Source organism: Canis lupus, chromosome 19 (assembly GCF_011100685.1).
Source record: "Canis lupus familiaris isolate Mischka breed German Shepherd chromosome 19, alternate assembly UU_Cfam_GSD_1.0, whole genome shotgun sequence".
NCBI classification, from domain to species: domain Eukaryota; kingdom Metazoa; phylum Chordata; class Mammalia; order Carnivora; family Canidae; genus Canis; species Canis lupus.
The window spans coordinates 24,667,493-24,811,671 of record NC_049240.1 but is presented as its reverse complement, the minus strand read 5'-3'; the positions used below and the strand labels follow the sequence as shown (position 1 = coordinate 24,811,671).

The window sequence follows — 144,179 nt, the reverse complement described above, 5'->3', positions numbered from 1 at the left end:
TTATAGCAGCAATGTCCACAATAGCCTAACTGTGGAAGGAGCCACAATGCCCTTCAACAGATGAATGGATAAAGAAGATTTAATATATATACAACAGAATATTACTCAGCCATCAGAAAGGATGAATACCCACCACTTGTTTCAACATGGATGCAACTGGAGGGTATTATGTTGAGTGAAGTAAGTCAATCGGAGATGGTCAATCATCATATGGTTTCACTCATATGGGGAATATAAGAAATAGGTGAAAGGTACTATAAGGGAAAGGAGGGGAAATGAACAGGAAAAATTAGAGAGGAAGACAACCCATGAGAGACTCTAAACTCTGGGAAACGAACGAACAAAGGGTTGCAGAAGAGGAGGTGGGTGGAGGACTGGAGTAACTGGGGGACAGGCACTGAGGAGGGCACTTGATGGGATGAGCAGTGGGGGTTATATTATATGTTGGCAAATCGAACTTCAATAAAAACAAAATTTTAAAAACCCAGCAGATTTCATATGCCAATGTTGGCATCAAGTTAAGAGAAGGACAAACAATATCATCCTGCTCCATGAAAAGTTTGACGATAGTTTAAGGGAAGAAAGTGGTTGGAGAACTGAGTCTTCTCACAGCTCTACATTCAATGGCCATGCTGCATATGAAAATTAAGACAGCAGCAAGAGTTGGCATCCAACTGTTCACCCTGAGAGCATGATCTGCCTTATTTTTCATAAGGCATGATCCTTTATTAAATTTATGTTGTTAAATTTATGTCGTTATTTTGATACTTTTGGTTTTATAGGGTTTTTTCTTCCAACTTTCCCTAATGGAAAATTTCAAACATAAAGATATATAGAAAGAATAACACAACAATCCCAGATTTCAAGCTATAGTACATAGCTATGGTAATAGCTATGTTAAGTATGGTACTGGCACAAAAATAGACACATAAATCAACAGAACAAGATAGAGCCAAAAAAATAAACCCTTGATTATATGGAGGCAAGAATACACAAGGGTAAAAAGACAGTCTTTTCAATAAATGATGCTGGGAAAACTGGATGGCTACATATAAGTATGAAACTGGACCGCTTTTTTACACCATACACAAAAATAAACTAAATATAGATTAAAGACCTAAATGTGAGATCTGAAGCCATAGAACTCCTAAAAGAAAACATAGGTTATCTCTTAGATAACCATCTTAGCAACTTTTTTCTGGATCTGTCTCCTCAGGCAAGGGAAGCAAAAATAAGCTTAGAACTACATTAAACTAAAAATCTTTTGCACAGAAATGGAAACCATTAACAGAATGAAAAGACAGCATACCAAAAGGGAAAGTATATTTGCAAAAGATATATCTAAAAAGGGGTTAATATCCAAAATATATAAAGAAATCCTACAACTCAACACCAAAAAATCCACAAATAATCCTATTTATAATGGGAGAGGACTCAAATAGGCATTTTTCCAGAGAACACATTCGTACCACCAATAGATAATGAAAAGATGTTCAACATCACTCACCATCAGGCAGGGAAATGCAAATCATAACCACATTGGGGTATCAACTCACACCTGTCAGATTGGCTATTATCAAAAAGACAAATATCAAGTGCTGGTGAGGATGTAGAGAAAGAGCCCTGGTGTAGTGTTGGTGGGAATGTAAATTGGTGCCGCCACTGTGGAAAACAGTACAAAGGTTCCTCAAAAAACTAAAAATAGTTAATTCTACTCATGGGTGCTTACCCAAAGGAAATGAAAACACTAACTTGAAAAGAAGATGCACTCCTGGGATGCCTGGCTGGCTCAGTGGTTGAGCGTCTGCTGTTGGCTCAGGTTATGATCCCCAGAGTCCTGGGATCAAGTCCCACAAAGGGGTCCCTGCAGGGAGTCTGCTTCTCCCTCTGCCTATGTCTCTGCCTCTCTGTCTGTGTCTCTGATGAATAAATAAATAAATAAATAAATAAATAAATAAATAGTATCTAATTTTTTAAAAATCTAAAAAAAAAAAAAAAAAAAAGATGCACTCCTGTGTTTATTGCAGCAGTATTTGTCAAAGCCAAGATTTCGAAGGAACCTAGGTGCCCACAATAGATGAATGGATAAAGATGTGGTATACGTTGACAATGGAATATTACACAGGCATAAAAATAATGTAATTTTGTCATTCAAGACAATATGGATTGACTCTAAGGGCATTATGCTAAGTGAAATAAGTCAGACAGAGAAAAATAGATACTGTATGATTTCCCTTACAGGTGGAATCTAAAAAAATATATCAAACACACACACACACACACACACACACACATCCACACATCCATAGACAGTTTCATAAATACAGAAAACAAACTGGTGGTTGCCAGAGAGAGGGAATAGAGGAATGGGCAAAATAGGTAAAGAGGATTAAGAAGTATAAACTTCCAGGTACAAATTTACTTAAGATAAATATGTCATGGGGATAAAAAATGCAGCATAGGGAATATAGTTGTAATAACCTTGTATGGTGCCAGAAGGTGACTACCCTTATTGCAGCAAGTGCTGCATAATGTATACTGTTGTCCAATCACTATGCTGTACACTGGAAACCAATATAATGTATCTTGATTTTTAAAAATGTGTTTCATTAGCATTAATCTTACATTATCAATAAATACTAGAATATCTTTTGAAAAAATAACATCACAAATCCTACTATACCCATCACCTCAATGCAACAGTTGTGTTCACTGGCCACATTCTACATATGTAGTAAATATTACATATATACATGATATACATATAATTATATCTAACTTATATACATGTGTTATGTATTATACATACAGCATACATAATTTCTATATTATATATAGTGTATAAACAATACATAGAATATATTTTTTTAAATAAATGTATAATATATATGACCTGTTTGAAATGTAGCTGCAGGCATCATGACACTTCACTCATAGAGGCTTCAGTGTGCAGCTCATAAATTATACTAATATTATCATACCTAAGAAATTCAACAGTAATATGTCTACAGCATCTCATATCAAATTTATATTAAATTTAATTTAATTCTACCAGTTTTATCAGCGTAATTTTACCCTTATTGGGTTTTTTTCTTTTTTTCCTTTTTTTGAAACAGGATTCAGTTAAGGTTCACGTGTTGCATTTGTTGCTGGGACATTTTAGTCCATCTTGAACAGTCCTCCCTTTTGGCAGGGGGGATGATATTACCTGTTTGAAGAAACCAGGTTGGCTGTCCTATAGAATGTCCCATATTCTGAACCATGCTTCCTCAAGGTTTGATTCGACTTGTTCCCCTGGACTTACTGTCAACTGGAAGTTCAGTTTAACCACTCATCAGCAGACCCCTGACACTGTGTACCTCACACCATATCATCATATCACACCATATCCTCATATCAGGAAGTGCCCGATGTTGGCTCATGCCAGTATTAGTGATACTTTGTTTACTCATTTGGCCAAGGTGGTGGCAGTCCATTCTTTCCATTGTGGAGTCCTGTTTTTTATCTTGCAATCAGCAGAGGAGCTGAGAAATGTCAGTGTGGCATCATGCAAATATCCTGATCCTACCACACTTTCAACTAAGTGGTTTTAGCATCTATTGATGAGCCATTCATTCCAAAGTCAGTTACTTCAATAAGGATTGCAAAATAATTGTTCATTCTAACAGTGCTTCTACACTTTCTGCCAAAAAGGTAGTCTAAATGCTTAATTCTTTCTCTTTAGTTCCAGAATAAGGAATTGGCAGAATAGCCAGCCATCTAGGCTAAGTGTGGTGGGGTTTTCCTCTTCTTCTTGCTCTCCCTTTCTCTTTCTCTTTCTTTTTAAACATTACTATGGACTCATGGGTTTTATTCAGTGTTTCTAATCACTTCAGTCCTTTTTTTTTTTTTTTTAATGTTCAAATTGTCCCAAATTTGGCCAGTGGGAGGCCCATCTATCTGGCCCCTTGTTATTTTTATGTCCCTATTAGTCTTTAAAGGAGTATCAATCAGGATTCTCAGAAACAGAACCAATAATTTATTGACAGAACCTTTTAAGGAGTACTTTAAAGGAGTATCAGTCAGGATTCTCCAATTAAACAGAACCAATATAATTTATTATTATAATTCTATAATTATTATAATTATGTATATATTTGTATACCATATAAATATATTTCATGTGTTAATATATAATTATAATATATAGTTACACATTAATTTAATATGTAATTATATTTTGTGTATAAATATATTTAAGTATTATATATTTGCTATATAATTATTATAAGATAATTCACATGATTGGACAAATGACTTTGAAATCTATAGGGTAGGCCAGCAGGCTGGAAACTCAGTCAGGCTTTTGATGTTATAGTTAGGCAAAATGTCTTTTGTCCCAGGAAACCTCCATTTTTGCTCATAAGGCTTTCAACCAATGGGATAAGGGCTCACTCACATTATCAAGGGTGAACTCTTCTACCTAAGTCAGTTAATTTCAGATGTCAATCACATCTACAAAACACCTTTATAACAATGTCTACACTAGTTTTTGACCAAAAAACTGGGCACCATAACTTACCTAAGCTGACACATAAAATTTATCATTCTGGCAAAAGTGTTGCAAGCTTACCTTGTATTTTTCTCTCTCCAGTCCTAGAATCAGCCATTTCTCCAAAAGTTTTAATTTCTTCCAGTGAAAACTGATAGTAAAAAACAAAATCCGGGTGCTTAGTTTGCCCATTGCTCCTGAGATATGATCGCTCATTGGCCCTTTCCATGGATGCTGTTAGAAAATTCACATTTTAAAGATCATACATCCTATTGATATTTCAAATTCAAATTTAATATTGCAAATATTACATATCCCCCTCAACTTCTTTGATTTTATATCTCTTTTCCCAAAAGCTGAAAGTCTTGGTTGCAATTAATACATTTACTTACTCACTTTCTCCTAAACCATGCATCAGATAAGTTCAAAATTACATTACTAACTTACTTGGAGGACTAAAACTTAAAGTTTAAGTTTTTTTCAATTCTTTTGAAGTATAGATATGCTGAACAAAAAAAGCAAACAAAAAAACAAAAGTAAAGCATTATGTCTCCTGGTGGTACTGTAAGTTATTCATTTTTGGTAAAGTATGAACGTCCTTCATGTTAGATTAATGCTAGTTTGAATCTTACTGGTTTTGTCATTTTGTTTACATATGGCTTCTAAATTTGCTTTGGTTTTATAGTAGTATAAGAGCTATCAGCATAAGGAGTTTATGCTTAATTTTATATTCATATATATGTAAGAAACATTATAATCAAAACAATTTCGGTCATAGTTCCAAATAAAGATCTCACAAGGAAGCCAGTTGTAGGCATTTCTTCCTTGAACAGCAAGAAAAAGTACAAAGTTAGTAAAAAAGAAAAAACAACAAAAATTTACAAATTCACTTTTTGTATTTTTCTACAGTGAGTTCTTTATAATAAGCCCAGATCATTCTTACAAACTAAAAAATAATAATTAAAAAAACAAAGCTACTTTTAAAGTGCAAATTAAGCCCACATTTGGGGTAAGGGAGAATTTCTTCCTTTAAGAGTTGGCAGACACGGGGGATCCCTGGGTGGCTCGGTGATTTGGCGCCTGCCTTTGGCCCAGGGCGCGATCCTGGGGTCGGGATCTAGTCTCGCGTGGGGCTCCTGGCATGGACCTGCTTCTCCCTCCTCCTGTATCTCTGCCTCTCTCTCTTTCTCTATGTCTATCATGAATGATAAATAAATAAATATTTTTAAAAAAAAGGAGTTGGCAGACACTGCTATAAGCCCAGATCTGGCTTTTAGTAAAAGCAGAAAACACAGACAAGCTCAAGAAAGAGACTGCTGTTAGAGCTAATAATAAATAGGTGACTCCCTAGAAGGAAGAGGTATAATAAAGGAGGCCAAGACACCCTGACTCATTCTTTTATGATGAGGGCTCATGCCCTCTCCTCACCATCAGTATGGCTGGAAACCATTTCTAAAGCCCAGGACTGCCTGCTGGGTTGATATTGTCACATGCAGTAACCCAGGACTTTCTCACTCCTTCCTCAGTTGACCCAGCATGGGGGATGCTTCAAACTAGCATTTCTGTTCCTATTGTCTACACTTATGCACACATAGTCATACGTGTTGTTGTCTTTGACTCCTTGCCTTTCACCATATGCTTCCTTCCTCTCTGGACTTCATACAGTGATTTCATGAAGCTAGACTATAATAGCTGGAGGAGCCCTCAGATACCATCCTGACCAGTTGAGCTCATTAAGAAGCCTGGAAGCCAAAGTCCAGAGAGAGGGATGGACTAACTGATGGCCACATTTTCTAGCCTCTGGGCCTATCCCGAGTTCCACACTTGACTTTCTCTCTTGTATTCTCTAGGCATAATCCTGATGAGCTCACAAAATGCCTCTAGCCCACAATTCCACCAGAAAGGGGAGGGCAGGAGTACCACAAATTGGGGCAGACTGCAGTTGGCTAAGCCAATAGGATTTCCCCCTGTCCCTTACCACCTCCCTTAAAGAGCTTGGGGAAGTTAAATACCTTACCAGCCTCCCCTGAAACCAAGTTGACATTTGACGTAGCTCTGGGAAATGAAACTTAAGTGAAAATTCTCTGGGATGGGGAAAGGTTTCTGCTTTTCTTGATTAAAAGGAAATTGCAGCGCTTCCTTCTTCATGCTGCCTTGAGTACAAATAAAATGTCTAGAGCCCCAGCAGCTATTTTGTGATCACAAGACAACTGGCAAGAGATTTGTACATAAGTACTGATGCCATGAGTTCCTGAACCGATGCAAGCAGTTACATGATTTGGAGAATCTTTTTATATGACTAGGCCTCTATAGAGAGTATTTTCTATTTTTTATAGCAAAAAGCATTCTTTTGTGCATGTGTGTGTTTATTTGAACATTTTATGCAGAAAGCACAAGTTACAGTGATACATATGTTCATCAACATTGGTAAATATGTCTCAATACGATTATTTTAATCAGAATATTTTTTATGTTTTAGTTTTATTTATTTGCTTTTTAAATTTGAAGTATATTGACATACAGTATTATATTAGCTTCAGGTGTGCAATGTAGTGATTCAACATTTTATGCACATTGTGAAATGGTTACAGTGATAAATCTAGCTGCCATCTGTCACCAAATTTGTCACACATTATTGACTATATTCCCTATGCTGTACTTTGTATTCCCAGTCTTATTTATGTTATAATTGGAAGTGTGTATCTTTTAATTCCCTGCTCCTATTTGGCCCTTCCTCCCACTCCAGAAAGTATTATTCTTAACTGACACGTACATAAACCACTTAGAAACAAGTTAGTTCAACAGACATGTATTGAGCCCTTGCCATGAACCTGAATCTGAGGATCCAGACATAAATAAGAATTGTCCCTGATCTCAAGGAATTTCCAGCACCTGGATTATATTTGTGTTCTTCACACGGTTCTGTAATATAAATATCATCGTCCCATTTGGCATATGGGATAAATGGAAGCTCAAAGAGGTGAAGGCATTTGCTTAAGATTACACAATAATTCAAATTGACATCTGACCTATATAGGGCAACCAGCCCATGAGCAGGCCAGCAACCAAAGACAGGAGCCACATCAACCAGAAACTTTCTCAAACACCTTCCCCCTCCCCACCCCCATGTCTTTTTCTTTGAACTGGGAACTTGGAGAAGTTCTGCTGGTCAGTGAGAGGTGGAAGAGAGAGAGAGAGAGACAGAGAGGAGGAGGGGGAAGGAGGGAGGAAGGAAAGGGGAAGAAAAGAAAGGGAAGGAGGAGGGGAGGGCGGGAAAGGAGCACACTAACAGGAGCAGGAGCAGCGCCCAGGCCCCATCCCTGCCCATTGGCCCCAGTGAGAGGGAATTGCGGCTTGACCTACAGCCATCATATGAGAAGCAGAGGCTGTAGTGACCCCAGGAAACAAGAAGAGCCCCGGGGTGTCCAGTCCCAGAGCAGAACTGCTAGGGACCTACAGTGAACCCGTCCTCAGTCTTTAAGAATGTGGAGGAATCACTGCTCCCTGGAGCCAAACCTACTCTGTCTGGAACTCAGATAACAGAAATGAAGTGAGGCCAACTCAAGCAACCAGGGAGATGTTTGACATGGACACAGATGGAAATCCAGGGCCTTCCTGCCCCTGTGCTATGATGTGGATGACCGCCCCTGCCTTCTCACTGAGCCCCTCTTCCCTCACAACCCTCACCAAGTAGATACTTGGAGGAGGAAAGGCTTCTGAGAAGAGGCGTTCCCTGTACCCTAGGCTCTGACTCCCCGGAAAGACAACTCCTTTATTCCCTGCACTTACCTCATGATCTATACTGACTTTTCTGGAAACCGGGATTTTAAATAAGCTTAAAGAACAAACAAGAAATAAAACCAAAACCTCTGTTCTGCTTTTTAAAAATTCCTTTTTCCCCTTTTTCATTTTCAGCAGAAGTAACCAAAAACTAGGGGCGGATGCCAAAGGAAGGTGGAAGGAGAGAAAGGGAAGTCTAGGTACTGAGTAGGAGGTCTCTCATCCTTGTCCTCATCCTTGGGGCTTGCTGGGGGCAGGCAGCCCCACTGAAGTCAGCACCACCAAGCCTGTGAGGGTCCTCACTGCCCATGCCTGCCACTCTGCCAAGCCCAGAGCAGACATTCCCTGCTATTGATAAAAACAATAACAGCAGCCACCCATTTGAGCATGTGTTCTGAGTAGGCACAGTATGCAGAGCTTTTCATGCATTATCCACTTTAGCCCTCACATCAACCCTGTGAGATGGGTGGGTCTTACCCCATTTTACAGATGAAGAAACTGAGGTTCAAAGTGGTTGAATGACTTGCCCCAAATCTCTCAGATAGCCAGTACTAAAGCAGGCTCTAGATCTAACTTCAAAGCCTGTCTTTGGATCCCATGCCAGAGGGGAGCCCAGGGTTTGTTCCAGTCAGTACATGTTTTGCTTGACTTGCACAAGGGAGCCTGCCCGATGTTTTAAATTTGATTTGTTGTTGACATTTAACAATTGGGAGAAGTTTACGTAAAATCTCACATTTCTGGATTCTCTAGAAAAATTAGGATATCAGGCCACATTGGGCCCACATTTCCTCTTGGCAATAATTGGTTGGGCTGACCCTTTTATATCAGACTCTGCTCTCTACTTTCCCCCAAGTCCTCACTGCTCCCTTATTGCACCTCCAACACCAAGGCAAGTGTCAAAGGGTAGTGATCACCCTCCTCCTGGTTTGCTCCAGTCAATCATGGTACCCACATGGTTCTGTACACAACAGACTTTGGAAGCCTGAACTAAGTCACACTGTTTTATGGATGGATAGATGGATGGATGGATGGATGGATGGATGGATGGATGGATGGATGGACAGACTGATGGATGGACAGATGGAAGGATGGGAAGGGTTCAGAGGATCTCAGCTGCCTATATAGGAAGTATCTATGGACAGTGGCCCAGCATCCTGTCAGCCAACTTATCAACTCCAGAGTATCTATCCTAACAAATCAGCCTGGCTACTCCTCCTCTTGCCCCTGAAACCCAAGCATTGAGTCCCTAGTACCATGAGAGCCCTACTCTCAGAGCATCACTCTGTCAAAGCCAGGGGCAGGAAGACCCTGGAGAAGTCCTCACCTATAAGAAGGGCAGGCATTCCCATGTTCATCCTTACTGCACAGGCCTGCAAATGGTGCCTCAACATGGGTCTGTTGTGAGAATGCAGTGAGGTGAGGTGGGCAAGGCCTGGCCACTACCTTCTGCCCAGTACAACCTAGCCATAATAAGAGGTAGGAAGTCAGGGAATGGTGAGGCTGGTTAGTCCATGGAGCAGATGCCCCCATTGGCTTCGATGCCGGCAGGAGCTGAAATGGGAGAAGCAGAGCTTCAATGAACAGTGAGGGCTTGGATTTGGGGAATGAGGAAAGATGTAGAGAGGATGGAATGTGCAGTAGAAAAGGAGAGGTGTGAGGAATAAATGAGGAAGGGAGAGCAAAGGCCTGAAAATCGCCATGAGAGAAGCTGAGAAGCTGCTAGTTATGTCTCCCCACTCCTGAAAGATGGAATGGGACAAAAAGGAGGGTGGCCAAGGGAATAATATGGTCTAGTGACCATTCCTATCCATTATGAGAAAGAAAGGATGGAAGTTTACACAAAGGCTTATGATGTAGGCACATATTGGCCATGGAACATGAAATCCAGGTGACAGGAGGGAGAAGGAATGAGGTGGCGAAGATGGGCAGAGAGGTGCCTTGCAGGGTTGGACATTGCTCAGGCAGTATGGATGTGGTGTGGGAGGCAGAGGGTTGAGAGGAGGTCTCTCCTGCAGGATGGATGGGCATAACTAACTCCAAGGATGAGCCTGGAAGCACTTCTGGTTCAACAGCCATGACAGTGTTGTTCGTGTTGGAAAGCCTCAAGCCTGTATCTCCCAAATTCCAGGTCACTCACAAGGTCTAATTTAGAGTGAAAGTTGGTCATGAGGCTTATGGTGATTTTCCCTTTGGTCTTTGAAGTTATCGATGCACTAATAATCTCTTCCTGGGGAATCCGACTGAAGCTACTCTCCATCTAGAAAGACAGGAGACAGTCTGGGGAGGGACTTGCCCTCCAATCAATGACCAAAACATGCTATTCTCTCAGAGTTCCCGCAGAACTGAGGTCTGGAGCTCACACTGCCACTGCCCAGAAAAGCTGCAAGAGATGGAGTGGCCTCTGGGAGCGGATGGGCATTCTGTGCAGATGTGGTCTCAGCCAGGCAGGCTCAGAAGCCACCTAGTCCCAAGAACTGGAAGAAGAAAATCTTCCAAAACATTTTATATCAAACCCTGACCCAAGCAGCCTTAAACCATAAGGGTATTTATCATCAACTATAGGAAGATGCCTGGAAGTACCACAGATCCCAGGGCATGCTGATTCAGCAACCCAACTCTGTCATCTGTGACCAGGTTTGCCCCATTTTTCTGCTCTGTGTTTCTTATGATTGGCTTCTTCAAGCTGCTTTTTTCAAATGTGACACAAAGGAGAGGTTCCATATTTTTTTGTAAAACACATAATTGAAATATACCATTAGCAGCATTTAGCATATTCACAGTGTTTTGCAACCACCACTCCTGTCTAGTTCCAGAATATTTTTATCCTCAGGAAGGAGCCCTCATAAACATTGAGCGGTAACTCCCCATCCCATGCATTCATTTTAGAGCATACATCAGTATTTTATTCCTTTTCATGACTGAATAATCTTCCAGAACCTCAGCCCCAAGATTTTCAGAAGCCTCACCCCCAAGACCGCAAGTCTCATTGACCCCATTTCTAAGCTTTCAGTGGCAAGGCCAATGGAATCACCCTTAAGTAATAATGGCTGTCTTGGCTGCACATTGGATCACCTGGGGACCTTCAGAAAAACCATAAACATGGGGGCCTACCCTGAGAGATTTTTATTTAATTGGTCTGGGGCTCTGGCATGGGCACTGGGATTTTTTTTTAATTGGTTGTTGCTGTCATTAATGGTGGAAATGAGGAGAAGATGATGAAAAAATGACTAAGTCAGGAGACAAGGGTAGAGAGCAGATGATGGGGCCCCAGGAGTGAAGAGATGTCAAAAAGAGGACAAACCACATACTTCCTAGTCTCTCACTCAAACAGCTGGACCTGCCTATGGGCCAATGTGGCAGGAGAGGCCTCCAACCCTGCTTATGCATGAGTTTGGGGGCTGGGTTTCCTTGCTTTGTTGTATACTGGACCCCCTTGGGCCTCCTCGAGGAGGGCTTCTGAGGGCGGGGTGCCCTGACATCTGCATTCTGCTGCACCTCCCCATTCAGTGGTTCTAGGGGGTTCCAAAAGGTTGAGGAGCACTGGCTTAGGCATTAACCCTTCTGTTGAAATACATCCTCCAAATTTTGGACTTTGCCTTTCACTCAAAGGCTCTGATGAGTTCTAGCCAGGGAAGGCAGAGGCCAGGAGGAGGGCCCGTTCCCACCAGAGAGCTGGTCCAGTCAGGTCTAAACCTTGGCTGCAGTCCCATTGGAGATTACCTAACCTCCTGTCTCTCCCTGTGCAGCCTCCCCGCCCTCTTGCCGCTAGCAGAGTGCTCCTCTGCACTGCCAGCTTCATCCCACCTAAACCAGCAATTCTTCCAGGGGAAGGAAGATTCAAGGGAGGATCATGGTCATCCCCTTGCTGTCCACACCCTTTGTCCCCACCTGTCCTCCCTGTGTCCACTTGGGCAAGCCTCTTCCCAGCTGGTCTTTCCACTCTGGAGAAAAGCCATCCAACCTGGGATGTTAGAGGATTAAATATGGCTATTACGGAACTTAATTTTAGAGGGCAATCTGGAAGAAAACAAACCACCAATGGTGGATTGTTGCTGTTGCATTTTCAACCTGATTGTCACTGGGACCTAAGAAAGGACCAAATCTTAATATTGTAGCCTGAGCAGCATGCTGCATTCTCTTATTCACTTTAACCGTTGCCAAATGTCACTCCTGCCTGGTTAGCCAGGTAGAAGATTGTACTATCTTCCAACAAGAAAGCTTTGTCTCTTCCATTGTCTCTTCCAAAATAAAGTACTCTGGCATTTTATTTCCTTTTTTGGGGTCACAGGAGTGTGTATTACAAGAGGCACAAAGATGGAAGGGCAGTCTCTTTCTTCCCATCCCCTTATCACCAAGGTTCCCCCCACTGGGAAGTAGCCACTGTGGCCAGTTTCTTGTAGGCCCTGTGGAGATAGTTCATGTACAAACACGTGCATGTGTTCTTCCCCTCCTCCCCACAAAGGGGTCTTCCAGGTATTTATAGTCAGGTAACAAAACACTCCAAACTTAGCTTAAAATAATGACCATTGTGTAAAGCCACAGATTTGGGGTGAGGAGTTTTACAGGATTCTGGAGGAGTGGTTTTCCTCTGCTCCAACCATGTCTGGGATCTCAACTAGAAAAGCCCAAATGATTGCAAGTTGGAATTGCTTGGAAGTTTCTTTCCTCACATGACTGGCCACTCTGCTCAGCCAGAGCTGTGACCACATGTCCCATATGTGGTCTTCCTGGTGGCTTGGGCTTCCTCACAGCATGGAGGCCTCAGGTCCCCAAAAACAAATGTTAAATTGAAGAAGACAGAGGAAGCTGAATGATCCTTTATGACAGAAATCACATAGAATCCCTATGCTCAAAATGGTCACAAAGCTCTGCCCTATTTCAAAAAAGTGAGGCATAAGCTTAACCTTTTAATGGGAAGAGTGTCTGGGACACCTGGGTGGCTCAGTGGTTTAGCGCCTGCCTTCGGGCCAGGGCGAGATCCTGGAGTCCCAAGATAGAGTCCCACATTGGGCTTCCTGCATGAAGCCTGCTTCTCCATCTGCCTATGTCTCTGCCTCTCTCTCTCTCTGTGTCTCTCATGGATAAGTAAATAAAATCTAAAATAAATAAATAGAGAGAGAGAGAGAGATAATGGGAAGAGTGTCAAAGAATCTGTGGCTATGTGTTTAAATCACCAGAGGTATAATACTATATTATTAATTGTGTTATTTTGGAGTATTTTTGTTTGTTGTTGTTGTTTGTTTAATATATCTTGGTGAGCTTTATATACACATTTATCTGAGGTTCATATAAGGTTTTTTTATTCTTTTTTATAGTTACACAATAGTCCATTATAAGAATATAACATACTTTGTTCTTACCAATATGGTGAAAAAATTCTTCATTCTAGTTCATTTTTAAATTTTTAATTGTAAGAAAATACACATAATATAAAATGTATCATCTTAACCATCTTTAATTGTACAGTTCAGTAAGTGTTAAGTACATTTACACTGTTGTACAACAGATCTGCAAAACTCTTCGTTTTATAAAACCAAAACTCTATACACATTAAAAACTATTCCCCATGCCCTCTTCCCCCGGTCGCTAGCAACCACCCTTCTACCTTGAATTTTCTCTATGAATCTGTTACCCTAGATACGTCATATAAGTGAAATCATACAGTATATATCATTTTGTGACTGGCTATTTCACTTAGCATAATGCATTTGGTGTACAACATCCTTGTTGTATTTTATCAGAATTTCTGTTCTTTTTAATGTTGAATAATATTCCACTGTGTGTGTATACCACATTTTGTTTATCCATTCATCCATGGACAACAGTTGCTTCCAACTTTTGGCTATTGTGAATAATGCTACTATAAATATGGGTGTACAAATATCTCTTTGAGACTCTGCTTTAAATTCTTTTGAATATATGTCCAGACATAGAAATGCTGGATGAAATGGTAAGTCTATTTTTCAAAGTTTGGCAGAAGCCCCCTACTATGGTTTCAGCTGCTGTATCATCTTACATCTTACATCTTACCCCACCAGCAGTGCACAATGGTTCCAATTTCACATCCTTACCAACACTTGTTAGTCTCTATTTGCTTTTTCATACAGTAGCTATCTAATAGGTATGAGATGGTAATTCATTGTTGTTTTGATCTGCCTTTCTTTTATGATTTAGTGATGTTGAGCATCTTTTCATGTAGTTATTGGCCATTCGTATGTCTAAGAAGAAATGTCTATGCAAGTCCTTTACCAATTTTTTTAAATGAGATTGATTGATTGATTGATTGATTGATTGATGAAAGACAGAGAGAGTGAGGGAGTGGCAGAAGGAAAGGGAGAGTAGGTCTCAAGCAGAATCCAGACTGAACATAGGGCTTGACTCAGGGCTTGATCTCATTACTCTGAATTCATGACCTGAGGCAAAAACAAGAGTCAGACACTTAATTGACTCTAACCACCCAGGTGCCCCAAACATGACTGATTTGTTTTAAAGATTTATTTATTTGACAGAGAGAGAGAGAAAGAGAATGGGAAGGAAGGGGCAGAAGGAGAGACAGAACCTCAAGCAGACTTGTTGAGCACACTCTGACTCAAGGGGCTGGATCTCAAGACCATGAGATCATAACCTGAGCTGAAATCAAGGTCTCAGATGCTTAACTGACTGAGCCACCCAGGAGCCCCGCTTTGCCCATTTTTTAAATCAGGTTGTTTTGTTTTTGTTGAATGTATAAGATACAAATATAGATTTGGATATAGATTAGATATAGATATAGATAAAGATATAGATTAGATATAGATATTCTGGATGCTAACCCTTTATCAGATATATGATTTGCACATATTTTCTCCTCTCCTGCAGGTTACCTTTTCACCCTGTTAATTGTGTCCTTTGATTCACAAAAGTTTTTAAGGTTGATGTAATCCAATTCATCTGTTTTTACTTTTGTTGCCGGTGTTCTTAGTGTCATATTAAGAAATCATTGCCAAATTCAATTTCAAGAGGCTTTTTCCCCCTATGCTTTCTTCTAAAATTTTCCTAATTTTAGCCCTTACATTTAAGTTTTTAATGGTTTTGACTAATTTTGGTACATAGTGTAAGATAAGGGCCCAGCATCATTCTTTTGCATGTGGATATCTAGTTTTACCAACATCATTGTTAAAAAGATTATCTTCTTCCTTATTCAATAGTCTTTTTTTCTATTTTCTTTTATTTATTTATTCAGAGAGAGAGAGACACACACACAGGCAGAGAGAGAAGCAGGCTCCATGCAGGCAGCCTGACGTGGGACTCAATCCTGGGTCTCCAGGATCACGCCCTGGGCTGAAGGCGGCGCTAAACCGCTGAGCCACCCAGACTGCCCCCCTATTCAATAGTCTTGATACCTTTGTCCAAAATCAATTGACCATATATGCAAAGGATTATTTCTAGGCTGTCTATTCTATTGTATTGATCTATATGTCTGTCTTTGTGCCAGTACCTCACTATTTTAATTACTGTAGTTTCATAATAAGCTTTTTTTTTTTTAAGATTTTATTTATTTATGAGAGAGACACAGAGACATAGGCAGAGGGAGAAGCAGGCTCCATGCAGGGAGCCCTATACCGGACTTGATCCCCGGACTCTAGGATCACGCCCCAGGCCAAGGCAGGCACTAAACCGCTGAGCCACCCAGGGATCCCCCATCATGATAAGCTTTGAAATCAAGACATGTGAGTCTTCTAACTTTGTTCCTTTTCAAGATTGTTTTGGCTACTCAGGGTCCCTTGAGATTCCATATGAATTTTAGTATGGATTTTTCTATTTCTGCAAAACCATTGTTAGGATGTCGATAGGGACATTATTAAATCTGTGGATCACTTTGGGTAATAGTGACATCTTAATAATACTAAATTTTCTAGTCTATGACCAAGGGATTTTAATTTATGTATTTGGTCTATCTGTGCCTTCTTTAATTCTTTCAGCAACTTTTTGTAGCTTTCAGGGTACAAGTATTTTTTTTCTGATGCTATTTTAAATAGAATTGTTTTCTTAATTTCCTTTTTGGATTATTCATTAGTGTATAGAAATGCAACTGGTTTTTGTGTGTTGATTTTGTATACTACAACTTTGCTGAATTTATTAGTTTAGGGCTTTTCATGGAGCAATTTAAGGTTTTCTACTTTAAAAAAACAAACTTACTTCTCCTGTGTGTCTCTTAATTTGTTACTACCACACTACCTCACTTCTGACACTAGATGCATGTTTTCCATACACTAAACAATCCTGCAACAATAGCTGTGTATCCCACAATTTAACCCAATTCTGACACCATCTACCTTAGCATTTCATCTCTTTTATTTCTATTGTAAGTAAAGTCACTTTTTCCATTATAACTTTTGATTGTTGTTTTTATGTAGTTTATTGTGCTCTGCATATTAATTTTGTACATACAAAATTTACTGAATTCTCTATCATGTGTTATAATTTTCCAATAAATTATCTTGAGTTTCCCCAGTAATCAACAATAATATTTACAAGTAAGAATAATACTATTTTTTTCCCATTTTTAGAGCTCTTATTTCATTCCCCAGTTCAGTTAGCTGATATATAGAGAACAATGTTGAATAGTATTAGTGATAAGGATCAGCCTCTCTTCTTCCTAATCATAGCAGGAACATTTCTGGTGTTTTCCCTTCTTGGTGATGGTATGTACATATTTTATCATGTTAAGTATTATATTTATTAAATAAACCCCATTTGGTTATGGCTTCCATGTTTCTTAAATGTGCTTTCCTTTTTATATATTAATGCTAGGTCGTTAGGTGAATAAAAGTTCATCATTGTTACATCATTATGAAATGTTTTATTACTCATAACATTTGTTGTGCCTCATATTCCATTTTTTTCTGATGTTAATATCATTAGACATTCTTTTTTGTCAGTATATATTCACTATATCTTCTTCCATCCCTTCATTTTCAATGTCTCTGTCATTTTGTTTTAGCTATCTCTCATAGAAGCAGCATGAAGTTACATTTTGGAGACCCCTTTTCCTCCTGAGTTGCTCTTTTCTTCAAAAGTCGATTTAACCTACTCACATTTATGACTATTGATATGCACAGGCCTGTTGCTGCTGTCTTATTTTGTATTTGTGTTCACCATGCTTTCTGTTTTTCAACACTTTTTTTCCTGTCAATGGATTGAGTCTTCTTGATTTAATTTCTGATATTCAGGAGCTTACTTTTAAATTTTTACTCCAATGTCTGATCATTATTTTTTTCCTTTCTTGACCCATATATAAGTATAGTGCCTCTCATGACCAGCCACTACACACTGCATAGGCCTTGCTCCACTCATACTTCCTTCCTCTCCTTCTCTTCACCTACTATAGTACTTTTTAGGATTTCAGTTCCAGATGGCAAGGTCATTTCTTTTTCTTTTTTCAATTAACACTTATTTAGACATCAATATTTTCTACTGATTTTTTAATTCATCTCTGCTACTTGAATCCAATAACTTTCTCTTGGATTTATTTTCATTGTGTTGGAGACCATCTTCTTGCAGGAAAAACTAAAAGTAGTCCATTTAATCATCCTTGCATGCCTGCAATTGTCTTTATATATTTTACCCTCACACTTGAATGATAGCTAGGCTGGTTCGAATCATTTTTTCTTGGATCTCTGAAGATATTCCAGCATGCGGTGTTGTAGTTGAATCTGACATTTATCTGCCTTCCTTTATGAGTAATCTGTTTTCCTTTTTTCTCTATCCTTCATGTTCCAAATTTCACCATGGCATATCTATTCGTCATATTAAGATTTCTGTTCTCCTTGTCATGTGGTGGTTGGACCCTTGCAGAAAGAGGACTTTTGTTTTTCACCAACTTAAGAAATTTCCTTCTGTACATATTTTAGTCTTCCTTATTTCTTTTCTCTATTTCTCTTTATGGAACCTCTACTTGATGGATATTGAAGCCTCTGAATCTACTCTTCATATATCCTAACATATTTTATGCTTTCTCTTTTTTTGCAGTATTTTGTCAAAGAATTCCTCAATTTGATCTTCCAGCTCACTTATATGCTATTGTTCATATATAGCCAACCTGTTCATAGCCCATTTATTGAGGATTGCCTTTGAGAATCTTATTTTTTATTTCTGAGATCTCAGACTTTCTCTAATAACTCTCTGAGGATATTTATTCTCATTCTAAATGTTTAATCTGTCTGCTCTGTTAGTTCTGTTTCTTTGGGAACCAGTGTTTCTGTCTATTGTACTCTATGCCTATTTCATCATAGTAGTTTTCCTCAGTGTCCAATGGCTCTTGGTTGTGCACTCATCTTGGAACTGAGATTCTTTGTTATTCAATTTGTGGGTAATGTCTCTAGTCATTGTATGGGAAGGATGATAGAGGGTAAAAAGCAAACTGATAAGAAAACTGATGTCCATTCTTCTTAGATGTTGCCTTGCTTCTCCAGCCTCAGTGCCCACATATGCATGATGGAGACAGATATCTGTTGCTGCTATTTGGCTATGGGGAGAAGATGGGGGACAGGGAGGAGTAAGTAGCTGGTTGTCTTGATCGTCGCTACTGCAACATCCCAGCCCATTATCTTGTCAGTTACCACCACCCCCAACATCCACTGTCTTCACGTTTGAAGTACCTTCAAAGCTACTCCCACCTTTCATAGTGGTCTCTCCTGCACCTGTTTTAGACACTATTTTAATTCTACCAACTCTGCCATCTTTTTTGCACTCATCAATTCCTCACAATTTCAAAATCACTAAGGTTATCCTCTCTTGTTTGCCAGAACATTTATGGATTACATAAATTTATTTTTTCTGGTGTTTCTAAAGATTTGGGATAGGAAAAAGTGGCTGGAGTTCAGTCTATCATTTTAAGCTAATTTCTAAACAGAGTGTTTAAATGTTCAGAGCAACCCTATGAGCTAAGTGTTAATTATTACTCTCATTTTACAGATGAGAAAACAAGCTCAGAAAAAAAAAGATACATAATTTCCTCAAGATTTTACAGCTGGCAAAGAGCAGTATAGGGACTGGAACTCAAGTCTGTTCAACATTAAGCTCAAGGCTCTGAACCAACTCCCTAAGCTGGTGAATTGATTACAGCAGAAGCCAGTCTCATTATTATTTCATGGTGGGCACAGAAAGTCCCACAACCTCTAGGTCTTCTGCTTCTGGATCGCATTTGAAGACCACTGTTTCACGCCAGGTCTCTGAAACTCTCCCCCACCCATCACAGCCCCTAACTCTTGAATCTCATCTCATTCATCCATTAATTCACTATTTTCTGAGTATAGCCTCTGTTACAAACACTTCTAGGATGAACTAGACATGATCCTTACTCTCATGGGCTTTTCTGTCTACTAAGCAATCACTCATGTTACAGATGAAGATGCCAAGACGTCTTTCTTTGCATACATGAATTTTTTTTAACCGAAAAATATTTTTGAGGTCTTAGAACATTTGTTTTATCTTTCAAAAATAGAATCACACTATATATTTCTCCTTGAAAATCGATTATGCAAACATCTGCATGTCAATAAATACCACATTGTCAATCTTAATTACTGTACAATACTCTGTTGTATGGATATATTACACATTATGTAATCAATCCCCTACTGTTGGAAATTAAGGCTAATTTCCAATTGTTTGTGGTTATACATCAATCTTTAAAATAATATTCTCATATTCATAATACTAATCTTCAAGTCAGACAAACTGTGATCAGTACTAGCTTTGCCATCTGTGTGAACTTGGACATATCTTAATCTCTTTGGCTCTCAGTTTTCTCACCTGCAAAATGAGATAAGTGACATATATTGCACATGGTATTTATCACTATTACATGAGATAAGGTACATAAAAGGTATGGCTCTTGGTTCATTTTAGGTACTAACTTAACAGTTTTTCTGTGATGGTGATGATTAGATTTGCCACTTTATCTTTTAAAAGTCCTGCCTAGTGTAAATCAGATGCAATCAGGTCCACCTCAAGCATTCCTCCAAAGGAATTCACTTACTTGAAACTCATGCCCAAGGGATGTTAAAAATTGAACCAGCTCAAGGCTAAGGAGAATCCACTGTTACTAGCTATCCTCTGCCACCACCCCCTGGTCCCTCCCTCCAGCAAGGAGCATCTGGACTGGTGGATTTCCAGGAGTGGACAGTCTAGGCATTACAGGGAAGTGAGTAGTCAGACCCCTCCATTCCAGAATGAATAAGACACACCAGGACCAGGATCTTACAGGAGCTAGTTCAAGCCCTAAGCATACTCTCCAGGGAATTCTATACAGTATACAAAGGAAGTCCTGTGGGCTGCCCTCAAAGAGTCCATATCCATGATCAAGATGGATGGGAGTCCACTGAATCAGAAGACAAGAAAAGGTCCTTTTCCTTTTTGTCTTTTATTGCTTTCACTTCCTGTTCCTCTTTGCTGTGAAAAGCATGATGGTGGGAGAGATTGTAAATAGGGAGACCAGGAGAAGAAAAGTAGCCAAGGGAACATGAGGAGTCAAGGGCAGGAGGCAGCCCAGAGCTCAGAACATACCCACGGCGCCCTCTCTCATTCTTACTGTGAACTACATGCTCGAAACGTGGTTCGAAGGGATTAGCCACTAATTAATAGCTAATATTTATAGAGTGGCAATCAAATTCCAGGATGCTGTCAAACTCATTTAATTCTCACTATGAGAATAGATATCATCATTATTCCTGTTTGGCTGATGATTTAGCTGAACCACTGAGAGAAAATCTGAAATCTAAATTGTTGACTTCTAAATTGTTAGGACATAAATACTTAAGTTGTTTGGACATAACTACTTAATAAATGGAACTATTACATGTTTCTTTTGGTCTAGGAGGAGCTGTGAAAAAATTTCTGAGACACTGAAAGCATCAAGAACCAAGAAAGTTTGGAAAGCTCTGCTCTAGCATAAATTCCTTCAGTTCATTTGCTGCCTCAGGAGGTAGACAAGATTGGGGGTTTTTTCAATAAATAAGCCCAAATTGCCTTCCAGAAGGTTCTCGTTTATAATTTAATCAACAGACTATGAAAGTGAAAGACAATTTAAAAGTAACATTAATATAGAGACTCTAAATATCTGATTTCTTCCCGCTAGGAGACTATCTTGGACAAAGAATCCAATGACTTTCTTGGGCTTACCATTTATGCAAGTTATACATTTTAATTTGTTTTAAATATGTGGAATTGAAGGAGGAAATGCACCAACATACCAGCAATTATTTATCTCTGGATGATAAATTTCCAATAATTACTGCTTTCTTCTTTAGAACTTTCTGCATTATCTGATTTTTTTTACAGTGATTATATCCAACTATTTTAATTTAAAAAAATTAACTTTAAGAAAGTCTGAATATTTTGGATCAAATTTGTACCATTAATAAGAACTAAGGACATGGCACTAAAATATCTAACGCCTGTCAAACTCTTTTTGAGAAATGAAACCCCTGGCCATAAAAATAGCCTTTGCTTGCAATTGGAAGGGAAAGAATTTTCAAAGAAAAAGCAGAAGGAAAATTGTCTGTTAGCAAGTCTAAATTCAGAGAAATGTCTGAGGGGCTGAAAGATGGAGATGGTCCAGTTCCAGCTTCCCCAGGTTCCCAAACCCTCCATGGGGCAAGGAGAGAGAGAGCTGGTGACTTTGTGAGGGGTGCTGATTTTAGATGTGGCTGCAGATTAATTTTAGAAGGTCCTGACATTCAAACTGAGTCATCCTGGCCTGATTGGAACTAACCCGGCAAGCCCATTTCAAGCAGGCTGTCTTCTCAAGTGTCCCAGACCTCTGGGGCTTTGCCAGCTCCTGGGACTGGGAGGCCTTGTTCCCGTCAGTAAGTGGTATGTCACCAACAAGGAGGACCCAAATCACCAACTGAAAGTAGCAGGACCACCTTGAAACACACAAAGGGAGTCCTAGCAGCTCTATTTCCATGGGCAACTAACTCAAAGACAGCTAGTATGACCACACAAGGAAAGCTGACCCCAGCCTTTCCTTACTCCAGCAGCTATAAAGCACCTACTGTATACAAACATGGTGGGGCAATGCTACCCAAACCCAGTCATCAATATTCACTAGGGAGCTTATTAAAAATATAGTTGCCCTGGAAAAAAATATGACAGATAATAGACGATAGATAAATAGATAGATAGATAGATAGATAGATAGATAGATAGATAGATAGATAGATGATAGCTGCCTGCCCAGGACCAGCCCCACACTTGCAGATTCTATACATCTGGGGAGGGGTGCCTAGGTGTTTGTGAGGTCATCCAGGTCTGGGAGGCCCAGAACTGAGGGACACACAGCTCCAGCCCCCAAAGCACTCTTGGGAACCATCAGGGCAGCCACAAGTCATGGACTGTGCTAACTGACCAGTCTTGGTCATGTGTCCCACTCCTCATTGGGCTGGGGTCCCATATCAACACATGGGCAGGAGTAGAGTAGTTCCCCAGAGGAAACTGGATTGGTTGTTATAGAAAGGTGAATGAGCATTTTGTAGGCAAAAAACAGTAAATATCACTCTTGGTCTGCTATACCAGGAGTTTATCAACCTGAGCAGCTTCAGCATCAGAAAACCAGTCAGCATCACGTAACAGACATCAGTGGTTTTCTGCCCCCACTGGTCCCATCCCTCTAAAAAGGGCACCTCTTTCCTTAGGGAATTTTCCCCTCTCTGTATCAGTGTAGTCTGACCCACCTCTCAGCCACATAAATTGGCTTACAGGTGAGTACTTGACTTAGGCTGGGCTAATCAGAGCCCTTCCCAGGGATTTTCTGAATTAGGAGTCAGAAGGAAAGCCCACTCCTCTCAGATGGCAAATAACATGTGGAGACCATCCTTGAAGTTTTTAGGGCCAGGCTCTAGAAAAAAGCCAGTGTGCCACAGAAGAGACTGAAGGCACTGCTAAAAGAGAGCAGAAGCCACAGAAGAGAGAATGTCGTTGTAGCACCACATCCCTAGGTCCATCAGCCCAGCCACTACTCAAGTTCGGGTCAGGTTTTTGTCACTTGCAACCAACGAGTTATAACTAATATTCATGTCATGTATTATTTATCTAAAAAGGGGATACCTAGGCTAAGAAATGTTGAAGCCCTAGGTCTCCCTCCTATAGTCCAGCAGACCTACTTTTCAAGCAGCACTGAACTATTCATCAGCCAAATTCAGGTTTCATCATTCCAGAAATTCAATTAAGAAGGGTGAAGTGAAATCAAAATATGCTTCCTGGAGGAGGGGAATTTCAGGTTGGATTTTGGAGAGACCACAGGGCACTCTCAAAGCCGGACCGCAGGCTGAAGATCTCTTTATTCCAGGAAAGGTTGTAAATACTCATGACTCCATGGGAAGATCTTCAGAGGCACATATACTGTACTCTCGCTATTCTTAGCTGCATGCCATCGTTCAGGAAGGGATCAGGATCCCTGTAGCTGCATGTTCTGGGGGAAAGATGAGCTGGCCCTTCAGCTGTGCTGCCTTGCTTAGCTCATGGGCTTAGCAGAGTGAACTTGACTCACATTGCAGCTGGGGATTAAAGCTGAGGGGCTCCAGGAGGCTTCTCTTGAGCGTGCCTGGGTTGGAAGTGTGTCCAATTGACCTACCTCTTAAAGCCCGAAGGATGAAGCTGATGCAGCCTCACAACTTGGAAGGAACTCTGCCCCCCTGGTCTATACAACACTAGCAAGTTAATTTTCATCACAGTAACTTTGCCTGGGATCCTGGACTCATCTCACTTCTAACATGGGTTACCAGATTCTCTGCCCATTTTTAATTGGGTTATTTGTCTTTTTATTATTGAGTTGTAAGAGTTGTTTTTATAGTCTAAATACAAGTTTCTTTTTAAATATATGACTTACAAATATTTCTCATTCTGTGGGTTGCCTTTCACTTTTTTTTTTTTTTTTGAAAGTAGTCTCTACACTTGACACAGGGCTCAAACTCACAACCCTGAGATCAAGAGCCGCATGCTCTAGCTACTGAACCAGCCAGCTGCCCCAGCTTTTACTTTCTTGATGGTGCTCTTTGAGGCACAGAAGTGTTTAATTTTGATGAATTTTAATTTACTTTTTATTTTGTTTCACGTGCTTTCATGTCATATTTAAGAACGATTACCAAATCCAAAGTTATAAATGTTACCCCTATGCTTTCTCCTAAGATCTCAAAATAGCTTTTGCTTTTACATTAGGTCTTTAATCCATTTTGAGTTAACTTTTGTATGTGGTATGAGGCAGGGGTCCAATTTCTTTCGTTTGCATGTGGATATCCAGTTGTCAGCACCATTTATGGAAAGGGCTGGTTTTTGCCCCTTGAATTAGTTTGTTACCTTTGTCAATAATCAACTAACTGTAAATGTGAGACTATTTCCAGATTATCATCTATTCCATTGATTTGTATGTCTATCCTTATGCCCATACCACACTGTCTTGATTTCTGTAGCTCTGTTGTAAGCTTTGAAATTTGGAAATGTGAGATATCTGACATTGTTTTTCCTTTACAGATTATTTTGGCTATTCTGAGTCCCTTGGGCTTCCACATGAGTTTTAGGATCAGCTTGTTAATTTCTTTTTTTTTTTTTAAGATTTTATTTATTTATTCATGAGAGACATAGAGAAAGAGAGAGAGGGAAGGAGAAGCAAGCTCCTTGCAGGAAGCCTGATCTGGGAATTGATTCCAGGATCCTGGGATCATGACCTGAGCCAAAGGGAGTCACTCAACCACTGGGCCACCCAGGTGCCCCCCAACTTGTTAATTTCTATGAAAAGTCCAGCTCAAACTGATAAGAATTGTGTTGAATCTGTAGATCTATGAGGAGAATATTGCCTTCTGATCCATGAACATGAGATGTCTTTCCATTTAAGTTTTATGTAATTTCTTTCAATGATATTTTGTGGTTTTCCACATGCAAGCCTTGCACTCCTTTTGTCAAATTTATCCCAGAGTATTTTATTCCTCTTAATGCTGTTGTTAGTGGAATTGTTTTCTTAATTTTGATTTTGTATTTTTCATCCTTAATGTATGGAAATACACCTGGTTTGTTTTTTGATTCTTGTTTGTATATTATGCTGGTATCCTGCAACCCTGATGAACTCATTTATTAGCTCTAACAATTTTTTTGTGTGTGTGGATTCCTTAGAATTTATTTTTTATAAGGTTATGTCATCCTTGAATTGAGAAACTTTTATTCTTCCTTTCCAATCTGAATTCCATGTATTGCCTTTTCTTGCCTAATTTCCCTGGCTAGAATCTCCATTACAATATTGAATAGAAATAGTGAACGTAGACATCATTGTCTTGTTCCTGATCCTAGGGAAAATGCAATCGATCTTTTACTATTAACTATGATGTTAGCTGTAGGTTTGAGTTTGTTTGCTTGCTTTGTAGCTGCCTTTATTAGGTTGAAGAAGTTCCCTTCTAATCCTACTTTGTTAAATGCCTTATAATGAAAGGGGTTGGATTTTGTTAAATGGTTTTTCTGTTGTCTGATCTATTGACAACTGATAAATGAACATGTAGTTGTTGTTGTCAGTCTATTGATATGATATATTACATTAATTACTTTTTTGAATGTTAAACCCATCTTGCATTCTGGGGATAAATCTCCCTTGGTCAAATCTTTTCATGTATTTCTCAATTTGGTTTCCTGGTATTTTGTTGAGTAATTTTGCATTTATAATCATAAGAGATAGTGTCTATAGTTTTCTTTTCTTGTGATGTCCTTGTCTTGTTTTATCTTTTTAAAAGATTTTATTTATTTATTTATTCATGAGAGACACAGAGAGAGGCAGAGACATAGGCAGAGGGAGAAGCAGGTTCCCCACAAGGAGCCTGATGTGGGACTTGATCCCAGGACTCCAGGATCATGCCCTGAGCCAAAAGTAGACGCTCAACCACTGAGCCACCCAGGCATCCCCTTGTCTTGTCCTAATATCAGAATAATACTGACTTTATAGGGGCACCTGGGTGACTCAGTTAGTTCAGCATCTGACTCTTGATTTCAGCTCAGGTCATGATCTCAAGATCAAGCCCCACATTGGGCTCTGCACTGGGCATGGAGCCTGCTGAAGGGTCTCTCTCCTTCTCCCTTTCCCCCCCTCCCTCACCCTCTCTCCCTCTCTAAAAAAAAAAAAATACATACATACATACATACATATATACTTTATAGAATTATTTGTGAAGTGTTCCTTTCTATTCTATTTTTGGAAGGGTTTGTAAAGAATTGATATTAATTCTTCTTTACATATTTGGTGAGATTTACCAATAACACCATCTGGGCCTGGATTTTCCTATGTGGATAGTTTATTTGTTTGTTTATTACAAATTCAGTTTCTTTTCTTGCTTTAAGTCTATTTAGATTTTCTATTTCTTTTTGAGTCAGTTTTGGTGGTTTATATCTTTCCAAAAATTTATCCATTTCATCTGTTACCTAATTTACTAACATACAATTGTTTATAATATTCCTCTAGAGTCCTTTTTATTTCTTTCAGTAATAATATCCCCTATTTCATTTATGATTTAGTTTGAATTTTCTCTTTTCTCTTGACCAGAATGGGTAGATTTGCCCATTTTGATGATCTTTATAAAGTACTAACTTTTGAGATACCCGGGTGGCTCAGTGGTTGAGCATCTGCCTTTGACTCAGGGCGTGATCCTAGAGTTCTGCATCAGGCTTCCCAGGAAGCCTTCTTCTCCTTCTGCCTATGTCTCTGCCTCTGCTTCTCTCTAATGTGTCTCTCATGAATAAATAAATAAAATATTTTTTTAAAAAAGTACTAACTTGTGACTGTATTGATTTTTCTCTATTATTTTTTCTCTACTATTTTACTTTATTATTTTCTCTATCTGTTCCCTGCCTCATTTATATTCACTCTGTTCTTTATTAATCACCTTCTTTTACTTGCTTTAGGTTTAGTTTGTTCTTTTTATTTTTTAAGATTTTATTTATTTATTCATGAGAGACAGAGAGAGACACACACAAGCAGAGGGAGAAGCAAGCTCCATGCAGGGAGCCTGACATGGGACTCCATCCTGGGTCTCCAGGATCAGGCCCTGTGCTGAAGGTGACACTAAACCACTGAGCCACCCGGGCTGCCCTAGTTTGTTCTTTTTCTGGATTTTAAAGTGGAATATTGGTTATTTGATCTTAGATCTTTTTTTTTAATATAGTTGTTTACAGCTATAAATTTCCCCCAAGCTCTGCTTTAGCTACATCTCATAAGTTTGGTATGTTGTTGTTCTTCATACCAATTTTCAAAGTATTTTCTAATTTCACTTGTGATTTTTTTCTTAGAACCATTGGGTATTTAGAAGTGTATTGTTAATTTCTACATGTTTATGAGTTTCTCAAATTTCTTTCAGTTATTGATTTGCAATTGTATATCATTGTGATGAGAGAATATACTTCGTTTTATTTCTTTTTCTTATTTCAAATGTCTTTAAAATTTTATTTAGATTTGTTTTATGGCCTAGCATATGGTATATTCTTCAGAATTGTTGCATGTGCACTTGAAAAAAATGTTTATTCTACTATTGTTGAGTGGGAAGTTCTGTAGATGTCTATTAGTTCTACTTGGTTTATAATGACATTCAGGTCTTTTATTTGTTGATTTTTCTGCATAGTTCCAACCATTATTGAGTATGGCATATGAAGTCTCCTAATTATTACTGTCGAATTGTCTATTTCTTCTTTCAATTATTGTCTTGCTACATGTATTTTGTAGCTTTGCTGTTGGTTGAATATATGTTTATAATTGTTACATCTTACTGAAGAATTGACCCTTTTATCATTACAAATGACCCTCCTTATCTCTAGTAATATTTTTAAAGTATATTTTGTCCAGTAACTAACCACTCCATCTTTCTTATATTTGCTGTTTTTATCACATAACTTTTTTCCATTATTTTACTTTAAAAAAAAAGATTATTTATTTGAGAGAGAGAAAGCATGAGTGGGGGAAGAGGCAGAAGAAGAGGAAGGGGGAGAGAGATAATTTCAAGCAGACTCCACACTGAGCACAGAGCCATACATAAGGCTTGATCTCACAACCCTGAAATCATGACCTGAGCCAAAATCAAGAGTCAGACACTTAACCAACTGAGCCACCCAGGCACCCCATCCATGCCTTTACTTTTAATCAATTTATATCTTTGGATCTAAAACATGTTTCCTGTAGACAGTATATACTTGAATCTTGTTCGTTTGTTTTTTCTTAATCCAATCTGACAATCTCTGCCTTTTGATCGAATTGCTTAATTCATTTACACTTAATGTGATCACTGATATGATTGGAATTATATCTGCCCTTTTATTTTTTCTATATCTCATATATTTTTGTTCTTTTATTCCTCTGCTGCTACCTTCTTTTGTTTTAAGTAGATATTTCTGAATGTATCATTTCTATTTTATTAGTGTTTCTTTTGCTATATACTTTCCAAGTTTTTTCTCAGTGGTTACTCAGGGGACTACAATTAACATGTTAATTTATACCAATCTAGTTCAGATTAATAGCAAGTTAGTTTCAATAGTATATAAAACTTCACTCCTATAAAGCTCCATTCCCTTTCCTCTGCTTTGTGGTTTTATTTTCATACAAGTTACATCTTTATACATTTTGTGACCATTGACACAGATTTCTAATTAGTGCTTTATGCAGTTGTCTCTTAGGTCCAATTTTATTTTATTTTTTATTTATTTATGATAGTCACACACACAGAGAGAGAGAGAGAGGCAGAGACACAGGCAGAGGGAGAAGCAGGCTCCATGCACCGGGACCCTGACGTGGGATTCGATCCCGGGTCTCCAGGATCGTGCCCTGGGCCAAAGGCAGGCGCCAAACCGCTGCACCACCCAGGGATCCCCTTAGGTCCAATTTTAAAAAGACATTTATAATCTCTTATTTACTTTACAGGATTTTATTTCTTCATACAGATTCAAGTTGCTGTCTGGTGTTTCTTTATTTCAGCCTAAAGGACCCGCATTAATACTGTTGCAAGGCAGATCTCCCAGTGATGAATTCTCTCAGTGTTTGTTTATATGAGACTACCTTAATTTCTTCATCTTTGAAGAACAGCTTTGCTGGATATAGAATCTTTATTTGACGGGATTTTTTTTTCCTTCACAACTTTGAATATATAAAGCCATAGTTTCTTGGTCTCCATTGTTTTAAATAAGAAATCAACTTTGAATCTTACTGAGAATCACTTGTACATGATGAGTCACTTCTCTCTTATTGCTTTCAAGATTTTCTTTTTTGTCTTTGTGCTTTGACAGTTTGATTATTGTTTATAAATGTGGATCTCTTTGAATTAATCATACTTGAATGTTTTTGCCCACTTGGAAGTTTATTGAACACTCATAAATCTAAATCTATGTTAATTATCTATATATTGACAAAAACTATGGAATGATTTTTTTCATCAAATTTTGGAATTTTCATCCCATATATCTTCAAGTATTTTTTCTGCCTTTTTCTCTTTCCTCTCCTGCTGAGATTCCCATTATGCACATGTTGGTATGTTTGATGGTGTCCACAGGTCTCTGAGAATCTGTTAATTTTTCTTCATTCTTTTTTCTTTCAGTTTCTCAGACTGGATAATCTCAATTGAATTATCTTCAAATTTGTTGACTTTTTCTTCCATCTGCTCAAATATGGTGTTGAGCATTTCTGGTAAAGATTTCATTTTAGTAATTGCATTTTTCAACTGCAGAATTTATATATGTATATAAATATATATATACACACACAAGGCCACGTCATAATAAAAGAAAATAAGAGAATGATGATGGCACAACAAATATAGAAAATGAATAAAGAGGTGGAAATTATATATATGTTTTCTTTACTATGACATATTTTTCAGTTCTTTAAACATATTTAAAATAGCTAATATAAAGTCTTTGACTAATAAGTCCAACATCTGGTCTTCCTCAGGGACAGTGTTTATTGATTGCTTTTTTCCCCCTGTGATTAGGTCGAGCTTTCTTGTTTCTTTCCACGTCTCACAATTTTTTGTTGAAAACTGAATATTTCAAATAATATGCTGTGGCAATTCTGAAAATCAGATTGTCCCTCTCCCCAGAGTTTATTGTTTTTGCTGTTTCCTACAGTTGTTTTTGGTTTTGTTTTCGTGCCTTTTGAACTAATCCTGCATAGTAGGTATTCTTTGTCATATATGGCTACTGAAGTTTCTGTTCAGTTAATCTAGTGGTCAGTTAATGGTTAAAGAGAAATTTCCTTAAAGACTTAGAACCAATAAGTTTCCCAGCCTTTGCTGAAGGGCTCTTCTATGTGTTGGGCATGCCTTCAATACTCAGCCAGGCAGTTTACAACTCTAAGCTTTTACTTCCTATTTGCAGAGCCTCCAGATCAGCCAGAGGTGAGAGCTTAGAGCCTTTCAAGTCTTTCTTGAGTGTGCATACACTACTTAATATGATCATAGCCCTACACATGAGGATGGCCTTCTAGGTTCCCAAGAATATTTTAGAGCTTTTCAATATCCCATGGGCATTGCATTCTCCAGATTTTCCTCTTAAGCCTTTTGATTAGTCTATTATTTGACCCAAATGTTATCAATTGCCTGTAATTATTTTATATATATAAATAAACATATAAACATATAAACATATAAAATATATAAATAAAAAAATTTATATATATAAATAAACATTTATTTATTTATTTATTTATTTATTTATTTATTTGAGAGGGAGTGCACATATAAGTGGGGGGAAGGGCAGAGGGAGACGGAGAGAAAGAAGCCAAAGTGGACTCTCTGCTAATGCAGGGCTCAATCCCACAACCCATGAGATCATGACCTGAGCCGAAATAAAGAGTCTGGCATTTAACCCACTCAGCCACCCAGACATACCTCCTGTAATCTTTTTTTTTTTTTTTTTAATTCTCCCTAGGAAAAGGCTTTTCACACTCTGTGTGCTCAGAACACAGACAGCCTAGCAGATGAGGTCTTCCAAGGAACGATCAGCATATCAAATTGTGACAGTTTTCTGGTAATGGGGCTTTGGAAGTGCTCCAGGCCAGTTCTACTCCGTTAGGTGGCTGCCAGGCTGCTGATTTACACTGCAAATGGGAGCTATTATTTTTCAAGACCATCATGGGAGTGGGATTAGGACAGAATAAAATGCCACAAAGTTTACCATTCTTACCAAGGTTCAGGCATTTGTCTTAAATAAATGCTCTCCAAATTTCTGCAATCTTGTAGTTAATTTCCAGAGTTCTAAGAAAGCTGATTCTGACAATTTTTGCCAGTTTTCTCATTGCTTTTATAGAAAGAAATGTCAGAGGTCTTTATTTCACCATTTTTACCAACATCCACTCCATATTTTACATTCAACGCCATAATATAGTCAAGAGTTTTTTTCCAAGTGTCTTAATTTAACAATATCAGATTTTAAATTATTTAACATGGATTGAAATCAACTCTCTAGAAAGATACACTGAGTAGTCTATTCTGGGACTTCACACCCACCAGCATACTGCTAAGAAGTATAGTGCATTATAACGTTCTAATTATGTGTTGTCTGCTGTACCAGACTATAACCTTCATTATAGTGCAGAACCAAGTAGCCTTCATTTCTGTCAATGATGTTTTCTACAATAACTTGAAATAAGGTGACTATAAATGTGGAGACAAGGGGCACCTGGGTTGCTCAGTCAGTTAAACGCCTGACTCTTGATTTTTTTTTTTTTTTTCTGACTCTTGATTTTAACTCAGGTCATGATTTTAGGATTATGAAATCAATCCCCTCATAGGGCCCCATGCTCAGCATGGAGTCTGCCTGGGATTCTCTCTTTCCCTATCCCTCTTCCCCTCCTCCCACTTGCTCAGGTGTTCTCTCTCTCTTGCTCTCTCTCTCTCTCTCTCTAAAATAAATAAATAAATAAAATCTTTTTTTAAAAGAGAAAACAGGGGTGCCTGGGTGGTTGAGTGTCTGCCTTTGGCTCAGGTCATGATCTCAGGGTCCTGGGATTAAGCCCTGCATGTGGCTCCCTGCTCAGCGGGGAGCCTGCTTGTCCCTCTTCCTCTGTCCCTCCCCCTGCTTGTGTTCTCTTTCCCTGTCTGTCAAATAAATACATAAAATCTTTTTTTAGATTAATTAATTAATTAATTAAAAATGAAAATAAATGTGGAGCCCAAATTAATAGTCCATGTTCTTATTTATCTGAAGATCCCATCATTGGGCAGGATAGCCCAATAGCTCCTGGGGAAAATGCACGTTAACTCCAATAGACTGAGTTCAATACTTAGTCAAGCTCTGACATAAACCTTGGCCATTCCCAAACTGTATGTTCTTGGCCATGGGCTCTAAAGGGTTTCCTGGTGGGAATTATCATCTTGAAATTCTATGTTAGAAGCCTCTGATACTACTAAAAAAGAGACGTTTCTTTCAAAATGAATAAAATTAAGTAGTATACATAATGTTATATGTTGCTATATATAATTATATTATATTATATATATAATATATATATACATATAATACTCAACAACATATATATACATATACGTACAGAATTATTTTACCAGTCATTTCAAATGCATGACTAAATTACCACGATCTCTTGGCCACTGTACTGGATATCTGATATTTGGGGATACTCAGCCAGGGGTGCGGTCTTCTTATCTGTTTGATGAAAGCTAGGTTGTACCTCCCACTGTGTTGCTAGAGAAAACCAAGCCCTCCCCCTCCTCACTCCCTGGTAGCCAGGGAAGTTTACAGGACTCAGGCTCAGCTGACTGGGTCACCACACAACTGCCAGGGTCACTGAGCCAGTGAGATCATCTATTCCAGCAAAGGGGCTGAGGATCCAAGGAGGGTGGCACAATCTCCAGATGGCTTCTGGAACAAAGCTTGAGCAGTGATCAGGCCATCTTTGGTTCCTGCCCACTCTGTCTCTGCAAACCACAATGCTCTCCAAACACACCCCTGCTCTGCTTAAGCCGCCAGAATCAAGTGCACTACATTCCTGCCTTTGACCTTTGGCCATTCCCCATTTTCATTAACAGTCTTGTACATTTCCTTAACAATTAAGAACTAAGAATCCACTGGCATTGGATTTGTGATCCTGAGTCTAAGCAGTAGCAAGCATTTCAAGCCTTAGAGAAGGTGGGCTCATGGCTAGTTTCTGTTTATGAACTCCAATGCACACATGTATCCTCTGGATCCCAAAATCTTTTTCTCAATCCCCAGATGACAGAGTAACCAGTCCTTGCCATGTACTTATTCCTCCTGACCCTCCTTCACAGCTCCGGTCTTGAAGTCAGCCTCCTGGAGGCCTCACAGATGCAACTACACTTGTATATACCTGACACTCACTGTGTGCTAAGATTCTAGGACCCTGGGGGGCCTCAGAGGAACCACACTGCTCTCCTGGATACATTAAGAAGCATCTCCCTAAAGGCTGGTCATGGGATTTCCCAAAGGGGAAAAGGAGCTGATGGTGGGGAAAATGAGCTCATTCATTGTCCTGCCCCCACTGCTCACTAGTGTCTAGGTCCAGGGCAGGTCAGCTCAGCCAGGACTGAGAAGGGCAGCCCAGGAGCTGAGTCCCTTGAAGCCTTGCTGGGAAATTGCAGGAGTTCCCAGGGGTTTCTCTTGTGAATGGAGGTCAGAAGGTAAAGAACAGAGGCCAAGAGAGCTCCAGTCACCAAGATCCCAGGTAAAGGGCGCTGCTTCTGCATGGTTAGCTTCTATATTTCTAAATAACAGCTTTTCTATTTCATTGTCAGCTTTTACCTTAATACAAAGTCCGAGCCACAGCACCCCCATCCCTCCCCAAGCCATCATGCCTTCATGATTATGCAGATCACTAATGAAGACACTCACTGCCAAGAAATTGTGTAACCACTTCTCCAGCCACTACTGTGACTGATTCCAAACACACAATGAACTCTGCCAAGAAAACCAAGCACTACAACACAAGCCTTCAGTTCTCGTGAGAGCTCTATCAGCACAAGTACAGTTAGGCTACAGGGCTTGGGTGAGAAGACCTTGGGAAGATAGGGGTAGCATGGTCATAATGACACACTCCAGAAATCATATACAAAACCCAAAAATTGAAGAACAGAAAAGAACAACAAGGCACTCAAACATATTTAATGACTTAATATAATTTTCTTTATAAGTTCAATATTGAAATATTTACCTATTGTTCTGCTAAGGAGGTGGGGCTCTGGGGCCCTCAGTGGGAGGCCTGGGATGTGGCTGTCAGGGGACCCAGCTCTGCTGGGCCCAGACTCTTGACCACAGGCACTGGAGGACGATCAAGATGTGTTGTTTTAAGCGGTTAAGTTTTGGCAATTTGTAAGGCAGCAATGGATAACTAAGACAGAGATCCTCTCTATTATGATCCTATTGCAAACAAAAATTTCTTTTTAATTCTTTCCATTGTCAAATTAATAGACAATCTTTAAGAAAATTTTAAGAAGAAAGACAAATTAAAATCACCACGTTTGTCACCACACAACTGCCATCATATTAATCATTTGATTCTATTTCTTTTTATTTTTTCTACTTAGAAGATTTTTTTTTTAAGATTTTATCTTTCATGAGAGACACAGAGAGAGAGAGAGAGAACCAGAGACACAGGTAGAGGGAGAAGCAAGCTCCATGTAAGGAGCCCGACATGGGACTTGGACCTGGGACTCTGGGATCATGCCCTGGGCTGAAGTCAGGCACTAAACTGCTGAGCCACTCAGGGATCCCTACTTAAAAGATATTTTGCTAGTTATCAACATTCAGTATATATTACATAACACTTCGGGGTTTGTTATTAACATTCATCTTTATTAATTTTATTCTAAATGCATGTATGAGGTATTCTGAATCTGAGAGATATTTCTCATTAATGATCTTACAGTAAATAACAAGCTTGTGGCCCCTCCTTGCTTTAGCCAGGTGACATGAGGAGAGCCAGATGGAAGATCTCCAGTGCGCAGACAACACCCTTTGGCTGAAGGATGGAAGATGATTCATCAATAGGCCCTCTTCTCCTTTGAGGAGGGAAATACCCTTGCTCCTTAGAGACTGTATGGCAAGGTAAAGATCAGGACAAAGTAAGGATCCAGGAGTGTAAACACAGCTGATCTTTGCACCATGCAAAGTTAGGGGCACTGACTCCAAACAGTTAATAATCACCATATAACTTTGACTCCTCCAGAATTTAAACTACTAACAGCCTACTGTTGGCTGGAAGTATGTATCATATACATACTGAATTCTTACAGTATATACTAAATTACGGTAAATACTCTATATTCAGTATACAATAAACAAAGTAATCTAGAGAATAGAAAATGTTGCTAAGAAAATCATAAGTAAGAGAAAATACATTTACAGAACTGTACTGCATTTCCCAGAAGAAAATCCACATATTAGTGGACCCACACAGTTCACACCCACGTTGTTCAAGAGCCACTGTTTACCCCTCCAGGGCAGAACACCTAGAGTCAGTTGTCTCCAAGCCCAGGCCTCACTCCTGGCTGAAATGTAAACACATATATTCTGCTTAAAGAGGTAAGCCTCTCTAGAGTTGTCTCACTATCTTCACAATTGTAAATTAACTTCTAACACTTGCTTTTAGCCCAGTATTATAGACTGACTGTTTGCCTACCCCCTAAATTCCTATGTTAAAGTCGTAACTCACAATGTGATGATATTTGGAGATGGGGCCTTGGGAAAGTGGTTAGAGCCAGATGAGCTTCCTTGGGTGGAGCCCCAGGACGGCATTATGTCTGCACAAGAGACACCAGGGAGCTTATGCGCAGTCTCCATCCTGGGAGGACACAGCAGGATGGCAGTCATCTGCAAGGAGGGAGGCAGCCCTCACCAGGGACCGAATCAGGCAGCACCTGAATCTCTGACTCCCAGCCTCCAGAACTGTGGGAAATATATTTCTGTTTACACTACCCATCCCGGGATCCCTGGGTGGCGCAGCGGTTTGGCGCCTGCCTTTGGCCCAGGGCGCGATCCTGGAGACCCGGGATCGAATCCCACGTCGGGCTCCTGGTGCATGGAGCCTGCTTCTCCCTCTGCCTGTGTCTCTGCCTCTCTCTCTGTGTGTGTGACTATCATAAATAAATGAAAATTTAAAAAAGAAAATTTTTTAAACTACCCAGCCTGGGCAGTCCGGGTGGCTCAGCGGTTTAGCGCCACCTTCCGCCCAGGGCGTGATCCTGGAGACCCGGGATTGAGTCCCACGTCGGGCTCCCTGCATGGAGCCTGCTTCTACTTCTGCCTGGGTCTCTAACTTTCTCTCTCCCTGTGTCTCTCATGAATAAATAAAATCTTTAAATTACCCAGCCTGTGGTATTCTGTTACAGCTGTCTGAGCCCACTAAGACAACCAAATTCCAAGTTTCAGCAAAATTTGTTTAGAAAGCCTGCAGAAACACAAAAATGTTTTCTCTACACTCCACAACATTATAAAATAATACTACTTCTCTTACAAGCTCATACTGCTGCTGAGAAACTTGTTGGTCTTCAAGATTTCGTATACCTTTTAGTTTTTAGATTTTTACTCGCTCTTCATCTTTTTTTTAATTTTTATTTATTTGTGATAGTCACAGAGAGAGAGAGAGAATCAGGCAGAGACACAGGCAGAGGGAGAAGCAGGCTCCATGCACCGGGAGCCCGACGTGGGATTCGATCCGGGGTCTCCAGGATCGCGCCCTGAGCCAAAGGCAGGCGCCAAACCGCTGCGCCACCCAGGGATCCCAGTTTTTAGATTTTTAGACATGTAGCCTTGAGTTGCTCTCTGGAGGGCACCAGACACTTGCAAAAAAAAAAAAAAAAAAAAAAAAAAAGAAGAAGAAGAAAGAAAGAAAGAAAAAGAAAAAGAAAAAAAAAAGAAATTACAATCACCACCAGGAACAAAAATAGCCTTGCTCTCACTGGCCCCTTATGCCCCTTCACAGCCACAGAAAGATGCACAGGAGAGGGGCTCACAGATGGGTGTTGGAGACTGTAGGGCTCCAGGCCTTGAGCCTTGTGCTTGGACAGAGAGTGCCCAGGGTTAGAGAGCAGGGAGGTTGCCCCAGGTGGGACACGGGCATAGAATTAGAATCACTCCCACAGCACCTTGCCCAGCATGGCTCCAAAATTCTGTAGCAGAACCTTGGCATCTGCCATAGGGCCCCTTCTGTTCCCCCAATGATTCCAACAGCACCCAGAAAAGCCAACTCCCTAGTCCCTCCAGGGCCTCTGAGAGCCCACTTCCCCACTTACCCCTTAGCACCCATTCTGCAGGAAGGCCTTGGAAGCCACCTGACAATGTCTAAGAGCCTGGTCCAAGGTCAAGGTGCTCTGTCTTGATTGTTTTAAGCAGAGCCAAGGAAGGGAAGAAATGCCTATGAGTTTCTGCCACCTTAGGTTACTTTTCTGCTCCTGACCAGACAGCCCTGCAGTTAGTTCTCTTGTTGCAGGATTTGTAAATACTTTAAATATTTTAAAAATACCAATGCCTGGGTACCACCCCAAACCAACTAGTCTCCAGGGAGTATCTCTCACACTCTGGGCAGTAATGACATGCACCTCATGACAAGTACCTTTAGCCAGACTCTATTCTCTAACCTTGCATCACAGAGATGTCAAACATTCAGCCAGCAAGTATTTATGGAACTTCTGCTGGGTGCCCAGCCCATGGGGACTTGGAGCCGTGCTAGGAGATTGGGAGAATCACTGGCTTAAAGATGCTTCCATCTACTGATGTTCAAAGTATAGTCCAGGCAGGCTGGAAATCGCATGAGACCCTCAAAGGAGTGCATGAGGTCAAAATTATTTTCATAATAATACTGGAATACGGCTTGCCTCTTTCATCCTACTGGCATTTGCACTGGCTGTCACAAACATTGATGGGTAAAGCTGTGAGGCCTTGCACAACTCATAGAGTGGCTCTAAACCAGAGTCATTTGCTTCTCCACCACACACACTCACAAATTTTTTAAAGTGCCAATTCTCCTTAAGATTGTCCTTGATGAAGCAGTAAAACACATTATTGTATTAAATTTGAGTTGGCATAGAACACTTCTAGTGCATACCCACATGTGATGGTTGTTCCGAGGAAATCATCTGCAGGATTGCATGCATTGCAAGTGGATCTGGACACTTTTTTTTTTTTTTGCATAGAATACCATTTTTACTGGAGAGAATAAAATCTCATTTTACTTGAAAGAATGACAAATAAACAATGACTATTCAGACTTGGGTATTTGACAGATATTTCTTGGAAAATGAACAAAGTGAGCCTGCCATTTCAAGGGAAACAATGACAGTATTTGTTGCCAATGATAAATTTGAGCATTCAAGAAAAAATTAGAATTTTGTGAAACTGTAACTGCCATCCTAAGCTTGACAGCCTCTGAATATATGAAGACTTTTCTGATGAGATCAGTGGCTATGTTATCAAACTTGAATTTTTGATGTATGATGGTGAAAACTCTCAACAATGGGGAGATAGTACGTAGCTCCATGAATCTTCCCAAGGACCCATATGTGACGGTACATTCCTGGGTAAGAAATCCATTCACAAAGCAAGTTAGAGCAATAGTTTAAGGGGAAACAGGATAAATGGTTTCAGATTCCGCATGACAATTAAGAAACACCACGTGTCACATTTTGGCACAGTAACAAAGCAGCAGATCTACAACTATGTGAAAAGGCTGCAAAAGAAAATTGATCCCCTACTCCAGGGGCATATTTTTCCCAACACTTCAACCAGGACAACCTACTGCACAGTATTGCCTATGGAGGAAGCTGGGTGAACCCAGCTGTTTCACATTAAACCAGATATTAAAGAGACTTGCAAAAACTGTAAAAACTGCCACTAAATTTATTTTTGAGACATATAGCTATTTTTCACAAAAAAGTATCTTTTTAAAGCCATGGAGAACAAAAAAAAAAAAAAAAAAAAAAAAAAAAAAGTATCTTTTATGTTTATATGCAATGCTTTATTGTTTAATGCATAAATAAATATTTAAAACTTGCTCAGGTTCAAACAGGAAAAATATAGATTGATACAGTCCACACAAACAAAAAGCTCCTTGGGATCCCGAATCATATTGAAGATTGGAAAGGGACCTGAGACCAAAACGTTTGAGACCTGCAGCTTTAAAGTAAACTGAAATCCATTAGGCTAGAGGTGAAGCCCGGCTGTGCCCCCGTGGACGACCTGATGCTCCACAGGCATGTCATTCATTCACTCCTGGGCTTCGGTGCTGGCATGGTGCCAATGGCTGCACACCCATTCCTGACTAGACACATTGAGGGTTCAAGGCCCAAGACGGAAAATTCGTTCTAAAAAGCTTAAGTGGGGGGCAGCCCGAGCGGCTCAGCAGTTTAGCACCACCTTCGGCCCGGGGCGTGATCCTGGAGACCCAGGATGGAGTCCCACGTAGGGCTCCCTGCATGGAGCCTGCTTCTCTGCCTGTGTCTCTGCCTCTCTCTCTCCCTCTCTCTCTCTGTCTCTCATGAATAAATAAATAAAATCTTTAAAAAAAAAAAAAAGCTTAAGTGGAAGAATAAAGAAGCAGCTCTGAAGAGCACAAGGGGTCTAGGTAGGAAATGGAGTCTAAAGACTCCCACTGAGGTGGGTGGAAGGTTCATTCCACTGGCATGTTGCTGGAAAAGTCAAAGATGGAGAGAACTATTTGAATTAACCTGACCCCTCTTCCGATCAGGTTTTTCCTAGAAGGTCTAGGACGAGCAGTCATGTACACCTTAGTAAGACCTACAGAGGTAAACTATAGCTTCTCTTCCGTAAGACCATCTGCACTGCCTGAGTGAGACTTTTGCTACATGGGCATATGCAGAAAGGGGTAGATTGTCTTGAGGCCTGCAGTCTCTGAGGGGGAAGTAGGGGACACACACTTCGAAGTAGCTGAGGATACTGAGGTGCTTTTATTTGAATATGCTAAATAATATGCACACTAATTATATGCATAATATGCATGATAATATGCATAATTTCTAATATGCTAAATACTATAAATATGATCATTATGAGCTAAAGCTCTTTAGGATTTTTTATGACTTTTAAGAGTTGAATGAACTCCTGAGACCAAAAAGTTGGAGAACCGCTCCTCCGTGGGGATGGCCAGGCACCCCTAGGTCTCGCTTTGGTGCCATGATTACTCATCAGCTTCATATGGAGCATCTGAAGGGGAAGGACTGCTGTTCCCAGCAGTCAGTCCTCCATCTGCCCTGAAACTCTATCCTGGCCTGGCTGCCAACACATGGATGCAAGAAAGCTTGTTCGTGAGCTCCCTGCTGATCAACCCATCCCACGTGGAGGGCACAAGTGAACTGCGGCCTATTTCCAAATGAATTTAGGGCCAGGCTGCAAAAAAAGGGGAGACACCAGCTGCTCTGTGTCCCTGAGGCTATTTTTTAGATAAAGGACCCCAGAAATACCCTTCTCCAGAGTATGGATGACTCTGCTCAAACAGCACATACCAGGAGACTCAGGCCTATGTGCTTATAGGGCATCACCCAGGAGAATACTGGGGTGGAGAGGAGACCACCAAAGGCAAGCTGGGGCATCACAGCATAAGGACCAGGTGTCTCACAGCACTGAGAGCCCAGAAAGGCCCATGAGCCTCTGGCCTGTGCACTCTGGGGACAAGACACCACCTAGGCCCTTCCCTACTTTTGAAGTGTGGGATCTTTGCCAAACATCAATGCCCAACTAGGATTCATTCCTGGAAATTTAATAATATCTGGGTTCTGGACTGAGTGTTTCTATGTGTTCTTTATTTCAAGAATAGTTTGAGTGCGTGTGTTGTCCTTCCCTGTGTGGCAGGGCCAGAAGCAACCTGGTCTGCATTCAAATGTCAAGAGGGCTGAAAACCAAGCCTGGCCTCATGGTGTGCAATCAGCAACAGTGCCCGAGACAGGTTGAAGAGCGTGGACAGAAACTCAGAGATCCTTCAGAGACCACTGAGCATACAAGCAGCAACCTAGAGAGGGCTCTTGACCTCCCAAGGGTCTGACTTTCCTCCAACAAGGACCAGCCTTCTATAACAGATGGCCTTCTTGGCCAGGACAGTGCTTAGGATAGAGGCCCCTGGAAGTTTCCACTCAAGCTGAGGTCTATATGTTCTAAATGGAAGATTTCCTTCCCAACAAATAAACAGCAGCTCCTCACTCCTGCTCCCGTGCAGGGGGCCCTCAGTCCAGCTCTATGCCCTACCTTCTCCCGGGCCTTTCCACAAAGAAATCTGGTGACAAGCACCCCCTCCAGAGCTCCCTAAACAGTACCCCACATTAACTAACCACTAGCCCCCAACCCAGTCCTCTGCTTTGGAAAAAGACATTTCCTTAATGCTCTACCTGTCACCATTTCTCTGAGAATCACATTCCCAGGCCCTTTTCTGGAATCCTGAGACAGCTGAGCCTCTTCCGGCTCCTGAAACTCTTAGTGGGCTGTGCTCCTGCATGCAGAACCTCCTGAGCGCTGGCCTCTGGGCCCACTGGCCTGGTGGTAGGCTAAGGCCCAGCTGCCGCCATGCCTGCACCATCCACCATACACAGGGCTTCTGCCAGCAAGGCCCCAGGGGCTGGACCTTTTGTAAATCCACCCTCTGTTTGGTGGGAGAGAGGGTGATCAGACACAGGCCTGTCCTCGGGAACACCCAGCCTAATCCACAGCCAAGCCTAAAATTTCTCTCAAAGCACGTGAGAGAGGGCTGAATCTTTAAACTGACGTCCTAATGTTTTTGTTCTTGGCAACCAGATCTCATTGGGGATTTTTCGAGTTCTTAAGCCAAGTCCATTTCCCCTTCTTATAAAGTAACACTACCAAGAACAGCATCAGGATTGTGTCGGAGAACATCCTGGTCTTTAGGGGAGGCACACTGAAGTATTCAGAGTAGAAGTGCCATGTTGGCAACTGGCTCTCATGCAGTACACACACACACACACACACACACACACACACAGTGTAAGAGACCAGGCAGTCATGGCCACGTGTTAACAAGGAGTGAATCTCAGTGAGACAGAAATGGGTGTTCACTCGTCCCATTCTTTAAATTTTTCTACAGGCTTGAAATTTTTCAAAATTAAGTTTGCAGGGGAAAAAAAAGATACCTGAAAAAGTAATCCCACAGTTGAGAGTCTCTCTGTTGACCTCCTGCCAGTAGAAGTATGGCTTAGGGTCTATCCTCCATTGTCTTGTTGGGCCCACCACCCTTTTGGAGTCTTCCGGAACCTTCTAGAGCTACAATTCCTGAGAAATCAAAATGCATGTTCCGAGGCAGGGGACTCCAAGTCCCCTCAGGCTCCAGCTTTCCACAATGCAGTTACTCTCTTGGTGGCTTCCTGGCCACCTGAAGGTGCTCTCCTGGCATGACTGGAGCATCCCTGTTTCCAAGAACCAGTGAGGGCCTAGAGAGTGCTAGTTCACCCACCAGGAGCCTCAGATGGTCGGGCCAGCAGCCCCACCTAGTGGTGAGACGGGCCAGAGCCTCCCCCACGGCAAAGTACCTAGCCAGGCCTCCCTTTCCGGAGGATCTTACTCAGCCCTTGGAGAGGCAGCACATTGCAGATAAAGAACATTAGCTCTGGAAGCAGAGAGCTTGCAGTAGGCGCCCAATAAATTCTGTTGACTTCATGGACAACTGAGATCCAAACCAATTTTTGAGCAAGCTATTTAACAGGCCTAAGCCTCTGTCTTCTTATCTGAAAAGTGGGGATAATAAACTCATTCCAAGGGCACCTGGGTGGCTCAGTCAGTTAAGCCACTGCCTTCAGTTCAGGTCATGATCCCGGGGTTCTGGGATCGAGCCCCACATTGGGCTCACTGCTCAGCAGGGAGTCTGCTTTTCCCTTGGCCCCTGCTCCTATCCTCTACTCATGCTCTCCCTCTCTCTCTCAAATAAATAAATAAAATCTTAAAAAATAAATGCATTCCAAGTGGCAGTGGTGAAAACTAAGAGAAAGTCAGAAGCCCTGGAAAAGGCAAGTCATTCTTCAGTCATGATTGTCCAGATCTAAGGGCAGCCAGAGAAGGCTCCAGACAGAGAGAAAGCTTTCTGCAGGATCCGTGGGGAAAGAGGCAGGGGAGATGTGAGTAGGGTGTCTGGGCCCCATCTGCAAAGGCTCAGAGTGGGGGCGGGGGCCTCCTCCCCACATCCACACTGGTCGAGGCAGAGCTCAGCACGAAGGGACAGCAGGAATGCAGGGCAGGGGCCCAAAGCTCAGGCAGCTCAGAGGGGCAGCTTCCAAGGCAGCTGTGCAGACCCACAGTGATCTGGGCCTGGCGAGCACCCAGAGGGCAGGAGACCTAAACTGAGGTTAGAGAGAGCAGTAATCAAATACATCTGGACATATCCCACTTTTAGAGATTCACAAAGTCTACTAATATGCTAACGTATTAAGACCTAGAGAAGTCCTACAGTAAATAAAACTGATTGTTTCCCAAATGTATTTGATCATGGATAACTTTAATACATTAACAAGGTTATACAAACAGCCTATTACATGAGCATTCTAGCTGCTAACACACGGGAAGCCTTGGTCCATATAACAGACACTGGTCTTTGTTGGCCAGATGTGACCTTGTGATTTCCTCACTAGAATTCTAGTCAAGGTGGGTCAGAATATAATTTAACTGTCTTCATCTGTGTCACTGCTTCAAGTCTCTGGGAACAGAGAATAAGCTATTTATTAATCACCTGCCCTGTACCATGTAGAATCTCATTTACCTCTCACAACCATTCTGTGTAAGTATTATTATCCATGTGCCACAGAGGGAAAAACAGTTGCTCAAGAAGACTGGTAACTTGCCAGGAAGCAGTGGAGCATATATACACACATACAATTCATACATATAATATATAACATAAATATATTAAAATATGTAATATATAATATATATAATAAACATGTAGTTGTGTGTCCAGTATGGCAGCCACTGACCACAGGAAGTAGTTGAGCACTTGAATTGGAGCTAATCCACATTGGTATAAATATTACTAATGCCCTATTTTATAATTTTTTGTGAAAAATATTTTGTTGAAAAAAAATTATAAAATGGCACCTAAGTATATGTTTATATCAATAACATTTTGAAAGGATAATATTTGGGGTGTATTGGGTTAAAAAATATATTATTAAAATTAATTTGATCTGTCTCTGCACTTTTTTAGTTTTGTAAAAAAATTGTGGTCGTAGAAAATTTTAAATTGCACTAGAAGTTGTATAAAAACATCTACTTAACCTCTTTCATGTGCACCATTCCTTCAAATAAACTAAATGGTACCAAACAAAAAAAATTTTAATTGCATACATGGCTCAAGTTTTCTTTCTATCAGACAGCACCATTCTGGAGGTTTATACACTTCTTCCTCCCTCTGACCTACTGCATAGTAGGTGCCTCATAATATTTGCTGTTTTGTGGACAAGTATTGATTGATGTCTTGATTTCTAAAAATACACTTGATCCAGTCTCCTTGGCCTCAGCCTCAGAATAGTGAGCTTCAAGTGGGAAAGAGACCCCAGACAGAGAACACTAGTGAAGAAATTTTTTAAAAGAAAGACAGAGAGAGACACACACAGGATCAGCCTCTCCTGGGAGAAGAATGTAATGTCAAAGCACTTTAAGGAGTCAAAATGAAAACTATCCTCACCCGATCCTTTATCTGACATTGCTTCTCCAACACACCAATCACGGAGCCCTGGTGTTGAGAAACTGGCCACTGCATAGCTGTAGCTGAAGACAAAGACTAGGTGGTCATGGTTTATACCCCATGACCCCCTACCCCTATACTCCACTTCAACCCCCTGATTGATCCAGTGACACTTGACTAGAGGTTTGCTGCCAACTTAAGGCATTACCTGATGGGGAAAGAGGAGTCTGGTCTGTCAAGTGCTTGCTCTTAGAAACAAGGGTGGGAAGCCATGGAAAGGAACAGTGGCTGGAGGGACAGTGGGCACTAACTTGGAGTTTATTATATAGAATAGAGAAATTGGCAGGCCTTTGTTCCTGGTTCCTGGGAGGCTGGCCCTAAACCCTTGGGATTTCCCATGGCGGATTCTTTGGACCATACCTGATGGTTTATGCTAACAAGGTGACTCAGAAAGGAGGCTGGTCATCTCAGAAAGATCAACCATATGATTACAGGTTTAGGACTTTTTTTTTTTTTAATTTATGATAGTCACACAGAGACAGAGAGAGAGAGAGAGGCAGAGACATAGGCAGAGGGAGAAGCAGGCTCCATGCAGGGAGCCCGACGTGGGATTCAATCCCGGGTCTCCAGGATCGCACCCTGGGCCAAAGGCAGGCGCTAAACCGCTGCGCCACCCAGGGATCCCCAGGTTTAGGGCTTTAAGCAATGTGATACCAGCCTGACCTTGCGGGGGAAAAGGGATAGGAGATGGAATCACATGGGCCCCAGTTCAATCAATCATGACTACATAATAAAGTCCCAATAAAAACTCTGACACCAAAGCTCAGGTGAGCTTCCACAATTGGCAATGACCTGCAAAGGGTCACACGTCGATATGCTAGGAAGATAATGTGTCCCTGGGGGTGACTCCCCCTAATGCATCTCTCACTTTGACCGGTTCTGGTTAACATCCCTGTGTCATAATAAAACTATAGTTGGAAGTATTATTGTTCTATAGTACTATAGTACTACAGCCACCCAGCTGGCTCAGTCAGTTGAGTGTCTACCTCTTGATTTTGGCTCAGGTCATGAGATCGAGCCCCACATCAGGCTCTGTGCTCAGTGCAGAGTGCTTGTCCCTCTCCCTCTTTTCTTCTTTGTCTGTCTCTCTTCCTCTCCAATAAATAAATAAATAAAACCGTAAGTACAGCATTTTCTTGAGCTCTATGAGTCTTCTAGTAAATTATTGAACACAAGGAGATAGTGAGGGCCCCTAAATTTGTAGCCAGCTGGTCAGAAGTGAGGGTGGCCTGGGGACCCTTCAACTTGCAGCTGTTGTCTGAAGTGAAGAAAGTCTTGTGAAGTACAATGCCCTTAACTCATGAAGTTGGGCCCATCTCCAGGTAGCTGGCTGAGATGCAGGGACAGAAGCCATGAGGAGCATCAGGGCCACGCAGGAAAGCCAATGTGCTGTGTGTCATCAGGAGCTACAGGTCAATTGAGGCTCTGGGAGAGACAGGATGTGCAGGGAGGGGAAGGGAGGAGAGAAGCAGATTCCGAGAGAGTCATGATAATATTAACCTTCTTCCTATGGCCAGGCAGCCCAGAGAAGCTCTGAGAGGTCAACACTGCCACCAGAGGGAAGCCAATGGGGACCCAGGGTACGGGGCAAGGGGAGGCAGGGGTCATTTCACAAGTCCTGTAGTGTGTCAGCAGGGAGGCTGGAACTCAAGCCCAGGCAACACACACACCATGCTTTGTAATGGCTCAGTCCCCAAGGACCAGTCATAATGGGACACATGGTTTCTCTCCTCAGAGCCACCATACTAACCTGCAGCCCAGAGCCCAAACTGTCCCACACTCATATTTACCTCTCATCTGGCAGTGATGAGCAATTACCCTGAGAGGCCTATTTTATTAAGCACTGTGGGAGAAGCCAACAGTGACCTTTTGCTAAGTCCCAACTATGTGCCAGGTGCTTTGTGCATGTGGCTTAACTCATCCTTATCCAGCAAAATAGCTGTTCCATTCCTAGTATTTATGTGAAGACCTCAAGGTCCCTGAGTACTTGCCAAGGTCAAGTGCTGGACAGAACTGAGGTCTGGAGAGACCCAACCCCCCATGTGTCTGCATTAAAGCTCAGAGGTGTCTCCAGCATCCTACTACTCATGCCAGGAGCTTCAAGGCAGGGTGAGAATGGCAAGTGTTTGGGGAAGCCTCACCTGGCTGCGATGTTCAGGACAATAGTAAAGAGACGGAATTCTGGGATGGAGCAGATGCCCACCTGCTACCAAGATGGATCACTTTTATGGCACCCTATCCTCTGGCCTCCTTTGAAGCAGGGTTAGCTGGGAGTCATTTGCTCAGGGAGCCCCATGCTGCTCTTCCAGAATAATCTATTTATGGAAATTGCTTCCACACCCTAGAGGAGGGTGTTACTTATCTCTTCCTGTCTCTACCAAAAGCCATAATGCTTTGTTTGTTTTCTTTTAAAAAACTTAGTTTTAAGAGAAATATGTTCTGGCCATATTTTTTGTCACACAGAAGGCACTTTCAAACATTCCTGGGGGTCTCTGGGGGTTGTCTTGACATCTTGTTGGAGGAGCAGCCCACTTGCTATTGCATCTCCAATCCCACTCAGGCTCTGGGGGATCCAGGAAGGCCTCTGCAAGCAGCACTGTAAACCTAAGTTTTCACTGAGGCTGTAATTTAAAATCCATATGGGTGGTAATATTAACACAACCACCTACCACATGTCTGACATTTAAAAACCCACGCTGGGTACCCAGAGAGTACTTGTGGTTTCACTACACCCACAAACACAGACCTCCCCTGGCAGCCAGCATTTACTCATGACAATAAACTCGCTCTCTACGGGGCCTTCCGCTCCCGCTGCCCTACCCAACTGATGGCCATAGTAGGTCCAGTTCTTCAGCAAACAGCCTAAGGATGAAAGAAGCCAGCAAAGTTCTAGAGAAGATTTTTATTATCCAATAGCTAAATTAGAGCCTTTAGAGAAAACAAAGCATTTGTCAGTGACTAAAATCTCTGTGTTGGTTCTGAAATGTGCCACATATGGAGAACCAGAGCCCTTAGGCTCTTATGCTCTAGGAGCATACACAGGACATATTGGATTGAGAAGGAAGAATATGAGAAAGGGAGCCCTCCTGCCATGAAGGCAGGAGACATGCCCTGAGCAGAGTTAGAACTGAGACTCCACAGAGGTAGGGCCCCTGAAGGGCTACACTTTCAGAGATTTAAAAAAAAAAAAAAAATCCTCCCAGTGGCAAAATTACAAAGGAGCTTGTCCAGACTGTCTTATAAAGTTTCCATGAGAATAACACAGCCACAGGAGTGCTCTCATGCATTGTCCAGGAACCCCACTGCTGAGAAATGAGAAAATAGCTGTCCCAAGCTGTTAATGCCCTGGATGTCTCTGGCAAACACAAATTGAAGCTCCTTTGAGGAACACACCCTCAATCTGGGCTGTATGTGCTCTACAGATGAGGCACCACCAACAGGGATGCATAATCCAAAACCACAAAGCAAGTGAAGAAACCAGCCATGGTGAGCAAGAGTCAAAGTCATTGAACTGGACTACTAAGAATTCCAGATAATAGAACAAGGTGATCTGATTATAAGATAATTATTTTTACATTTATTAAAGAATAAAAAAAGGTATCAAAGAGCAACATATTATTAAAATATGTTAGCAGGAGGTGCATGCATGGCTCAGTTGGTTAAATGTCTGCCTTCAGCTCAGGTAATGATCGTAGGGTCCTGGGATTGAATGCCACATAGGGCTCCCTGCTCAGCAGGGAGTCTGCTTCTCCCTGTTCCTCTCCCTCTTTCCCTGCTCATGCTCTCTCTCTCTCTCTCAAATAAATAAATAAAATCCTTAAAAATATATGTTACCAGGCATGCAGGAAAATGAACTAACTAATGTTTACAGAATGGAAAGCAGTGGCTATTGAACTGGGACACTCAATAGGTGTGTTCAGCAGCAGGTAAACACAGCTGAAAGAACAAAGGTAAGCTGGAAAGTAAGCCTGAAGAGTTCCCCAAGAATGCCACTCAGGAAAGACAAAGATGGAAATCTTGAAAGAAAATATAGGAGACATGGAAGGCAGAATGAGAAGAACCAACTTATATTTAATAGAAGTTCCTGAAAGAGAATAAGAGAGAATAGAAAAAATAACATTTTCTGGGATGCCTGGGTGGCTCAGTGGTTGAGTGCCTCCCTTCAGCCCAGGTTGTGATCCTGGAGTCCCAGGATCGAATCCCATATCGGGCTCCCTGCATGGAGCCTGCTTCTCCCTCTGCCTGTGTCTCTGCCTCTGTGTATCTCTAATGAATAAATAAATAAAAATCTTTTAAAAAGAAAAAAAAGAACATTTTCTAAAGAAAATAAGGGCTGAGAATTTTCCAGATTTGATGAAGGACATGAATTGTCTAGTTTGAGGATTATAATTAGCTGTACATAAGGTCAATAAAAATAATGAAATTGGAGGACTTAAAGACCAAGAGTAAGGACAGCCGGACAGACAAGATAAATTCCCTACAAAGTAGGAATAGACTCTTTCTCACCAGCAATAACCAAAGCCAACAGGATATGATGACAACAGGATAATATCTTCAAAGTGTTGAGAGAGAATAATCACCAGTGCAGTTTCATATTCAACTAAATTATCCAAGGAGGAGGGTGGCCTCTAGATGTAGCCACAAATATACAGGCAAAGCAGAGGATGGAAGAACATGTTCAATGATACCAGAAGAATGAGATTAGCAACAGTCAGACTGTGGGGGGGTGGATTTTCATGGGACAAATGACCTGGTTTCTGCAATAAAAAAATCGCAAGGAAATTTTAGGAAGAAAGAAAGAGGAAAAGAAGGAGAACCCTAAAGAAGACTTAAGAGACAAATCAGCCAATCTCAACAAATGGACCTTATTTGAATTTATTTAAATCATGTAAAAATTTTATTCATGAGATGATTGGAAGTTTGAACACCAACTGGTATTTCATAATAATAATGAATCTTTGTTAATTTTTTAGGTGTTATTATGGTATTAAAGTTATCTGTTTTAAATAATCCTTATGTTTAAGAGATGTACCTTGAACTATTAACACATGTGTTGAGGGGCACCTGGGTGGCTCAGGGGTATCTGCATTTGGCTCAGGTCATGATCTCAAGTCCTGGGATCAAGCTCCAAATCAGACTCCCCACAGGGAGCCTGCTTCTCCCTCTGCCTAAGTCTCTGCCTCTCTCTCTGTATCTCTCATGAATAAATAAATAAAATCTTTTAAAGAAGCACATGTGATAATATGATGTGTAGTGTTTGCTTCAAAGTAATCTAGTAAGTGGAAATACATATAAAACCAGATTGGCTACGACTTGATGATTGTTGAGGCTGATAGTAGGGGGCTCATTACTCTATATATGTGGCTGCTTGAAATTTTTCACAATTAAAGTATTATAGTAATAGTCATAATAAAATAAGTTGTTAGTTGAAAAAGCATCTTTTAGGTATGTGGATAAATATGTTAAGCTACATTAATATAATGAAATACTATGGAGAGTTAAAGAAACAGCGACATGTAACAACAGGAATACATAACATAATGTTGAGAGAATAAAGCAGGCTGTGGAGTATGACACTATATAAAATTTGAAAACATAGGGACACCTGGGTGGCTCAGCAGTTGAGCATCTGCCTTTGGCTCAGGGCATGATCCCAGAGTTCTGGGATAGAGTCCCATATAGGGCTTCCTGCATGGAGACTGCTTCTCCCTCTGCCTATGTCTCTGCCTCTCTGTGTATGTGTGTTTCATGAATAAATAAATAAATAAATAATCTTTAAAAACAAAACAAAACAAAAAAGGATGACATTTCCAGACAAAACTGAGTTTACTACCAATACATTTGTTCTGTTTTATGTGATGTTTTCTTATACTTTTTTCCAATTTTATTGAGATATAATTGACAGACAGCATTGTATGAGTTTAAGGTGTACAGCATAACAATTTGACATATATATTGTGAAATGATTACTACAATAAGCTGACTTAATATCCTCATCTCTTATAGATAGAAAGAAAGAAAGAAAGAAAGAAAGAAAGAAAGAAAGAAAGAAAAGAAAGAAAGAAAGAAAGAAAGAAAGAAAGAAAGAAAGAAAGAAAGAAAGAAAGAAAGAAAGAAAGAAAAAGAACAAAAGATGTTTTCTCCTTGGAATGAGGACTCTGAGGATCTACTCTCTTAACAATCTTTGAATACCAGATGGCAGTGCTAACCTCAGTCATGTTGACTGACATCCCTAGGTTACCACTAACAGATTTTTATTGCTACAACTTCTAAATTATGTACTTCAGGAAGAAAGGAATTAACACCAGAAGGAAGATCTGAGATGCAAGAAATAAATGGATGGCAATGAGAGAGGTAAATATGTTGGTAAATCTAAAAGAGTGTTTATGCTATAAAACCATAATTACAGTAGTAAGTAATAAGGAGGTTAGAAAAGGTGAACCCAAAGACAGGGCAGGAGGGACACATAAGACAGAAGTGGGGGGGGGGCGGAGTTAACCCTGCTGACATCCCTGTGTCATGAGGAAAAGGTAGAGATGCAGATTAATCTCAGACTTGGTTAATGATGTATGCTAAAAGTTTAGGGGATGGGGCCCCCCCGGCTGGCTAGGTCATAAACTGTACACTCGATCTAAGGGTTGTGAATTCAAGCACCACTTTAGGTGTAGAGATTACTTAAAAATAAAATCTTAGGGACCACTGGGTAGGTCAGTTGGTTAAGCATTTGCCTTTGGCTGAGGTCATTATCCCAGGATACTGGGATCAAGCCTCAAGTGGGGAATCCCTGCTCAGCTGGAAGTCTGCTTCTCCCTCTCCCTCTGCTCCTTCCCCATCCCCTTCCAGCTTGTGCTGTCTCTCAAATAAATTTTAAAAATCTTTTAAAAATAGATAAATAAAAATAAAATCTTTTTAAAAATTTAGTAGTGATCATTAAAAAAGTAAGAAGAGAGTGCATTGTTGCCAAGCCAGTGGGGAGGGGAAAGGGAAAAAAAACTCAATCAAATCAAAAAGAAGTCAGGAAAGGAGAATCAAAGGAGACGGAGAGAAGTTAAACAGAAAGCACAAAATAAAACGTAAGATAAATCCAAATGTGTCAGTGATCACAATAAATGTTAAGAGTTAAATGACAGAGATCACCAAATGGGATTTTTTTTCAATCCAGCTATGTTTGGTTTACAAGAGAGACATCTGGGACATAAGAACATAGTATGATTGAAAATAAAAGAATGGGGGGGGGGGGGTGTGGAGGGAAGAGAAGAGGGTTACAATGGGAATAGAAATACCAGGCAAATAAAATAAAGATGCAGTAGCTAAAGAAATGGCAGATGGAAATGGGCTTTAAGACAAAAGTACCTGGAGGTCATCAATGATAATGACAATGGTGATGACAAATGGGATAGGTCACCAGGAAGATAAAACAACACTTTACTTGGATGCACCTAATAACATGAACTAAAAATATATTAAACAAAACCTGATAAATCCACAATCAGAGTGAGAATTTTTTTAACAGAACATTTTCAATAACTGGCAGGCAAACGTTAGGAAGCAGACAGATGTTCTGGACGGCTCACCACCAAGCCTGACCTAATAAGACATATGTTGAGCCCTGCACACAACAAGCACAGACGCAACATTTAAAAAAATTAACCCTGTATGAGACCACAAAGCAACCCTCAACAACATCATACAGGTCACAATACAATGAAATTAGCAATTTAAATCTCAGGAAGATCAGAGAGGGGCACCTGACTGGCTCAGTCAGTGATGCCAGTGATTCTTGGTCTCCGGATTGCAAGTTCAAGCCCCATGTTGGGTGTAGAGATTACTTAAAAAGAAAATCTTAAAAAAGAAAAGAAAGTGCGGATCTAAATGGCCTCCTTTCCACCCTGGGCAGATTCATACAGCCCATTCCAGGCAACAGGTCTGGTCCTTGTCTTAAAAAGTAAGAAAGCCGTAGCGCAGACTTGCATGCTACACTTTGTCCGGTGTGGGCCGGACCTGTCCCTGGTTTCAGCTGGGACCTGAAGGCTTCCTGGAGGCCTGAAGAAGGAGCACCACAAGGTCTCCCTGGGCCCCAGTTGTGACCAAGGCAAAGGGGCTCTGTCTCTTTCAGCTGAGCCAGCAGGTGGTGAGTTCCCACTCCCCCAACCTCAGCCTGGGGTTATCTCCTCACCCCAGGCTGAGTGAGCCACTCAGAAGGAGCCTGACCCTCACTGCTTGCAGGCTGTGGGGTACAGGCCCTGATGTCCAGTTCACACCTGGAAGAGTCCCCACACTAGCCTGGACACACAGTGAGGCAGGGCAGGGGGACAGCAGAGTGAGGGCAGGGGGTGGAGTCTCCCCAAGGAAAGAGCTTGGATGGGCCATGGGACCCAGAGAGAAGTGGACCCTGGATGCCCCATGGCTGGTGACAGTCATAAGAAGCCACTTGGAGGAAAGGCATTGCCTGCTTCTTGTCTGTACAGTTGGGGGATCCTCATTTAGAAAAACCCCAAAGGAGGGAGAGTCAGCTCGGCATGCCTGCTCAGGCCAAAGAGCCTGAAGCCAGATCTCCCGTGGCCCTCAGAAGCCACCCTTCCCCTTCCTGCCACCTCTTCTTCTGCCAGCTCCAAACCCAGAGGAGTGGGGTGGGGGAGGGGACACCAACCTGTCCCTCCCTCCGGGGCTTCCCTGGGCCGCCCAGAGTGGAGGGGGCTGAGGGGCTTGTCTGTGAGTGAACTTCAGGGATGTCTTATTATCTTCATTATTAAATGAGAATGTTACAGCAGCTAAAAGTAACTGAAGGCGTTTCTTCTCCAGCAGTGACCTCGGGTCAGGGTGCCACAGGCCAAGCCTGTCAAACACCTCAGGGAAGAGGAACCCTGGCTGCCGTCTGGCTGTTAGCTTTTGCTCAGTGCAGCCACCATCCCTCCAGCCGGCTGTGCCGAGGCCCTGCTCCCCTGGCGGGGCAGCCTGGAGCCGCTTCTCACCAGCGCCCCACACCTCCGTCAGCTCTCAGGCCTGCCAGTTGCTGAGCCCTTTGGACCTGCACGTTTTTAGAAGTGGAGTTTGGAGTCTGCGAACCCTGAAGCAGGGAACAGATGCTGCAGGTCCCACCAGTCTCACACCCAGGGCTTTCACTACCTCGTCTCCGTCCCTGCCCCTTCCCTCCCTCACCCATATCTCTGGATCTGACCTCAGCTCCAAAGGGAAGGGCTGGCTGACCATGGCCTGGCATGACCATGGCCAACCCCACCCCGAGTCCTAGCACAGTGGAGGTCCTGTACTTAAATCGATCATTTCTAACAGTTATTCAAAGAAAAGGGTAGCTCTCCGAAGAACCTAATTTATAATCAGTTTGGCTGGTTAGTGAATAGTGATGAAAAAGAAATGAAAAATGAGGTTATTGATCAATCCAATCTTTGGCTTTGAAGACATGTTTTATTATGGAAATGCACACACGCTTACACAAGGCAGGGGGAATGTCACAAATCCTCCAGGTACCCTTCACCCAGCTCCAGCAGTTAGCACTGGGCCGACTCAATCACCTGGCCCTCCACCACCCCCGCACATCACCCACCCTCCACAGCACCGCTATTTTAAAGCAGATCCAAGATGTCATAGCAGCTCATCCACAAACATGGCCCATTGGTATCTCTCAGAGATAACTCCAAGAGAGAAGATCTCTCTTTTAATGTAATAACTACTACTAGCACACTTAAAAAAAAAAAAAAAAACCAGTAATTCCTTATCATCAAATACAGTGTTCGAATTTCCCTAATTATCTCTTAAATGTCTCTTTATGAGTGGTTTATTTAAATCTGGATTCAATCCAAGTCCAGCTTCACATGTGGTCAATATGTCTCTTAAATCTCTCATAATCTGCAACAGTCCCCTTCCTCTTTTTCTTTTTCCTTTTTTGTTTATTTGCTAAAAACAAAACCAGTTGTCATGTAGACTTCACTATATTCTGGGTTCTACTGATTGCATCTGCATGAAGTTGTTGTTTGGGATTTTTTTTTGTTTTTTGTTTTTTTTGTTTTGTTTTGTTTTGTTTTTTGGAAAGCTATTGTGTATTTTATTTATTTTTCCACGTAAAGACTATTTTTGTTTTCATTTCAAAACCATTTTTTTTATTTGAGTGTAGTTGACACACAATGTTACCTCAGTTTCAGGTGTGCAACACCTAGTGATTTGACAAGTTGAAATATTATGTTGCACTCATCATTCATGTAGCTATCACCTGTCACCATACAAGGCATTACAATGCCACTGACTGTATTCCCTATACTGTGTCTTTCATCCGTAACTGATCATCCCGTAACTGGAAGCCTGTATCCCCCCACGTCTGTCCCCCCTCCCTCAGGCATGCATCAGCATGTTCTCTGTATTTTTGCTGTTTGTTTAGTCATTTGTTTTTTGTTTTTAGATTCCACTTATGAGTGAAATCACATGGTATCGTCTTGGGAGTTTTAACATGTCCCTCTATCAGGAAACCTGTGTTTCCTATAAACTGGTAGTAGATCTACAGACTTATCCAATACAATTTCCATTTCTTTGGTAAGAACACTTCATGGTCTGTGCCATGTTCTTCCATTGCCAGGCAAGGGCCCCACTTCACAAGAGGGTTGCCTTATAGAATAAGAGGTCGCTTCAAGTTGCTTAGTTAATCTCAATACTTTTTAATTTCAGTCACAAACAGAATAAAATTGTAGCTATCTTATAAAAGTTTACATACCTCAAAGTAATCCAACATCTTGTTGGTTATTATGACATAATTTCATATTTAACTGTACATACTTTTACAGCCCTCGTCCTAAAGTTATTCTGTCCTCACACATAGACTTAACATTGTTACATACTTTAACAAAGATGGTATGTGAAAGGGCTATTATTTATACTTAACTTAAGGGTTATTTGGCAGCATGACTAAAGTTGGGGGGAGGTATATGGTATGTATTAGTAGGGAGGTGATTTCAGGGAAGGACTATGTGAAAGGAATTGTGAGATTGAGAATAAGCAGTTTCAAGCATGACTTTGCAGGGAAAATGTTATAAAATGGTGTTTTTTTCTTATTAGCAATCAGCAAGGAGTGTCAAAGGCATCAGAGCTTGGCATGAGCGAGCAATCCTGAGGCCCAAGGCGTCCGGTTGGAGCCTTACATAAGCACCAACAGCTGGATCACATTTCCAGTTCAGATATTTAAAACAACACCATGAAGATCAAAATATTATTTTATCTATAGTTCATCCGTTTATATATTTATTTTTCCTTGAAATAAAAATGTTCTAAAGTTACAGTGTTTGCCACGATGCTTTGTTTAATTCATTTTTCTCGACTGAGGCAATGAAATTCCACACCATCAGATTTTCTTTCTTATACATCTGCTTAACGTTTACACTTAGTTAGAAAGCCCAATTATTCTGTATTTCACCAGAAGTTCTACGTTTTACTGATGATTTCTTTCAAAGAAAAGCTAATATTCAACTTCTTTAGGAGCTGTTACTGGAAAAAGAAGCACCAATCTTGGAGAGAAAAATAAGAATATGGTCCTTTTAATTTTGAGCCTTCCTGCAGGATCTAACTGGTGCTCATGATAAAATGTTGACTCCGTGATTTCTTCCCATACTTACATTATTACAGAGACATTTGTAATGCTCCCTCTTCAAATTAGAAACAGTGTTACATTTGCCTCTTGACAGAGTCCTGGTGCAGTATTACAGAACAAATATTCAGGCACTGAATTTATAAGTAAACCAACATTTCCTTGAATGAACGTATAGGATACTATAGTTAGTTGCATATCAAGTATAGCACAAGGGTAAGACCACATAGGAAACACCAACGATCCAGTGCACTTGTCTTTTTTTTTTTTTTTGTATATTTTTTATTGGAGTTTGATTTGCCAACATATAGTGTAACATCCTGTCAAGTGCCCCCCTCAGTGCCCATCACCCAAGTCACCCCATTACCTGCCCACCTTTCCTTCCACTACCCCTTGTTCGTTTCCCAGAGTTAAGAGTCTCTCATGTTCCATCACCCTCTCTGATATTTCCCACCCATTTTCTCTCCTTTCCCCTATATTCCCTTTCACCACTTTTTATATTCCCCATATGAGTGAGACCATATAATGTTTGTCCTTCTCCAATTGACTTACTTCACTAAGCATAATACCCTCCAGTTCCATCCACATTGAAGCAAATGCTGAGTATTTGTCATTTCTAATGGCTGAGGAATATTCCATTGTATACATAGACCACATCTTCTTTATCCATTCATCTTTCGATGGACACTGAGGCTCCTTCCACAGTTTGGCTATTGTGGACGTTGCTGCTAGAAACATCGGGGTGCAGGTGTCCCGGCGTTTCATTGCATCTGAATCTTTGGGGTAAATCCCCAACAGTGCAATTACTGAGTCATAGGGCAGGTCTATTTTTAACTCTTTGAAGAACCTCCACACAGTTTTCCAGAGTGTCTGCACCAGTTCACATTCCCACCAACAGTGTAAGAGGGTTCCCTTTCCTCCGCATCCTCTCCAACATTTGTGGTTTCCTGCCTTGTTAATTTTCCCCATTCTCACTGGTGTGAGGTGGGATCTCATTGTGGTTTTGATTTGTATTTCCCTGATGGCAAGTGATGCAGAGCATTTTCTCATGTGCATGTTGGCCATGTCTATGTCTTCCTCTGTGAGATTTCTCTTCATGTCTTTTGCCCATTTCATGATTGGATTGTTTGTTTCTTTGGTGTTGAGTTTAAGAAGTTCTTTATAGATCTTGGAAACTAGCCCTTTCTCTGGTACGTCATTTGCAAATATCCTCTCCCATTCTGTAGGTTGTCTTTGAGTTTTGTTGACTGTATCCTTTGCTGTGCAAAAGCTTCTTAACTTAAGTCCCAATAGTTGATTTTTGCTTTTGTTTCTCTTGCCTTCACAAATGTATCTTGCAAGAAGTTGCTGTGGCCAAGTTCAAAAAGCATGTTGCCTGTGTTCTCCTCTAGGATTTTGATGGATTCTTGTGTCACATTTAGATCTTTCATCCATTTTGAGTCTATCTTTGTGTCTGGTGCAAGAGAGTGGTCTAGTTTCATTCTTCTGCACGTGGCTGTCCAATTTTCCCAGCACCATTTATTGAAGAGACTGTCCTTTTTCATGTGGATTCTCATTCCTTCTTTGTCGAATATTAGTTGACCATAGAGTTGAGAGCCCATTTCTGGGTTCTCTATTCTGTTCCATTGATCTATGTGTCTGTTTTTGTGTCAGTACCACACTGTCCTGATGATCACAGCTTTGTAGTACAACCTGAAATCTGGCATTGTGATGCCCCCAGTTCTGGTTTTCTTTTTCAATATTCCTGGGGTCTTTTCTGATTCCACACTAATCTTAAGATGATTTGTTCCAACTCTCTGAAGAAAGTCCATGGTATTTTGATAGGTACTGCACTGAATGTGTAAATTGCCCTGGGTAGCTTAGACATTTTTCCAATATTAATTCTTCCAATCCATGAGCATGGAATATTTTTCCATTCCTTTGTTTCTTCCTCAAATTCTTTCAGAAGTGTTTTGTAGTTTTTAGGGTATAGATCTTTTATCTCTTTCGTTAGGTTTATTCCTAGATATCTTATGTTTTTGGTGCAATTGTAAATGGGATTAACTCCTTAATTTCTTTCTTCAGTCTCATTGTTAATGTATAGAAATGCCACTGGTTTCTGGGCATTGATTTTGTATCCTGCCACATGGCTAAATTGCTGTATGAGTTCTAGCAATCTTAGGGTGGAGACTTTGTGTTTTCTATGTAGAGTATCATGTCATCTGCGAAGAGGGAGAGTATGACTTCTTCTTTGCCAATTTGAATGGCTTTTATTTCCTTTTGTTGTCTGATTGCTGAGGCTAGGACTTCTATGTTGAATAGCAGTAGTGAGAGTGGACATCCCTGTTGTATTCCTGATGTTAGGGGAAAGGCTCTCAGTTTTTCCCCAATGAGAATATTTGTTGTGGACTTTTCATTGATGGCTTTAAGATGCTGAGGAATGTTCCCTTTATCCCTACACTCTGAGGAGTTTTGATCAGGAATGGATGCTGTATTTTGTCAAATGCATTTTCAAATGGCTGAGAAAATGGAAGCCCTTTGAATGTTGTGTCTGCATATCTTTGTCACGTGAGCTTCCCAGTTACTCAGTGGACGGGCCGGGCTCCTGTCAAATGCTTTCTCTGAATCTGTTGAAAGGATCATATGGTTCTTGTTTTTTCTCTTGTTATTATCTATCACGTTGATTGTTTTACCAAGGTGTTGAACCAACCTTGCATCCCGGGGATAAATCTCACTTGGTCATGGTACAATCCTCTTAATATACTGTTGGATCCTATTGGCTAGTATCTTGTTGAGAATTTTTGCCTCTGTGTTCATCAGGGATATTGGTCTATAATTCTTTTTTTTGGGGGGGTTGTCTGGTTTTGGAATTAAGGTGATGCTGGCCTCATAGAACACATTTGGAAGTACTCCATTCCTTTCTATCTTAGGGTACAGGTTTAGTAAAATAGATATTGTTTCTTCTTTAAATGTTTGATAGAATTCCCCTGAGAAGCCATCTGGCCCTGGACTTTTGTGTCTTGGGAGGTTTTTGATGACTGCTTCAATTTCCTCCCTGGTTATTTGTGTGTTTAGGTTTTCTATTTCATCCTGTTCCAGTTTTGGTAATTTGTGGTTTTCCAGAAACACATCCATTTCTTCTAGATTGCCTAATTTATTGGTGTATAGCTGCTCATAATACGTTTTTAAAATCATTTGTGTTTTCTTGGCATTGGTTGTGATTTCTTCTCTTTCATTCATGATTTTATTAATTTGAGTCTTTTTTCTTTTTAATAAGCCTGACTAATGGTTTATCTATCTTATTAATTCTTTCAAAGAACGAACTCCTGGTTTTGTTCATCTTTTCTACAGTTATTCTGGTCTCTATTTCATTGAGTTCTTCTCGAATCTTTATTATCTCTCTTCTTCTGCTTAGTGCAGGTTTTATTTGCTGTTATTTCTCCAGTTCCTTTAGATGCAAGGTTAGCTTGTGTATTTGAGTTTTTTCCAATTTTCTGAGGGATGCTTGTATTGAGATGTATTTCCCTCTTAGGACTGCTTTTGCTGTATCCCAAAGGTTTTGAATGGTTGTATCTTCATTAGTTTCTGTAAATGTTTTTAATTCTTTTCTAATTTCCTGGTTGACCCATTCATCTTTTAGTAGGATGCTCTTTAACGTCCATGTGTTTGAGTTTCTTCCAAATTTCTTCTTGTGATTGAGTTCTAGTTTCAAAGCATTGTGACCTGAAATATGCAGGGGACAATCCTAATCTTTTGGTATCAGTTGAGACCTGATTTGTGACCCAGTATATGGTATATTCTGGAGAAAGTTCCATGTGCACTTGAGAAGAATGTGTATTCAGTTGAGTTTGGATGTAAAGTTCTGTAGATATCTATGAAATCCATCTGGTCCAGTGTATCATTTAAAGCTCTTGTTTCTTGGGGATGTTATGCTTAGAGGATCTGTCATTTAATGAAAGTGGTGTCTGTTGATGTCTCCTATTATTAGTGTATTATTTTCTAAATATGTCTTTACTTTGGTTATTAGTTGATTGATATACTTGGCAGCTCCCACATTAAGGGCATAAATATTCATGATTGTTAGGTCTTCTTGTTGGATAGACCCTTTAAGTATTATATAGTGTCCCTCTTCATCTCTTACTACAGTCTTTGGGATAAACTTTAATTTATCTGATATGAGGATTGCTACCCCAGCTTTCTTTTGAGGACCATTTGAATGGTAAATGGTTCTCAAACCTTTCATTTTCAGGCTGGAGATGTCCTTAGGTCTAAAATGAGTCTCTTGTGCCACTCATCTTTAAACAGCCATTTCTCCAAAGAAAAGACAACACTGGTTTGCAAAAAGTTGAATAATCTTTTGACATTGCTCTGCATAAAGACATACAAGTGTCCCAGAATGGGGGGGGGGGGGGGGAGCAGGTTATCACCAAGGCAGCCTCTAAAAGTGATCATTTCCCTCCTCCGCTGTCATCGGTGACATGGGAACACCCAGGTTGTGTCAGGCAGTTGGCTGGGTTTTAAAATACAGGCTCACTTTCTGTTAACGAAACGCACGTGGATGGGCCCCCCTGGCGTCAGCAGCCCATGGGTTTTTGCAGGAACAGCTTTAGTCCAAGAGGATGGTTTGATCTCAAAATGTTGAAGCAACTAAGGAAAAAAAGAGAGGGGTGATTCAAAATGGGAACAGCAGAGGACTTGCAGTGCTCTGGATGAGTGTCCTTCAGCCTCTTCTGGAGTCCATGGGCAGCAGGAGCCCAGGAAGTGGGCACAGCCATGGTATAGGACACCAGTCACCAGTCAGGGGACACAGGGGAATGCTGTGGGCCCAAAGCAGCACTAGGTCCTGCACGGGAGCCCCGCCTGTCCACTGAGCAACTGGGAAGCTCACATGACAAAACTATGCAGACACAACATTCAAAGGGCTTCCATTTTCTCAGCCATTTCAAAACTCCAACTCCTCTGCTTCCTCTTTAGGTCTAGGTAAAGAAGGTATCAAAGGAGCAAGAAGGACAGAGGGGACAAGGTGAAATCCCAGGGTTCCCTCCCTCTAGGAATCTGAGGTGATAGAGGACTGGGGGGCGCACCACTGTTGGCAGGTGAATCAGCCAAACAGGTATCAGTGATTAATGTCCTTAATTTAAATATTCTCCATCTGTACCTGGATTCCGTTTCTTATTTCTGTGGTTCAAAAGAGAACCATCTCTACCACTCAGGGAAAAACTGAAAAGCATCTGAATAATGAGTTTTAAAGAGCACCAAAGTATCCATCCCCTAAAGCAAGAACCTCCACCATCAACGGCCCTGGCCTGATGTTCAAGGTCATGTTGGCTTAGGGAACTCAAGGCAACCTGCTCTGACGACCTGTGTCAGAGCACACGTGGGATCTTGGAGGGGACAGAGGGCCATGCTCACCAGCAGACTAGCTGCTGCCCCCTACTGCTGCCCCTGGGTCCAGAAGAAAGCCCCACTTAACAAGCATCAGTTCTGGAGAACATATAATGCCACACGAGATCCAGGCTGCCTACCATCACCCTGCCCTGACTCCCTCTCCACCCTCGTCTCCCAGGCAAAGAAGCAGGGCCCACTGACAGGTCCTAGGGTGGGCTGGGGCTCCAGGGGAGGCCACGCAGGGAGCAAGGGGCAGGAGGTAGGGGTCAGGGGCAGGGTTGATTGGGGACATATATTGAACTCCCTCCATCGTCACGTTCCAGGAGCCAAGCTGAACAACCTGTATTTAGGCAGTCCATCATGTTGTAGTATCCAGAGGGCTTTAGCAAAACATCTAACCTCTGACCTTTGGTTCTGACTTCAGAGAACTGCTTGCATATCCCCTGAAGCAGGAGAATTCACTTCAAAGCCAATGTGCCGCAGGATCTTTTTCCCTTTCTGAGTTGGCAACACTATGCTCACTAAAAAAAGTCCAAACCATACAGGAAACATACAAGCAAAAAACAAAGCCCCTTGGGACATCTGGGTGGCTCAGTGGTTGAGCGTCTGCCTTTGGCCCAGGGCGTGATCTCGGGATCCAGGATGGAGTCCCGCATTGGGCTTCCCGCAGGGAGCCTGCTTCTCCCCCTGCCTGTGTCTCTGCCTCTCTCTGTGTCTCTCGTGAATAAATAAATAAGATCTTAAAAAAACAAAGCCCCTCTTGTGCCCCGAGTCGCAATTTCCAAGGAGCTGAGTGTATCTTCTAAAAGTTCTCCTTGTGATACAAATATCTTGTTCCCAATTTTAAGGAAACAGTTTGACAGTGCACCATTAATTACAGTCCTTTCCCTTCCCAAAGCTACAATTATGCTCCCTGTCCTGTGGGGGAAATGGCCACTTATAGGATTATGGAGAGCCCCTCGGTTACTAGTGTGCTGAGAGATTTTCTTCATGAATGTGTGTGGAATGCTATCAATTCTTTTCAGGGGTGGTCATATAATTTTTCTCCTTCAGTTAGCTACTGTGGCAAATGATATCAACAGATGTCCATGAGGTGGGCCATCCCTGCATTCCTGAATAAACCTCATGTGCTGAGGATGCACTTTTGTTTCATATGCTGCTGGATTTGGTTTGCCAACTTGTCACTTAGGATATTTTCCATCTTTGTTAATACATCAGATTGGCCAGTAGTTTTCCCTTCTCAAATTATTCTCTCCAGGTTTTGTATATCAGGGCTATGCAAGTCTCATAAAAATGAGACTTCTTTTGCTAGCCTCTGTTTGTATAAGACGATTACCCATTCTTTGAAGGTTTGATAAAACTTGTAATGAAGCTGTCTAGGTCTGGAACGTTTGGGGGTAGTGGTAAATCTTCTTACCACTGATTCCATGTATTCAGTATCTGAGGTCTATTTTCCTTTGAGTCAATTGGGCAATTCACATTTTCTAGTACATTGTACATTTTATCTAAGTCTTCAAAGCTATTAGCAAAAAAAAAGCCATTTGTGGTATTTTCTTGATTTAAAAAAAATCAATGACTGCATGTTTAGCTATGTCTCCTTTCTCATTCTTAGCACAGCTTATTTGTGCCTATTCTCTTTTTTTTTCCTTGATAATTACAAATAATGATGGTCCCCTTCTATATTTCCACAAGTGGAAATGAGGACTCTAAGGAAAAACTGCAGCAGGTACACTTGTATGTTAATAGCACCAAACAAACAAAACCCCATCACTGCCACTGAACACCCTGTTTCTGACCATCTTCCAGTGGAAGCACCGGGCAGGGCTGGCCTCTGTGCCCTCGGCTGGCACCTTGTGCTCTTGTGGTGCACCCCCCGCCCTCGTTCTTCAGGCAGCCAGAGCTGGAGAAGCAGCAAGCCCACGGCCCACAGATTGACTCCCAGTAGGAAGTGGCCTCTGTCTGTCCAAGATGCAACTGCAGAATATATGGCAGCATTTTATGGAGCGTGGGACCTTCCTGAAAACCCAAGAGCAGCACTCAGGGCAGGTGTATGGGCAATGGCAGCTTCCACTTCTTTGGCACAGACTGTGTGTACACACAATTTTTAGCCCTCACACACCCAGAAGTAGGTATTGCGCCCAGATTGTGAATAAAGAAATAGGCTGAGCTTGGCTGAAAAACCTGCCCAGAGTGTCAGGACTAGAAAACAGCAGAACTGGGATTTGAGTCCACTTGCCCTGGAACTCACATCCATGCCACACTGAGCTGCCGTTCACCTTAGACACGACTGGGACAGGCCAGTGTCCGCAGGGCCCACTACTCCCAGGGATGGCTGCATTGGGGGCAACATCACGGAGCCTTGCCAGCAACTTCCGCACCATGACAGACAGGGCATGGGGGGGTGACCATGTGACATCCCTGTCACTGGGCTGTCTCTCCCACCCCAGCCACCCAGCTCCAGAGGTGTTCTCCTCCCATGCCTCCTGCTCTGTGCTCCCCAGCTGGGCAGTAGCCCCTCAACTTCTCCAGCTCGCAGAGCTGTCTCCAAGTGCTGGCCATCCAAAATCCCTCTCCACCCCTCCCAGGCAGGCCAGGCTTCTGTAGTGCCTCATGCTCTCTTGGGCCATCCATTATCAAGGTCCCAGCCCCTCTGTGTTCCTCTCTGGGCTCTGGGAGGCCACAGGAAGGAACCCCCATGACATGTGGGGGAGACACAGGAAGGAGTCAAGACACCTGGATGGTGCCACGCATTTGCCACTCTGTGACTTTGGCAAGCGGCTCAATTCTCTGAGTGTCAGTTGCCTCCTCAATGAAATGGGGAGCCTGGGTCACCAGGTAATCTCTACATTCTTCCAATACGATGTCAATGGCACTAGCTCCCAAAGTTGGGGCCAAGGTCTTCCATGGCTAAGATATATTAATAGTAGTCTTCCTAAATTTGCAAGGAAATTTAGTAAGTAGAATTTTCTCTACTAAAGGATTTTCTTTTATAAAATTTCCTTCAAACACAATTTAGCTCATGCTACAGCATGAACAAAAATACAGCATAGGTACAAAAGCATCTATTTCAATAGCAAGAGATTAAATGTAAGGTATTTCCCAACAAAAACCAAGCCTTCCTGATATTTCACAACCTAAACAAGTTTGAGAACCACTGTGCTGTGTAAGTGGCTGGTTCACACGTCTCAGAGTGTAGCCCAGCAGTCACGGAGTCAGAATCACCCCCCAATAGCCTGACCCCAGGCCCACCAAATTACTATCTCTGCAGCGGACCCAGGAACCTGTATTTTAAGGAGTTTCCTAATGCCTTTGCTGCTCCACAACATTGGAGGACCACTAGTTTGACACTTTCCCATTCGCTTGTGTCGAGAGCTCCTTGTGTGATGAAGAGCTGAGTTCTCAGGCCCCTGTAGACAACCGCAACATGCACACCTCCTAATCCTTCAGGCCTCCAAGGGCCCCAACTGCTGTCCCAGGGTTCCAAGGAGAAAAGAGTTTTGGTGAGTAGTTAGGGGACCGACGGGGGTGGCACTTTAAAATATAAAAGGGAGAGACTTCTGGGTGGCTTAGCGGTTGAGCAGCTGCCTTCTGGTCAGGTCGTGATCCTGGAGTCCTGCCTTTGGCTCAGGTCATGATCCTGGAGTCCTGAGATCAAGTCCTACATCTCCCTGCGGGGAGCCTACTTCTCCCTCTGCCTGTGTCTCTGCCTCTCTGTGTCTCTTATGAATAAATTAAATTTTTAAAAATCTTAAAATATAAAAGAGATTTAACATGAAGCTCTTGCTTTTGAGCTTTCAAAATCGCTTCTCCTTCCCACCCAAGTCTTCCTCTGGTAGAGCTCAATAAAAAGGCCGAGGCAGAAGGCCGACCTCTGGCCCCCACATGCCTACCTGGATGATGACGAGATGGATCTCCAGCTCCGCAATTCTCCGCCCAATGCAACTCCGAACCCCGTACCCAAAGGGGATGGACCCAAAGTTGTCAACTCGGTCCAGGCTTCCCTTTCGCAGCCAGCGCTCTGGCCAGAACTCCTTGGCCCGAGGGAAGTTTTCATCCTCGTAGGACGTGGCGTAGTGGCAGAGGGCCAGCTGGGTCTGAGGACACCATTTGCAACAGAAAAGAAATAAAGAATAGGATCAGGCAAAAGCAAAGCAGAGGCCAGAACCCCCTCCCACTCCACCCCCTGGTTGGACAGTCCCTACAGAAGTACTTCTGGCCAGGAGGAGCCGCGTAAAGACCCCCGGAGCGGCAGTCCTCCTGCTGTGGATGCACACCCCTTGTGCCCGGGGAAGCCACCCAGGTGATTCAAGGCTGTCCATCCTCTCCCCACCCCCTCCACAGCTGCTGGTCCGCGGGCCTCTGGGGGAGACAGGAGAGAGGCCTGCAAGGGACAGAAACATCTGGCTTTGCTTTTCGCAGGGTAATAAGCACTTCCTTGCTTTCTAAGCCCCATCTTCATCATAAAACACATGCAGAAGGAAAGGAAACTCCTGACATGTGCTTGCACGCAAGGACTTCCTACACACAGCAGATCTCCCACTCAGCCGCCACGGCGGAGCCACCCCCACACCCCGGCAGCTCAACTCACGCCTTTGGGAATCAGGTACCCCCCAACGACCAGGTCTTCCTGGGTGACCCTGCCGTTTCCCGGGAGCACTGGAAACAGCCTGGAAGAGAATCAATGAAAGTGGGAATGGGGTGGTCACTTATACTTTTTTTTTTTTTAAGGATTTTATTTATTTATTCATGAGAGAGAGGCAGAGACACAGGCAGAGGGAGAAGCAGGCTCCATGCAGGGAGCCTGACGCAGGACTCGATCCCGGGACTCCAGGATCACACCCTGGGCTGAAGGTGGCGCTAAACCGCTGAGCCACCCGGGCTGCCCTGGGTGGTCACTTTTAATGTACTAAACTTTCAAAAGTCTGGATGTTTTGCTACTTTCAGTTTTCGAAAATGTAACACACGGTCCACTTTCAACTAAGAAATCTCGTAAGGACCTTCATGGCTCCTTAGCTCTGGCCCATGCGTATTCTGAGGAATGGGGAAAGCAGGTTCCCCGGTCAAAAGTGTTTAGGAAATACAAAGCAGAGGCTTGAATGTGCTATTGCTTCCCAGTAGGGATCATCCCGAGTTTGGGACATTTACATGGGCACAGGACCCACAGGAAACACATTTTGAGAAATGCTATACTTCAGCTTTTGGATTGACTCAGAGAGGCAATCTGAAGAAAACTCTGAATAAAACTATTGACAAGGGATCCCTGGGTGGCGCAGCGGTTTGGCGCCTGCCTTTGGCCCAGGGCGCGATCCTGGAGACCCGGGATCGAGTCCCACATCGGGCTCCCGGTGCATGGAGCCTGCTTCTCCCTCTGCCTGTGTCTCTGCCTCTCTCTCTCTCTCTCTGTGACTATCATAAATAAAAATTAAAAAAAAAAATTAAAAAAAAAAACTATTGACAAATACCAGTAAACACACAGCTAGCTTCCCCCTCACCCTGGCCAGGTTAAGCATGTTGTAGATTGAGGATGCACCATAATTTGAAACGCCACAATCAAGCCAAGTTTAAAAGAATTATTGTAGTGTATACCACGTACCCACCTCTGCTCTTCCTCATGGCAGTTCCTCCACAGAGGAACACTGTGCTCAGAATCCTTGAACCTCAAAGGAGGAAGAAATTTCCCTGGCCACCTGATCCTACCTCCCACCTAAATCCACCCAAAGCCAACCACTTCCCCACGTCCGGGCTTTTCTGGGTGTTGGTAAAACCCTGCCGAGAAGTGAGTGACTGAGGCTATGGGGAGTCTCCAATCCACATAAGAACCACAGTAAGCAGATTTGGTAATTAACCAAACAGCTCAAAATATTTTCCTGATCAATTTTGTTCTGCTTTACTTTTGGAGGAACAGAAACCAGGGAGTACTGATCCAGGAGCATGCTGGGGAACTTGGTGAACCAAATGAGTAAAGCAGGTACGATGCCTGGTGACAGCTCCAAAGAGCTTTATGAAGAACAATTAATATTTCAGACCGTAAAACAGAACAGCCTTTCTGCTCTTCTGACAAGGGCAGAGAGGAAACAAAGGTAGTTATAAACATCCCCTTCTTAAACACTGCGGCCACTGAAGGTTGTTGGAGCATTTGCTTTGGACCTGGTTTTTAAGTCAAAAGCATAAATCATCATGATAAGGAATCAGACTTAAAAGACAGTTTTGGACGTGAATTTTGGTGAGCTTTTTACCTCAAGGTTTCCTTCAGCAGAGCTCTGACCAGTGGGACTTTGGGGACGTCAGCTGCCGTTGGGATGTGCCTCTCCCCCAGATTCTTAACGATCTCCTGGTACAGGGTCTGCTGCACTTGTGGGTGCCTGGCGAGGAGATACACTGCCCAGGATAACGTGAACGACGTCTAATAAAGAAATCAGCAGACACACACAAGATGAGTAATGCCAAGGATTTAAGTAGCAGGCAACATAGACATGAAGTCACTTAAGCATTAGCACTGGGCAGAGTCACATTCATACAACTCTATCTGAGCACGTAAGGTCTTGCCCAAACAAAAGGTGATTTTCCCTAATTCATGCCAGAAAAAAAAAAACAAATATTTTTGGAAAGCAACATCAACTATGTGATTCAATGTCCTTCAATAAAGGACCACAGGAGAGATTATTTTAGAACGTTTTTGGATCATTTAAGAGCAATCCTCTTCAATGGAGTCTGAGAGGACCTAAAGATGCTGGTCAAGCCTGCAAGTTGTGTCCGGAACTTTCTGTGACCTTTTCTGCAACAGTCATCTGTTTTTTGCTAGAAAGGGCCAGACTGCCTATCAGTCCAAAACCATTCAGTATGGAACTTCAAGAGCCCACGATGGCTGGGTGGGGCCCGCTTGGTCATCACATCTGGGAGGGGGAGGTCACTATTTGTCAGCCACTGTTTCCATGCACTTCTCAAGTAAAGCAGCCTGAAGGATTTAATAGGTAATTTATGCAAAACAGTATCATTTTTTATATCACGTCTCAGACTGAAGAATTACATTTCTGGTTATTGAGAATAATTCTATTTTATGCTCCTAGGTTCTAAAACTCTCACTACATGCTCACTATTATCTATGTGACTATATTTCACTCTCTTATAAACAAGGATATTCCACAGTATAAATGTCTTCTCTTTTACCTAAAAACAAAATCTAAAGTCAGTAGGCCATACTGATATCATTTCCCTATAATAGATATTATATGTTTTTAGAGGGCAAGCTCTTCTGTAATATATACATAATGCACAAGTCCTTCCTTATAAATGATAAGGAAATAATTTATAAATTTCTATTAAAATCTAATTTCTGTGGAAAAACCAAATGCAGTATATACATAGAATGGAATACTATATTTGTACCTCATAGATACTGTGGGTTGGGCTCCAGACCACCACAATAAAACGAGGATCACAATAAAGTGAGTCTCAAATGAATCTTAGGTTTCCTAGTACACATAAAAGTAATGTTTACACTGCACCACAATCTATTAAGTATGCAATAGCATTGTGTCTAAAACAACAATGTACCCACCTTAATTTTAAAATACTTCATTGCTAAAAAATGCTAACCGGTCATCTGAGCTTTCAGCAAGTCTTAATCACCCACTGAGCAGACCAGGGATTCTATTATATATTATTATAACAAATATAATATATGTTTATATATTATATATTATTACAAATATAATATGTATTATATATTTGTTATAATGAATATAATAATTAAAATGTTTGAAATATCCTGAGAAATAGCAAAATGTGACACGGAGCCGACAGACTTGCTTAATGCAGGGTGGCTACAAACCTTTAATTTGTAAAGAACAAAACAAAACAAAACACACACACACATACATACAATCTTCGAGGTACAATAAAGTGAGGGATGCCTGTATGCAACTATATCAGTGAATCCTGAAATCATTTGCTAAGTGAATGAAGCTAGATGCAAAATACACACTGCATGATTCCATTTCTATAAATTCCTAGAAAAGTGAGAACTGATGCTCAGCATCAGAAAGCAGTTCAGTGGTTGCCAGGGGCAGGGGTGTCAGGAGAGATAGACTGAAATGAGGGTAAGTAAATTTCAGGGATGGTAGAAATGTTTAGGATCTTGACCGTGGCAGTGGTTTCATAAATGATTGCATTTGTGTTTATCCTGTATCTGCCAACAATTTGTTATCAAATTGTACGGTTTAAAAGGATGCAGTTTCTTTTGCATAAATTATACTGCAATAAAGTTTTTTAAGTAATATGTTAGAAAATGAATATGAAGTTGTCTGATGCACCCTTCACCCGCCTCTGGTAGGAATGGTCCTTCCTTTCTGAGCTCCACCTCGTGTGATGCTCGTAGTTACCACCAGGGGGCAGGAGGGGAAATGCACCCAAATCCGCTTAGAGGTGAGGCCATCCGGTCACTCATCCCTTCCTGGTTCAAGCAAACCTACATCACCCACTGCATTCAACGGGCTGATAAGAATTTTCATTGATCATATTGATTTCATTGGTTAGCTTGATAGATGGTTTTGTTTTATTGTTGTAGAAGATCCATAAGAATAAGGAGTTTATAGTTTATACTCTTTTTTTTTTTTTTTTTTTTTGCTTTTACATGTTTACATGAGATTATAATAAAAATAATGTCAACCCTGAGTGGGGGTAGTTCTTCCTTTAAACAGGTTTGTGCCTCAGTCCAGTTCAGGAAACACTCGTGTAAAGGAAAACCTTGGAGGTGAGGAGCTTAGTTGTTTAGTTTTGAAGGGCTTTGGAAAGAGTAAAGCACCAGGCAAATCTTAATTTTTCACTCAATGAACTTTTCTTCCACCAGATACTAAAAGCCTGGCCCTGCTTGCCTCTGTTTCACTACTTCTTTTTAGCAAATTTTAAAATTTTTCTGTGTGGGACCGGGATGCCTGGGTGGCTCCATGGTTGGGCGTCTGCCTTTGGCTTAGGTTGTGATCCTGGGCTCCTGGAATCGGGCTTCCTGCAGGGAGCCTGCTTCTTCTCCCTCTGCCTATGTCTCTGCCTCTCTCTGTGTGTCTCTCCTGAATAAATAAATAAAATCTTTAAAAATAATAATAAAATAAAATTTCTCTGGTTATATACCCCCATGTATATCATTTTTCATACATGAATAAAGGTATCCTATTACATATGTTTTGGAAGGAAACTGGACTCCCTTTGCCCCACAGCACCCTCCCATCCAGGTGACCCATGTTGACAACTCAGTGTGTAACCTCCATACTTCCTCCACACTCATAAGGTCACATACAGACACAGATATGCACACAGATGGGCAGGGGCCATGCCACCATTTGTTTTACCAACAGGAGCACAGCATATACAGTTTTCTGCATCTTCATGTCTCACTTAACAACAGGGGATGGAATTACCACCCAGTCAACTGGCAGTGCTTTGTTTCATTCTGATATTCCTCCTTCCTTGGTCATAGTAGATTATTCACCTGCCACAATAAATCCGTTCATTGGGATCTTATTTAAGATTGATAGGCAAATATATTCTTAAGTCAAACTGTTTGTTACACTTTTCTTTCTTTATGCTCTCTTTAGCAGATTTTGGTTTAATAGTTATGGTGGCTTTATAAAATTAATTGGGAAGTTCTCCATGACCTGCAATATTTTAAACAATTAATAAAGTTTTTAACATCTGTGCCTTCTTCATTTCTGAGATTATGAAGCAATGGACCAACGTTTACAAATCGGGAATGATTTTTAAACTTTAAAACACATTGTTGCTTTGTGTGCATGATAACTGAATGGGGGTTACCTTTTTTGCAGAATTATGGTTTTATGTTTTCAAATACATGTATATTGGGCACCTGGGTGGCTCAGTTGGTGAAGTGTCTACTTTTAGCTCAGGTCATGATCTCAGGGTCCTGGGACAGAGCCCCAGGTCGGGGAGTGGAGGTGGGGGTTAGGGGTGGGTCCCTGCTCAATGGGGAGTCTGCCTCTCCCTCTCGCTCTGCCCCTGCTCGTGCTTTCTCATGAACTCACTCTCTCTCAAATAAATAAATAAAATCTAAATAAATAAATGATACAATAAAATACATGCATATTATTTAAAAGTTAGATTTTTCTCCTGGAGACTTTCAGCAGTAAAGCAAATGTTCAGTTAGTGCAAACACATATGAGATTACTAGCAAAGAACACTCGTAAAACAATCAATGTGATTCATCATATCAGCAAGAGAAAAACCAAGAACCATATGATCCTCTCATTAGATGCAGGGAAAGCATTTGACAAACTACAGCATCCATTCCTGATCAAAACTCTTCAGAGTGTAGGGATAGAGGGAACATCCCTCAACATCTTAAAAGCCATCCACGAAAAGCTCACAGCAAATATCATTCTCATTGGGGAAGCACTGGGAGCCTTTCCCCTAAGATCAGGAACAAGACAGGGATGTCCACTCTCACCACTGCTATTCAACATAGTACTGGAAGTCCTAGCCTCAGCAATCAAACAAAAAGACATTAAAAGCATTCAAATTGGCAAAGAAGAAGTCAAACTCTCCCTCTTCGCCAATGACATGATACTCTACATAGAAAACCCAAAAGCCTCCACCCCAAGATTGCTAGAACTCATACAGCAATTCGGTAGCGTGGCAGGATACAAAATCAATGCCCAGAAATCAATGGCATTTCTATACACTAACAATGAGGCTGAAGAAAGAGAAATTAAGGAGTCAATCCCATTTACAATTGCACCCAAAAGCATAAGATACCTAGGAATAAACCTAACCAAAGAGGTCAAGGATCTATACCCTAAAAACTATAGAACACTTCTGAAAGAAATTGAGGAAGACACAAAGAGATGGAAAAATATACCATGCTCATGGATTGCCAGAATTAATATTGTGAAAATGTCAATGTTACCCAGGGCAATTTACACGTTTAATGCAATCCCTATCAAAATACCATGGACTTTCTACAGAGAGTTAGAACAAATTATTTTAAGATTTGTGTGGAATCAGAAAAGACCCCGAATAGTCAGGGGAATTTTAAAAAAGAAAACCATACCTGGGGCATCACAATGCCAGATTTCAGGTTGTACTACAAAGCTGTGGTCATCAAGACAGTGTGGTACTGGCACAAAAACAGACACATAGATCAATGGAACAGAGTAGAGAACCCAGAAGTGGACCCTGAACTTTATGGTCAACTAATATTCGATAAAGGAGGAAAGACTATCCACTGGAAGAAAGACAGTCTCTTCAATAAATGGTGCCGGGAAAATTGGACATCCACATGCAGAAGAATGAAACTAGACCATTTTCTTGCACCATACACAAAGATAAACTCAAAATGGATGAAAGATCTAAATGTGAGACAAGATTCCATCAAAATCCTAGAGGAGAACACAGGCAACACCCTTTTTGAACTCGGCCACAGTAGCTTCTTGCAAGATACATTTGTGAAGGCAAGAGAAACAAAAGCAAAAATCAACTATTGGGACTTCATCAAGATAAGAAGCTTTTGCACAGCAAAGGATACAGTCAACAAAACTCAAAGACAACCTACAGAATGGGAGAAGATATTTGCAAATGACGTATCAGATAAAGGGCTAGTTTCCAAGATCTATAAAGAACTTCTTAAACTCAACACCAAAGAAACAAACAATCCAATCATGAAATGGGCAAAAGACATGAACAGAAATCTCACAGAGGAAGACATAGACATGGCCAACACGCACATGAGGAAATGCTCTGCATCACTTGCCATCAGGGAAATACAAATGAAGACCACAATGAGATACCACCTCACACCAGTGAGAATGAGGAAAATTAACAAGGCAGGAAACCACAAATGTTGGAGAGGATACGGAGAAAGGAGAACCCTCCTGCACTGTTGGTGGGAATGTGAACTGGTGCAGCCACTCTGGAAAACTGTGTGGAGGTTCCTCAAAGAGTTAAAAATAGACCTGCCCTGCGACCCAGCAATTGCACTGCTGGGGATTTACCCCAAAGATACAGATGCAATGAAACGCCGGGACACCTGCACCCCGATGTTTCTAGCAGCAATGGCCACGATAGCCAAACTGGAAGGAGCCTCGGTGTCCATCGAAAGATGAATGGATAAAGAAGATGTGGTTTATGTATACAATGGAATATTCCTCAGCCATTAGAAATGACAAATAGCCACCATTTTCTTCAACGTGGATGGAACTGGAGGGTATTATGCTGAGTGAAGTAAGTCAATCGGAGAAGGACAAACAGTGTATGTTCTCATTCATTTGGGGAATATAAATAATAGTGAAAGGGAATATAAGGGAAGGGAGAACAAATGTGTGGGAAATATCAGAAAGGGAGACAGAACATAAAGACTCCTAACTCTGGGAAACGAACTAGGGGTGGTGGAAGGGGAGGAGGGCGGCGGGTGGGGGTGAATTGGTGACGGGCACTGAGGGGGGCACTTGACGGGATGAGCACTGGGTGTTATTTTGTATGTTGGTAAATTGAACACCAATAAAAAATTAATTCATTAAAAAAAAAAGAGAGACTACTAGCAAAGGCCCCGGCTTAGTTGTGTTTTGCTTATGGAGAAGAGAGAAAGGCCAAGACATTTACCGTGTCGACACCGGCCAGCAGCATCTCTGTCATGTTGGCATAGATCTCCTCCAGCGTCAGCTCCTGACTGAGGAAGAGGCATGTGAGCAGCCCCCCTCTTACCCTCTCCCCGCGGTCCATGTGGCACTGTATGTCCTTCAGCTTATTGTCAACATGGATTTGGCCTGTTTGAAAAGAGTTATTTCCTTTGAAAGTTTTGGCTGAGAATAATCTAATCTTCCCAACAGATGAATCTGTGGCAGGTTCCAAAGCAAATGAAACCCAGATTGATTTACCATCATTAACCTGAGAAGCTCATGAATTTGCTTGTTTGTATAAATGAATGAAAAGTTAAAGACAAGCTAAGCATCTCTTCCTCTCTGAAAATAATGCAGAAGGTATTTGAAAATGTTTGCTTTACTCATCAAAGAGCCAAGAAAGCTTTGGAGTAACAAGAATACAGATCTCTTTGTTCTTTTTTTTTCCACTATGTTTCCAGAAGGGAGAATGGAATGAGTGTAAAGGCCATGTTACCATAAAAAGATAGTGGCATATTAAATCCATCAGAACTAATATACTCAAATGAAAGTTGGCCTTCAAAAGACACTATGGGACACTTCTTTCAACGTTAGTGTTGTTCTAAAAACATTGTTCTAATAAACATTTTGGAAATCTTTTCTTTTTGGAAATTCTTTTTTTTTTTTATAAAGATTTTATTTTTTTTTTAATTTTTATTTGTTTATGATAGTCACAGAGAGAGGGAGAGAGAGGCAGAGACACAGGCAGAGGGAGAAGCAGGCTCCATGCACCGGGAGCCCAACGTGGGATTTGATCCCGGGTCTCCAGGATCGCGCCCTGGGCCAAAGGCAGGCGCCAAACCGCTGCGCCACCCAGGGATCCCTGGAAATTCTTTTTTAGTGAAATGTTTAGCTATGTAGGAAAACTAATCTTGTTTGCTGGGTTTGAAGAAAGTATTCTTTCCCAGTTTGTTTTGCCAGGTAAGAGACAGAGGAATTTGTCTCTTTCCAAAAAGCTGCAAACGAGAATGTTCGAGTGAATGTGCACAGGCCCAAACACTGTCTGCGTTTCAAGCACTGATAGAATTATTAGACTAAAGACATCATCTTCTTACACAACATTTACTTGCATATATCAGCGCTAGCCTGTTTGTCACAATAAAAAGAATTTAAAAATGAGAAACCTATCATGTTGTTTACAGTAGCAACCCACATGCTTCTTGTCATCTGAGAAGCTGATCTAAACAGCTGATCCAGGGGCATCTGGGTAGCTCAGTGGGTTAAGCCTTCCACTCAGGTCATGATCCCAGGGTCCTGGGATGGAGCCCACATCAGGACTCCCTGCTCAGTGAGAAGTCTGCTTCTCCCTCCCCTTGCTCTTATGCATACTTGCTCTGCCTCCTCTCAAATAAATAAAATCTTAAAAAATAAATAAATAACCGGTCCAAATAACACGCAACTGCATGAGGCCACCACCCACAGCATCACCCTTCTGGCTGCATGAGCATCAGATACACCATGAGAGCCACGCAACTGTATCAACTAGTGAGACAACAGGTGCCCCTCGAGTCTTCTCTTACTGAATTTGAAGAGTCCGTCCCAGGACCTGCAGAACTCCAGCCAGGGTTTGGGGATGAGAGGGCGGAGCCACCTGGGGATGGCGCCCGCATACATGGAGGTCTTGAACATGCTGAACATGAGCCCCAGAGCCTCAATGTAGTCCACGGTGGGCTGCGGGACACTGTTCTCCAGGCAGCCCAGGCGGCTTTCATAGAGGATGGTGGCCACCCCTGCACGGGAAGGAGAGTTTAAGTAAGTCAATTGGAGAAGGACAATCATCATATGGTTTCATTCATACAGGGAATATAAGAAATTGTGAAAGGGATCATAGGGGAAAGGAGGGAACTGAGTGGGAAAAATTAGAGAGGGAGACAAACCATGAGAGACTCCTAACTCTGGGAAATGAACAAGGGGTAGTAGAAAGGGAGGTGGGTGGGGGGTTGGGGTAACCGGGTGATGGGCACTGAGGAGGACACTTGATGGGATGAGCACTGGGTATTAGACTATATGTTGGCAAGTCAAACTTCAATTATATATATATATATATATGTAATAAACCCTCATCTGCTACATGACTTGCAGTGTCGATATGCAATATCTAGCCATAAAAGTAAGTTTCAAAAGCAATCGAGGTGACTTCCTTGAGCCAGGCTCTGCTATGCTCTATCACTGCAGGATTTCTTCACCACATCCTGAGCTTACAAGGCTCTGAGTATTCAGTGCTGATGGCCAGTGGGGAGGTCACTCCTGCCTAGCAGGGCTCGGCTGCATCACACTCCCCTCCCTTCCCTCTCGATGGTTTGTTCAAGACCCAAGATGCAAAGCCCCCAACCTCTCGGCCCACTGGCCCAATGCTGGAGAATCGAAAGGTGGCTCCTCTGGGCCACCAAGTGGGGACCCCCAGGCCCAGAGAGCCATAGGAACAGAGGAAACAGCCTCAATGAATCAGGACAAAGCAGGATTTCCCACTGTGTTTACAACTCAGCTCTCTGTTGATTTGGTTACTCCATTCGGGGAGCATTAATAGAACTTTAAAAAGTTAACTTAAAATTTAAATTTGAAGTAAGGTAAGCTCACTTTTAAAAAAGGATGATGCTGGGATCCCTGGGTGGCGCAGCGGTTTGGCGCCTGCCTTTGACCCAGGGCGCGATCCGGGAGATCCGGGATCGAATCCCACGTCAGGCTCCCGGTGCATGGAGCCTGCTTCTCCCTCTGTCTATGTCTCTGCCTCTCTCTGTGTGTGTGTGACTATCATAAATAAATAAAAATTAAAAAAAAAAAAAAGGATGATGCTGATAGAAAGTCCTTAATGGAAAAAAGCAAAATACAGAACAACCTGTTTGGTATGCTACTATTCTGTTTTGGTTTTTTAAGTAAAAAGAACATTCACATGTATCTCCTTGCATGTGCATAAAGTATCTCTTGAAGAAACTGGTAACCTCCCCAGCTCAGGGGAGAGGAAGAGGGAGGGGACTTTTCAATGACTACCTTTGGGTTTGATTTTCGATTTTAGGACATGGATGGGAATGTCCTGCCCATCCCACATTTTAAAAGCTATAATAACTAGAGTAGAGGCCCTCTAAACTTCTACTCTGTTTTCAACAAACTGTGCTAAAGCAAAATGTGTGATAATTAGGAGCATGATTCTTGAGTTAAAAAGACCTGGATTTGGAGCACTTGGGTGGCTCCGTGGTTGAGCGCCTGCCTTCGGCTCAGGTTGTGATCCCCAGGTCCTGGGATCAAGTCCCACATTGGGCTCCCCTCAGGGAGCCTGCTTCTCCCTCTGCCTATGTCTCTGCCTCTCTCTGTATCTCTCATAAATAAATAAAATCTTTTAAAAAAGGGGGGGCCTGGATATGAAATTAAGTTTCTGCCACTAAAAATGAGGGCTGTTTTCCAGTTTCCCCACTTATAAACCAGTGGCGGTGGTACATCTGGCACAGTTAGCACCGTGAGAGCTATGTGTGTGTATGCACAGGGCTCAGCACAATGCCCGCAGGGACACAGGACATGCCCAGTGGATGAGAACTACTATTTTGGGCAAATGTCCTTTCTTCCATCTATCTCCTGACTTCACCTCACCTTCCATTGAATATTTGAAGAAAAGGTCATTGACATTGGTCACAGTTTCTCCATCTTCTGCCTGGCTCTTGAGAATGTAGATTCTTTTAATTAAATCAGCAATAACTTGGTTGATTTCTCCTGAAAAAATGGCCACATCTCTCGGTTTCAGAATTCTTTGTCTCAATACACGTCTCATCTTGAGCCACTGTTCACCCTCCCTAGAAGAATAAAGCGAGTTTCAGATAATCTTAATAATCTTACTTCCACTGATATTCTGGAAAAGAACTCGGTGAAACTCTGAGAGTCTCTCCAGCAATAAAAAGCCAACAAGATCTGCCAATCCAAATGGAATTAAGATACTGTGTGGGGAGAAGGGATAAATTCAACCTTGCATTCTCTTCCCCTTGACACAAACTTTAAGGGGGAAAATTGCCACTGGGAATCATCTTTATGAAAGTAATATGATTTCCTTTGAAAAACCTTGCCAGAAGATTATAATAAAGAGACATGAAGCTGTTGTGATTAGCAAAAGAGAAAAAGTTTTATGTGTATGAACTCCTAAGCCCTGGAAAGAGCTCCTGGGCAGATAGTTGATGCCAAGCCGCAGGTGATGGCACAGAGAATAGAGTTTTTGCGGCATTTCACCATTCCCCTCCAGGGCTGGGTCAATGGGGAGGAGGTGTTTGGTTATTTCTTTCAGAGCAGAAGTTGAGGGATTCTGGTAACATCCAGTCCCTATGATTAGCTCTCAGAGGGCAGAGAGGTGTTGATGAGTCTTGTTTACAAATAATAATCACAGCCTGTTAGGAGACAGGAACATCATCACATGGCATTCCATGCAGGAAGGCTCTTAGCCCCTCTTCAGTGTCTCCTAAAGCAGCTGCCTGCCTCACCTCCAACCCCCTCGCCTGCCCACAGATAGGCTCTGCGAGCCTCCCTCCCTTGGTTGTCACTGAGAGGATACCTACAGTCTCAGAGCACTGCTTGGGGAACAGTTCCTCCCCTGCAGTTCCTCCCCAGTTCCTGCAGGCTAGTGTGACCTGACTTTGTCCCTGCCATCAAACCTCTTCCCAGAGGAGAAGGGACAGGGCCCTTCTGCACTAGTATTTAAAAGATCACACAAAGAGGCTGTCTTGACACAATTCCACTGAGAGTTCTGCAATTTATTAAAGATTGATTTTTAAAGCTCAGCATCCAGGCAGGAGTCTCCCTGGGCTCCCCACTCCCACCCATGGCTCGCCCAGGCCACATACTCACGCTGAGATGAGCCCGGTGGATCTGCCTCGTAAGTGTCGGTACTCCTGCCAGGACTCCATGTTGGCTCTCTGGGGTGTGGCCCCCTCTGCTCGGAGCACCTGAGCCACCATGTCTCGGTCTGCAATAGATACTACAAACTGAGGACCAAAGTGAGACTTGAAGATTTTTCCATATTCCCGTGTGTGCTTCTGCTGCAATACCATGGAGACACCAAAAAAGGAAAAAATACACAGATATGATATACCTTTGACATAAACATTTGTTTTAGGGTAGCAGAAAATTGGGGCAGAGGAAAGCTCTACATTACACAGATCTCAACCAGAGTTGTAACATTACATACTCCTGAGAGAAATGTACTTTCACATCAATAATCATATTCACATAAGTTTTCTTATTTTTTTAAAATTTTATCTATTTATTCATGGAGACACAGAGAAAGAGAGAGGCAAAGACACAGGCAGAGGGAGAAGCGAGCTCCATGCAGGGAGCCCGACGTGGGACTTGATCCCAGGTCTCCAGGATCACACCTCGGGCTGCAGGCGGCGCTAAACCCCTGAGCCACTGGGGCTGCCCAAGTTTTCTTATTCTTTAGAGCTATGTTTTCAACAATACTTAGCTATGTAGAGCAATAAGAGAGAAATGTCATCATGGATGGAGATGAACTGCAGAGCCTTTGATTCCCTGTGCTAAAAAGACTGCCAACCCCTGTCCCAGGCCCTTACTGGCTCCACCACCCTGTTCTGAAGAGAGAGAGCCCTCTGCAGGCAATCTGTAATGAACATGTGGCCCCCAGCAAGAAAATGAAAGAAACAGCATCCAGATTAGAAAGAGAGAAGTAATGCTACCTCTAATCATAGATGACATGATTTGACATACAGAAAATTCTAAGGAATCCACTAAAAGACTATCAGAACTAATAAACAAGTTCAGCAAGCCTGCAAGATCTAAGATCAATATACAAAAGTCAGTTGTATTTCCACACATTAGCAATGAATAATCCAAAACAAAAATTAAGAAAAGTATAATAGCATCAAAAATAATAAAATCCTTAGAAATAAATTTTTTTAAAAAGTGCAAAATTTATATTTCAAAAGCCATAAGAGATCATTGAAAGAAATTAAAGAACACCTAAATAAATAGAAAGATATCCCATGTTCATGGATTGGAAGACTTAATAGTATTAAGATGGGAAGACTCCCTAAATTCACCCATAAATTCAATATAATCTCTATCAGAATTTCAGTTGACTTCTTTGTAGAGAATTTACAAGCTTGAAATTCATATGGAAATGCAATGGGCCAAGAACAGCAAAAACTACCCGAAAAAAAAGAGCAAAGTTGAAGCATTCCATTTACTCTGTTTCAAAACTTGCTGCAAAAGCAACAGTAATCAAGGCGGCATAGTACTGGCATGAGGATAAACATCTAAACCACTGGAGGAGGGGATCCCTGGGTGGCTCAGCGGTTTAGCCCCTGCCTTTGGCCCAGGGCGTGATCCTGGAGTCCCAGGATCGAGTCCCGCATCGGGCTCCCGGCCTGGAGCCTGCTTCTCCCTCCTCCTGTGTCTCTGCCTCTCTCTCTCTCTCTCTCTATGTCTATCATAAATAAATAAATAAATAAATAAATAAATAAATAAATAAATAAATAAATCTTAAAAAAAAAAAAAAACCACTGGAGGAGAATTGAGAATCCAGAAATAAACCCATATATCTCTGGCCAATTGATTTTCAACAGTGTGCCAGTGCCAAGACAGTTAAATAGGGGAAAGAACAGTCTCTTCAACTAATGGTGCTGGGACACCTGGATATCTACAGGCAAAGAATGAATTTATACCCTTCTCTCATACCAGATATAAAAATTACCTCAAAAGGGTTCAAGCCCTAAATATAAGAGCCAAAACCATAAAATTCTTAGAAGAAAAGATAGGGGTAAATCCTCATGAACCTTGGATTTGGTAATGATGTCTTAAGATACAATATCAAAACCACAAACAAGAAAAGAAAAAAATAGAAAATTGGACTTCATCAAAATTTAAAACTTTTGTTTCAAAGGATACTATGAAGAAAGTAAAAATAATCCCCAGAATTGAGAAACTATTTGCAAAGCACATATCTGATAAGAGACTTGTATGGAAAATATATATATTGAAAAAAACTATTACCGACTCAATAAAACAATGAACCAATTAAAGATTGGGCAATTATTTGAATGGACATTTCTCTAAAGACGATATACAAATGGATAACAAGCAGATGAAAATAAGCTCAACATCATTAGTCATCAGGGAAATGCAAGTCATAATCATAATGAGATGGCACTTTACACCCCACTAGAATGGTTATAGTCAAAAGGATAAGTAATAACAAGCCCTGACAAGGATGTGAAGAAATCACAACCTCTTACACCACTGGTTGAAATGTACACAGTGCAGCCACTTCAGAAACAGTCTGGCAGTTCCTCAAAAGGTTAAATACAGAGTTACATTTGATCCTGAAATCCCACTCCTAGAAATATATCCAAAGAAATGAAAATATATATCTATACAAAAACAAACATATTGAATGTTCATAGCATCATTATTCACTATTAGCAAAAAGGTGGAAAAAATCTGCATGCCTGTCAACTGATAAATGGACAAGCAAATGTTGTATGTCCCTATGGTGGAATGTTATTTATACCTAAAAAAGATGAGGTGTGGGGCAGCCCAAGTGGCTCAGCGGTGTAGCGCTGCCTTCAGCCCAGGGCCTGATCCTGGGGTCCTGGGATCGAGTCCCATGTCAGGCTCCCTGCACAGAGTCTGCTTCTCCCTCTACCTGTATCTCTGCCTCTCTCTCTCTCTCTCTCTCTCTCTCTGTGTCTCTCATGAATAAATAAATAAAATCTTAAAAAAAAAAAAGATGAGGTGCTATACACACCACAACAAAATTGAACCTTGAAAATGTGATTCTCAGTGAAAGAAGCCAGACACAAAAGACCACATATTTTGATTCCACTTATATGAAATGTTCAGAATAGGCCAGTCTATAAAGACAGAAAGTAAATTAGTGGCTGCTTATGGCTGGAGGGATGGAAAGTTGGGGAGTGATAGCTAAAAGAAACAATATGGGGTTTCTTTTTAAGGTTATGAACATGTTCTAAGATTGACTGGGGTGACTACGATGGTAGTGAATTAGATCTCAATGGCACTGTTACCAAAAAACAAAGAGAAATCACAATAAATGTAAATGGGTTAAATAAGTAACAAACAAATAAATAAGAGAGAGAGAGAGTACCCTCCAGCCTGGCTCACCATGGCAGAGCCAGGGCTGAGCATATGGGGAAAATGACTAAGTTTCTCTTTGGCATCTGCCAACATTTCTTTTATCTCCCTAACTCTCAACCTTAGAAATAGAGGCCAGAGGGTTTGTCATCTCTCCTTTCTTCCTTCTCCTCCCCAGGTATAAGGTGTTCACTTCCGTATCAACCTGAGTGGAGTCCTCCCACCCAGAGATGAAGACACTCAGACTCAACTGAAAGGTGTTCCTCTAGGTCTCCAAATGGGAGTCACTGAGGAGATGACTGTTAATAGCAACTCCTGGGAAAGGAGTCAGTCCTCCAGCAAATCCAGCTACTGAAAAAACACCATCAACACAAGGGAGCAATTGAGGAGGCATGAGAAAGAACAATCTGGATGACCCAGAGAGTATACAGCACTTTTCGCTAGTGGACCACAGAACAGGAATCAGTCCCAGCACTTAGAAACCTGCATAGACAGTAAGAGCACAGACACTGGAGCTGAAGTTACGTCCTGCTGTGCTTTGGTTTCCTCACCTGCAAAATGGACAAATACTAGAATTTGCCTCACATGTAGCGTTCAGAACTGTGCCTGGTACATGAAAAGAGTTCTAGAAATCCTCATTATCAGTCTTTGTTATTATTACAGGTGACAAAGCCATTCTGTAGCCCTAATCCCATTTGACCTCACAATAACTTGTGAGATGAATGAGGATTGTCAGAGTAGGACACTGAGGTCCAGAGAGAATAAGTGATTAGCCACGACTCCCACAGGTGCTTGTGGAGGTTACATTGTAACAGGACCCTCTTGCTCTGTCACATCTGAAACAGCTTCTGGCGACACAGCCGAGGGATGTCTGCTCTGCCACTAAGTAGCCTCACTGAGGCTCACTCAGTAGGTCACTAAGTGATCTCAGGCAAGTCACTCAGCCAACACTTTGGGTCTTTCCCACCTGTACATGGAAGACTTGAACCCTACAGATGATGCGAGAGCAAACACTGTGTGACCACAAGTTGATTAAAGGAAAGTGGAGGTAAGAGTAACAGAATAAACTCTCTCTAGCAGTGGCTCAACAACCTGGAGAGCAGGACAGAGGGTTTTACTAGAACCTTATTTGATCTAAAGCAACCTGAGCATACCTGCAAAGTGGGTAACTCAAGGCTATTGGGCACTCCCTAGGGGTCCTCAGAGAAGTTGCAGTACTATGGAATAGTACTCATAGTAATGAGTACTATTTGGAGAATAAAGGAAAAGGAAGGCCCAGAAGGACAACAGAGCTGGGAATAGATGGGGCCTGTCTATTGTTTTTCTGGGAAAGCACAGGTGAGTCAGTTTCATGACTGTCCTCTGGCAGGTGTGCACCAGCACTCACCACCCACCACGGAGAAAGGCGAGGTCTGAGCCTGGACAGGAGGGCTGCCTTTAGGGTGATGGCAGGAAGCAGGGCAGATGCAGGGAAAATGTGCCTCTGCACTGAGACACTCTCTGGCCCTGAAGAGGTGGCTCTCCAGGTGGCTCCTGCTAGGGATGCAGGTTTTAACAGGGGTCAGCTTTTCCAAGAAACCTATGCTGTGGAACCAACTGTGGGCTTCTGCTGTGAGGATAAAAGAAGATGGAAGCAGAAGGGGATAAAAGTGGAAAAAAAAAAAAAAGAAAAGAAAATTAAAAAAAAATCTGTACTGCCTTGTTCATAGTAAATAACAATACATTTTTTGCCCCATTTAAAACCATCACCCTGATATCTTGTATTCAGATTCCACACGGAAAAGAGAGAAAATCATATTTGAGCCCTAGAAGCCTGTCCAGGAAGAAACTGTGTAGGGTTGGTGTGGGAGATGGAGAGAAGGGCCTGGGATTTCAGTCCCATTAAACTCCCTCCAGAGTCCTACCTTCATTCCCTCCTAATGAAGTTTCTGCCTCTGCAGCCCAATGGGGCCTCTGCACCATCGGGTGTGTTTGCTGGTTGAGGGGAAAATGAACGACTATGAGGCAGGCCAGGTGGAGTTGCAGGAGGCTTCCCCGGAGAAGGAGAGTGGAGGGTCAGCTTCAGAACAGAAGCAAGTGTGCTCGGGGGTGGGGTGGGGGGGGCAGAGGCACCCTCGGGAGAGCTCGGGAGGCCCCGCTCCCAAGGAGACGGGTGCGCTGGCGGGGGCGGCCCCGGGGGGACGCGGCGCCTGGGCGCGCGGGAGGCGGCAGGAGCCCGCGACCCGTGAAGGCAGAGGCGCGCCCCGCGGTGCGGAAGAGGGCAGCGCGCGGGGTGGAGGCGGGAGAGGGCCGGCTGAGCGGCTCCCAAGTCTCCCGCAGGGCGCTGCCACGACTGGGCTCTTCCCAGGTCCCTGCCCGAGCCCCGCTTGCAGCCGGGGCCACTTACACTGTGCGGCGGCCCCGTCCCTCGGAGGCTGAGCAGCCTGCGGCCTCCGAACCTCCGAAGTCCTGGGGGCGGGGGGGGCACGGACCGGGACCGGGACCGGGACCGGGCGCCACAGCACCTCGGCCGCGTAGACACAGAGCCGGGGAGCCCAGGGCTGCCGCCGCGCTCCCGGCCGGGCCCCGCGCCCCCGCGGGGCGAGCAGCTGCTCTCGGGCTCCCGGGGGCCGCCTGCGGCCCGACCGCCGCTCCCGGGCCGGGGTCCACGGTCCCCCCCCCGGCCGGGCCCCTCCGGCTCCCTCCGCTGCGCCCCCGGCCGCCCCCCGCCCGCGCCCGCGCCCGCTTACCTGGATCTCGTGGATGCGGCCGAAGCCGTCCTTCCAGAAGAACTCCACCAGGTTGGCGAGGGTGCGCGGCCCCGGCATGGCGGCGAGGCTGCGGGGCCCCTGGGCCCGGCCCCCCGCCCGCGGCGCCCCGGCCCGGCCCGCTCCTTTGTCCTCGGCCCGCGCCCGCGCCCGCGCCCCCGCCGGCGGCCGTGCGCCCTGGGGTCGCGGCTGCTGCTGGGCCGCGGGGGCCGGGGACCGACCCCGCCTGGGCGCCGAGGCCGCGCGGGTGCTCAGGATTCGCGCCCACAGAGCCATTGCGGCCGCTCGGCCGGGCCGGTGGGCTGCAGCAAGTTTTCTGTCTGGGGAGCTGCTGCCCTTTGGGGTTGCTCTTTGCTCTGCCTTAACGTGCACGAGCAGCGCTTCTTCGAACTCATACCGCCTGGGCATCAGCTTACACCGACCATTGAGGACGCCCTCCCCTAAGGCTGGGAAAAGGGGGTGGTCTGTGCCCAGGCTGCAGGACAACCAGGCGCTCCGCTTTCCTGCACGTCCCATTAATTCACCGCTTACGCGTTCTTCGAAACCGCAGAATTTTTAAGTTCCACCCCACTTCCGACCACAGCCAAAAAAAGAAAAGTCTGTTGGAATTTTAAGAAGCATTTTCTTCCTTTAAAATCACTATGGAGAACAGACCCCCAAACTATCATTCATCTTTTTCTGATAGATATTCTAAAAACAGTTCTCCGTGATTTCAAGCCCCACAGTTATGACTCAACGTCCAAAAGTTTCGCATGATTCGTGCACGCAGTTCCTGATACTGTGAAAGGGCCACGGTATTATTTCACCACAAGTTTCCATAAGGATAAGGGTGCAGTTTCCGTTCGGCTTTTACGGGCCTCCCGGATTCTGCCCCGGCACGGGCGGCCGTAGGGAGGAAGTGTGCTGCCTGGGCGCCGGCTGGACCGTGCGGCAAGTCCCCGACCCCCCTCCGACCCCCTCCGACCCCCTCCGACCCCCCTCCGGGATGGGTCCTGACCCGCAAGGCTGAGAGGAAAGGCCACACCTCCGCGGAAGGTGACAGGAGACAGGAGTTGGGCAGCCGGACTTCAGATCTCGGGGCCACTGAGGGGGGGCCTTGGCGTGGGACGGGCCAGAAGTGTGTCATCTGGTTTCAGGAAGGGAGCCCAGATTCTGAATGAGCGGTCCAACAGGTCCAACAACGTACTCCGAAAACTGGGAACATTACTCAAAGATTTCATAAAATTTGTACTTGTGCAGCTGAAGGGGGTAAAAAAAAAAACCCCAACTACAGACACCAAATATTATTACTAAGCAAAAGAAATATATGATTGATTTATTTATTTATTTATTTATTTATTTATTTATTTATGAAAGAGAGCGTGCACACATAAAGCAGGGTGAGGGTCAGAGGAAGAGAGAGACTTCCTGCTGAGCAGGGAGCCCCATGTGGGACTCCACCCCAGGACTCTAGGATCGTGACCTGAGCCAAAGGCAGATGCTTAATCCACTGAGCCGCCCAGGCATCCCAAAACATATCTGTTTTTTGATCAGCAATTTATGCTTTTACAGCTCGGTTAATCTATACTGGATTTATAATAATTGTAAGTACATAACTAAAGCAAAGATGGCCACAGATATTCAATTTCTAGAACTTACTAATAAGTACTCAGCAGCTGTTATTTATAAAGCACTGTAGCTGCAAGGGATTCAAAGAGCAAGGCACGGAACCCGCCTTTGAGGGCTCATAAGCTAGAAGAGATGAATACAACAGGTACACAGATCCGAGCTGGATTACCATCAGTGTCATAAAGCTGGTACAGAATATCATTGGAATCTGTGGGAAGAAGCCATCACAGCTAGTTGAAAGGCTGGTGCAGAAGAAAGACCTCCCAAGAGAAGCAGCATTTTCATCAGGGTTTGAAGACCGGCTCAATTTCAGTAGGCAAAAGTGGGAAAGCAGTTGTGCTAGGAAAGTATGAAGAATTAAGCAATGACTTTGTTCCTAGACACTTTTTAAAGTATTTCTGAGGGTTACTGGTCCTCTGGAACAAATAATTTATTAATGGGCCATACATATAAAAGGAAATTCAGTCCATTCTAGACAAAAAAAAAAAAAAAACTGTTAAATATAGATTTATATAAAAAGCTTTTTAAAGCATGGCTACTTCTTTCTTAGGGCTAAGAAATAGCCTGTGGTGGAAAACAGGAAGGCAGAGGAGAGTAAAAAAATATAGAGAGAAAGACAAGGAGAAAGAAGGATTTAAATCACACACAAAAACAGGTTTTCAGGAAGCACTGTGCTCTCTTAGGTCTTAGGATATCATCTATGGCAACTTCTAAAGCTCAATCCATAGCTGAGGATACAGATAAAGTTATCAGTTCTTCATATTTGCCTCAAGCTCTAATGAAACAAAGCCGAAGGCTATTTTAGAGTCTCACTACGGTAGGTATAAATTTTTAATCTGAAATTCTACAATAGAACTGTATATCATTTTCTTGTTTTCTTATTACTGTTTTGTAGCTAATTATTATTATTAGTGGAAAATGTATATGAACCCAGAAATGGAATAAATCATGCTGATTGGGAGAATTTCTTTCGCTCTAACCTAAATAAAATAAATTACAAAGTAACTGTTACTTTGGTCTTTGTCCAGTTTTCTTTTTCTCATGAATATTGCTTTTGTAATAAAAAATAGTTCATTTAAAAAATGGTTCATATAGTTTTGGGGAAGTTTAATGGGAGAATTTATCTTCTCCACCTTTTATTGGGTGGAATAAGAATCTGAAACACAAGTAAAACATGCCTGAAAAAAATTTTCTTTTCAAATAGGAAAATACTGTCCATGTGTTCATTCCTTTCTCCCCAGTGAGCAAGAGAAACAAAAATGAGACCCTGATTTCAAGTAGACATGACAGCACTATCTGTCCCCATCTGACCTGAAACCAGGAGATTGTGCACAGCTGTTTTCCCTCAACAAAACCAGTTTATTGGCAGTACGTAGGGAAACAATGAGGTGCCCTTACCCAAGAGAAAGAAAAGGGAAATAAAGCTGCCCTCTAGAAGTTGGATGAATAAGCTCTACACACATTAACTAGCCATCTGTGGAAGTAAAATCAAGATAGTCATTAAAGTCTCCCTGACCACAAATCAAGGTGACCTCCGATGACTCTAGGATGCAAAACTGGAATGTGGGAGCTGGTAGGTAAGCAAAGCTTAATGGAGTATATTCTTGGAATAGAACAGGGATGATCAAACAATCTCAGAAAAAAAAAACAATATAGAAGACATTCTAGGAAACAAAGCTTTCCATTCCAAAACCCAAACTTGCTGGTCATGGTGGGGCAGGAATAATTTGCCTAGCTTCCCATGTTTTGGGGGACACATCTCTCCTGGCTTCCTGTTGCCCCTGATCAGTTTCATTTTCCATCTGAAGAACTGCTGATGCTTCAAAAGAAAAAGTAATGGTATCATCTTGCTACTTCTCCATACCTGTCAATACAAAGACAAAACAGAAAATCAAATGAAGATATTCCAGAAGATGGAACTAGGAGATCTCAAATTTTCTTTCTGTGAGCAAGCTGGTGCTCTTTAAGCCACTGTGGACGTGTAGCCCCAACAATCCCTGTTAGGCGAGGCAACAAGAAAAACTTCCCCCTTCCTCAGAGGCATGTGGGAGTTCTCCAGTAGGGTTCATTAGCCAGCAAAACTTCGGAAGCAATTGTCTAGCTGCCAAAATCACTTTAACTTCCCATAATAAAAAAAAAACTGTCGATCCTACCTAGCTTTATGAATATTAGTTTGCATGTTAATAAACATGTATGGAGCACCAGGCCCTATCCTAGACACTTCTGCACCCTTTCATCCATTTACTTCCCACAGCTACCCCATGACATAGACACACTGTCCTCATTTTCTGTGAGGAAACAGACCTCAGAGACCTGCTCCAAAGAGCTGAGTCTTGAATATAAATCCGCTTCTACATATGCTTTACCTACACCTATCTGCTTTAATGCAATGAAGAATATTCAGACCAGGCCAGTTCTCCGGGCACCTGCAGGAGACATGATTCATAGCACTCACCATGTCTTAGACACTCATGATTCACAAAAAATGACTGTAGTGAATTCTGAAAGGAAGGCTGTGTGAGGCAGCGGACCCAACCCCTCCATGATCTCCAGAAGGCTGGTAGGAGATGAGAATTGTTTGCTCACTCTCCTTTTCTTGAGTAGCCACCTCCTCCTCATTTCACAGATGCTCTGCTTAGTCCAAGTGGTTTGGATGGGGCTGGATACCTGGGCTCCTCACTCCAGGGTAGTCAGAGTTCTCAAGGGATTTTGCTAGAGCATCAATACAGGCACTCTCTCATTTGGAGACTGCAATCTGGAAGCGCTTGTGAGCCATCTGTCCCATCACACACAGAGAGGACCTGACCAAGAGCTTTGCAAACAACAGAGAAGGAGCCTTGATACCCTCCTTTGAGATACTGGACACAACTGTAGAAGAGATCTACCACCCTCTCTCTGATTTCTCAGTTAGGTAAGTCAGCACATTCTTTTGTTTGCCTTTATGAAGTGGCTTTTACTTGATGAATTAATCACAGCTCAAGGTGAGGCCTTCGATCCTCCAGATTCAGAGAGTCCATTCTGTTAGAGCCTCATTAATGAGACTTCCTGCCCCAAGCAATGAGGACTTTCAATTAAATGATTAATTCACAATAAGAGAGAGAACTCTCAAAGTATCAAACATTACCACTGACCTTACCAGCCTATTTTGTCCCTGTGGACACTGGAAACTAAATTATCTGAACTTCACCTGGTGAGCACAGCCCAGTTCTCCTGTCTGTCATCGATCCCTTTAACCCTTGACTGGGCATGTTTATGTAATGCTTCCCCAGCCTAAGTCTAAGACTATAAATGCCCTAAGGGCTTGGGAATGTGTCCAACTCATGGCTGGATTCCCTCATGCCTAACACAGAGTTGGCACACAGGGACACTTACAAACGTCAAAACAAGGGCAGCCCGGATGGCTCAACGGTTTCGTGCCGCCTTCAGCCCAGGGCGTCGAGGACTCCGGGATCGAGTCCCATGTCAGGCTCCCTGCATGGAGCCTGTTTCTCCCTCTCTCTCTGCCTGTGTCTCTGCCTCTCTCTCTCTCTCTCTCTCTCATAAATAAACAAAATCTTAAAAAAAAAATGTCAAAACAAATTTCTGTTTCAGTTAGTAAAATGAAGCCCCTACTCCTAAGAGATGTAAAGCACAAAGCACCTATTTGCTAAGTGGAAGCTTTCCCTGCAACAGCATAACATGATTTTGACATTAGCTAAATGACCTTCCAGTCGCTAAATGAATTCCTGAGCCCACTGTCCACTAAGGGAGATTTGGTGTAGACCAGTTGGCTTAGGCACTTCAGTCTACAGTCCCCTGGGACACCGTGTCATTGCCCCAGTCCCCAGGAGCTCTGTGGACTGGTTGCCTCCACTTCACCTGCCATGGATGCTGACACCCCACACCAGCCATGGCGCACAGGATGCAGGGACTTCATTTGAATTCCCTTGTAACAAATGAAGAACAGAGGTGTACATGGGTTAAGTAGCTTGCAAATTCATATGATTATGGCTTCTAAATTGCCTAAAATAGTTCTTTCAAGGCTTGCTTTTCATTTCATTTTGAGAGCAACAACTTTCCATTTAACTTAGAAAGGGTCTATGATGGAGTTTCACTTTAGGAATTTTTTTTTAAATGAGCTCTATACCCAACATGAAACTTGAACTCAGAATCCTGAATCAAGACTCACATGCTCTGCCAATTGAGCTAGCCAGGCATCCCTCTCTTTAGGATTCCTGTCTTGGATATCTCCCTTAAGCCCTAATATTTATGTTCCCTATTTGAAATTACAATAACAATGCTAACTGGATTCAGCATTTGCCTTGGACAGGTGTTCATGTTAGGTAGCTCTGAAAAAATAAATGGTGGCATTCACTTGTCTGTTTTAAAATTTAGCCCAGGGGGATCCCTGGGTGGCGCAGCGGTTTAGCGCCTGCCTTTGGCCCAGGGCGCGTTCCTGGAGACCCGAGATCGAATCCCACATCGGGCTCCTGATGCATGGAGCCTGCTTCTCCCTCTGCCTATGTCTCTGCCTCATTCTCTCTCTCTCTGTGTGACTATCATAAATAAATGAAAATTTAAAAATAAATAAATAAATAAAATTTAGACCAGGGATGCCTGGTGGCTCAGTGGCCTCTGCTTTCAGCTAAGGTCGTGATCCTGGGGTCTTGGGATCAAGTTCCGCATCAGGATCCCTACAGGGAGCCTGCTTCTCCCTCTGCCTATGTCTCTGCCTGTGTGTGTCTCTCATGAATAAACAAACAAAATCTTTAAAAATAAACAAATAAAAATAAAGTTTAGCCCAAATATTTTTATTTCTTTTTGAAAGTAATTGAATTAACAAATGAAGACACAAAATAATAACAATACTAATATCTGAACACATTATTTTCATTTGATCCTCTCCAACTCTCCGTCTAGACACAGATCAGCAACTGGTCATCAAAGTCAAGTGGTACACCCAGAGACCTACTGCCAGCCAGTGGTCAGGAGAATTCTGGTTTTCCCAACTTGGAGCTAACTCTCTGTCCACCTACCTGCCTGGCCTCTTCCCACACATGCTCTGTTGGCAGTCATCATTAGGTCTGGAAACATACTGATGTATTACATCAACCCCAGAATTTTATGAGGCTACAGTTAGCTTGTGGTGATCCACAGTTGTTGAGTTCCTACGGAAACCAGCAGATTAGGAGCTGTGGGGGGTGCCAAGACAAGCTGACCAAAATGAGTCTCTGCCTGGGTGCCAACTCCTGTGTCCTTCATCCACTGAGGTACAATTTCATGTGGACTCTTCTCAATATACAGTCCGATAACCACAGAGTTGTGTAACTGCCACCAGTCTCATTGTCTCAAAGAAATGCCCTCATGTTCCTCTATAGTCAACTGCTAGGTTGTAGTTAGCTCCTACAGTTCTGCCTTTTCCAAAACGTCATATAAATGGAAACTTACAGAACACAGCTTGCTGGGTCAGGCTTCTTTCACTTTGCATGATGCATTTAGGATTCTCCCATGTTGTTCCATTACCAGTCGTTTGTTCCTTTTCATTGCTAAGTAGTATTCCATCATGGGTCATTAATCATTCTGATCAGTTAAAGACACTTGGGCTGTAGCTAGATTGGGGGATTATGAGTCAACTCATTCTAAACATTTATGAATTGGGTTTTCTGTGAATAAATACATAGGAATGAGAATGTGGAATTCATAATCCATTTTCATGCCCCCAAAGGTGTTCTGCCCTTTTTAGGACTGACTGATGCTTTCATCTCTTCTTAGTCAAATAATTAGTCAGCAGAGAGCCCACAATAGATTACATGGTTTTCCAGCAAAGGGAGGCACACCTGGAAGATCCCAGGACAGGGTGTGCTCCTTCTACCAGAGCTTTTCCTCATTCTGAGCCATCCCACATCGTTCCTCATCCCACAAGAGATGTCTGGCCTCCTCCACCTATGCAGTCACTCCCCATTACAAGGATCGGCTAAAGTTCCATTCCTCAGTGAGTCTCCATTGGCTACCTCACAGCTCAGAACCTTCCCTCCTTCCATTCCACTCTGCATCTGTCTTCTACCAGAGCATCCTGCCTGTGATGCCTTTAGCTTGGCCTCTGACTTCTTTTGGAAAGAGCCTCTGAAATCCCTGTGGGATTTAGAAGTATGGGAATATGATCTCCATTCTACGGATGTGGAAATTGAGGTGCAGGAAACTATGTGACTGAAAATAAGGTAACATTTCTGGTCACCCACCACCATACATCTGAAGGTCTCCATCGACATTTCATTGTCTCCTCCTCTTCAAATGAGAAAACTGAGAAGAGAAACTACTTGGCCATGTCACACAGCTGGGAATGAGAAACTGGCTTTACCTGTGTGTAGGGCGAGGCTGGGCTCAGACTGCATGCAGCAAGTCTTAGAGTGGAGGGGCCTGGCTCTGTGTACCCAAGCGGCACAGCCAGTCAGCTTCCAGGCTAAATTCTGACCTGTGTTCTCCTGCTTTCCGGGGCAGAGAAAGAACAAAGACTGACTGATGTTCTGGGCATGAGCAGAGGGTGCCCAGTGGTGACTGCTAGGTGTAGGAAACAGCCTTCTGCCATGCTTGGCCTTCCCTTTCACACATGCCCAGGGTCAGAGCCTCCAGAGGAGCAAAAGGTAACCTGGAAACCTCAGCATGTTAGTGGGAGATGGGGGCTCCTGAGACAGGCATGACTGCTGGAAACAGTCATGAAGAGACTTCCAGGAAGAGAAGCAGACCTCCTGGTTGACTCTCAACTTAGTGATGCCTTGGGTCTGTCACTGCATTATTGCTGTTTTGCTTCTAATCATTTTTAAAGACCCATGGTTTGCCTACACTGAGAATCAGTATTTCCCCACAAAATCACCCTAACTTCATGGAGGCCTGAGGCCCTTGTCAGGCCAATGAGAAGAGTGCACAGGTTTTTGCTGTCCATGAACATCTTCTCAGCCTGTAAAGAAGGCCCTGAACTATGTAGGAGCCCAGGCACTGAAATACACCCTGACAAAAGTAGGCCACTAACAAGACATTTGGTGCAAGACAGACCTACTCAGAATCAAACTGTCCTCTCAACAGTGGAAGCAACAGTGTTAATAATAATTCACTGAGCATTTGCTATGGGCCAGGCATTCATTACACAGACCTCCTCACGCAGCTTCTCAATTATCATAAAAATCTCCACTTTATACAGCAAAAACAGACGTTCACAGAGGTTTAACAAGACCACGGCCACCCAGCAGTAAGCAGTGCAATCAAGATTCACTGCAGGCCTTGAGCTGCAAGCCCACTAATTTAGCCAAGCACTATACGCTTTCAGTTGGGCTTCCACACCACAGTATCAGAGGGCAAGGCAAGAGCAGTAAATGGTCTCTGAAAAATACCCTAGCATGTGTGAAGCAATACTGTATGGAAAAAACACTACCTTAGACGTCTTCTAATGTTGTAGATCTTTGACAATCTGAGTTTTGGCCAAGCCTGTACCTTGCTACTTGTTCTTGAGGAATGCACCCAAGCCTCTTACCTCTGTGTCAGATAGGTGAGACAAAGGATGGTCTGAAGAAATAAATTCTAAATTGAGATCTTAATATATCTCAGAAAATCTTCTTTAAGATGAGAAATTTGTCAGGGAGCAGTAGAGTTTATTATTATTAGTGAAGATCCGCTATGGAAATTTTTTAAGGGAAAACAAAAATTTTTTATGGGAAAACAAAAATTCCAGATAAGAAATTAGAGGAAGAAAAAAGCAAAAAGTAAAAGATTGTTTGCACCCAACACATTACTTTTCCTAGAAAGTGCTTCTACCCCGGGACTCTCCAACCTCAGAAGAAGAGACAGAGGCAGTGGACAGGGCCTGCCTCAAATGGCACTGATGCTGCCAGTGTTCAGCAACTGCCACTGACAAAAATGTAGAGACAGGCGACACACAAACTTGCCTCTGTCTCAGGCTAGGAGGGCCTGGTGGGACATAGGCAAGGTATGTGAATGGATGATTCCCAAAGTCACCTGTAGGGTGGAGAAAATCCACTCTTAGCCACTGAGCTCTCACTGCCTCCCTTCTCTTCCCGGATTCTCTTGCTGGCCACTCCCAGGCAGAGAGGGAAAGTACCAAGAGCCTTTAGAGACCACTGACCAGGTTCAAATCCTGGGTTTTCCAGCAGCTTAATTAACCTCTCTGAGACCCAGTGTTTTTATCTGAAAAATGGAGGTGATAATAATTAGGCATATGACAAAAAACATTCATAAGAAAATCCATAATCTCATATTCAGTGAAGAAAGACTAAAGCTTTCTCCCTAATATCAAACACAAGGATATATGCCCTTGCTATTTCTATTCAACATTGTACTAGACATCCGGGCCAGGGCAATTAGATAAGAAAAAGAAAAAGAAAAAAAAAAAGTAACCCATATTGGAAAGGAAGAAGTAAAGCTATATGTTTGCAAATTGTAAGGAATACACACACACATATATACACACTCCAAATATTTAAGCTAATAAATGAATTCAGCAAAGTTGCAGGACACAAGGTCAATGTACAAAATTGGTTGTATTTCTACACACTAGCAGTGAACAACCCAAAAATAAAACGAAGAAAACAATTCCACCTAAAATAACATCAAAAAGATTAAAATACTTAAGATTAAATTTAACAAAAGTAGTACAAGATGTGGACACTAGAAACTATAAATATTACTGAAATAAATTGTATTTTATTTGTGCTATACTGATGATTACAGCTTTTCTATTTTATTTTACTTGTATTCTATTTTTTTATTTAAATTCAATTTGCCAACATATAGTATAACACTCAGTGCTCATCTCATCAAGTGCCCTCCTTAGTGCCTGTCACCCTGATGTAAATTTTAAAAGAAATCAATGAAATGTCATCCATATACACGAGCTGAGAGACTTCACTTAATATCATTAAGATGGCAGTACTCTCCCAAATGATCTACTAATTCAGTGTAATCCCTATCAAAATTGTAGCTGCCTTTTTTGCAGAAATTGACAACCAGATCCTAAAATTTGTATAGAAATGCAGAGGCTCAGACTAACCAAAAAAACTTAAAAAAGAATAACAAAGTTGGAGGATTCATACTTCCTTATTTCAAAACTTACTATGTAGTCAAGATTACTACATAACCAAGGTGATGCAGTACTGGCATAATGATAGACACTTCATCAATGAGGTAGAATTGAGTCCAGAAATAAACCCATTTATCTATGGGCAATTTATTTTCAACAAGTTTGCCAATATAATTAAGTGGAGAAAAAATCTTTTCCACAGATGATGCTGGGACTACTGGGTAATCACATGCAAAAGAATAAAGTTTGACTCCTGTCTCATGCCATCTGCAAAGAGTAACTCAAATATAGGCCAAAGATCTAAATGTAACAGAGCCAAAACTATAAAACCCTTAGAAGAAAACATAGGTGTAAATGTTTATGAACTTGGACTGGGTAATGGTTCCTTAGATAAGACACCTAAAGCACAAACAACAAAAGAAAATTAAGGGGCAACTGGCTGGCTCAGTTGGTAGAGCATGTGACTCTTGATCTTGGAGTAATGAGTTCAAGCTCATGCCCAGCATAGAGCCTACTTTAAAAAAAAAAAAAAAAAAAGTAAGTTGCAGTTCATCAAAATTTAAACTATTTGTGTTTCAAAGAAAGTGAAGAAAAAAAAAGTGAAATGGCAACCGGTTTCCAATTTCCTTTTATGACATATAAGGAGCTTGGAAGTCATCACTCTTGTACTAACAACAAGAAACAAAATTAATAAGTTTCTTAGACCCAAGAGCGAACTGAGGTCACAGGGCAAGTTGCTACCCCACACATTGTTGAGAGAATCACAACATACCAGAGATGAAGCCCAAGAGCAGAAGCTCTGCAGGAAGTAGTACCAGGATAGGAAAATTGAAACTGCAATTGATGAATTGCTGGAGGCTCAGTGTGGGCAAGTTTGAGACCAAAGCACCAGGTGTACATTCATAGGGAAGCCCTCAAACTTTTGTGAGTTTTACCTCCAGGAGCCTTTTCAGGTTCTGACAATGAAGATCCAAGAAAAAAATCTCACAATACTTACAGAATTGGAAGGGGTATTGGGGGAAGTCATTGAGATATGACCACCAATCAACCCAGGAGCTGGAACTGGGCAATTGGAGGCTCCCCACTCCTCCCCCCTTTGGAATGTGTGTTCCAATTGCTTTCCCTGTTCCCATAAGCTGCCCCAAAGATACAGCCTTGAGATAGAAATGTGGTGTTGAGACTATCTAGATGGTATGCATGACAGCACCCAGTTAAGACATCTACATAAACATTAAGATTCTGGTGGATCAAGTTCAGAAATCTACTCATTTTGCAGCTGCCCAAGACAAATCTCATAAGTCTTGCTTATGAAATCTGCCAAACAAGCTAGAGGGCTCTGCCTCTCACTTTGGTCTCTCCCTGCCCTTTATGTATTGAGGGTTGGTTTCAGATTTCACTCAGGAAGCTCCCAAAGAAGTTGCAGACTAACAAGGGGAAATACATTAGAACACTCCATTTTTAATAAGGTCAGCTTTCAAGAAAAGCTATTTTACCAGAGCCTAACTGACTGAGGTTTTATCCATGCCTAGCCAATCTGGGGGAAGAGAGATAGTCAACTACAGCCCACTCTAGCCTTCCCATCCCACATAAGGGGACAGTGGATCTGAGAAGCTCCTGAGAAGGCCACGGCACAGGCTCACTAAAAGACTGAGACCTAATCATGAGATGAGAGAATGTTTCCCTTCCCACACATCTTACTGGGGCATCAGTAGAGCTCCTGTGTGATAAGGGGAGACAAAACCAAAAAAAAAAAAAAAAAAAAGAGAGAGAGAGAGAGAGAGAGAGAAAGGTTAGCCTCTGACAAAGCTACAGTAAACACAGCCTAACTCCTAGATGGGTAAACATAAAGCTTCACACTAATGGCCTATTTACCTCAGCTCCTTTTACCCACTATGTCATGTCAGGCATTCAACAGAAAATTACAAGGAAATCCTAAAAGACAAAAAACACTTTGAAGAGAGAGAGCAAAGATCAGAACCAGACTCAGGTATGGATGGCAGATATATGGGAATCATCAGACTATGAATTTAAAATAACTGTGATTAATATGCTAAGGACTATAATGCAAAAAAGTAGATAACATGAAAGAGTAGATGGGCAATGTAAGCAGAGAGATGGAAACTCTAAGAAAGAATTGGAAGTTAATGCTAGAAATCATAAACACTGTAAAGAAATGAAGAATGCCAGGCTTACCAACAGACTGATCACAGCCCAAGAAAGAATCAGTGAACTTGAAGAAATATCAAAACTGCTAAAACCGAAATACAAAGAGAAATACGAATAACAAAGAACAGAATATCTAAAAACTATGGGACAATTTAAAAAGGTGTAACACCTGCATAATGGAAATACAAGAAGAAAAAAGAAAGGAACAGAAGAAATATTTGAAGTAATAATGACTGAGAATTCTCCGAAATTAATGACAGACACCAAACTACTGATCTGGAGGCTCAGAAAATGCCAAACAGGATAAATACAAAAAAAAAAAAAAAATCTATACCTAGGCATATCTTATTCAAACTGCTAAAAATCAAAGACAAAGAGAAAATCTTGAAAGAGACAGAGGGAAAAAACACCTTACCAATAGAGGAGAAATGATAAGAAATATACCAGACCTCTTTTCAGAAACCACGGAAGCAAAAGGACAGTAGTGTGAAATATTTAAGGCATTGAAAAAAAAGAAAAGAAAACCTACCAACCTAGAATTCTGTACTAGAAAAATTATCTTTAAAAAGTGAAAAAGAGGGACACCTGAGTGGCTCAGCGGTTGAGTGTCTGCCTTTGGCCCAGGGAGTGATCCTGGAGTCCCGGGATCAAGTCCCACATCAGGCTCCCTGCATGGAGCCTGCTTCTCCTTCTGCCTGTGTCTCTGCCTCTGTCTCTCCATAAGTAAATAAATAAGTAAATTTATAAGTATATAAGTAAATAAATAATAAGTAAATAAATTCTTTAAAAAAAAAAGTGAAAGAGAGGTATCTGGCTGGCTCAGTCAGAGAAGCATGGGTCCTGAGTTCTCAGAGGTCATGGGTTTGAGCCCCATATTGGATGTAGAGATTACTTAAATAAATAAAATGTTTTTTTTTTAATAAAGGGAAAGAGAAAGACTTTCAGACAAATAAAAATCAGAGAATTTGTCACCAACTATCTACTTTGCAAGAAACATCAAACAAAATTCTTCTTTGGGAAGAAAATTATGTAAGTCAGGAATCTGTATCTACATAAAGGAAGAGTATTAAAAAAGGAATAAATGGGGGCACTGGGTGGCTCAGTTGGGTGTCTGCCTTCAGTTCAGGTCATGATCTCAGAGTTTTGGGATCGAGCCCCACAGCAGGCTCTCTGCTCAGCAGGGAGTCTGCTTCTCCTCTTCTTTTCCCTCTGCCCCTAATCCTGCTTATGCTCTTGCTATCTCTCTCTCTCTCTCTTACTCTCACTCTCATAAATAAATAAATACTTTTTAAAAAAAAAAAAGAAAATAAATGAAGATAAAGTAAAATATTTTGTTTGTATTATTCTTATTGATCTAATAGATAAGTTTGTTCAAAAAAATAGCAACAAAATATCCAGTGACAACAGTTTATAGAGAAGTGAAATAAATGGCAGCAATGCTGTAAGGGACAGGAGGGAGGATTTAGGAATCCTCAGTACTAGCACTACCTGTGAATTGGTATAGTGTTATTTGAAAAAAGACTTGAATTAGTTGCAAATGTATTTTGCAAATTCAAATACAACCATTACAAAAAGTGAACAAACAAATATAATTGATGCACTAAGAAAGCGGAGAACGTGGAATTCTATAAAATGCTCAATTAAAACCAGGAAAGGTAGAAAAAGAAACAAAGAACAGGACAAAGAATAGAAAATGATAACAAATATGGTAAAACAGTAATCCAACCATAGCAATAATCACTTAAACATCAGTGGTCTAACACATCAGTTAAAAGACAGGAACATCAGAGTGGATAAAAAGTCAAGCCCAACTATCTATTGTCCACAAAAAAAAAACAAAACAAAACAAAACACTTCACTTTAAATATAGGTAGATTTGAAAGAAAGGCGAGGGAGAAACAAGAAAGAAAAAAAAAGAAAGAAAGAAAGAAAGAAGAAAGAAAGAAAGAAAGAAAGAAAGAAAGAAAGAAAGAAAGAAAGAAAGGAGAAAGAAAGAAAGAAAATACATTCATTTTGGAGAAAAGAATTCAGGGGTACCTGGGTAGCATAGTTGGTTAAGCATAGGACTGCTGGTTTCAGCTCAGGTCATGATCTCAGGGTAGTGGGACTGAACCCCATGTCATACTCCATACACAGCACAGAGCCTGCTGGAGATTCTCTCTCCATCTGCCCCTCATACTCATGTTTTCTCTCTATAAAATAAATAAATGAATCTTAAGAAAACAGTTCAGGTCAAGGAAAAGTTATCAGGAATAAAGAGAGACATTACATAATAATAAAGGGATCAGTTCTCCAAGAAGACAATTATCCTTACTATGTATGTGCCTAACAACAGAGCATCAAAATACATGAGGCAAAAACTGATAGAACTGCAAGGAACAATAGATGAATTGACTATTAATCAGTAACTGACAGATCCATCAGGCAGAAAATCAGTAGAGACATAGTTGAAGTGAACAGTACCATAAATCAAACTGCATCTAATTGACATCTATAGACGACTACATCCAACAAGAGCAGAAAATATATTTTTTCAAGCTTATACAGAATATTTACCAATATAGACATAATCTGGGCTGTAAAACACATCTTAATAAGTTCAAAAGAATGAAAATTATACAAAGTATGCAATCAAACCACAACAGAATTAACTTAGAAATGGGTACCAGAATAATATCTATAAATCCCAAATACTTGGAGATTAAACAACATACTTCTAAATAATTCATGAACCAAAGTAGTCTCAAGATAAATTTCAAACTAAATGAAAATAAACATACAACTCATCAAAAGTTGTGGGACGGATGCATTGAAAGTAGTGCTTAGAAGGAAATGTATAGCATTGAATTCACATGTTAGGAAAGAAAGAAGATTTAAAATCAATACTCTAAGGATAACTCAGATTATTGATTTTAAATCCATCTAGTTACCTTGGGAAACTGGAAAAGAAGAGCACATTAAATCCAAAACAAGCAAAGCACATTAAATGCAAAGCAAGCAGAAAAAAATAAATAGAAAAATTAGAGCAGAGGAATGCCTGGCTGGCTCAGTTGGTAGAGCATCTGAGTCTTCATCTCAGGGTCATGACTTTGAGTCTCACATTGGGTGGAGAGATCACTAAAAAAAACAAAAACAAAATAAAAAATAAAAACAGAGCAGAAATTAATGCAATCGAAAACAGGAAATCAATAAAAGAAACAAAACCAAAAGCTTTGAAAAGATCAATAAAATTGATAAACCTCTAGTCATGTTGACTAATAAGCAGGAAAAAGATAAATTATTAATATCAGAAATAAAAGAGGAACTATCACATCAAAAGGACAATAAAGGAGTATTATGAACAATTCTATGCCTATAAACTTGATAGCCTGGATGAAATGGACCAATTTCTTTTTTTTTTTTTTTTAAAGAGAAAGATGAAGATTTTTTAAAAAGATTATTTATTTATTTATTCACGAGAGACACAGAGAGAGAGAGAGGCAAAGAAGACACAGGCAGAGGGAGAAGCAGGCTCCATGCAGGGAGCCTGACGTGGCACTCGATCCGGGTCTCCAGGATCAGGCCCTGGGCAGAAGGCTGCGCTAAACTGCTGAGCCACTGGGGCTGCCCAAATGGACCGATTTCTTGAAAGACACAATCTACCAAACTCACACAAGGAGAAATAGATAACCTAAAGATGACTATATCTATTAAACAAATTGAATCAATAATTAATAACTTTCAAAAACAGAAAGGAACAGGCCCGGATGGGTTCACTGGTGCATTCTACCAAACATTAAAGAAGAAATTATACTAATTTTTTACAATCTCTTCTAGAAAAAAAAAAACAGAAGGAATACTTTCTAACTAATTCTACGGGACCAGTATTACTCTATATAAAAAACAGAAAAAGTCATTACAAGAAAGGAAAACCACAGACCAATATCTGTCATGAACATAAGAAGCAAATATCTTAACAAAATATTAATAAATTGATTCCAACCATGTATAAGAGAATTACACATCAAAATCAAGTGGGAATGATTCCACATATATACAGTTCAAGATTTGAAAATCAATTAATGCAATCCATCACATCAATAGGCTAAAGAAGAAAAATCATGATCATATCAATAGAAACAAAAAGCATAGGACAAAATCCAACACCCATTCATGATAAAAACTCTCAACAAACTGGGATAGAGGGAAAATTCCTCAGTTTAATAAAGGAAATCCACAGATAACATCATATTTAATAGTGAGAAACTAAATGTTTTCCTGCTAAGATCAGGAATAAGGGAAGGATGTCTGTTCTCACCACACCTGTTCAACGTCATACTAGAAATCCATGCTAATGCAATATGGTAAGAAAAGGAAAATATATACAGATTAGGTAGAAAGAAATAAAACCATCTTTGTTTGCAGATGACATGATTATCCATGTAGAAAATCCCAAAGGATCAAAAAAAACCCTCATAGAATGAATAAGCAATTATAGTAAGGTTGCAAGATACAAAATTAATATATACGTCAGTTTTTTTATATACTAGCAATGAACAGTTGGAAATTGAAATTAAAAACAGAATACCATTTACATTAGCAAATGAAATATTAAGTATACATCTAATAAAATATGTACAAGCTCTATATGAATAATACTACAAAACTCTGATGAAAGAAGCCAAAGATCTAAACAAATGGAGAGATATTCCATTATACAGCTAGAAAGACCCAATATTGTCAATATGCCAGTTCTTCCCAACTTGATCTATAGATTCAGTCCCAATCAAAATCCTAGCAAGTTATTTTGTGGCTATTGACAAACTGACTCTAAAGTTTATATGGAGATGCAAAAGACCCAGAACAGCCAACAAAAATGAAGAACACAGTTGCAGGACAGACGCTACCCAACTTCCAAGACCTACATAAAGCTACAATAATCAAGACAATGTGATATTGGTGAAAGAATAGACAAATATTTTGATGAAACAGAATAGACAGCCCAGAAATAGATCCTTACAAAAGCCACTGACCTTTCACAAAGAAGCAAAAGCAATATGATGGACAACGTCTTTCAACAAATGGTGCTGGAACAGAAGAACAAGAATTATTAATAATTTTTTTAAAAACCCCTCTAAAAAATATAAAAAATAAAAAAAATAAAAAAATAAAAGACCCCTCTACCTGGAAATTAAATAACCTTCTATCAAAATCCCTGAGCAAAGGGAACAATTCAAACCAAAATTATGAAATTTCTTTTAAAAATTGATAATGAAAACTAATAGTACAATCCATCATTTAAAGCAGTGATCAGAGGAAAATTTGTAGCCTTTAACATTTTTATCAATAAAAATGGAAGAATTTAGGTTTGCAGTTCAAAGAGCTGAGAAAGAAGAAAGAAACTAATAAAAAATGAAAGCAGAAATTAATGAGGCAGAGAATCAAGAAACAATAGATCCAATTAGTAAATGAAAATCCTGGTTTCTTGGGGGGAGGAATTAAGAAAACAGACAAACTGCTACTTGTATTTACTGAAGAAAAAAAAAGGAGTACAAGTATACAAAGTAAATATTAAATGGAGAAATAACTATTGAAACAGAAGAGATTTTTAAAATCCTAAAGGACTATTTCTCAGACCTCTATGAAAATATTGAAAACCTATGTGAAGTGGATAACTTCCTATGAAAATACAGTTCATCAAAAGTGACTCCATTAGAAGTAGACAGTTTAAACCGACTGATTTCTGTAGAAGTAGAAAAAATTATCCAATTATCCAGGAATTTCCACATTAAAAAAGAACTAAGTCCTCAAAGTTTCACAGGGTTATTTTACCAAATCTTCAAAGACTAGAGAGTTAGTGTTTTACAAATTTTTCCAGAGCATTAAAAATGAAGGAAAATTTATTAACTCTTTTTATAAAAGAGGAATATTACCGGAGCCTGATTAAGATAGTAAAAAAGATTACAAATATCATTCATGAATATTCATGAAAACATTCTAAATAAAATACTAGTGAGCAGAATCCAACACGATATTATGAAAATGATGCAACATAACCAAGTGGGATTTATTCCAGGAATATCAATACAATTTATTGATATTTATTAAATATCAATAAATGAACACGTCATATTTATAGATCTAAGGAGAAAAATCACGTTTATTTCCACAGATGCTGAAAAACCTCTAATAAAAATTATCACCTCAAATTCATTAAAAGTACTCAAAATAGGGATGCCTGGGTTGCTCAGCGGTTGAGTGTCTGCCTTTGGCTCAGGGCATGGTCCTGGGATTCGGGATCAAGTCTCAAATCGGGACTCCCTTGGAGGAGCCTGCTTCTCCCTCTGTTCTTTGCCTCCCTCTTTCTCTGGGTCTCTCATGAATAAATAAATGAAATCTTTTAAAAAATAAAAAAAAATTTTAAAAAGCACTCAAAATAGAGACTGATGGAAATCGATACACATGCATGTGTATACACACGTACACACATACACACAACTTGTGTGCTACAACTAGCATCTCGTTTAATGGAGAAATACTGGGGAACTTTCTGGTAAGATCATAAACAACACAAGTTTGCCCTCCATCTCCACTGCTATTCAACATTATCCTGGTGATACGAGGCAGTAAGACAAGAGACTCAATTACAGACATGAGATTTGTTAAAGAAAAAGTAAAATTATATCTATTTTGCAGATGATATGAATGTACAGACTAAACCCTAGGGAACCAGTGAACTACTATTTCAATAAATTAGCAGGCTATCAAATTAGCATATAGAAATCAATAGCCTTCAATTTATACAAACAATAAGCAGTAAGAATATATAATACAGAAAATCCCACTTATATGACAAGAAAATAAATTACTTAGGAGTAAATATAATATGAAATATTTAAAAACTACATGAAGAAAAATTTTTAAGTATGAAAGTAGACTTGAACAAATGGAGAGACATTTCTTGTTCTTGAATAAAATGACTCAGTATTATAAAGATGTCAGGTCTCCCTAAATTAGTTTATAAATTTAATGCAATCCCAAGAAAGATGCTAATAAGTTTTTTAATGGAACTATACAAGTTGATGCTAAATTTCTTTCATATGGAAGAATAAATATGTAATTCAAGAATAGCAAGGAAAACACTAATAGGAAAATATATAATGTGACTAGCCCTATAAATCATTAAAAGATGCTATAAAATTTCTATAATTAGAAAAGTACAGTGCTAACACATGGACAGACAAGTCTGTCATAGTACCAAGCCTATCATGGAAAAATCAGAAGTAATTTCAAGTACATATGAAGCTTTAGTATATCATAAAGGTAGCAACTCAAATCTCTAAGGCAAAAATGGACTTTTGTAATAAATGATGTTGGCACAAAAGATGTTGGAACAAAAAGATAACATTGAACTTTACCCCAAACTTTACCCCTTTATCAAATTCAAGAATAAACTCCAAATGATCAGGATCTAAAGGTAAACTGAATCCATATAAGTATTAGGAGGAAACTAGGTAAATTTCTCCTTATCCAGCATATGGGGAAAGTCTTTCTATGATTCGAAATCCACTAAAAGATTGATAAATTTGCTTAAAACAAAGAAACTGTGGTTTTGCATGGCAAATGTCACCATAAACAAAGTCATAAGACCATCAACACCCTGGGAAAAAATATTTGCAACATAGATTGCAATGCAAGGACCAATATGCCAATATATAAGTAACTTAAAAATTGAGAGGAAAGAAGGGGAGGCGAACAAAGAAAAACTGGCAAAAGACAGGAATGGGCAATTTAAAAATTAATATGTTTAAATGAAAAGATTTTCAACCTCACTCATAAAAGAAAAGCAAATTAAAGCTACACTAAAGTATCATTTCTCACCTATCACATTGGCAAAATTTTAAAATTATAATACATTCTGATGGCGAGGCAATGGATAAACAAGCATCTCATACACTGCTGAAGGGAAAGAGAATTAGTACAACCACCATAAAAGGTAATTTGTGAAATCCAACAAAACTACACTTGCATTTACCTTCTGAATTAGCGATCCCATTTCTAGGAATTCATTCTGAAGATATACTTTCAACAATAAGAAAATACATTGCACGATGTTTACTATTGAAACATTATTTGTAGCTGAAGAATATCGTCAGTAATCTAAATGCCAAATACAGGACAGCGGGCAGCCCGGGTGGCTCAGGGGTTTGGCACTGCCTTCAGCCCAGGGTGTGATCCTGGAGACCCAGGATCGAGTCCCACATCGAGCTCCCTGAATGGAGCCTGCTCTCTCTGCCTCTCTCTCTCTCTCTCTGTGTCTCTCATGAATGAATTAATAAAATCTTTAAAAAAAAAATACAGGACAGCTGCTTTAGTCTGCTCTGGCTGCTCTAACAAAATACCATAGAAAGTTCTAAAAGTTGGAAGGGCCAAGACCACAGCACCAGCAGATTGGATGTCTGGTGTGGACTCACTTGCTGGCTTGCAGATGGCAGTTTCTTCTTTATATGCTCACAAAGCCTTTCCTCTGTGCAAGCGTGTGGAGAGAGGAAGAGAACTCTTGTGTTTCTTGCTCTTATAAGAGTGCCGATCCCATTATGGGGACTCCACCCATGTCTAAATCTAATCACCTCCAAAAAGCCCCACCTTGTAATACCATCACAGTGGGGGTTAGGACTTCAATGTATGCATTTTGAGAGGACACAAACATTTAGTCTATAGTAACAGTGGCTAAATGAACATGGTACCTTCACACAATAGACTACTGTCACTTGTTTAAACAAGAGGAGGCTCTCTATGAATTGATATGATTTTCCAGAGTTTATTAAGTTATAAAAACAAAAAAGCAAGGGCACCTGATTGGCTTGGTCAATAAAGCATGTGACTCTTGATCTCAGGGTCATGACTTCAAGCCTTGAATTGGGTGTAGAGATTACTTAAATAAAAATTTTATTTTTTTAAAGATTTTATTTATTTGAGAGTGAGGAGAGAGAGAGAGAGAGAGCATGGGCAGGGTGAGGGGCAGAGGGAGAGGCAGACTCCCCCACTGAGCAGGGAGTTGCATGTGGGGCCGAATTCTGGACCCTGGGATCATGACCTGAGCTGAAAGCAGATGCTTAACCATCTGAGCCACCCAGGTGCACCTTAAATAAAAACTTTAAAAAGCAAAATGCAAAGGATGATCTGCAGTATACTACCTGTGGTATAAGAAAGAAGAAACAATAATAATGAGGAAAAACAAGAAAATACACATGTATTACTCATTTGAGCAGAAGGAAACACATAAGATAAACTATAAGCTTCGATGGATGCCAATTGGGCATGTCAGGAAATGGATTGAGGGGGGAGTATAAGAAAGTCACTTCTCTGAATGTAATTTTTTTTTTAAGATTTTATTTATTTGTCCATGAGAGACACAGAGAGAGAGAGGCAGAGACACAGGCAGAGGGAGAAGCAGGCTCCATGCAGGGAGCCCGACATGGGACTCAATCCCAGGACTCCAGGATCAGGCCCCAGGTCAAAAGCATCGCCAAACTGCTGAGCCACCCGGGCTGTGCATCTGAATGTGCAGACTTCTGGAATCATGTTAGTGTTTCACATATTAAAAAAGTAAAATCTACAAGGAGGGGAAAAATTTAATACAAACTAAAATTTAACACCACTAACAAAATAACTCCAAATGAGTCAAACTGCTTATCCAATGAATAACATAACCACACTGAAAGGGGGGGTTGGGGAAAGAACCCAAATTATGTTAGAACACAGTATTAGGATGTATACCCTCAGGCTAAACCCCCAAACATCCCTGAACAAACACCAAACTCTAATTAATAGGCTTCTCTTCTACTGAGGCAAAAATTAACATCTCTGAAACTACTTTATGTACATTCTAGAAATGAGAAAATAGGAAAATAAACTGTGTAAAATGGGAATTGGTTTTCTTACTGTCAGAAAAAGGAACTGTAAATATGAAAGATGAACCTGTGTGTTGAACTGGAATTATAGGTATCAATGTGCATTCATGGGGAGATAAGTAGGTAGGAGGAAGGAAGGAAGGAAGGAAGGAAGGAAGGAAGGAAGGAAGGAAGGAAGGAAGGAAGGAAGGAAGGAAGGAAGGAAGTGAGGAAGGAAAGGGAGGGAGGGAGGGAGGGAGGGAGGAAAGAAAAGAGGGATTTTTAATGCTATTGAAATTGTATTTTTGTTTCAATTTCCTGTTTGTTTCTAGTTTATTAAAAAAGTAATTGATTTTTTAAAACGATTTTATTTATTTGAGAGAGGGAAACGAGAGTACAAGCTTGGGTGGGGGAGGGGCAGAGGGAAAAGGAGAAGCAGACTCCCGGCTGAGCAGGGAGCCAGACATAAGGCTTTTATCCCAGGACCCTGGGATCATGACCTGAGCTGAAGGCAGATGCTTAACTGACTAAGCCACCCAAGCACACCATGTAATTGATTTTTATAGATTGATATTATATCCTGCAATAATGCTAAATTCACTGATAGCCCTAGGAGTTTTTTCTGTAGGTTCTATGAGATTTTTTTATATAATTATGTCATCTGCAAATTTAGTTTTATTCCTTCCTGTCCAATCTGTATGACTTTTACTTTTTTTTTTCTTATCTTATTGCACTTGTTAGAGCCTCTAGTACAATGTCAAATAGAAGTAGTGAAGATGGACATACTTGCCTTTGTCTCTGATCTTAGCAGAAAAGCATTCAGTCTTTCAATATTATGTATGTATGATGTTAGCTGTGGGGTTTTTGTAGGTTCCCTTTATCAGTTTTAAAAAGTTTTCATCTATTCTTGGTTTCCTGAGAATTTCTATCAAGAAAAGGATGTTGGATTTTGTCAAATGTTTTCTTGGTATCTTTTGAGATGATCAGATGGCTTTTTCAATGTAGTAAATAACATTAATTTTCAAATATAAACTTAACTTTGCAATCTTGGGATAAAATCCATTTAGTCCTGATACATTTAGATTCAATTTGCTAAAATTTCTTAAGAATTTTTGCAAGTAAAAAAAAAAAAAAAAGAATTTTTGCAGGTATATTTATGAAGGATATTGGTCTGTAGTTTTTGTTTCCTTGAACTGTTTTTATTATCAGTAGTAAAAAGCAATGCTCTCTTCATAGAATGATTTTGCGGGGGAGTGTCATTCATAATATTCACTTATTTTTTTAATATCTGTAGAATTTGTAGTGTTGTCTTCTCTCTTATTCTTGATATTGGTAATTTGTGTCTTTTTTTTTCCTAACCAGTCTGACTAAAAGTTTATTAATTTTATTGATTTTTTCAAAGAATGAGTTTTCAATTTTGTTGGTTTTCTGTACTGTGTTCTGTTTCCCATCTCATGGATTTTCTGCCTTTTAAAAAAAAACCTCTCCGTTGCTTGCTTTGTGTTTTAATTGCTCTTTCTTTTCTAGTTTTTATTTATTCATGAAAGACAGACAGAGAGAGAGAGAGAGAGAAGTAGAGACAGAGGCAGAGGGAGAAACAGGCTCCATGCAGGGAACCCAATGTGGGACTCCATCCCAGGACTCCAGGATCATGCCCTGAGCCAAACGCAGATGCTCAACTGCTGAGTCACCCGGGTGTCCCTCTCCTCGCGTTTCTTTTTTTTTTTCTCCTCTCGTTTCTTAAACTGGAAGCTGAGTTCATTAATTTAAACTCTTCTTTCAGGGGTCCCTGGGTGGTGCAGCGGTTTGGCGCCTGCCTTTGGCCCGGGGCGTGATCCTGGAGACCCGGGATCGAATCCCACATCGGGCTCCCGGTGCATGGAGCCTGCTTGTGTCTCTGCCTCTCTCGCTCTCTCTGTGACTATCATAAATAAATAAAAATAAAATAATTTGTTAATAAAATAAAACAACTCATTCCTATTATAGTTTTTTTTTTTTTTTTAAACTCATGAGAGATACAGAACGAGAGAGAGGCAGAGACACAGGCAGAGGGAGAAGCAGGCTCCATGCCGGGAGGGGGGGGGGGGGGGGGGGGGGGGGGGGCGGGGAGCCCGACGTGGGACTCGATCTTGGGTCTCTAGGATCACGCCGTGGGCTGCAGGCGGCGCTAAACCGCTGGGCCACCCGGGCTGCCCAATTCCTATTATAGTTTAATGCTCTACATTTCCCTCTAAGAACTAGATTGGCTGCATGTCCCAATTTTTGATATGCTGGTTTTTGTTCTATGTTCTTTTATGTCATGGTAAGGTAGGTGTAGCTACAAAAGAAGACACAGGAGAAGTTCAGGAAAAAAAAGTTTATTATACTCACAGGTCCTAGAAACACAAGGCAGGGCACACCAGGCCACACAGGGCCACTTGGGGAAGCCTCAGGGTGGTCAGCAGGCAGATAGCAGGGGTGGAGTGGGGGAGCTGGGGCCAGAACCTTTATTGGAGTTTCTGTAGGACAAGCAAGGCAAGGCAGGATAAACACTTTAGGGTTGGCTAGCTTAAATAATTTCAGCAGGCTCTAAACTAGAGGGATGGTCCCTAGCTTGTAATGATTAATATTGCTCTTAGGGTGTATGGGCCAGATAGAGGAAGGATGGCTCTGGATTGGTTAGTTTGCAGATCAAAGACATGCTCCTGGCTGGACCTTTTGCTGCTCAAGAGCTTGCTAGCCCTATTAGGGTCAGTCTTTCCCCAGGCAGAAAGGTTAAGATACCAAAACATTGTAATATGTAGAAACAAAAAAATATAAACAACCGGTTTTCATTTTCACTCAATTCAAAAATACTAAGTTCCCTTTGAGGTTTCTAATTTAGACTTGTGCTACTCAGTGTTAAAATATTTGGGGATTTCCTAGAGATCAGAGATTTCCTTTATTGATTTTAAGTTAATTTCCATTGTGATCACAGAACATAGTCAGTATGACTTGAATCCTTTTGAATTTATTGGGACCGAATTGAATCTGTCTGAGCAAATGATCTATCTGTACTTGAAAAGAATATGTATTCTGCTGTTGGTGGGTGGTATTCTAGAAGTATCAATTAGGTTAGGTTGGTGGATAGTGTTATCTTCTGTGTCTTAACTGATTTTTGGTCTACTTTATCGATTATTGAAAGGTATTAAAATCTCTGAATATAATTGTAAATTTATCCTATTCCTTCTTGTAGGTCTACCAGTTTTTGTTTCATGTATTTTTAAACTGTTCCTGGGAACATAAATATTTATAGAGTTATTCCTTCCTTATGAATTGACTTCTTTATCATTATAAAATGATCCTCTTTATCTGGGGTAATATTCTATGTTCTGAAATCTACTTCACCCAATATTAGTATAACTACTCCAGCTTTCTTTTTCTTAGTGTGAGGGTAGTATATATTCTTCCATTCTTTTATTTTTAACCTATTTGCATCCTAATATTTCATCATGCAGGCAGCCTAATTTGGTTCTTACTTTCAGAATCTGACAACTGCTACCTTTTAATTGAGGGTGTTCAGACCGTTTCCTATTTATTCTCAGTCTTTCCCATCTGCTTCTATTTCCTTTTTTCATCTTTTTTTTAGAGTTCAGTAGTTTTTATGATTCCATCTTATCTCCTATGTTGGCTTATTAGCCATAAATTCTTTGCTGTGCTATTTTAGTGGTTGCTTCAGAGGTTGCTTTAACATATCACAGAGTACTTTCAAGTAATATTGTACCACTTTATATATAATACAAGAACCTTACAATTGTATACTTCCATTTCTACTCTCTTAGCTTTTGTGCTATTGATATACATTTTATTTTTATAAACTCCACAATACATTATTGTTGCTCTAAAGTTATTTTTTATTGTGGTAAAATATATATAACATAAAACTTACCATTTTAATCACTTTTTTAAAATAAGATTTTATTTGGGAGAGAATGAGAATGAGCAAGGGGGGAGGGGCAGAGGCAGCAAGAGAAGCAGACTCCCCACTGCACAGATGCTTAACTGACTGAGCCACCGACGTGGCTTAAGATTGTTTTTTTATCACTTGTTTTAAGCAATTTGATTTTGATATATCCTGGGTATTGTTTCCTTTGTATTTCCTGTGCTTGGAGCTCCTTTTGTTTCTTAGAACTGAAGACCTACAGGTTGTATCGAATTTAGAAAAATCTCAGCCATTATTTCTTCAACCGTTTTCTTTTTTTTTTTTTTTTAAAGATTTTATGAGAGACACACACAGAGACAGAGACAGAGACATAGGCAGAGGGAGCAGCATCAGGCTGCATGCAGGAAGCCTGATGTGGGACTCAATCCGGGGTCTCCAGGATCACGCCCTGGGCTGAAGGCAGCGCTAAACCGCTGAGCCACCCGGGCTGCCCTCAACCCTGTTTTCTATCTTCCCTTCTCCCTCTTCTGCTTCCAGGATTCTGAATATATGCACCTGAAGTCGCCCCATGGCTCACTGAAGCTCTGCTCATTTTGTTTCAGTCTTTTTTTCTGTGTTTCATTTTGGACATTTAAGCTGATATATTTCCAAGTTCACTATCTTTCCTCCCACATCTGATCTCCAATAATCACACTGCTTTAGTTGTCAGTTGCCATCAGGAGAGGCTGAGAATTTTTTAAACCATCAAGAAATGGCTCCTTTTTAAAACAGTTCTGCCCTCCATTTGCATTTTACTACTTAGGCAGCAAGAAGAAATCAGGTGGCACCTTGAATACTGCTTGCAAATCTTACAAACCTAGATCACAAAGTTCATTAGAATGGTCTGCTCTCCACAGAACCATAGTAATAGTGCCACTGACTTTTTTGCCACTGTGGAAGAGATCCCTTTCCTCGTTTCCAATACCATGTCCCTCACTTCCTTTTGAGCACTCATTGGCAGTGTCCTCCAAGTCCAGATTTCTACTAAGTCTGTTGAAGGCAATTTAGGTGTGTTCTAACACGTTTCTCCAAATCCTGGCAGCCTCTCCCCATGTGCTAGTTTCAAAGTCACTCCCACTACTTTCGGATATTTGTTATGGCAGCAGCCCACCCTTGGTACCACTCTTGGTATTTGTTCTGATGCCATGTTAACTGTATGCAGCCAGGACCACTATCCATCTTTTTTTTTTTTTTTAAAGATTTTATTTATTTATTCATGAGAGACAGAGAGAGAGAGAGAGAGAGAGGGAGAGAGGCAAAGACACAGGCAGTGGGAGAAGCAGGCTCCATGCACAGAGCCTGACATGGGACTCGATCCCGGGTCTCCAGTATCACACCCTGGGCTGCAGGCGGCACTAAACTGCTGCACCACTGGCACTGCTCACTATCCATCTTCAGAACCTAGCAATCAATCCTACTTTAAAAAAAAAAAAAGAGATGTAAATAATAGGGAAGTTTTTAAATTTAAAATTCACTGGCTTAAAATGACATTTACTATCTTAGTTTCTGTGCATCAGGAATCTGGAGTCAGGGCCTCCGCTGGGTCTGTAGCAGCTGTACAGCTCAGGTTATCATCAGGGCTAGGTTAGGGCCGCAGCCATCTCAAGGCCCAACTGGGGAATGACTGGTTTCCAAGCTCTCTCACAGGGCCATTGGACTGAGCCCTACCTCCACTCTGTTCCTTGCCATATGGACTCTCCAATGGGAGCTTGCTTGGTCAAGGCAAGCAAATGAGAAGTGTCTGAGTTTGGAAACAAGATAGATGTCAGAGTCTTTTAAAACCCGATCTTGGAAGTGTCGGCCATCTCTTTTGATGAATTTTATCCATTAGAAGCAAATCTATCCATCTAGCTCACATTTAAGGGAGGGGAATATACCAGGGCCTGAATGCCAGAGGTGGCATAATTGGGAGCCATTTCAGAAGCTGCCCAAGACACCCATAAAGTAGGTTTTTCATTTTAGACATTGTAGTTTTAATCTCTAGAGGCCTGACATGGGTTTTTATATCTCCTGTGTCAACATGTTGAATTTTTCTGGCTTTGTGACATCTGCAACACAGTTAGAACTTTTAATGGCCTGTGTACTCATATCATGTGGGTTATTTCTGGGTCTATTTTATTTCATTTTCATTAGGGGTTGTATTTTACTGGCTCTTTGCTTATCTGGCAATTTTTCTTTCTTTTTTTTTTTAAGAGAGAGGGAGAATGCATGAGCAGGAAGGGGGTATGGACAGAGGGAAAGAGAAACAGACTTATAAGCATTTAATTTTAAGAGAATTTTAAGATATGGGTCTCATCTCAAGACCCTAACCTGAGCCAAAATCAAAAGTTGGACGCTTAATCAACTGAGCCATCCAGGCTCCTCAATTGCCCTGTTATTTCTGATTGGCTGTCAGACATCATGAATTTTACCTTACAGGTTGCTGGGTATTTTTGTGTTGCGGCAATTAGCTTTGCTCTGGAACACAGTAAATTATGTGCTAACCTTTTGATCCTTTCGGGTCTTGCTTTTGAACTTTGTTAGGATTGAGGCAGCATCAGTTTAGTTCTAACTCACATGCTGCTGAGACAGACCCTTGCTGTACATTCTACTAGATAGCCCGTGAATTATGAGGTTTCTCACTCTGGCTGACAGGCCTGGGTAAACTCCCCCCAATCCTTTCATTTCATTCTTTATATCCAAGAATCAGGGGACCCTCAGCGAATGTGTAGTTCTTTGTCCAGCTCTCCTCTGCAGAGAGTACTTTATCCTGCCATTAGCCATGGGGGTGAGGGCTGGCTCAGGGCAGAGGTAGGAGGAAGGGGCAGTTGGAGTGGTTACAAGTAGGCAATTCATTCAAAATTCCCCTCAAGGCATAAGCAGGCAGGGGTCATAGTGTTCCTTTTAAGTCCACAAACTTTAAGTTTTGAAGTGTTTAAAGATTTTTTTTTAACTTAAATCCAAACTTTTCAGAACCCAATTCAATAGTCACTGGGCACCTACTATACACCAGCTACTAAGGTACAGATAGAACTCAAGACTAATAGGGTACAAATATTTTTTTAAATGAAGAAGCGGGGCACCTGGGTGGCTCAGTGGTTGAGCATCTGCCTTTGGCTCAGATCATGATCCCAGGGTCCTGGGATCAAGTCCCAAATCAGGCTCCCCACAGGGAGCATGCTTCTCTCTCTGTCTGTGTCTCTGCCTCTCTCTCTGTGTCTCTTATGAATAAATAGAATCTTTAAGAAATAAAATAAAAAATAATAAAAATGAAGAAAGCCAACCATAAGGGACATAGCACAGTGGAGTTAAAAAATGGGCACGGGAAGATCTGTGTCCGGCCCTGTCACAGGTAGACAAGAGGGGAGACACCCCTGGGTCTTGTCCAAGTCATACATGGAAGAGTAGTTCCCTGGTCTAATCAGTTTTCCAGAACACAATAGATGGAGGATTTCTTTAACAGTCCCCATTCTCCAGGATCACAGGGCTTGGGTAAATGTCCACATTATCCGTAGGTGGGTTACAGAACAAGAAAACAGTGAGCACCGTGGGCAGAGATGTGAAAATACAAGTATCTGGCACTGTTTGAGTACTGCAAGCATAAAGGTGTGACAGGAGATAAGAATCTAGAAATAATACCGGTTGGGATCAAGTTTGAGACATTTGGGTGCCAGCCCATCAGGGTGAGTAATGAGCAGGTCCACAGGCCTTAGTGAATACATGCCAGAGCACAGGCCTCAGGTCTGGCTGCTTGGCGCCATTCCTGTGGTTTGTACAGACAGAGCAGCTAGCTGTGGGCCAAACTATGAGTGTCTGTCTGTCCCCAAAAGGTCAGCTCAGAGAAGTGGAATTCGGGAAAGGGGGCTCTTGCTTCGAAGCACTCCTGACCAGATAGATACTGTCTTCCCAGGCCTGGTCGGCAGCTGCCTCACAAAACAGCCATGTAGGTGTGTCTCACGACACAGGAACAGAAGGCTGCTGCTGAGCCTCAGGGGGTTGGGCAGGGACTCCAAATTTAGAGGCCTTAGTTAGCATGGGTTTTCAACACTCCCCAAATGTGAGTGCTGTTGTCTATTAGGATGAGCCTCCTCCTCAAAATGACAAGTTTTTCTTCCTGACTTGTGTATGCCTCGTGTCTTTTTTATGAAACAATCCTGTCTTTTCTGTCTTTCTGTCTTTTCTTTCACTTGAGGAACAAGAGAGAAAAAGATGTTTCTGAGAATAAAGGAACTAATTAAAGACCCCAGGGCATTACACCGCTTTTGGAACAGGAACCCAGCCTGTAGTATCAAAAATGAATCCGGGGGAGAAGTAAAAAATCACTCTATCAAAGAAGCCCAACTGAGGAGCTGTGTGGGCGGTGGCTTCCGAGGTGCGATGGCCTGCAGGGGACCTAGAGGACCTGCACACAGGGATTCCCGAGCGGGAGGCTGCAGACGCTAAACAGTGAACAGGCAGCACGGCAACTGCTCTAGCTCTCCCCTCCATCAGGGCCTTGGCCCTGTCGGCACCTCAACACCAATTAGCAAGTCTTGTTTATCTTGGGGTGCATCTCCCCAGAATAGCTCCTCAGGGATGGGCCCCATCTCACTCTTCGGTGCCTCCTACAAGAAAGGGCCTCAGTAGAGGTCTGTCACCTAGACAGAGCCCAGGCCTGTGACCAGGCATAAGAACACCTATAATCAAGAGTGGTCAAATGTTCCATTTCTGTTTATTCAGAACACTAAGATAAAATACACCTTAAATATTACAAATATTTATATACAGGAATGGCCAGTCCCCATGATTAAAAAACGGTCTGAAAAAAACCCCAAAATATAGGCTCTGAAGATTTTTAAGCCCTAGACAACCCATGAAGACAAAACCAAGGTCTCAATGCATGTTCTTCAACACAGTTAACAAACTCTGAATCTAGCTCAGCCTGGGTGATGCTACAGGAAAGAACGTGGATATGGAAAATCCCTACCCAATGCTGGTGCCGAGCACTCAGCCTTCACTGTGACCCTATGGATGTCATTTCCGGAAGCGTTTGAAAAGCGGATGCACATGCTTCGTGGAAGCCTTGCTCCGTGCCGAGTGGTACTCCATGTACACGGTGTCATCAGCTCCAGACATGGAGCTCATTGTGCCAAAACGCCGAGACACCTATGGGGGAGACCCAGTCCATGATTAGTTTCCAAAGGAAAAGACACTCCTTTTTTAACATTTATATTCACAGTAAGCTTTATAAAGTTTTAAAGTTTAATAAATACTAATTTTTAAAAAACATTTATTGACCACGTATTGTGTCTCAGGCATTGTGTGAAGCAGTTTACACATATTTACGTGTATTAACTCCCATCTTCCAGATGAGGAAACTGAGGCACAGATAGATTAAGTAACTTATCCAAGATCACACAGCTCTTAGAGATGGGACTTGAACCCAGACAGCTGGTTTTAGCTTGCCTATTCTTAACCATGTCATAAAGAGAGGCATGACTCTGCCTCTCTTAATGACAATTTATAAACAGAATTTTTCGAAAGTAAGGGCAGCACACCTTCAACACCTCGAGACTCCACCATAAGGCTTTGAATCCAGTGGAAAGCCAGAAAACCCTGAGCTTGAAACTTGGCTCTACTTCTCACTGGGTGACCTTGGACAAACACCGAATGTCTGAGCCTCAGTGAATGCATCTCTAAGATGGGGAGAGCCTCATCTGTCTTGACAAAAAGTGGGGTGAACAGAAATCACACAGGCAAGTATGCAGACAGGCATCAAGCAACACCTTCAACAGCCTGGCCTTAGAGAACTCGTTCGGTTGGTGGGGATTACCAGACATCACCTTAGCACACGGTCACAGGCAAGAAATTTCCCTGAAGCATCCATGCATGGAGGGCGCCCACAGGGGGGAACCAGTCCCCATGTTTGGGGGCAGAACGGCCTCAGGCTGGAGGGAGAGCAGCATCACCCCAGAGGAAGCTGCTTTTCTTTCCTTGTCCCAACCACTGCTCACCTTTTGGTTCTAATATCAATTTAGTTTTCAAAGCACTGGACTAAAGTGTACTTTTCTCTTGGAAGGGCCCGATAAGAATGCCCCATAATGGTACTTTCATTAATCATGCCACATTATATTGGCCTGGCACATGGTATTCAGTATTTGCAGAATAAATGGAAAGTTCATTATTCTCAGAGAACTCTAAATTTTCCCAAATATTCAAACTGCAATGTGAGCTCATTCTCAGACCCCCTTCACAGCCTGAAAGGCTCAGTTCTATCACTAATAAGGAAGCTAGAGCTGAAGTAACTTGTCTGAGACTCTGGGCTGGCAGGCCCAGGCCCACAGCACCCCCTCCCACAGCCACCCCTGCTCAGGCAGCAAGCCTGAGGCCACATGTGTCACCCTGGGCTCCAACATCAAGGCACTAACAGAACTCGGACCAGACGGAGAGGCAAACAGAGTAGGCCAGCTACAGCCACTATGGACTCAGCCACGTGAAATGATGTGTAGGAAAGGATGCACACCAAAAGGTTAATAGGGGCCATTTCTGTTACTCTCTTCTCTGTGGTTTCCTGCGTTTCCAAGTTTTTACAAAGGTCACACAGGTGTGCGCGAGTGCACATGCACACACACACACATACACACACAGATAACCACATGCGTATGTGGAAGGCTTCTCTTCAGGAGATACCTGGCGCCTCATTCCCTCACTCACCTGGCTGGATTTGGAGCCAAACTCCCCTGCCACCACCTCTTCCTCAGCATCCAAGTCAGTGGCCGCGAGGACCTTCTGCAAGAGCTGCTGCTGCTCTTCCCTTGTGGAGAATGCCAGCTCTTCGTCCTCCATGCCCGCCAGCTTTGTGATCACCTGTGGAGCCAAGAGCCGCAGGCCTCATGTCCCCTCCTGTTTTCCTTCCCTCGGGCCCATTGGTGCAGGTGGCTAACCAAAGAGAGCTCCTCTCTGGCATTCCAGAGACCAGCTTCGGAGCCACCTGAAACAGGGAGCTTAACTGATGACTGTAGGGTAGTGAAGGCGAAGGAAATTCCAGAGAAGCCTACTCCCAAAACAGCAGACACATGATCACTTACAGATGATCAACAGGGGCCTTGGCAACTCTAAGATGTCCCTTCTGGCAGTTTTCCATCCTGCACCAGCTATACGAAGGGACCAGAGATGGACAGGCACAGCCTGCTGCCCCAGGGCAGGGTCTTTAGCCTCCCGGGCTTCGGGTAGGAGGGAGCATTTAGAAATGAGAGCCTGTCAGGTGGACTTACAAAATTTTTTCTAATTGAGCAAAAGAACAGCATGGTAGTGATTTGGTTTTCCTTTCTCTGGGCGTAACTTACTACATGGCCTACCTATCCCTGAAGAAAGCCTGGATTGAGAACACAGAGAAATCTTGTTGCCCCCCCTGTAATTCTTCTCATCATTTTCATTAAAAGCAAAGTCCCAGAAGCAGGGATCTGGCTGAGGCCTTCAAGTGGCCGCAGAGCCCGAGGACAGATACCGGGCACTTTTGCCCTGGCCCAATCACCCCTCTGGGAACTCTGGGCTCATGATCCTGGGAACTCTCACCTGGCTGCTCTCAACGGGCAGTGTTGAAGGCAACGAAGGCAAAGGCAGCTCCAACCAACACAATCCCATGACCAGGTGCCTTTCTGCCAAGCTCACCTTTCAAAGAACCCAGAACACTCCCTGATTTGGTGCTTGTCTCACCCTTGATCTCTTGTCTCGCCCTTGATATCACCCCTGATCTCTCCAGGATCAGGAAGTATGAATTCTGTTTTCATCACATACTTTTTACGGATACATATAAAGGCCATCACACAAATCCTCCAAAATATGGTCAACTATCCTGTCCTCTGGCCCAGCATGAGAAGTGTGAAGCTGTCTCTGCTGGCTAAAAAAGGAGGAGTTAGACAGCCCTGACCTCTTGTCTCTGGCTAATAACAGGAACTCACCAACTTGTAAAAAGACACAATCAGAAGCATCTGAACAGGCAGCCTGTAGTCTCTTGCAAACCAAGAATGCGGAACCTACATGTTCTAGGGGCACCCTTTTAGTTCTCTACTTCCAGCACCCCCCACTTAGCCCCACAAATAAAAATCTTTAAGGACCTTAAATCCTGACATAAACTTACCATGTGCGTCAACAGGAAAGAAAGCAAACACATCAGTCAATGGAAGTCAGCCAAAGCTTTAGGATCCCCAAACCATGCAACCGCCAATTGTGGACAGCTCTGATGTGAGGCCCACTCAGGCCTGGGCCACCTGGAGGGGCAGCTCAACAGAGCCTTCCCGGTATTATAAATCAAGTATGTGAACAATGGCAAATTCTAAAGCTTTGGCTGACAACCATTGCTGGTGCAGGAAAGTAACTCTAAGGGGCTCAGGGGAGCACAGTGATGGCCACATTTCTGCAGGATCTCAGGTTCTATGAGGCTAGCACATTTTCCCCACTGACAACTAACACTCTTTTCACAAGACAACTGTAAAACATTAACAAGTAGAGACTCCAAGCCTTCAGAGGCCCCATTCTTTGACCTTCACTATAGGGATCTTGCACAATATCTTTCCTTAAAGTCCTTGGCAACTTATGCGAGATAAAGGGAACCTGAAGCAGGGCTTCCAATGCCCTAATGTTCTGTGCCTGTCTGAGCTTTTTCCCACACTGGTGCCAATAGCAGTTCTTACCTTCCCCTGGAGGCATGGGTACAAAGAAATTCTTGGTTCTATTCTGATAGGAGATTAATGAATACATACCTTAAAGCTATAACCCTGATCTACCAGGAATCTCTGCCGCTTGGTTGAGTAAGCCATTTCCTGTGTGTCCTGGGATACCAACGAGTAGAAGAAGGCATTATACTCCTCAGCAACCATCCCTTAACAGAGAGAAGGAGAAAGGACAACATTAGCTGTCAAAATGCCAGGAACCGAGGGTTCTAGGCTCAAAAATTAAGTACAGCTGATCCCTGAATAATATGAGAGTTAGGGGTACCGACCCTCCCCCCGCACAGTTGAAAATCTACATGTAATTTTTGACTCCCCCAAAACTTAACGACTCACAGCCGACTGCTGACTGCAAGGCTTAACAACAACATAAACAGTTGATTAACACATACTCTGTATGTTATATGCATTACATATTATTTTTTAGTATAAAGTAAGCTAGAGAAAACATTAAGAAAATTATAAAGAAGAGAGAATACATTTACAGTACTGAACTACAGTTATCAAAAAAATCTCTCAGTACAAATTGTGTTATTCGAGGGCCAAGTGTAATGCAGTGGGAGAGCTTTGCAGTCAGGAGGGCTGATGGCCCTGACTGTGCTTAGGCACTTGACCAAAATTAAAAACATCTGTGCTTTAAATGGCATCATCATGAAAGTAAAATGACAACCTACAGAATGGGAGAAGATATTTACAAAGCATGTATCTGATAAGTGATCTGTATCTGGACTGTATAAATTAACTATTACAAATCAATAATGAAAAGACAAATGACCCAATTATAAAAAGAGCAAAGCATCTGAACAGACATTTCTCCAAAGAAAATAGACAAACGGCTAACAAGTCCATGAAAAGCACTTAACATCATTAGTCATCAGGGAAATACACTGGTGCCACAATGAAGTACCACTTGGCACTCCCCAGGATGGCCAGAATCAAAAAAAGATAATCACAGCTATTGTCAAGAAGGTAGAGAAACGGGATCCCTGGGTGGCGCAGCGGTTTAGCGCCTGCCTTTGGCCCAGGGCGCGATCCTGGAGACCCGGGATCAATTCCCACGTCGGGCTCCCGGTGCATGGAGCCTGCTTCTCCCTCTGCCTGTGTCTCTGCCTCTCTCTCTCTCTGTGACTATCATAAATAAATAAAAAAATTTAAAAAAAAAAATTAAAAAAAAAAAAAAGAAGGTAGAGAAACTGGATTCCTCATATATTGCTGGTAAGAGTGTAAAATGGTGCAGCCATTTTAGAAGACAGTCTGGCAGCTTATTAAAATGTTAAACAGAGACCACAGCTGATGCAACAATCTACTCCTAGATATATCCCCAAAAGAATTGAAAAAATATGTCCACACAAAATCTGCACATGAATTTCATAGCAGCAATATCTCTAAGAACCGAAAAGTGGAAATAATCCAAGTGTCTATCAACAGAAAAATGAATAAACTAGATGTGGCATGCCCACACAATGGAGGATCATTCAGCAGTAACACGAATAAAGTACTACCACCTGCTAATAGGGAAGACCCTTTTGAAAATGTCACGCTAGCGAAAGAAGGCAGTTGCAGAGGGCCCAGACTGCACAATTCTGTATGTGTGCAATGTCTACAATGGGCACGTTCGTCAAGGTAAAAATAGAGTAATGATTGCCTGCAGTTGGGGCTGGGAGGGAAGGAGAAAGGAGTGACTGCCAGAGCGAAAGGGTTTCTTTTCTGGAGTGATGAGAATATTCTAAACATAGCCTGTGGTAATGGCTAAACACTTTGCAATTATATTTAAAAAAAAAAATCACTGGGGGTGCCTGGGTGGCTCAGTTGGTTAAGTGTCCAATTTGGCTCAGGTCATGATCTCAGGGCCATGTGATCATACTGGGTGTGGAGCCTGCTTAAGACTCTCTCTGTCCCTCCCCCACCTCCTCAATGGGCACACGCATTCTCAGTCTCTCAAAAAAAAAGAAAAAAACCACTGAATTATACACTTCCAATGGACCAACTGTATGGTATGCGAATTCTATCTCAATAAAGTTGCTAAAAAAAGAAAAAAGAGCTCAGAGAGAAAACACAGAACAGACTCATCACAGAAACTAGGACAAAAAATACTGCAGCCTATAAAACCTGATCCTTCTGGACAATCTGCAGAGTTTTGCTTCACAATTCAATTGTCAGCAAACTCAGTACCTGTGTACTGCCTCTGAATTCTATTGTTTCTTAGTCTTACAAGAGCTCAGAGAGGCGAAGAACGCAGCCAAATGCCTTATATCAAACAGTATTTCAAAAAACAAAAACAAAATCCTATCAAATTCAAAGTGGTTTTCAAGTTAGATGTGTTTCTTTTCTGGGAGGTGATAAGGCATATATTATGAATTATGCTCACATATGCTAGTCAGATTATATTCTGGTCAGTTTATAAAAGCTGCACTTTATCCAGTAGCTTCCAATATTCTGTTACACAAGCCTTATTCCTCACAACAGCCCTGCAAGACAGGATGGCACCTGTACTCTGGATGGCAAAGCAAGGCTCACAGGGGCAAACTACCTGCAAGGCCACAAAATTGGCCAGGTGCCCAAGTGCATGCTATTTCTACTAATGTGCCCTGTCTCCATATTAAATACAATTGGCTGCCTCTTAAACACATTCTAATATGGTACGATTCCAACAACCACACACTAACCTTGTTTCTGACACTCAAGCATCTCCTAAGAGAGGAAAGTGGATTCCCTGAGGACAGGCCTGTGTCCTCGTCTTCGGGCCTGCTTGGCCTAGGAGAACAACCCCGGCCATCTCTAAGCAGCAGTGTCAGTGCCTGCCTTGCCCATGGTTAGGGTCTGGGCCCTTTTACCACAGTGACCACAGAGACACTCTGACCTCTTGCACGTCCTCACGTACTGAGCGTGTGACACCTCTGCAGCAAGCTGCCACACAAGACGGGACTTTTGCTGGGTGGTGTGTGAGGAAGCCATCTGCAGCTGCCCAAGTTGCTCTTACCAAGCTTTCCCCTTACTCCTGACTCAAGGTCCAGGGTCCAGCTTCAGCTCATACACGTCACTGGTGGCCAAGCCCTCTGTGTCTATACCATTACACACTGCCTTCCTGGCCCCTCTTACTACCTACCAACACAGGCACTCAGCTTAGAGGATGCCCATGTGAACCAAGTGACTGCCATGGAAAAGATCTACATATTAACCCCAAGGCATGAACTAAGAAGAGCCAAACAGATCTTGGTCCTTGCTTTGGAACCTCTCCCTACAGAATGTATGGGGCCCAAGGGCCTACCTTACCACTAAGAACACATAGGCAGCTTAGCCTACCCTCTTTCTAACCAAAGTGGTTCAAAAGGAAAGATTTCCTGGAGCAGAAGGGTAAGGCCACCTTTACCTTTTTTGGCTCGGAGCACTCGCCCCAGCCTTTGGGCTTCCTGCCGCCGGGAGCCACCATGAGATGAGATCTGAATGAGAACATTTGCTTCTGGCAGATCAAACGATGTGTCGCCCACCTACAGAAATGAAACAACTGAGAGTTTGGGGAGGTTTTTTGTTTTGTTTTGTTTTGTTTTCATTTGGGATGTAAAGAAAAAAAAAATCAATTGGCCTTGAATTTAAATAAGCTCTGTAGATAATGTAGAAAGATAATCACCATCCTCCTCTTCCTGTACCAGGGTCCTGTGGATGCAGGCAGGCCTCAAGGATTAGTGTGAATTCTCCTGGAAACTGTCCTAAAGAAGCTGTAAGGACCTGTAATCCCCACCAGCTGTCTTGGCAGCATTCCCAGTATAGCCTGCAGGGGCCCAGAGATGAGAGGTCCCTATCAACAGACTCTCTGCAAATGACCCCTCTTCTTTTTTGCTACAGAAACATGTCTGCACAAAACCATCCACACTCTCAATTGGAGGTCAATGAAACCACCAGTACCTGTGGGATACATGATCTGGAAGGGGCCACTGTCCACACTGGGCTGCATCTGGCTCTGGGTGGCGGCCTCAGCTCGAAGGTTCCAACCATCAAGGTTCCTAAACGCACATCCAAGTCTGGCACTTACTGAGCCGCCATGATCACTTATGCATAAATCTCATCTATTTTGAGCTTTGGGTCTATTCTAATCTGAAGGACTACTCTACATTGTTGAACCACAGCTGCTAACAGTGTCATCAAGCTGGGCCTTCGTGAGTTTGCATCATGCTCACATTAATCACCCACCATCAAAGCACATGAGGAGCCAGAAGCAAGGCTGCCCACGACCCACAACAATCTCCAACTCCACAAAGACACTTCATCTGAATGCCTACTTTTGCCAGAATAGGTAATGAAAATGTCCCACTTAGATAAGTAAATATAACTTAAAATTCCTATATCCCCAAAAGAACTGGGAAAAATCTCAAATGAAGAGACTTTAGGGCAGCCCAGGTAGCTCAGTGGTTTAGCACTGCCTTTGGCCCAGGGTCTGATCCCAGAGACCCAGGATCAAGTCCCAAGTCGGGCTCCCTGCATGGAGCCTGCTTCTCCCTCTGCCTATGTCTCTGCCTCTCTCTCTGTTTCTCTCATGAATAAATAAAATCTTTAAAAACAAACAAACAAACAAAAAAACAAAAAGACTTTAGAGACGCCCAGGTGGCTTAGCGGTTGAGCATCTGCCTTTAGCTCAGGGCATGATCCTGGAGTCCTGGGATTGAGTCCCACACTGGGCTCCCTGCACGGAACCTACTTCTCCCTCTGCCTGTGTCTCTGCCTCTCTCTGTATCTCTCATGAATAAATAAATAAAATCTTAAAAAAAAAAACAACAACAACAGACTTTATAGATCATCCACAATACATTAAACCCTGCATCTGTTCCTTCTGCTACCTGTCAGAAAGCATTCCTCTGTCCCCAGATGCGGACACACGGGAGTGAAACTGACACATGAGGTCCCTTCAAAAACATGAATTCATTCCCCAGAAATCACCCAGTGTCCCCCCAGCCCTGGGGGTGCTGGTGTCTCACCACCACCCTGCATGCCACACAGACCTTGGATATGAAGATGGTGTTGATTTTGGGGTTATGCTTGAAATTCTGGAGAATCTGCATCCTCTCTCCTTGGGATGTGGGACCATAGATATAGGGTCTAGAGAAGAAGGAAGCTGCATTAGAAAGGCTACAGAATCACCCCCTCGATTATTCTGGAGGCGTATCAGAGGGAAAGGGAGCTCCATCAAGGTTTCCCTCCTTCACGAAGCCCTCCATCATGCAAGGATAAGGATATCAGAAGGAGGCCCATAAAAATGAGCGGCTACAGACCCTGAGCCAAGGTTCTGGTCACCCATTCTCTTCAAGATTCTCTCCTTTCCTTTTTCCTTGGTTTCTCGACTATGCTTTTTCCTGAGGCAACATCTCTCCATCTAAGCTTAGTGTCTACACAAGTAGTGCTAACACAGAATCCAGGTGGGACTGTGGGCAGGGGAGGACATTGGTGGTGTTTCCTGAGAAGCTCTTTCTAGATGTAGTACCACAGCTGGGATGCTGGACCAGTCAGCCTGCCCTCTTGGCCTCTGGCCCATATAGTCTGACCTCAGCTTCACCGGAGCGCTCACTTGGCCGCTATTTCAAATGCCAACTTGCACCCACCTCTGGAGCCCAGCTCAAACATAGTGCCCCACCAAAGCAGTGCAACTCCAGCCCCTGATCCCTGGGCTTAAGGGACCCAGGCTCCCTTTTCCATATACTCTGACCTCTGAGTCTGACCACTTGCTCCTCTGTCTTACCCAATTCATAAGAAATTCCCGAAAGCTTTGAGAGAGGAAAACACGCAAACAAACAAGCAAGCACCTTCTGTACTCTGGCTCGGGGAACACAGGCTGCCTGGCACCAACCCCAACCTCTCAGTCCTTACTTGTTCAGTCTAATGGCATATTCCTTCAGGGCAAACACGTTGTCTGCAAAGACAATAATCTTGTCATTCCTCCTTTCGTGAAACTTGATCAGAAACTGGCAAGCTCTGAATTTGTTAGGGTTCATGGTGTACAGCAAGATTCGTTTCTTGGTTTTGATTGCCACATACTCCCGGTAAAACTCAGGAGACATTGGGCACCAAACCTGTGACACAGAAAGAATCAAGGGTCAGTTTGTAAGTTTTAAATATCACGTGATTAGAAACTTTTGAAGGCCATTCACTTGGCAGAACTAGCTTTAAAATAAATCAAAACAGGGGTGCTTGGATCTCTCTCTTGACTTTGGCTCCAGTCATGAGGTCAAGCCTCACATCATGCTCCAAGCTGGGCATGGAGCCTGTTTAAGATTCTCTCTCTCTCTCCTTCAGCCTCTCCCCACCTCCTCCTCTCTAAAAAGAAAAAAAAACAAAAATAAAAATAATTTTAAAAATATATATAAATATACACATATACCCCAAATCAAATACCTAATGGTGAACCAAGACACTCTATCTCTTAACACATAGATTTTTTTTAAAAGATTTATTTTTACTTGTTTATGATAGACATAGAGAGAGAAAGAGAGAGGCAGAGACACAGGCAGAGAGAGAAGCAGGCTCCATGCTGGGAGCCTGACGCAGGACCCGATCCCAGGACTCCAGGATTGCGCCCTGGGCCAAAGGCAGGCGCAAAACCGCTGAGCCACCCAGGGATCCCCAACACATAGATTTTTAAATCTATCGATATCCAGGGAATTACTTTTACACCAGCTCCAAGTAAGGGAAATCAGATTCTCAGCCAGTGGTACAAGTGATCCCTCTTGTTTAGACCACCCTCCACACACAAGTCTACACACAGCACTACTATGGAGAACTGCACACATACTTCTTAACTCTGTCTGTGGAGTCAGCCTAGCAATGACATTCTAGGAATACTGAACACACCCTCGCACCTAGATCTTGGTTGTAAATTCCACTGTCTACTAAAAGGGCAGCTTGGAGAAATGGCTGACTCCAGAGCCAGGATAGGTCGGGAAATTACCAGATGAGCCTAAAGTATCTTGCTGTGCCAGAAAGCAAAGAAGTGCTCAAAGAATGAGCTCAAAGAATGACATGAGGACATGTCAAACGGATATAGAAGCCAGATGGAAGTGGGTCCCGTTGGTCACATCTGAGACAATTTGATCATTCAAGGATGACAGTAACACTCCTGAGGGCCTCCTCTGTGCTAGGCCGGTGCATGAGCCACTGGCAAGGTAAGGGAAGCTCACACAAATATACCGAAGTGCCACGTGTTTCAAAGGTCTCAAGGCTGTGAACACACAAAAAGGACCCTCTGGAAATTTTGTATGGAACAGGCCATAAAGCCTATACTGACAAGCTCCAAATTCTGTGACTAGTTCTACTTCCCTATGTGATCACCACAGACCCTTTCTTCACACTGTCAGCTGCCATCACTATATGCCTAACACTGGGCTGAGCTCAAATTCACAGGTTTTGCTGCTGCTGCTGTTTTCTGGTTCCTCTTAGGCCATGTCCTGTCCATGTCCTCATTAGAATTTCTAGTTCTTTACAGCCAAAGCAATTCTTTTTTCAGTAAAATCTCTAAAATCATACATTTCACAGAACACGAATGGTCTATAAACATATGAAATGATACTCAACATCACTAGTAAGCAAGAAAATATATATTGAGATCATAAAGGAATACCATTTTCATAATGCGTCAGCAAAAATTAAAAGAAAACAAAATAGTATTATGGGTTGGAGAAGATGTGGAAAACCTCAGTCACTCTTGATGAGAATGTCAACCAATACAACACTTTGGAAAACAGTTTTCTAGGACACAACTAATAAAGTGAGTATCAGTATAGCCTTTGACCCAGAAATGCTATTTCTAGGTGTATCTGCCAGAGCAGTGAACTTCTCAGTTGAATCATTTTACGTCACAAACTAAACATCCATATGCACAAACACAGTTTTATTAAATAACATATACCCTTAATATATATTATGCTTTCTGGTAGATTCTATTCTATTCTGATCATGACCCAATAAAGCAATGTCATCATCTGTTACAGAATCACAGTCCACAGTGTGAATACTGCTTTAGAAAAAAGTTACCCAAACCCCCTCAAAACAAGTACAAAAATATGTGCAGCAACATCGTCGTAACAGGGAAAAAAAAAAAAAACTAGACTACAACCTAATAGAGACAAAATAAATGAGTGCCTCACTAGGGCTGGGAGCAGAAGCAAGGATTCATGGCAAACAGACATGAGGGAAATTTCTGGGGTAGTGATGGGGCAGTGGGAAGTCCTAGTCTAAAACTGGAATGTGAGGATGGCCACAGAACTCTTTATAATCACAGAATTTATATATCATATTATTTACTTAAAATAAGTGTTAAGAAACATAACTTATACCTTGGATAAAGCTATTAAATAGTCAACTTAGCAACCCCAATGTCTGTCAACATTAGAGATTTTATTTTTATTTGCTGTGTAATATTCCATCACATATCAAATTGCTGTATACTTATACAATGGAATACTATATAGCAATTAAAAAAAATGAACTACAGCTACTTGCAGCATCAAAAATGTAATACTGGGTGCCTTGGTGGCTCAGTGGTTGAGTGTGTGCCTTTGGTTCAGGTCATGATCCCGGGGTCCCAGGATGGAGTCCATGCAGGGAGCCTGCTTCTCCCTCTGCCTGTGTCTCTGCCTCTCTCTGTGTGTCTCTCATGAATAAACAAAGTCTTTAAAAAAAAAAAAAAGGGGATCCCTGGGTGGTGCAGCGGTTTGGCGCCTGCCTTTGGCCCAGGGCGTGATCCTGGAGACCCGGGATCGAATCCCACATCGGGCTCCCGGTGCATGGAGCCTGCTTCTCCCTCTGCCTGTGTCTCTGCCTCTCTCTCTCTGTGTGACTATCATGAATAAATAAATAAAAAATCTCTAAAAAAAAAAAAATTTTTTTTTAAAAATAAAAAAATAAAAAAAATAAAAATAAATAAATAAATAAATAAAGTAGTACATTCTGCAAGGAATAAAAGCACTGAAAAAAAGACATAAAGAAACAGGTCCTATTTATATTTACATAAAGTTTTTTTTTTTTTTTAAGGCAAAGCTAGGCAAAATAGGTGAGGGCAATGAACACAGGAAGTAAAATAATAAAGGAAAGCAAGAGAATAACAAACCCATTTCCATAATAGTGGGTACCCTGGCAGGGGGAGGAGAGAAGCAACTGGAAAGGAATAACAGGCCTCAGAGATGCCGCTCTGCATCATAAGATGGGTGCTGGGTATGAAGACGCAACTACAGGGTGGGGAAGTTTTCAGCAAATGAAGTCTCCCTGCCCAGGTTCTTCAGACTCACCTTTACCCAGCAGGCCCCCTTCTGCCTTTCAGAACAGAGGCACCCTACCCTAGCCAATGAGTAACAGTCACTTCAAGGTGCTAGAGAGGATTTTTGTTGTTATTCCCTCTGAGAAGACTTACCTTTAACTGTGTACTTTAAGCATTTACCTGTGCAGGTATTCACTGTAGAACCAAATTGGGACAATGTGTTTCCTGACGTGTTCAGAAATAAAATGATCTAGGCCACAGGTGCCTTCGGGGGCATTAAAACCAAGGGGCTTTGACACGGGGGTGGACCAAATGGCTGCCCACGCAGGACCTCCCAAGAATCCCTCCAGGGTGAGGGTGGGCGGGAACATCCTGAGGCTCAGGCCCAGAGAAGAGGAGCAGCAACAGGGGCTCTGGAGTCAAACCAGCCTGGGTCACCATCCCAACTTGGCCCTTACTGACAGGGCACCCCCAGAAAGTGATTCTGTTTCATCAGCCTGCAGAGCTGGTAGGACACTGCTGACCTCACAGAGGGCCCAAGGCAACAGGTGAGGTGGCGGTACTTTTGCTCAGGTCCTGGCCTGTGAATCTGTCCGTGGGGAGTTGAGACGATCCCTTTTCCCTGAACCCCGGGGTGCAGAAGAGATCCCCCCCCTGGAGACCATGCTGGGAAGGAGCCAGCTACCTCAGCGCACTGCACTTTGGCGATGTAGCCATTGTTTTGCAGCTCCATCCAGTTGGCTTCGTAGAGCTTGGGCCCAATCAGAAAATTTAAATCGACGATTTTGTCATCCTCCCGGACTAGGGTTGCAGTCAAACCCAGCTTGCAGTGGGCCTGCACGATGGTGAGCACCCGGCGGAACATCTTGGCTGGGGAGACAATCAGGGCATTCACACCGTCACTTTTTTAAATGCTCAAGGACCACACACAGCCTTGCGACTTCACATTGGCCTGGGATGTCATGTGGGCTAACCCCCGGGTTTCTGAATCACAGGAATCTGGCTCTAGACAAGAGTGACTAGGCAAGAAGGCTTAATCATCACTTTCAGATCTGTCCAAAAGAAGAAAGAAAAAGAAAACAAAAGAGAGAAATGGCTTTAGGGAAGCTCCAGGTTAGCAAACCGTAGGATCCTTCCTCACAACATCTAAGCTACCAGCAGGGGCACAAATGGCAACCTGAAACACGACCTACAACACCTAAAATACAATTGCATTCTACATGATGCAAGGCATTTGTTTGCTCTGAAACTTGTACCCAGGTTGTCAGGAAAATGGCTGGGTAACTGGGGAATCAGAGAACTGGAAAGAGCTGGATCTCCTCAGCTTCCCACCATCTTCCCAGAAACCAAGGAAAAAACAGGGAGACATAAAACCTCAGGCACCCTGACCTGCCTTGGAAATTCCCTTCTCTGTGCTTTTCCAATAAGATTCATCTGGTCAACCAGCAACCTCCTGTTTTTCTCTCTTTGGCATTATTAGAATTCTTTCTGATTTATCAAACTAAATAAACACGTAAGTGGGTATGAGACATTAATTTCAAAAACCCTTACTGTGGGTTTTCATGCGCTCATCTTTTAAAAATCCTAATACTCTGAAAGAAGTATTGACTCATGAGTGGGGCTCCTGGGTGGCTCAGTTGGTTAAGCGTCTGCCCTTGGCTCAGGTCATGAACCCAGAGTCCTGGGATCAAGCCCCAGGACTCCCTGCTTGGTGGGCTCCCTGCAAGCAGGGAGCCAAGCAGGGAGCCCGCTTCTCCTTCTCCCTCTGCCACTCCCCCCTGCTTGTGCTTTCTTGCTCTTTCTTCTCTAATAAATGCATAAAATTTTTAAAAATTAAAAAATAAAACATGTTTGAGTCATGCTTATCTTATAATACAATTAAAGGTAAGGTTAGTGATACTGCAGAAACAGACGTTAACAATTTGAGGAAAGAGGGGTTAGACTGCACCAGAACACAAGCCAAAAACGTAAGAACACAGTGAAACAGCAGAGGGCTGTCTAACCCCCAGATAAAGACCAGGTCTTCCAAGCCTAACACAATTCATACATACACTTGACAGACGGAGACCAGAAGCACAATTATGTCCGAGGACTGTGCCACTCCAAAAAAGGGTAGCCGAGACCCCAGACAAGGCTCCTCGTGTCAGAAGGGCATGGCAGCCAAGGTAATGGAGACACCAACCTAATGCGGGAGCAGCTGCGGACAGCCAAGAGATTCTATCAACCCAAGGGAAGCATGAGTCTGGACCCCACCCGGACCGTCTGCAGCCAGAAAGCCTTCCTGTGCCATCTGTCCTGCAAACAGGTCACGTCCCACTACCACATTCTGTAACAGTCATACGGCTGTCAAGAGGAAGAACTCACATACGATACAGTGCATGGCTTGACAAAATTTTACACAAGTAGGTGCTTGTGGAATCACCCAGGTCAAGATAAGTGTTCTTAGCCACTAGAAGTCTCTCCTCAGACCCTTCCTGTCCATACCAGCACTCTCCCTCAAAGGAACCATGATCGGACTTCAGTCATCCAAACTTTATATAAAAAGAATCACAATAGGGGGATCCCTGGGTGGCTCAGTGGTTTAGCACCTGCCTTTGACCCCGGGCGCAATCCTGGAGTCCCGGGATCCAGTCGCGTGTCTGGCTCCCAGCATGGAGCCTGCTTCTCCCTCCTCCTGTGTCTCTGCCTCTCTCTCTGTCTATCGTGAATAAATACATAAATAAATCTTTTTTTAAAAAATCACAATACACGTTTTGTGGGTATGGCTTGTTTCACTGTATGTTATGTCAGTTGTCATTTGACATTTGAGGGATTCTTTGTCCCTCCCACTTTATCTCCAGTCCAAGCACAGCATCTGATACTTAGTGGATTCTTAATGAATACTTGCTGAAATAATGAAATCGGCAGTGTCTTGCATGCACTAAGCACTCTATATGCAAGTCCTGCAGTTGCAAATTCCTTACTGATATAGTGACCCAACAGGAGTCTTTTTGGAAGATGTATGAAACAACACAGCAATCTTTTTACCTTTTGCGATAGGTCTCAAAGGTTTATCATTCTATCTAATTCAACATGGGAGATATTTAACAAGCAAGAAACGTACTGTGATTTATTAGAATTCCCTTCTTTAGCACTGGCTTTCTGGCCTAGTGGGCATGGCCAGGCCAAAGGGCTCATGAGACTGAACTCCGAATTCTTTAACAGCTGTTTGGTTTTACTCTCCTACCCAGTCAGAGACAAAGTGGCTCAGTGAACCAGGGAAGAAAGAGACACATACAGACACCCAGGGCAAGCATGAAATTCTGTGGGGGTACCTGTCTGCTTCCTCATTGCCACACAACCAAGCCCAGGCCTGGCTGCTGCCCTGTGGGCCCCAGGACCGAGGCTACAGAGGGACATCAGCATAAACTAAATACACACTCAAGCAGAAAGCCTCAAGTTTTCCCAAGTTTCAAACACAGCCTCCAACTAAGCCGCAATCCCAAACTCATTCACAGGATGTGATTCTCTAGGTCACCAATTTCCAATACAATCAGACCCAATATTACCCCCTGCTCCTTATTTTTTTTTTTTTTTAAGTTTTTAAAATCAAACACAGTAAAACTGACTTTTGCTGGGGAGTGGGGTGGGGTGGGGTGGGTGGGTAGGTGGGATTGGTTCTATAAATTTTAACACATGTATAGATTTGTGTCACCACCACCATAACCAGAATATGGACCAATGCATTCATTACCCCAAAACACTCCCTCATGCTCTCCCTTTACAGTCACCCCCTCCTCAACCCCTGGCACACGCTGATCTGCTCTCCATCACTACAGTTTTTAAAGGTACCATACACTCTGTAACCTTCCAGGATGGGCTGATTTCACTCAGCACATATCTCTGGAAGTTTATGTAAGGTGTTGTGCGCAGCAACCATGTGTTCCGTTTCATGGCTGAGTAGCGTTCCAGGGGAGGGACGTACCAGTTTATCTATCCGGTCACCCACTGCTGGGCATTTTGGTTGTTCCCAGGTTTTGAAGACTCTGACTAGAGCTGCTATAAACATTCAGGAACAACTTTCTGCGTGAACCTGAGTGTTCATCCTCTAGGATGGATGCCCAGGGGTGGGCCTGCTGAGTCATATGGCAATTTTCTAAGAAACTGCCCAACTTTTCCACAGTGACTGATCATTTTGCAATTCCTCTGGTGGTGTATGCCAGCTGCTCTGTCCTCTCATCAGTACTCATTATTGTCAGTATTTTTCATTGTAGCCTCTGTGATGGGTGTATAGTGGCATCTCATCTCATGATATTAATTTGCATTTCCCTCAAGACTAATGATGTGAAACATCTCTTCAAATGCTTCTTGGCATCTGTACATACATTCTCTTTGGTAAAATGTCTATTCTTGTCTTTTGCCCATTTTCTAACATCTTTGTCACTGCCAGAATGTCTAACTGGCAATCAAATGTAAGTATCTAAAGCTTACTCCTGATTAGTACTCTTCAAACCTGCTCCTTCTATGGCTTTCAACATCTCAATTGATAGCCACTCCATCCTTCCAATTACTCAAGCTAAAAACCTTACAGTCATCCCCGATTTCTCTTTCTCAGAGCCCACATCCAGCCTATCAGCTTCACCCTCACAACACATCCAGAAGTAGATGACCTTTATTCTTACTCCTGTTGGGACCCATCCAGCTGCTTCTACCCTTGCCTCCTTCAGTCTATTCTCTGCACAGCAGCCAGGGTGGTATTTTTATAGCCATGATCAGAACATGTCATTCTCTGTTCAAATCCCTCAAATGGCTTCCCTCTGGCTCCCAGTACAGGCCAAAGCCTCTCCAGTGACCTCTGAGGTCCTATGGCATCTGGCCCCCATTTTACCCTTCCTGCTCCTCGCTAACCTTGGCTGTGACTGCTCTCTCGCTCTCTCCTATGTCCGCCCTCCCACCACATGGCCACTTTCCTGCTGTCAGACCATGGCAAGTACCCTCCTACCTCAGGACAAATACCATTCCTTCAACCTAAAAGACCCCTGATTCCCACCTGGCTTGCTGTGAATTTCTCTAGTTCTCTCTAGACATCCAGGAATGCTGGAGGGACTCTCATTACACTGAAAAGAATAGATTTGAGCACCACTTTGGCCATATCTCGAATATTCTATGTGAAAATGCCTCTGATTCCATTTCATTCAGAGAAATCTCTAATTTACACTTCTTAATTTGTTAGGGCTCCCCCTTCATTTGTTTTATCAAAAAAGATTTGCCTGGAATACTACTCAGCAATAAAAGGGAAGACACTATCAATACACATTATAATATGGACACATCATCATGCGAAGTAAAGCAGGCACATATACAATATATGATTCTGTTAATAAGATATTTCCAGAAAAAACAAATCTAGAGAGACAAAAAGTACTTCAATGGTCCCTGGGGTTAGGGATCAAAGCACTTACTGTAAAGGAGTGAGGGAGAGGTTCTAAAACTGGGTCATGGGGATCCCTGGGTGGCTCAGCAGTTTAGCACCTGCCTTTGGCCCAGGGCATGATCCTGGAGTCCTGGGATTGAGTCCCACATCGGGCTCCCTTCATGGAGCCTGCTTCTGCCTCTGCCTGTGTCTCTGCTTCTCTCTCTCTCTCTCTGTATCTCTCATGAATAAATAAATAAAAATCTTTAAAAAAAAAAAAAGTAAAACTGGGTCATGGTGATAGCTGCAGAAGTCCAGAAATTAACTAAAAATCTTGAATTGTACATTTACAATGGGTGGATTTTATTAGCAGATAGTTTATCACTATAGCTATTCTTTAAAAAAATAAAAGACTACTTGAAACACCTGGAGAAGTAGGATTCTTATAATACATTAAGAAGAAATACTTTGGGTTTCAAATAAAACAAACACCACTATAGCAAGGATTTCAGTGCTCCTGGCCCAGTTTTCATAGCATCACAAACCAGTGGGTTAAGGGGAAGCTGAGCTGCAACAGTAAACATGGACGAAGGAGGGAAATACCATTTTCTGAATGACTACTCCAGACCCATAATTAAGGAAGCTGTGAAGGGATACACCTATCCACCACCTAACCTACCCTCACCCTCACCCCCACCTCTTATTTAAAAAATCTACCCACCAAGCCTTTCTAGCAAGACCAATGTACTACACAGCAGGCCTTCCCTCAACCCAACAAGGGGAAATCATTTTCTGTCTCTGCGAGGAGTGGGCGGCTCAGCTCTCCGCCTGCTCACCTGGTATGGTGTGTACTTCATCCAGGATCATGAGGCCCCACTCCTGAGTTTTGAGCCACTCCATGACACGCTCAGCTTCCCAGGACCTTTTGGTGGTGTGGCCCAGCATGGAGTAGGTGCTAATGGCAATGGAGCAGCCTATGGGCTTGTCCTTGGCATCAGAGGTGAAACGGCAGATCTGGCTGTCGTCGATGGTGGACCACATTTTGAACTGGGCTTTCCACTGTTCCACAGACACAGCAGAGTTGCCCAGCACCAGACAGCGCTTTCTCACAGTGCATGCAGCTGTCACGCCAACCAGGGACTTCCCAGCACCTATGTGAAACCAAATGGCAATGATGTCCAAGGCCAGGTTGCAATGGATACAGACAGACTGGCTTCATCCACACACAAATCTGGGAAAACTCCTTGATCCTCACGACTGATGTTGAGGGGCACCTATTGCTCCAGAGCCTCTGTTTTCCCTTTTTGTAAAAAGGAGTCCTGCCCAGCTCATGCACAAACATGAGAATCAAGAGAGACAAGCACTGGGCCCTACTGTATCATTTTTCATGAATTCTGTTCAAATGCTGAAATCTCAAAACAAACCTGACATAAGAGACATTCCTATTGTTGCCATTTTGAACAAAAGCTGAGGATAACCTGCCCAAGCCATGGGGAGGTGGCACTGCTGGGGCAGATGGGCCACACAGAGGAGGACTCAGTACAAGGCAGCCTCGATGGTTGCATGGCATGCTGGACTAAGAACTCAGGAATACAGGAAAAGCAGACACTACTGGCACAGAAGCAACATTCCAGGGCTGCCAAGTTTACTATCATCCACCGTTTGAATATCAAGATAAAAGTCAAGCTCTTCCTTTAAAAACAGCAATTCGGGCAGCCCAGGTGGCTCAGTGGCTTAGCGCCACCTTCAGCCCAGGGCGTGATCCTGGAGTCCTGGGATCAATTCCCGCATTGGGCTCCCTGCATGGAGCCTGCTTCTCCCTCTGCCTGTGTGTGTGTGTCTCTCATGAATAAATAAATAAAATATTTCAGCAGTTTGGTGCCTGACTTGGGCCCAGGGAGTGATCCTGGAGTCCCTGGAGTCTGCATGGAGCCTGTGTCTCTGTATCTCATGAATAAATAAAATCTTAAAAAAAATAAAAATAAAAAATAAAAACAGCAATTCCTCCTTTACAGGGCATGTGCATCAAAATCACCCGGGTGATTAAAAAAAAAAAAACAAAAAGGAACCTGTAGGGCCCCCAGGTGAATCTGTTATGACCTCTGGCCAAGAACTCCGGCCAGGACCGGACATGACTTAGGACAAATAGTATCAGACAGGTGCCAAGGGGGCTGTACTGCCCTTTTTTTGGACATACATCCAGGAACATAGTTTCTATGCTAGGAAGTCTCCATATATACACAACTCACAAGGCTGCAAAGATTGAAACCCTAACCCCAGGATGCAAAATAGCACCTTCCCCACATCACCATCTAACCCCAAAACCTGCCCTCTTCTCCAGGGCCCAAGATCTGACACATCGCTTAGTTGATTGACCACCTGTCTCCACCACAAAAGCGCACTCCATGATGTCAGAAGGGTTGTTCTACCCACTGATGTATCTTCACTGCTGAGGTCAGAGTCCTGCACACAGCAGGCACTCAAATATTTAAGTTCTGAATCAGGGAGTCATCTGACCTTGGCTGTTCCCTGGCCAGGTATGATTTGGAGAAAAGCACACAAAAGAGAGTGAGGGGAAGCTGGCACATCGAGTTAAAGAGCCTGACCACCTTCTTCATTCGGGTGTCACTTACCACAAGGAAGGACAATGACCCCTGAACGGGCACGTCCGTTCCCAAACATCTTCCGCAAGCTCTTCTCCTGGTAAGGTCTAAGGACAGCTGTGGGTTTCAGGTCAATGTTGATATCGGGGTTAACAGAATCATTCCGGAAGTCATATTCTGCCAACAGAGGATACTCCAAGTGGATGCAACGTTTCTGGAGTTCCTCAATCATTTCCTAAGGAGTGAGCATGAAAGAGGTTTTATGATCTTAGGTCCAAAGGATGCTTATAAACTGTACATAATCTTGGACGCCTGGGTAGCTCAGCAACTAAGCATCTACCTTAGGCTCAGGGAGTGATCCCAGGTCAGGGGATCGAGTCCCACATTGGGCTCCTTGTGAGGAGCCTGCTTTTCCGTCTTTCTACGTCTCTGCCTCTCTCTGTCTCTCATGAATAAATAAATAAATAAATAAATAAATAAATAAATAAATAAATAAATAAATAAATAAATATTTTTAAAATAAATAAATAAAAATCAAATGTACATAAATCCAAGAGGCCACTTCCTACATTTTCCTAGGAACTCGTGCAGACTGCCCCACCAGCCTAAGGAACAGGACACGCAGATCTAAATCCATTAGGATGAACGACGCTATAGTCCACAGACACCAAAAAGGAGAAAGCAATACAGGACAGACGGGAACCCCTTCCTTGCACACAGATTGCAGAGTTCATGCAGGGCTGGGCCAGCTTAGGCAGGGGTACCTTCACTAACCTGCTTGACTTCAAAAGATACTGTCTGGGTCTCTTCCTCTTCTTCTTCATCCTTGTCCATTTGTTCATAAAAGTCAAACAGGTCTGTGGGGATGTCAGATTTACCCTGTGGGTCTGTCACCCGGGAAGTAGAAGGCCCACCACTGCCTTCAGCAGTCTTAGCAATCTGTAATAGAAAGTTAGGACCTAGATCTCTGTATGAACCCTCCTGCTACCAGGCAAGCGCCAAAGTTGTTAAGGGGAACTGCAGTTGTAAGAAGATCATGGGGTCCCAAGGTTGCAAGTGCTAAACTAATCACCCCTAAGAGAACTGACATTCCAAATGCTCCCACCCCCAAGGGTGACCCAGGAGCCCACATACAGCAGACTTGCTCATGAAGGTCTCTGTGATGAGCTCGGTAGCCTCCCCCTCAGAGTTCCGCAGGCGGCATTCCCGGATCACTGGATCCTGTAGAAGATGCTGGATGACATCAGGGTGGGAGCTTTCAACAAAGTACCTGCAAGAGGGAAGGAAGGAGGTGACTACTAACCAGCATACATTTCCAGAAGGTTCTGTTGCTCATCTGATCAGATGGTCTGGAAATAGTGGCTTTGTGCCTCTCTCCACTCTAGACTCTCCCACACCCTTAGCCAAATCTGAGCTATGAGCTACTGGCCAAGATATAACAAAATGAGGGTGTGAGCAAAGCCCTGCTTTAAAGTCAAATAAGGACAGGTCTGAGCCCCAGCTCTACTGCTAGAGGGGAGCACAGTGGTGAGTGAACGAATTCCTGGTTTTGGTCACTTTGCTTTGCTTATTCTTTTTATCCTCTTACTCAGGGGAGCGGGTGCTAGTGCAGACAAACGGTCCACAGAGTTAGCTCCTTGCCACCCAGTCTGCACAGGGTGGAAGTGCTGGGCGTGGGGGGGGGGGGTCGGGGGGGTTGCTGTCACAGAACCCTTTACCTGTTGTGCTTCAGGACCAGCTTGACTTTTCCATAGCTGACAGTACACAACTGAAAGGAGCAACATCAAACAGGCACAATTAGCAATACATCACTCACTTGGGATACATTCATCACTGGGCAGGTCTTACTACTTACTACTGAAGCAAAGAGTTCATTTTACTTTAGGAAAGCCCAGTGTGAATCCTAAAGAGAGCAGGTCTGCCTCAATTGAGCTTTTCCTTATTAATCTCTACTTTTGATAGTAAAACCTTGCTCTTGCCTGGCTCTTTCTGATGCATGATGCCTTGATTTTTTTTTTTTTTTTTTTTAAGATTTTTATTTGACATAGAGAGGGCAAGCAGGAGAAGCAGCGGGCAGAGGAAGAGGGAGAAGCAGGCTCCCCACGAAGCAGGGAGCCCGATGTGGTGCTTGATCCAAGGACCCTGGGATCATGACCTGAGCCGAAGGCAGTTGCTTAACCATCTGACACTTAACCAATGTGCCCCACATGCCTTAATTTACAAAATGCTACGTACACCAGCATTACTACAGTTCCCAGCATGAAGCTGGCAGAGTTAAGTGTTCAGTAACTGCTGCATAAATTAAATGCAAAGCCTCCTGGCCTCCCCACCAATGTTCCTATTTCCCTAACTGGAATGTAAGCTTCTTGACAGAAGAGAATACAGCTAAAATCTTCCTGGTTCCCAACAATCTTTAGGATGGAATGCAGCAGAAGTTGTGTGGTAGCCATAGAAACTGACCTCTCAAGACGCTTGGGTGGCTCAGTGGCTGAGTGTCAGCCTTTGGCCCAGGGCATGATCCCGGGGTTCAGGGATCAAGTCCTGCATCGGGCTCCCTGCAGAGAGCCCGCTTCTCCCTCTGCCCATGTCTGCGCCTCTCTCTCTCATGAATAAATAAACTCTTAAAAAAAAAAAGAAAGAAGGAGAAAGGAAGGAAAGGAAAGGAAAGGAAAGGGGAAAGAAAAGAAAGAAAGAAAAAAGAAAAGAAAAGAAAAGAAAAGAAGAAAAAGAAGAAAAAGAAGAAAAAGAAAGGAAGGAAAGAAAGGAAGGAAGAAGGAAAGGAAAGGAAAGGAAAGGAAAGGAAAGGAAAGGACAGGAGAAAGAAAGAAAGAAAGAAAGAAAAGAAGAAAGAATAAAGAAAGAAAAAAGAAAGAAAAAAAAAGAAAGAAGAAAAGAAAAAAAGAAAAGAAAGAAAGAAAGAAGAAAGAAGAAAGAAGAAAGAAAAGAAAAGAAAAAAAAAGAAAAGAAAAGAAAAGAAAAGAAAAGAAAAGAAAAGAAAAGAAAAGAAAAGAAAACTCTCAGATCTCAGGCTGCCCCTGCTGCTTCCCTTCTGGATCGACTACTGCATTGTATCTATACTCCTGCAGGCAGCTCACAGCCAACACTGAGCACAGCTAGTGTGCTGATGCAGGGTTCTTCCCAGCAAGGTGCAAGCCCTTCTCCCTGGGTACCCTCCCCACAGCACAAGAGAAGATTCTCACCAGGGCTCCTGTCAGCTTCTCTGAGTTTGGATACATTAGTGTGCCGGATGCCTGTGGCACTTGCCTGCCACTCTAGGTTTGGGGGTCTGAATCCAACTCCCTTTAGATCAGCCAAGGGCAACAAAAGTCCCCGTCTATCTCTTCTGAATGGCATTCGCCCATCTCTCAGGACAAACCCAAGCGTGTTCAACTGCTCTTCATATGGAACCTTATGCACTTCAACATTTGGAAGTTCTTTTCCACATTCCCAAACAGAAACTGTTAGCCATTGATCCCATATAGGCATTCAGCCTGAGATAGTCTACCAGTTATAATTAGTCTACTCAGTTGCCATACAGAACACCATAGACTGGGTGATTTAACAACAGAAACATTTCTAGAAGTCCGTGATCAAGTTGCCAGTGATTAGTTTCTAGTTAAAGCTCTCTTCCTGGCTACCCTTTCACCACGTGCTCACATGACCTCTTCCTTGTGCACAAAGAGAAACAGACCACATGAGCTTTCTGGCTAACTCTTCTTAAAAGGATGCTCATCCTACTGGATCAGGGCCCCACTCTTATGACCTCATTTAACCTTAATTACGTCCTCATTCCAAATACAGTTGTGTCAGGGGTCACAGCTTCAGCATCTGAATTTTGGAGGGGACACAATTCAGTCCAAAACACCATCCACTTTTGGTTGCATTCCCAAATAGTCCTGGCCAGAAGGGCTGAATTAGTATCCCAAGTGTGTTAGTATCCACTGTATTGGAGCAGCTCATGGGAAGGGTGGCCTCAGCAAGCATACCAAGCTGGATCCAGAAGAGGAGCAGCTGGGGTAATCAGTTAGGTGTGCTGACCACATGGCATTTTCACACCTGCCATAGGCTGACAACGTGTAGCATCTGTGCCCACTATTACTGCATTAACAAGGAAGGCAAAAGAGCTGGCCTTAGCCCCCACTTGCCTTAATAAACTGAATAATTCCATCAGGGACACCCGTCTTGCTGAGCTTCCTGAGGTACTCAGTGATGTCACTAGTTTGCAACCCAACACTGACAGCTGCATACAGGGAGTAGGCCGTTAATTTGTATTCATGCACATGGGTTGGTCGGCACACTGGTTCTGCAATCGCCACCAGGAAGTCTTGAGCATATTTGTAAACTGGAGAGAAGGCTTCCAAGAAGATGTGGCCATCAGGAGCCTAAGAAACACCAAATGGACACAAGAGGCAAAGAAATTAATTAATGACTCTTTCCCAGAGCACTATTCAGAAAGGACAAGCTGCCCCAGAAGTGATCTTAAACACCAGGGATGTTTGTGTAAGCACTGCTTCAGCCAACTGTGAAACCTGTTACTTTAACCACAAACAAGAAATGCAGAGACTAGAACAGGTTTCCAAAGTCAGGAGCTGCTTCCTCGTTTTCTTCGCAGGGAAAGCCCACCAGATGGGCTACCCTCAATGTACCTTCTGGCCAGGTTTCAAAAGAATGTAGAGTGTTAATTACTTCAAGTTGAGCAAAAGTGGTACCTAGCAAATACAAAGTTTCTATTAATTTTTTAAATGGGGAATTAAAAAATTACATAATAAACGGCATTTATCCGGTGAATAAAAAAAGTATTTCCACGCATGCGGTCTAGGTGGAAGGAAGAGGAGTAAGAGGAATGGCTGGGGATGAACGGGCCCAAGTCCAGCCAGCACGTGCTGCCCCACCTGCTCATTCCTACCGCGGGCCCCCCACACAGTATGCAAGAAACTCTCTCCCAAGCAGCTCTGCGGAGCAGTAGCCGCATTTGTTTTGGGCCCACAGCCTCTCAGTCCTGCCCTCGCTGAGGCATGCTCACCACCCAGAGAGGCCTCGAGCCGTGGTCGTCCTTCAGGGGCATCTGCAGCCTGTAGTCCTTGGCTCCGTACTCATCCACTTTGGTGCCGGACTCATCCACCTGCTTCCCGGCCGCCGAGGGCACCGCCTCCTGGGACTCGTTCCCGGGGACGTCGTCTTCATCTTCTTCTTCATCCTCGTAGTGCCGCTTCTTGGACTTCTTCTTATCTGCAGACACGGGCACAGAAGTGAGCCCGACAGAAACCTGGCAGCAACCACATTCCGCCGACGCCACGCCCTGCTAGCCCGGGGCCCGCTGCGTGCCGCGGCGTCCTCCCGCGGCGTCCTCCCGCCGCGAGGCCTCCCACCCGGCGCGACCTGGGGTCCGGATCGCCCCGCCCCGCCCCGCGGCCGGTCGCGGCAGCGTGCACAGGCCGCGAGATGCGGCGGGGTGGGCGGCCGCGGAGAAGCCGGGCCGCGACGCCACCGGCCGACGGGGACGGCCCCCACGGCGCCCGCACCACGTCTCACCGCGGTCTCTCTTGCCCATGGCAGCGGTAGCGGCACACGGCCTGCGCCGCCGGGTCTTGGCGGCGGCCGCTCTCAGGGCTCTCACTTCCGCTGCGCACCGGAAGCCCTTTCGGCAGGCGCGCAGGAAGTCCCGCCTCCGGGCTCGGGGTCCGGGCGGGCGCGAGCGAGCTCTCCGCTGAGGTTCCTTCTGAGTGTTCGGCTTCGGGCCCCTCCCCCACCCGTTCTTTCCTCTGGTCGTTGAAATATCTATTGAGCATCATCAGTATGAGCGTGCAGGCGCTGTCTTTAGCTGCTGGGGTAGGACTGAGCAAAGTGGAGCCCCTGGCCTCCCGGAACTCGAGTTCTGAGAGAGATGGGGGCGATGAACAGTTGCAGCGTGAGGAGCTCCAGGAGGAGCGAAGCCGGCCCAGAGTGGCAGGGCCGGTCCAGGCGGGGAGCCCCCGCAGTGCCTCTCTCAGGTGGCGTGATTCAAGCAGAGGTTCTGATAAAGGGAGCCAGTGTCCTCCGCAAATCCCCAGGGAGGAGCTGTGTGAGCCTAGGACTGGACCTCACGGGCTGGGCGTCCGATGGGAAGAAGCTGAGGGAGCTTGTGGCTGCGAGGAGCAGGGG

The 144,179-nt window shown here is 42.4% G+C and overlaps 2 protein-coding genes across 12 annotated transcripts; both read right to left on the bottom strand.

The window, feature by feature from the left end:
- Positions 1-60,923: 60,923 nt before the first annotated feature.
- Positions 60,924-100,506, bottom strand: CYP27C1 (cytochrome P450 family 27 subfamily C member 1). Of its 7 annotated transcripts, none has more exons than XM_038564865.1 (9): positions 100,344-100,506; positions 79,461-79,651; positions 78,222-78,421; positions 76,160-76,369; positions 74,584-74,747; positions 68,214-68,380; positions 66,566-66,644; positions 65,868-66,071; positions 60,924-61,236 (listed from the first exon to the last, which is right to left on the bottom strand). In XM_038564865.1, exons 2-9 carry the CDS (start codon positions 79,568-79,570, stop codon positions 61,120-61,122), a joined length of 1,251 nt encoding a protein of 416 aa, XP_038420793.1. In that variant the 5' UTR covers positions 79,571-79,651; positions 100,344-100,506; the 3' UTR covers positions 60,924-61,119. The 7 variants fall into 7 exon arrangements, with proteins under 7 accessions (XP_038420793.1, XP_038420790.1, XP_038420789.1 ...); XM_038564862.1 differs by lacking the exon at positions 100,344-100,506 and adding an exon at positions 86,463-86,644 and having other exon boundaries at positions 79,457-79,578; XM_038564861.1 differs by lacking the exon at positions 100,344-100,506 and adding an exon at positions 86,463-86,642.
- Positions 100,507-110,542: 10,036 nt separating this feature from the next.
- Positions 110,543-143,721, bottom strand: ERCC3 (ERCC excision repair 3, TFIIH core complex helicase subunit). 5 transcript variants are annotated; one of them, XM_038564857.1, is made up of 16 exons: positions 143,571-143,721; positions 143,062-143,267; positions 142,184-142,420; positions 139,757-139,806; positions 139,173-139,308; positions 138,813-138,977; positions 138,069-138,273; positions 136,272-136,586; positions 130,729-130,913; positions 126,662-126,864; positions 125,800-125,896; positions 124,176-124,293; positions 120,839-120,957; positions 118,791-118,943; positions 117,064-117,242; positions 110,543-110,676 (listed from the first exon to the last, which is right to left on the bottom strand). In XM_038564857.1, exons 1-15 carry the CDS (start codon positions 143,587-143,589, stop codon positions 117,111-117,113), a joined length of 2,340 nt encoding a protein of 779 aa, XP_038420785.1. In that variant the 5' UTR covers positions 143,590-143,721; the 3' UTR covers positions 110,543-110,676; positions 117,064-117,110. The 5 variants fall into 5 exon arrangements, 4 of the variants coding, with proteins under 4 accessions (XP_038420785.1, XP_038420783.1, XP_038420784.1 ...); XM_038564855.1 differs by lacking the exon at positions 110,543-110,676 and adding an exon at positions 113,267-113,535; XM_038564856.1 differs by lacking the exon at positions 110,543-110,676 and adding an exon at positions 113,267-113,532.
- Between the last annotated feature and the right edge of the window lie 458 nt (positions 143,722-144,179).

Bases quoted from the DNA above. Each gene is read 5' to 3' on its own strand.
- CYP27C1 (XM_038564861.1), bottom strand. From the start codon at position 86,591: ATGACACACTTCTGGCCCGTCCCACGCCAAGGCCCCCCCTCAGTGGCC. The intron at 66,645-68,213 runs GTAAAAAGCTCA...ATTCTCTTCCAG, and splicing joins CTGCTGAAGGAAACCTTGAG to GCTGTTTCCAGTGCTCCCGG. The intron at 66,072-66,565 runs GTGAGTTGAGCT...TGGTGTCCTCAG, and splicing joins GGTACCTGATTCCCAAAGGC to ACCCAGCTGGCCCTCTGCCA.
- ERCC3 (XM_038564857.1), bottom strand. The intron at 125,897-126,661 runs GTAAGGACTGAG...CTTCTTCTCTAG, and splicing joins TATGCCATTAGACTGAACAA to ACCCTATATCTATGGTCCCA. The intron at 124,294-125,799 runs GTCTGTGTGGCA...TCATTTCTGTAG, and splicing joins ACACCATCTTCATATCCAAG to GTGGGCGACACATCGTTTGA.